Source organism: Schistocerca serialis, chromosome 2 (assembly GCF_023864345.2).
Source record: "Schistocerca serialis cubense isolate TAMUIC-IGC-003099 chromosome 2, iqSchSeri2.2, whole genome shotgun sequence".
In the NCBI taxonomy this organism is placed as follows: Eukaryota; Metazoa; Arthropoda; class Insecta; order Orthoptera; family Acrididae; genus Schistocerca; species Schistocerca serialis.
This window is the reverse complement of record NC_064639.1, coordinates 268,368,208-268,512,386: the sequence shown is the minus strand read 5'-3', so window position 1 is coordinate 268,512,386 and position 144,179 is coordinate 268,368,208. Positions and strand designations below refer to the sequence as shown.

The following is a 144,179-nucleotide window of genomic DNA, read 5'->3' as shown; positions in this document are numbered from 1 at the left end:
CACTAATCACTAGTAGGTAGAATGTTTAAAATTTCATTTCGAATACTGGCTTGTTTGTTTCTTCTATTTGCAGAATCAGTACTATATGAGCGTGATAAAGCTGCATTAGCTGCAGTTACTTTTTCTGCGGCATTATTATTAGAAAAAGAAAATGTTATGTAAAAGCATGATTACGAAGATAATGGAAAGGAAAATCTATCTCAGGCTCAGTGTCCACACGAAGATTGTGTTTAATCACTAGTTTACGATTGCATACGAACGGAATTAAGTTCCACGTGGAGACAGAACTACATAAAAATTTTCTAGCGTAGTTTACATTTTGCGGATTGGAATTATCTAAAAAACGATAGCGCTAACATCATTAAAATTTCTCTGTATGAGTATTATTCAAATAAACGTTATTAACTACCTTCTTCATCTTGGCCCTGCTGCTTCATTGATTACTGTGAGAATCAGGCTTCTGTTACTCAACAAGTAGTATATCTTGTGGATGAATGGCGATGGAATGTCATGATTTTTTTCCACTGTTAGCAAATATCTTGTGGATGAATGGCAAAGGAATGTCATTATTTTTTTCCAATGTTAGCAAATACTGATTGTCACAGAACATGAGTTGAATATCACTGAATACGGTGACTAATGACACTAGCATTTCAGTTGCACTTTTACGCATTCCAAAACTAATTTGTCCAGTGGGCAATATATTATGGTTCTCAGTCCAGCATTGTGTTTGATCATCCATGTCAACATGTCATTCATATATTAAAGAAGAGTGATAGGCCTGTATGACTATTTGCATCTAGGCACCTTACCCAGGGTATGAAATGTTATTTACACAACATTTTGGAGTGTTTAGGAGGAATAAAGAAAACAAGTTTTTATTTGACAAATCTGTCTCTGGTGCACCGTGTCCTTGCTAGAGGTCCATCAAGGCTTTATAGGGGTCGAATATGACCCCTATGTGGGGGCTGAATTGGGTTGCTGGAAAGACAGAATGGTGGGCCGATCCCCCACCTGCACGTGGGTGCAGTGGTGGTAGTGACTGGAGTCAAACGGTGCACCATTAGTAAAACATCCCAGGTTAAGAAAGGCTTTTATACATACCAAGTACAGAGATGGAAATATAGCTGGAGAGGAGGTTGACGAGCTCTTTGACGTAGTCAGCCACGGCAACTGGAGCGAGGTAACAGCGGTTGTCCATCAGCAATGCAGCACATGCTGTTTAAAGCACATGCTGGGGTCAGCGCAGCCATAGAGTCCTGACACAAGGTGGCGTGTTGTCGGCGACAAGGCAGCCTTGGCTGCTAGGCTGTTCCCGTAGTGACAGCACGCAGAGAGTGGATGAGTCGTCAGCACAAGTTAACTGCATACTGATTTTAGCTCAGACAGAGGCCTGCAGCTAATAGGGGAAAGGTCTTCGACGACGTCTGGCTGCTTCATCATGAGCTGCAAGTAGTGGTCTTCTTCTCACAGTTATCAGTTGGAGTTGGCTGCATCTCTTGGCATACTCGTACTGTACACACCTGTATACTACCATGCACAATTAGCATACTGAGACACTTATGCTGGCTGGCATCTTCCTCCTCCTCAGAGTACTGAAAGATTGTACTTGTAAATTGAATATGCACTGTTACTCTATAGCACCTGGTCGGCGCTTCTGCCCTCATGACATCATTCTGCTGAATCGATAGGCAGTGTTTCATTGCACCAGACTGGGCCATAGTGTAACACGCCTCCTTCCTTCGAAAAATCTGGTCTCCTGATTGTGACCTGTTTACATTTATGGACAAGAAAGATCATGAAACATGTTTCATAGATTGACATAAAAATTAAATATTTCCGCTCCTCCTTATTCTAGTTTAGCGTAAGCCACTTGGTTCATTGACTGTTTTTTGCTTAAAAGTTATTTTATAATGTTAACTCAGACTGTTGGTACCTGCTGCACTGTGAGCTCATCTGGTCAGGTAGTTTTCCACCTAAAATAGATACCGTTTACACAAAGTAGAGCCAGAACCACAGTCACATCAGAAACTGAGACACTCACGGTCATGACTTCACTGAACTGCTTCTCATCTCTCTTGCCGTACATGCTGAAGCATTTCCTCAGCTTTTACGCGTCCTTTCTACAGAGTGACAATTATTGAACTACGTGAAACAAAACCGTCATATTTCTGAACGGTTTTCGCTAAGACGTCCAAACTGTGCGGTTAGCCGCGGGGTATGATGGGAATTAGTATGCGCACACATGGTTTGGTTTAGCGACAAAACCGTCTTTCATTTGGATGGGTTCGTCAAAAAACAAAACTGGAGCATTTGGGAGACTAAGAATACGAATTTCTCAATCGAGAAGTCTCTTCACCCTCAATGGGTGACTGTGAGGTGTTTAATGTCCAGTCCCAGAATAATCGTGATATTCCTCGATGGCACGGTGACTACCAAATGGTACGTAAAGGTTTTTGAAGATAATTTCATCCCCATCTTCCAAAGTGACCCTAATTTCGACAGGATGTCTTGTAAGATGGCAAGAACTATGCCCCTTACATGAAGTCATTAAAGATCACCTAACTCACGTTGAGCGAACAGTAGGGCCGAACAAAAATGACTGACAAGGCACAATGCATCTTGTAGAGGGTATAGTATGGAGGAATTGGAATAATTAGCGTCGGTTGATGGTTTTAAAGTAATTCACACGACATGAAAAATTTGTGGAAACGCGTCGATTTACTGAAGGCTAGTTTATCCCAGGGAAGTATTCAGAGTTGACCGTGGCCGGCTGGGGCGCGACGAAGTGAAGCGAAAATAGGGAGCTTAGGGAAGCTCAAGCTCTGAGAAAGCGGTAACGGGGCGCGGCCTTCAGCTGCCTTAAGATGGGTGACAGTGGGTGGATGGTTGACCGGGAAGCAGATGGAGAACTTGTACGCCTGTTGATAAATGTCAGTCGTCCCGTTTTCAGTGAAACACTCGAGAAAGCCACCCAAAGCTGCGGTGGAGCGGTCAACAGAGGCCAAAATATGCGTGTTCGTGACTATAGTAACTTCACGCTGAATTCACGGTCCGCAGAGTCTGAAGTAAATCAGGTGAAGAGTGACAGAATGAAATACGCCGGCCTCCGATGGGAACGTAGGACCAAGGAATCTGAAATACTCTCCTGGGAGTCAGAATTCCGGAAAAATTGGTGTTTTGTGCAGACGCTAACCTTGATGGGTGGCCTGGGAGGAGCTAAATAGCAGAAGTTGAGAGGAAGGGAAATTTTGTGGGAATTTGTTCACTTCCCAGAGCAGGCATTGGTCGTCGCTGGGAAGCGACGCATGATTAACGCGGCGTGCACTGCAATTGGCGTAAGTGATTTGGCTGGAGGGGAAACCGAGGCGAAGAGCGGACTGGGAGAAGTCTCCATATACGTCTTCCATTCCCAGCTTGCCTAGAGTGCGTGCGTGGCGTTTGTTACTCAGTTTGCCTGAGAAAGAGTGAGCATTTCTGCAGTTTAGGACTTGGCAAATGGAACGATTGAGCTTGGAGATAGAAAGTTTTGGTTCAGCTATGTACTGAGCAAGATAGCTAGGTGTGAATAGACGAGCGCAGCCTTGCAGCACCACGAGGCCGGCCGACGTCCTCACATTGAGGCCGCCCAGCCACGCTGAATTCAGTGATATTGCACCCGCTCCGGCTTGAATTAGGCCACTGATTAATTTGTTGGATCACGTCGACAAAGTTTCCACAAGCGTTTCATGGGTCGTGTATTGGGGAATTCTTCTCGCACTTCACATTATGCCTGGGTCAGTCGATAGGAATTAATTTTGATTTATCGCGCTTTACTCCACGTAAACGCAATTTATTACCACTGCCTGATAGGAGAGTCATGTAATGTGATGATTGAAGGTCGGGAATTAAAATAAATTTGTGCTAATCGACTGCATGTGTTTTCAATCAAGTAGTTGAAATCCCAAGTCACTTTCTTAATTAATTTTATGTTCAACATTTGCATCTGGTGTTCAATAGCTGAATATAACATCAATGTGCACCCCTTTTTAATTAAAAGTGATCAATTCTGAATCAATTTATGTCAACACTGCCACCGCAGTTCAATCAGGAGTCACAGGGCCTTATTACTTTCTTTGCGTTATCCGATATTGCGGCAGCTTTGCACTCTCTGTTGATCTGTTAGTTAATTTGCCGGGGTGAACAAACGCCAAAACCAGATAAGTGACGGGTGGGGTGTTACAGCCTTTCATGCAAGGCGGAGATCGAACCTGTCGAAGCAGGAGAGTGATTGATGTCCTGGAGGAGCACACTGTGGACCGCGTTCTGGCTCTGGGGTACCCAGAGACCACTGGCATGAGTCTCCATTGGTCGCCACATTCTCCATATCTGAACATATTCCACTCCTTTTTGTGGGGCTATACTAAATACAAGGTTTGCAGTAATAACCGCAAAATCATTACTGAGCTGAAAATAGCTATTCAGTAGATCATGGACCCATCTATGTTCCGGCACTTCAGCGGGTCATGCAGAATTTCGCTATTCGTCTGCCCTTCATCATCGGCAATGATAGTCGGCAAATTGAACGAGTCGTAATCTATATCCGAATATCTATAGTGACGTGTGCATGCTGAATAAAGTGTATGCACGCCGTAATTTGTGAGTAATTTAGGTTTCTTGTCATATAGTTCAATAACTGTCACCCTTTGTGCAGCTATAAGTTCGTCCAACGAAAGGATAAAACCGTGTTTCAAGGTGTTGTTTAGGCAAGTTGTACTCTGGCTTTGTACCACCTTCAATGGTCTTTCCCGTCAGTAGAGCTAAAGCTGTGTCAGATTCATTATAGTCGTCCCAGTGACGGTAGATGGAGGCAAAAGTAGTTTCTGCTACATCACGGGTTGTACCAGTAACCAAAAACTCACTACCTCGTAATTCCGGCCTCATCAGTCCTTTTCATCATTCTTGTTCGTAATAATTTTCAACCATTGTTTCAGTTGTAAACATAGTAAATCCAGTTCATATTGGCCCATTAAAAACGAGGGTGCGGCATCAGGAAATCCCTTTGGCATTTTACTACATCTGGTTTCTCTAGGACTTATTGTATTTCACATGCTTTCGTGTCGGTCTGGACCATCATCGTTTTCCATACAGTAAATTTTTCATTCTGGCATCGATGACATCGACAAGTGGCTTCCTGTTTCTTTTAAGGTCAGCATAACCTTCACTCGTTACCTGTAGGGATTTGCCTGGAGCTTTCCACTTTACTGGATGGGTGTGGATTGTAAGCGATTTTTAACGTGCATCAACGCTTGCAACTGAACTAGTAAATTGATGCTAACTTCTGCTGTCACAACACGGCAGAATAACGACAAGCACTACTATGACGGTGCCACTATGTGATGCATCTCCGCTGGTAGGCTTTCCTGGAACTTCCGTAGGCCAGTCAGGAACTGTATCTCCAGTAGCAACAAAGGACTCGATCGCCCATGTACTGCTTGGTATACTGCCTCCTGTGATGCAGTTAATTCCATCTATACATCCCCTATGTTCTCCTATATTGATTGTACGTGTCTTGCCACTGTGAGTCCAATATCCAATAGATTAAGTTGGGTCTGTATCATATTTAAAGCCTGATTCACTGTGACCGTGGTTTTTTCAAATGGCCTGTTCTACATTCAACTTCTACAACGTTAGAGTTTTCCTTTAATATGCCCTGCTCCAGTTTTGTTAACTGTGTGGTATGCACTCCACAGCAGCTCTATTCCTTTTCGCTATTTCTTGCACTTGTCCCAACATATCATTCAGTTACCAGTTACCGTCACTATCCACTGTTCGAAATACTGTCTTCAATAATTATCTGCCTTTGCCTAAGCATCACCAGTTTTGACACACCAATGTGTATGGTGCTAGATTCGTCACTTGGCACAATTGTTCCCATAATCGTTTATACGAGCGAAGTAATCCTTGGTACTTTTCTCGTGTCTCCTCCAATATTACCTTCTTCCCGGCCTCGAGATGTGATTCAGTGAGAATCACCTCCAGTCTCTGCACCATATTCCTTGCTTTTCACGCGTTGTAAGTAAGCTCAGTGTCCAATGATGGTTTGTTAGTACTGATTCCTTAGTGTGTCCACAAGTCCCCCCTTGAAGAGTTGCAGGAAAATCAGAAATATCACACACGTCAAAATCGTCTTCGCCGGCGACGCCACCTTGAGGAAAGGAATCCAGATACTTCTCCCTCCCCCTCCCGAATGACGTGGATACCTGTGGTCCATTCTCACACACCAACCATAACACAACCCATCCTCAGTGACAAGCCTCTGTTCCATTTATGCATTATACTACTTTAAAGATAAAGGCAGAGTTCCGCAGTCTGGCCCTAGAAGGTTCAATCAGGTCTGATCGAACCCCAGTGCCATCTTCTGCCAGTGACGTCATCGGCTTCTCAGTATGGAGGAGGCAAGTAGTCAGCACACCGCTCTTCTGGTCGTTGTCGCTATTCTTGATATTGGAACCTCTGCTGATCAGTCGAGTCGCTCTTCACGTGGCCCCACTAAGCTTAGTGCACCCTTTACCAGACTTCCCACCAAGGAAAATGCCCCGCCAGTACCGGAAATAGAACCCAGGTCCCCCAAATGGCAGTCAGCCACGCTGGCCACTCATCGACAGAGGCTGACATTATTACCTAACCACAACACGTATGAAAATGAGAAAGACTCCCTATATTAATGGAAATGAACGTTTGGCGTCATTGCCCGGGAGGCCCCTTACGGGGCAGGTGCGGCCGCCTTGGTGCAGGTCTTATTACAGTCGGCGCCACATAGCTTTATCATAAATTCTGTAAGCCTCTTTGTTTAAAAGTACAACCTGAGTGTATAATGTGCTTCATGTACAACCTGCGCACTAGGTTTTGATTCTTCCCTTCCATCCTTGCCCTCAGTCTTCTTTGCATGCGTCTTTAGTGAAGCATCCAAAGCACCCGTTCAAATTAAATGGTTCAAATGGCTCTGAGCACTATGGGACTTAACTGCTGTGGTCATCAGTCCCCTAGAACTTAGAACTACTTAAACCTAACCAACCTAAGGACATCATAAACACCCATGCTCGCGGCAGGATTCGAACCTGCGACCGCAGCGGTCGCGCGGTTCCAGACTGTAGCGCCTAGAACCGCTCGGCCACTCCAGCCGGCCCAAAGCACCCGTAAATGGTCTAATGCACCCCATGGGAACAATGGTGGTTCGCCTCAGCAATTTTAGCTTCATGTTTACTATCTGGGAATTGCAGAGATCAACCTCCTGTGGTATGTATGTATCTTACTTCACAAAATGGAAATCACTGATATTCAAGAAATATTCAAAACAAGCCATTAAGTTGCATCATGAAAGAATGGTGCGCCACAGTGATTACAAAGGTCCGCACAATCAAGATCGAAGGCGAACTCCTTGGTACTACAAACCGTGCAGGACGCTCAGCTAGGTATCCTCTCTTAAAGAATGCATATGGGATCATGTTGGCGTAACGGGGTGATGAGGACTGATGGAATGTATTCGCATGCAACCGAATGCGAAACTGTTGGTCGTGCAGCTTATCGTGAAACTGGCGATTCTTCAGACCATAACTGCAGATAGTGCGATAATATGTTTTATACGAACGGAAAAACTAACGCCCAGAGGCTCAATTTTTCCAGTGGTTCCAGGTGGTATGACTTGCAATTTCACACATTTTTCAGTAGGGGTAGTGTGCTCAAATGAGTATGATTTTTATACACTGACCAAGAATCAAGCAAAAGCAAGTTATTTTGACCAGCTATTACCCAAAAACAGTGCTCACGCCATAGTTGTAGTTCTCTTACACTCATTTTCCCATTCTTACTTGCTGTGACGTAAATATTCCCTACTGCCTTTGCAAGACGACGCACATGAGAAAGAATCGTAGAGGGCAGAACACCTCCATCTTCTCGCACCACTTTCGAGAAAATTTACCATCAAGATTAACAGTCGGCAAAATTGTATACGGATACATTAAGGCATTGACGTTAGTTGATCTTGATGCAACTCTCTTAGTACCTTCTATTTCCAGGGGTCCACTCATATACATTTCCTCTTCAAATCACGATTGGTCGAAACTGATAACAAAGCTCTTACTGAACGATATGATAAGTTTGTTTATCTCATCTACAAATTTTCGGGCCGATTCCGCAGTTGGCTGTGCATTTGAAGAAAATGGTTCAAATGGCTCTGAGCACTACGGGACTTAACATCTATGGTCATCAGTCCCCTAGAACTTAGAACTACTTAAACCTAACTAACCTAAGGACATCACACACACCCATGCCCGAGGCAGGATTCGAACCTGCGACCTTAGCAGTAGCGCGGTTCCGGACTGCGCGCCTAGAACCGCTAGACCACCGCGGCCGGCACTGTGCGTTTGAAGCTTCGTTTGAAATTTCGTTATCTTACGGCTTCCAATTCTGTACCACTGTTTGAAATTATGCAACCATACACTGCTCCCCTCAAAATCACTGCAATCTCTGTCGAGCGCAACTTGATGCATGTAACGTAATAGCTCATTATTATGCACATCCTATAAATTGTATCAATCATCATTGAAACGCTCACAAACACCTGTTTTTGTAACTAGTGCGCCTTGTCCTCCACTGAATATCCATAGTTTTTCTTGCGCACTACTGGGTCATACTGCTGCGGACTTATTCGAAATGTGTTCATAACTGTTTTTGTACTGCGGTGCGAGATGCATCGTTTGCTTTGTTTATCTGTGGCATTGCTCCGCTTTGTATCAACACCACTAATCTGTAGCAATGCTGCGAGTTACCCTTCGCCTAAGCCGTTCAACTACACTTCGTAGCCTAATGCTGTGCTCACCATTGGATACTTCAAGTTCCGCCACCTGTTGCCATTAGCAGCCAACATTGTGATTGCACGGTAGATAATATGTGGGATGTCCAATTCCGTGAACGTCACTGGCCTTTGCTGCCTCACATTCAAGGGGTTCCCTGAAAGTGGCTCTAAGGTTTCTGTGCGGACACTCCGCAATCAGTCTAGTATGACAACAGGAGACAGCAAATGGAAAGTTGAAGTTTTAAATTTGGCGTTTAAGAAACCATTCGCGGAGGAGGATCATACGAACATACCGTCGTTTGAGTGTTGCACTAACCCCCGTGTGGAAGACATAGTAATAAGCATCCCTGGCTTAGAGGAGCAACTGCAAATGTTGAAAATAAATAAGTCGCCAGGTACAGATGGAATCACAATTTGGTTTTAGGAGAGTACTCTAAGGCATTGAGGCCTAATTTAGCTTCATTTCTCGCGAATCTCTCACTCAGCGCTGACTGCTTGTTCATCGGCGTCGAAGTCTGGAATTTGCACGCCAATATGGCAACTGGACATCCCCTCCATGACGACAGATGGCTTTTTCAGATGCATCACATTGAATGATCTCGTCATTCTAGAAGACATAACGGATCAACATAAATACACACATCAAAAAAGTTTTGCATCAACCCGGTTCCCAGAACTCCTGAATATAAAGAACTTTCAGCATTGCAGTGCGTCAGCAATCGTAAGTATTGAAATAATTATGAAAAATCCGTCTCGATTGCACAAACTACCAGGTATTTTTCATAATTATTCCTGAAGATAAACGTTGACTGTGGATACTGTTTCACAGACACAGTCTCTCTGACTGTTCAGAGACGACACTAAACGCGCCCAAAGATGTAAACAGCCATGCATGAGCAGCGCCTATTAGATGGAGGTGGTCCGACAGCCGATCAGTTCCAGTCATTTCATCAGGAAGGAGATACACGGCTCGTGTTGTCTGTAGTTCAACCATGGCTAGACGGTTAAAACCGCGGTTCGATCGCGTCCGCATTGTTACTCTGTGCCTTGAAGGGCATTCAACAAGGCACGTGTCCAGACGTCTCGGAGTGAACCAAAGCGATGTTCTTCGGACATGGAGGAGATAAAGAGAGACTGGAACTGCCGATGACATGCCTCGCTCAGCCCGCCTAAGGGCTGCTACTGCAATGGATGAGTGCTACCTGCGGATTATGGCTCGGAGGAACCCTGACAGCAACGCTACCATGTTGAATAATGCTTTTCGTGCAGCCACAGGAAGTCGGGTTACGACTCAAACTGTGCGCAATAGGCAGCATGATGCGAAACTTCACTCCCAGCGTCCATGGCAAGGTCCATCTTTGCAACCACGACATCCTGCATTTCGGTACAGATGGGCCCAACAACATGCCGAATGGGCCGCTCACGACTGGCATCACGTTCTATTCACCGATGAGTGTCGCATAAGCCTTGAACCAGATAATCATTGGAGATGTGTTTGGAGGCAACCCGGTCAGGCTGAACGCCTTACACACACTGTCCAGCGAGTGCAGCAAGGTGGAGGTTCCCTACTGTTTTGGGATGGCATTTGTGGGGCCGACGTACGTCCCTGTTGGTCATGGAAGGCGCCGTAACGGCTATACGTTACGTGAGTGCCATCCTACGACCGACAGGCAGCATATTGGCGAGGCATTCGTCTTCATGGACAACAATCGGGGGCCCATCGTCCACATCTTGTGAATGACTTCCTTCAGGATAACAACACTGCTCGACTAGAGTGTCCAGCATGTTCTCTAGAATTGAACCCTATCGAACATGCCCGGGATAGATTGAAAAGGGCTGTTTATGGCCTACGTGACCCTCCGACCACTCTGAGGTATCTACACCGAATCGCCGTTCAGGAGTGGAACAATCTGGACCAACAGCGCCTTGATGAATTTTTGCATAGTATGTCACGACGAATACAGGCATTCATCAATGCAAGAAGACGTGCTACTGGGTATTTGAGATACCGGAGTGTACAACAGTCTGGACCACCACCTCTGAAAGGTCTCGCTTCATAGTGGTACAAAATGCAATGTGTAGTTTTCATGAGCAATAGAAATGGCGGAAATGATGTTTATATTGATCTCTATTCCAGTTTTCTGTATAGGTTCCGGAACCCTCGGAACCGAGGTGATGAAAATTAAATAATATTTTTTGTTAAATAATTACAGTATATACAAATTGCTTCATAGCGGCGTATATAGTACAATTAAATTTTAGTTTATTAATAGTGTGTGTTTTGCCAGGGAACGTTATATTGCCCCCTGGCAGCATTTGGCGAAGAGTTTCTATACTTTGACACAATGGTGCCAGTAACGTTCTTTGCAATTCTGTATTTTTTATGGAATGGCTCTTTTAATTAGTCCCAGGGTTATATATGTTCATGGTTCCCCCATTTGGGCGAAGGCAGACAGGAAACCTGGGCAAAACTGTGCCGGAGCCCAGCCATCCCAGTTGGTTCATGATTAATCTTGTCTCTTTAACAGTGATTCTTTTGAATTGATTTAGCAGTTTGTCATCAACGGTTACATAATATCACAGTCACATACAGTTCAACGAAAGTTTGTTGTGTGTGATTTACAACTCGTAATTATTATTTTTGCGATATACTGCAAGGTCGCTTGTCCTAGGATATATCACTTAGTTTTTTGAAATCAGTTAGCACAACGTCACTTTTCATAATGTTCCCACTACCGACGTGTTACAAATCTTGTTAGTGTTCATTTTCTCTTGTCAATTTACGAGTATACGCAATAAATGTTCACTGTTTATCAAAAATCGAGTTCATTAACATGTTATGCGTTTGTGTAAATATTTTGGAATATGTCAATAATGCTGTAGTTGGTGAACGGTGCGAAGTGATTGTTGAGCGGCGCTCGGCGAGGCGCGTCGGCTCCGTGTAGGTCACCGCCCCCGGTGTTGACAGCTACGGCGCGGAGAGGCGTGTGGCTGTCTGGTCTGCTACGGGTTGCTGCGGCCGCTGCATGGCTGAGGTAGTCGGATGCGCGTTGTATATCAGCTCGCCCGTGTGACATTTTCTTGCAGTGCTCCAGCAAACATGCAACAAGTTCACAAACAGTGTACTATCGTTATGGGCATTTTTCCTGCTGTGGGAAAGAACGCATAAAGTTATTGGCAGTTATTACTCAGTAGGCCTTCACTAGTCTGGTTTGCACAATGTTTCGTTGTCACAGTAACACGTTTTATGGGCACACAATATTTTTTCACCATGTCACGACTTGTCATTAGTCACACGCAAGTTTTCACATTAGGACAAAATGTATCTCTGTACTCAATGCGCTTTTCTGGCGTCCCTTGACACACAAAGAGTTATAGTTTGACACTAACTTGGTCCACCGTCTGTTATTGGCTCACTGTTCGTGTCGTGCTAGTTCCTTGTCCACTTGCACACACGGCGATGATACAGTTTCTTATTGCTTGTTCAAAACAGCCTCGTGACGTATTGCTGCAGGTTTAAGTCACTGTCTGTCTCTGCCACACAATGCTACACTTTTGTTGAAGATTTTTCATTTACAATGTCCGTTGTGCAATTTTTTGTAACAGCACATTCGTAACTTCTTTGTTCGCTCTTTACCAAGGTGTGTGATAATTGCGTACATGGTAACAAATATTAAAATTTCGTATTAGTTTGCCCAAAAATCATCTATATTTATGTTCGAGCAGATTTTATTTGTGCATTCCAGCCGGATTCAGGCATGTTGTTCAATAACTCCTTTGAAATTATGTCTCACTTTACTTGCAAGGTCCTACGTAACTACAGTGTAGTCTCTGTAGGCTGTAACTGATTGGATCTGCACATGCTTCAATTGAAGCTTCTTTGTGCGTAACTTTGCGTTACTTAAATTTCCAATAAGTTTGCCTCCCATGGTGCCCTCGGGTCACTACTGGGTGCATTATTCACTTTGATAACACTGGTTTGAAAATAAAGTTCTCAGGGTCTCATATTATTGATATTATTCTGCGTTTGAATCTGTCAATTTGACAGCTATATATTATATATATATATATATATATATATATATATATATATATATATATATATAATAGAAAATATTGTGCCAAGAAATTTTTCAAGTTTGACACACATATAGAATATTGTGCAGTACACAAACTAACCACTACTAAAATGTTCCTCCTGACTGATCTCTGTCACAATTTAAAACTATAAATAATTGCACTAATCAGGTTATCTGTGCAGACATTTAGAGCATGTTTAAGCTAACACTAATTAAAAAGAAGACATAACACAAATATTCATAAACAAAAGAGAAAGTCAATCATATTCTTATAACTAAATACTTCTACACTAGTACATTATCTCTACAGATCACACACCATTAATGTTCATTCATTTTCAAAAGAATGGTGTCCCTTTTTTTTTTACACATAACACATATGACTATTAGTCATTTACTGTAGGAATATTTTCACATCATTACGCGGATACAGTCCCCGTACTCTCCCTGAGTGGGGATCTGCTAAGAGATAGATACTATTTCCTTCTTGGACTAAGGAATGAAGTATGAGGCTCGACAGTAGGTTTTGTGAGGCTTCACCTCGATATTGTATTGATACCCCTTAACAATTCCTGGTCGTCCTGAAAATACATTTGCATAGTTAGATAATAACTGTACCAAATCCTGCTGTTGCATTGAGTTCAAATTTTCGGACTGTGATACTTTGTTCACAAGAGCGTCCACATTTGCTTTTAATTGATCACTTTGTACATCTGGATAATAGAGATTTTGTCCTAGAGAATGATTGTCTAAATGTAGTATCCACTGATTCCCACATTTTATGTTAATAGCGTTACAATTAGGCACAGGTACCTCTTCAGATCTGAGCATGGACAATTCTATCCTCCTACCCGCGTTCATCAAACATAATTTTCCACGAGAAAGGTCGATTACTGCGTCCCTTTCTCTCAAAAAATCTACCCCAAAAATGCAGGCTACCTTTAAACTCTTTACTACCAGGAACGAGCACGCTATGGCTTCTCCCCCTATATACATCTCTACCCGCACTTGGAGTTTAATTATTTGTCGCTGTGCACTGATGGCTCCAGTGACTTTGCAATTGTTCACAGGAAAAGTTAGCATACGCTTTTCTTTCCCCAGTACTCTGAATAAGTCCATACTCATGACACTGACAGTAGCACCAGTATCTACGATTGCTTGCACATCAATGTTGTTAATTTTGATCTCTATTATCGCTTGTACTTTGTCTTTGTGCTACTTTATGCACGTGGGTGGTTCAGTTATTAATTCATGTCCCATCTGTACCCCGTCATTATACCTGAGGATACAGATTTCCGATGTTTTATTCTGTGTCGGGCTGCTCTCACTCCAAACCTCAGCCGCCGATGGAGAGCTTATCTCGGCTGAATCTAGTTTGTTGGATTATTACTGGTGGATGGGTGCGGCTGCTCTGTGTCGCTGACCTCCACTATGTGTAAGTTGTGTTGCATCGGCCGCCACGGTTGCGCAATTGGCGCATTTTGTGGTGGCGGTCGGTTATTGTCATATCTTTCACTGTTTTGCCGGTCCGGACTGGGCCTCTGGTTCTGTGGCCAAGTTCGGTTTGCATCGTTATAGGTATTAGCGTTCCACGGCCCCCTGGCATTTTTCCATCTACTATTGCTTGGTGGACCTGTTTCATATCGGTCATCAGACCTCCTTTTCCGGTCATTATTCACCGGCAGACTATTGCCGTTCCGATCTCTGCCTCTATTCCCGTTTTGTACATAATCTTGTCTCCTATTGTTACCTCCGCCGTTTCCATTATTTGGTGGAGGCGTGTTATTTCGACCATTTCTGTAACCGTTTCCGTTACTTCTAGCCTGTTCAGGGGCTGCCTTAACATCCTCCTGAATCAGGTCAATTGAGTCCAGAACAGACAAGAAATGTTCCATGTCGTTCTCCGGTACGTGTATAAGTTTTTCCTTTACGTGTATCGGCAAGTGTGATTTCAAAAGTCTGATCAAATCCCGGGATGAAATCTGCTCGTCCCAGTAACGGGTCTTATTAATGTATTTCTCAAAATATTTTCGCAAATTGCCTAATCGAGGAGAATACGGCTCTAGATTATATACCTCTTTCCGTAATCTCTCCTGAATACATGTTGACCAATATTTGGCCAAGAATGCCTTTTCAAATTGGTCATATGTGTCGCAACTGTCAGATGCTTCGGTTGCCCATAATGCAGCATCTCCTTGTATGTAAGACATAACGAACTGTATTTTCTGTGTATGACTCCAAACGCTAGGCAAAATGTTTCTAAATCCCTTGATAAATACTACAGGGTGAATAGATTTCTTCTCCGTTGTAAAGACCTGAAACTGTCGGTTTCTAATCAGGCTTTCTTCAATCACTATTTTGGAGTGACATTTGTTTGTTTCGCTAACATTGGTTGCCTGTTCTGTCTCGCAGTCGCAATTTTTCACTGCTGTATTTATATGCCTATCATTGTTGGACCTGGCTGGCGTGACACACGCCTCTCCGTCGCCGTGCAACAAGCTGCTTTCTAGTTCCGCAAGATGACGGTTGACATTCCGCTGCCACAGCGGAATGTCAGTGTGCACCGCCCTTTTTAGGTCCTGCACTTCCGCATTGGAGCCCACGTCTTTGGCTTCAATCGCGGCGTGCACCTTCTCGTCTATTTTTTTTATAAATTGGTTTTCAATTTTGTGCACTTGTTCGGACATTTTCTGCTCAATTGCTTGACTTGTGTCAATTTCTAATTGTTCCATCCTGTTAGCCAGTACACTGATTTCATCTACGATACTGGCGTTAGCCACTTGGACTTTATCTACTCTTTCGCTCAGTTCTTGCACCGCTTTGGGTATGGTTTCATAGTTTGGTCTCAAACTAACAATCTCACTTTGCATAGCTTCCAAAGATTGCATTAACTGCAAGTCTCTCTCATGCTGGCGTCGATCACGCTCTGCTTGTTTAGCATCACGTTCTCTTTCGCGTTCTGCTTGCATACGTGCAAATTCAGCTACCAATCTCTGGTCACGCTTTGCTTGTTCATGCACAAACGTAGCTTGGAAATTGGGCATGCGCTCGAACATAACTCTTAATGATTGCACTTCTGACACCTCACCACTCTCTGGTCCGTGTCTAGTGCTTGTGGGTGGTACAGTATTTCTACTATCAACTGAATCACTGGCTGGCAGTGGCAACATTTCTTGCCCTTCTGCCCCCAGATTCTCACATTGTACTTCCAGAACTACGTCACTAACATTACTTTGTGCCCCACTTTCTAACTCGGTATCACTGCTTGCTAACTGTTGTTCATTATCCATGTTTATATCTTTCTGACTACGCAATCTAACCATAGTCAACAAAAGAAACAAAATCTGAACTAAATATCCTAACACTCAGGTTTCACTGACATAATCACACAAGAAATGGTCATTTGTTGAAACACACTTATTATATACTACGATGACTAACTACTCAAACGTCCTGATATTTTTTAAAAAAAGAACACTAACAACAAGCACACCACTAATGATCCGAGAACACTGCACTAAGGCTACTTTACTACCCACAGGACAACTACACTGTAGCTTTACCTTTTGGTGATCTATCTTGGGTGCAGCTGCCCCCTGGTATTGTCGTAGGTAATTAATTTTTTGATATAATGAGCTCTCTTCTTCAGCTTGCCTCTGGGTATATAGTACTCTCATGCAAATAATCATATACAGGTATTACCACACAATATTGGTTAGGCAATACATACAATACATGAAAAAAAATATTAATTGATCTCCAACAAAGTTCGACTACAATAATTCCCTAGTTATCTCATGGGTATTTTGTGGCCACTGCATATTCGAGCCCCACGTTGGGCGCCAATTTAATGAAATTAGATTAAATTAAAACAAATAGTTACCTTTTTTAAATTTGTTTTTAGTTAATTTGTCTTTCTTTCTTTCTGTACGAACTTTGTTGTAGAACCTCTTATTTACGTGCGGTAATAAAAATTCATTTAGACAGAATTAAGTACATTTAAAATTACGTGAACTTAGTCAACCCTCTCATGCTGATAAATTCATATTAACTGATTAAGAATATTTAGTTGAGAATTATATCTTTTACATAATTCGGCCTTGGCACACATTTTCTAAATGCAGTGGTTTTTTTTTAATATTTACAGAATTCTTTCCCGGCGTTAGCAGAAAATGGTTAAATATTGCCAAGCCGACGTTTAATTATCATTGATAAAACACACTTCACTATACATTTAAGTTATTTGAAAGAACCAACAAATTGTTAAATTTCAACGTTAGCTATCCGCCTATGAATGCACAAATGTGAAACTAGTAATAAATTCCGTCAGTCTCAGGATCGCTGTAAAAGAAAAACATTTACTTAATTCACTGATAATTTTTATCTGCTCCCGATTTACGGGTTTGGTTAATTTTTCTTAGCGGAACAATTTTTTAAATGTGCCGCCGCTGCAAATCGTTCGGTCGCGGCACAGCCCAGCAACACCAGCGATAACTGCTAAAAATGCTGAAAATTCTTTAAACAAATATTATAGATGACATGGGCAAGCTAATTTACATTAGTAATACACACTTTTGATAAATTATAATGTATTTAGACCACAACAATAATTCAACTTACATTAGTTTGTAATTTCTCCTCTAATGGCGGTTACATCTAGATACAGACAAATGAAGTCTACCCATTCATAAAATGCTACGTCACAGGCTCCTCTCTCTCTCAGCTCTCGAGGAAGAAGACAAAGAATGCACACTATGTATTCCTATTTATATCACTATCAACCGTTAATGTCTCTTTGCAATCTGCGGCTGAATTTTACATTTTTGCTATCGCAGATATTGACACATTTCGTAATTACATCATGAGTATAGAAATATTACAATCATAAATACATCGATAATATTGCTACAGTAAATATTACAATAATAACGATACAAAATTAAATAATATTTTTTGTTAAATAATTACAGTATATACAAATTGCTTCATAGCCGCGTATATAGTACAATTAAATTTTAGTTTATTAATAGTGTGTGTTTTGCCAGGGAACGTTACAAGGCCCACAATTGATTTTCCAGAATTCAAAAATACACAAAATCCAGTGAAAGGAAGAATTTTTTAAATCAATGGATATGATAGATTATGAACAGACAATTAAACACTAGTGCGAAGGACAATAAAGAAAACGACACTCATAAGCCCCAAGGAGGTCGGTCTGCCCTCGTTCACTTAGGTGAGACAGGTGGTTAGCTCAAATACACTTGATCCCCCAGAACCCAACCAGGGGACAGCCACGGACCGACCGACAAAACGACTTGTTGCCACCAATCGGTACATGAGAACTCAAACACAAAAGTTACGAACGTGATTACCCACAATGAAATGTGTATTAGCTGTCAAAACAACGCAGCATGTTGGACAGCGACAAAAGGTGAGGAAAGGACGCTGCCTGAAATTACGTTAGTGGCCAGGGCAGGTAACCAAAACACTAACGGCCACAAGGTAGAAAATTCCGCTGGTGCACTTGTAGTCAACCAATATAGTTAATTGCACCGCATGGCGGCTAAATTTCAGCAATAGAAACACTCAGTGTTGCTCACAGGGAAACCTCCCCAACAGTGAACCACTCAAACGAACCACACAACATGAATGGACGTGGCTTGGGTAGCTGAAACCACTACTCAACTTTGACGTCCTGGGTCGGTGAACCACGAAGCTCGTAGCGACTGAACAGCTCCACACACGCTCCGACACTGCGCAGGGACCACCAGCGGACCTAGTCGACCGCGCCGCGCGGAGATAACTTCCCTAGTGCGCAGCATCCGACCGAGTCGCTGCAGGCCCCCTAGCCGGAAACTATATGATCAAAACCAAAGGTGGTACACGGTGCAAATATCGATACACATCGCTCCTGCCACACGTAGAAGGAAGAAGAACCTCGACGTAACCGCAACAAGGGCGGGAAACCAAATACAGATTGACAGCAAAGTTCACGAAAACGCATAGTTGGGAGTGAGCACGGCTCATAGCAGTATCGCCACGCATTCACAATAGGGAACCCTGCTGTTCATGTTATAGGGTCTATGTTAATGACAGGGCAGGCTACCTCTAAACACAAATAGTTTCACACACCCTCTTATCCACATGTCACCCCTTCTTTTGACGTCTCTGCAGTGAACATCAGAATCGCGACACCCAGCGTTAAAACCACGCAGTTGCCTTTTGGTGGCCGAAGTAAGCCTTCCAAACACACAGCCGCTCAGATTCGACAAGAAAAGGCATCAGGAGGTAGCATAGAGGGGGCAAATAAATTATCCCTTCCCTTGGTGCGTTGATTCTCACACATTTCGCTGTCGAAAACGGCCATTTGCAGTGCAAAGAGCAACAGGTCCACGTTTTCGACGCCGTTTGAAGCGTTACAATAAATAATTTCGATGGTCTCAGTAGATAAGTTGATCTTGTTTTGTCACATTATTCTGTCTTTACCTTTTTAGCGTTGAACAGAGCTTGGGCGTATTGGAGTATGTTCGTTCATTTTTTAACAGTAACCATTCAAGTGAAGACATCAGTATAAACAATTATTATTATTGTCCCCAGTAGGGGAAGTAGTTTAGCTGTTATTGGAGGCTGTAAAAGGAGGTAAGTGAAAGTGCATTGATTCCTGGCTGGCTTGGATTGTATAAAAACGGCCGCTAGTGCGGCACGTAAAAAATAAGCGTGTATAATTCTCACCATTTTCAAGAGCTTTAAGCTACCAATTTCAGGTCAAAACATAAAAGCACTAATAGTTTTCTCCGGATCAGCTCATCAGCCCTCTGCCTCCTGCTGTAACGTCTCCTGGCAAAACATTATATTTGGAAAAAAAAGAAAAGAATAATTGAACTCGATGATTGTAATTGCGTGGACAATGATTGTGTGAACTTTATGTGATAAAGAGAAACCATTATGTGTCACGTTTTATACTTGTGTAGAATTACGTACCATTTTTTGTAAAGATAATAACTGTGTCGGCGAGTACTGAAACCGCCACAGACGATACTTATTAAATATCAAACAAAGATGAAAATATATCAAACCGAGTATAAATAGTAGTGACCGAGAATTAATATCTCTGTCGTCTTTTTGGAGTTACGTGAGTAGGAAGAGCCTGTGACGTTATATTGTATGCTTGTGTAGCATTCTTTTGTCAAGATTGAGAGAAGAACGCCATTAGACATACACTCCTGGAAATTCAAATAAGAACACCGTGAATTCATTGTCCCAGGAAGGGGAAACTTTATTGACACATTCCTGGGGTCAGATACATCACATGATCACACTGACAGAACCACAGGCACATAGACACAGGCAACAGAGCATGCACAATGTCGGCACTAGTACAGTGTATATCCACCTTTCGCAGCAATGCAGGGTGCTATTCTCCCATGGAGACGATCGTAGAGATGCTGGATGTAGTCCTGTGGAACGGCTTGCCATGCCATTTCCACCTGGCGCCTCAGTTGGACCAGCGTTCGTGCTGGACGTGCAGACCGCGTGAGACGACGCTTCATCCAGTCCCAAACATGCTCAATGGGGGACAGATCCGGAGATCTTGCTGGCCAGGGTAGTTGACTTACACCTTCTAGAGCACGTTGGGTGGCACGGGATACATGCGGACGTGCATTGTCCTGATGGAACAGCAAGTTCCCTTGCCGGTCTAGGAATGGTAGAACGATGGGTTCGATGACGGTTTGGATGTACCGTGCACTACTCAGTGTCCCCTCGACGATCACCAGTGGTGTACGGCCAGTATAGGAGATCGCTCCCCACACCATGATGCCGGGTGTTGGCCCTGTGTGCCTCGGTCGTATGCAGTCCTGATTGTGGCGCTCACCTGCACGGCGCCAAACACGCATACGACCATCATTGGCACCAAGGCAGAAGCGACTCTCATCGCTGAAGACGACACGTCTCCATTCGTCCCTCCATTCACGCCTGTCGCGACACCAATGGAGGCGGGCTGCACGATGTTGGGGCGTGAGCGGAAGACGGCCTAACGGTGTGCGGGACCGTAGCCCAGCTTCATGGAGACGGTTGCGAATGGTCCTCGCTGATACCCCAGGAGCAACAGTGTCCCTAATTTGCTGGGAAGTGGCGGTGCGGTCCCCTACGGCACTGCGTAGGATCCTACGGTCTTGGCGTGCATCCGTGCGTCGCTGCGGTCCAGTCCCAGGTCGACGGGCACGTGCACCTTCCGCCGACCACTGGCGACAACATCGATGTACTGTGGAGACCTCACGCCCCACGTGTTGAGCAATTCGGCGGTACGTCCACCCGGCCTCCCGCATGCCCACTATACGCCCTCGCTCAAAGTCCGTCAACTGCACATACGGTTCACGTCCACGCTGTCGCGGCATGCTACCAGTGTTAAAGACTGCGATGGAGCTCCGTATGCCACGGCAAACTGGTTGACACTGACGGCGGTGCACAAATGCTGCGCAGCTAGCGCCATTCGACGGCCAACACCGCGGTTCCTGGTGTGTCCGCTGTGCCGTGCGTGTGATCATTGCTTGTACAGCCCTCTCGCAGTGTCCGGAGCAAGTATGGTGGGTCTGACACACCGGTGTCAATGTGTTCTTTTTTCCATTTCCAGGAGTGTAGATTTGTAAAGGTGTGTAAGTATTTATACTGTCTAAATGCTTTGAATAGAGTTACTTAGTGAAAACTTGCATTGTGGTTCAAATGGCTCTGAGCACTATGAGACTTAACTTCTGAGGTCATCAGTCGCCTAGAACTTACAACTAATTAAACCTAACTAACCTAAGGACATCACACACATCCATGCCCGAGGCAGGATGCGAACCTGCGACCGTAGCTGTCGCTCGGCTCCAGACTGTAGCGCCTAGAACCGCACGGCCACTAAGCCGGCCTTGCATTATGGTTTGTAATAAGCTTGCCTGGTATTTTATCCCATCCTTTTAAGACTTTTCAGCTAAGTAAATGTTATTCGTGGTGCAGAGCTGCGCTACGATCGAAGGAGCCTCAGCCGCGGCGAACTCAAACTTCATTAAATAAAACCAATCATACCGCAGAGAAGCGCACAGGTAATTGTGAACTAAAATTGCATGGCAGAGCAGCAGATTTTATGATGTGTTTTACAGGTGGACGCGGGCTGCGGATGATATTATATTATTAACAGTGCAAAAGGATATTTTACCTTCATGACATAAAAGAAATGTTGCTGTGCATAGTTCTGGTCTGGCAAACATTATAGTAAAAACATTTTTTCTCTGATAATAGTCTCATGTTCTCGTGTTAGTCGTGGTACTTATTGGTGTTTTACTGTTAACTAAAATCGACTGCAAAATTTTGGTGTTGAACAAACATTGCGTACTATAATATCAGTATTGATAACGAAATAATTTTCAGTAAGCTTTTCAATAACTGTAAAGTAAGAAAGATATGTTGAACTTTATAGCGGGTTACAGTAACGAAACAATGTTCCCTTTATAGAAAGGCAGATCCAGAATAACAAGAACATAATATATTTTGTTTTGCTGAAAAATAATGATCCAAAGAAAGTCACAGCACAGCATCCCTAAATAGTATTTCAGGGATCTTTTCGTAGCAACATATTAATCTCATCCATTTATCAATATATTAGTTGTTACGTGAGCAATAACAAGCAGACAGCGAAATTGGCGCCCAAAAGCGTGGGGCAGAATGTGCAGTGGTCACGAAAATAATAACTGTTTTATGTGTTTTCTTTCATTGTCTATTGATATATATACATATATGTATTTAGTGATAAGTGTATGTATGTGTCTCATGATTAATGCCATGTATTAATGAATGTACAAAAATTCTTTCAGGAAAAGATCCTGATGCTACTGAGAAACTATAACAGCGAGACAGGGTTTTTTTTAGATCGTAAAACTAACCATAATCATGAAATAAGGCACCATGAAATAACCCGTTCGTACCTCCCTCGTAAATACTAATCCCTTTTATGTGCTGTGACTAAAGATTCCATCAGTATCATTCTCAAATTGCAGGCGCACCTGCTTCTTAAAATTATTAAATTATTTTTCTCTCACTAAGCAGCGACAATTTTTTTATCTCTGTCAGTAAACGCAAGTCACACAGAAGGAGATTTTACACATTCCTGCCACCTCCTGGGCGTTTCAAACCTACCCTAAAGAGTTCGTGGGGCTACAAACCCATTAAAGTGATCAGACCCCTTCGGAGCGTACTGCGACCGCAATTTTTACTCTAATATACAGGGTAGGACCATTAGTGACCATTCAAAACCATTAGACGAAGTTTGAACGCTTAATATACAGGGTAGGACCATTAGTGACCATTCAAAACCATTAGACGAAGTTTGAACGTGATAGGAAGCAGTAAAGGGGTTTTATGTGTTTTCTGCGCTTCTGTTTCGCGCCCTGCATCAAAGGATTCCTCTAAGACTGCTAGTTCGGTAACACACTCTGAGCCACCCATGCACCTCTGTTGAGCACGTTAGAAATGTACCTGTCAGGAACTTCGACACTGCTCTAACGCCGGGGAGTTAGGGATCCCTTTCGACACCCCGTAGATGCGTTTGCCTACCTTCAGGCGCTAAAGCAGATGCAAGACTTAACTGGTGTCGAAGTTTCCGACAGGTACATTTTAAAAATGTTCAACAAACATGCGTAGGTGGTAACGAAGGTGCTGCCGAACTAGAGAGACCCTTTACTGTTTTATTTACGCACATGATAAAACACATTTGCTCCTTCGTAACGGTCCCTAGTGATTCCATGCTGTACACAAGAGAAAAATTTGCTCTCGAACTGCACTCCAAAAGGATCAGATCACGTTCAGTGCTGTTACAGCCGTACGTTGTCCTTATGGTTGAAATGCCCAGGGATCGGCAGCGATATCTAACGGTGTCACGAACGTTGCCCTATTTCTAATCACACAGCAAACAGTCGTTTTCGACAACGAAATGTAAGGAAATCAACGGCCCAGGGGAAGGAATGGTTTCATTGATGTCCTTTATGGCACCCCCTGAGGCCTTTTCGTGTCGATTCTGAGCGCCGATGTGTCTGAAATGCTTACGTCGGCCACCCATAAGAAAACCGCATGATTTCAACGCTGTGTTTTGCGATTCTGACCTCCATCAAGAGGTGGCAAAGAAGGGGTGAAATTTGAGTACGTGGTGTCACACGCCCACAGTAGAGTTGATCGGAATTCTTGTGCAATTTGGTGCCAATGTAACGTTATTATTCCACCCTAAAGCTCACATGAACTTCTGAACTGTGGCAAAAGCACTCCGTCTTCAGGCCACAAATGGCCCATCGGGACCATTCGACCGCCGTGTCATCCTCAGAGGAGGATGTGGATAGGAGGGGCGTGTGGTCAGCACACCGCTCTCCCGGCCGTGACGATGGTTTTCTCTGACCGGAGCCGCTACTATTCGGTCAAGTAGCTCCTCAATTGGTATCACGAGGCTGACAAGGGGAAAGGCCTCAGACACGGCCAACCGATTCGGCTCAGATTTGGCAGGTCGCTTGTGTACAACCTAAAACGACAGACTCTAAGATATTTTGGGTCAACGTCCCCGCAAATTTTGAGAAAATCACCCCTAAAGGTTATGACGAGCTATCGACTCAAAATTGGCGCGATCGATAGATAATTGTAATTAGAGCATTTTTCATCATGAGGTATGGGGTCCGCAAACGCAAACTTTTCCAGAAATCGAGGTAAGAAACTTTTACAACTGCCGCTTCTGTACCCACATGCTAAACGATTTTGGCCGACAGCGCCGATAGCGTGAAGATCAGATACGTATCTCTTACCCTCCCCAAGGAGGAAGGTGGTCTCGGTCTAGTTCACGTCCATGATAGGGCCATTGCCCTCTATGTTAGCTCACATCTATGTCTGCTGCGCCGTTGTCCCACGAGCCTCGCGAGTCTGCTTCTGACGGCGCTACGACCTGCTTCACTAAGAGCTCCGGTGCCACTACAGGACATGCAAGGTAGTTCTACATGCACTGACACTGACACTTCTCTAGCAGCTAAGGTAAGAAAATATACTGGACGTCCAGTTTCAGTTCTAAATGAGAATTTACTTCAGTGACGCGTGCAGCAGGCTCCTGCACAGTGCCCTTGCGGTACTGACTGTGGCTCGTGAAGCGCTACCGACTCGGGGGCGCTACCGCTTTGTACGATATTAGCTAGGTATATACAGTGTCATGTCGGGCATGTGAACTTGCTGTAGTGGTGGGTACCTACCTGGAAGTCTAGCAACGACCATCTTGTAATAACGGAAATCCACGAAGGCAAGCTTGTGGTTATGCGCAGGAGGTACGTATCAACAAAAGGTGAATTTCAAGCAAAAATGGTTTGACAATGAAGTCCACACTCTTCTATCAGAAAACAGGCAAAGAAAAACGGTCGTCCACGAACATAACAGACAGTAATAACAAGTATTATCGTAATGCGCTCATTTTTGTTTGACTTGAAGTGTAGTTTGTAAACGGATTTAGTAACTGATCTCCAATTTCATTTTTCCTACCAATAAGAGTTGTGATGTCACAGTTTGAATGTGTTCGCCAGACATTTCCAAAGGACGTTCGGTGGGTCACTAAGGAGCTGATAATCACAAGGATAAGACAAAATCTGTAAACATATTTAATTGCTCGGTATCTGAACCATTTTATGTCTATATGCACATCAGGCCATTGTGTCACTGTAGTCCTCGTTGATGCACTAAGATCCAGATAATTTTTTCCTTTTCTTGCTGACTGTCAGAAGCTTCATTAAGACGAAAACCTCTGATCATCTGGACTAGGACTAACAGCATTTCTGCGCTGGCGGGACAGACTAGAGGGATCCTGCTCACACCATCTGTTACAAAGCGCTTGAGGCCACAGAGCCCAACTGTTTTTGGACCTATCACGTCCACCGGCTCTGTCAGGCGCTACGAAGGCTACAGCTGTTCTAATGGCGGTTTGATGGTGGTTTTCTCGAAGGTGAAAGCTTGATTCTGCTTGTCATCTCCATTAGTTTCAACGCTTATGGTCGACTTAACAACTAAAATGTCAATTGAAACGTAACACAAATACGTACTAGCTGTGATGTCATTGCTGACAATTTGCTTTATACATACATACAATATACAAAATCATGTAATTATTTACTTTCTTAAGCGTATTGCATGCATACTGGAAAGCATATTCGCCAACTGTAGTCCAACAGAGAGCATTGGTTGCACCATTATAACCCCATACGTAATCTCCGACAAGTAAGGAATTGGTCAGCCGTATGGCAGTTGTACCAACACCAAAGAACCACATATACTACACAGGCTCTCCATCTTCGTTGTTGGATAACTTATTCTTATGTTACCCGATCTAATTATCTGTTCGAACCAAACTTCTTTGTTAATGAAATGTTACAGAGAGGATTAACACTGACAGCAGCGTTAATTACAGTTTAACAAAACCCATGGACAACATGCGACTTATTCAATGTAATTGACGAAATAAAAAGTATAAAACTGATCAAAGAAAAAGAGAATGCAGACATCCAGAAATGGGACCGATATAAAGTGCCCTATGGCTACGCGGTAGGTTGCCGAGCAGAATAAAAGGCTGTAGAAGTCCTCGTGACCACGGGAAAGATAGACGCTGCGTACAATAAATTTAAAGAGACCTTTGTAGAGAAGAGAAGTGGATGTATGATAGATGTATGAATATCAGAAACTCATATCGCAAGCCAGTAGTAAACAAAGAAAGGAAATCTGAAAGGAGGATAGAATACGTATATAAAGGCTACACACTGGAAATGAATTTGGGAATAGAATAGATACTTCGGTGGTATGCAACAAAGATGAATTTATTAGTTCTCTATTTGCCACCCTTTACGCCTGTATTGAAAAGCATATTCAGACAATCTATGAAAATTACAAAACCCAGTACAAAAATAATGGCCATAAACAAAAACTCTTAATTTAATTTTATCCATATTTTGCAGCTTAAACGCCTTCACTCACAACTTTCTCGTATTTTATTAACTACACGATACATTTCGGAGCCTGTGGGTCCATCGTCAGGTGTAATTTGTTTTAATACATGTTTTATTTCTTCTCTTGAATGAGGTGAAATGCATATTCCTGTCACGAAAAGGTTTAATGTTATGTTATGAATTTCGTAATTCAAACGCGGAAAATATGTGCAAAATAGTGGAAAAGGAACAGTGTAAACTTACCACATAATCCAAGGAAAGCATATTTAACGTTTTAGCACCGGCAAACATTCTTTTCTCCATCGTTTCAATACATTTCACTTCATCCAAGAGGCACATTTGTACACACATGTTTATAAACACTTCACAATTTTTTTTGTTTTTTTTTAATGTACATGGTGTTGTCAGAAATGAATTTATTCGTAGTGCTAAAGATATAACTATTAAACAATTGACTTATGGAAGAAATAACTGTAAAATAGGTCTTTAAAAGTACTGAAATAACTATGGCTTGCGAAATCTGTTTGTTCATTTAACATAGATTCTGGTTTTTTGATTTTGTGAAGGTATATCTCCAGTTGTTGTCACAGACTTAGTGTCTTACCATTGGCTTCGTTCTTCGTTATGTAGTATTACCAAATTGTTTTCTAGACTGTTGATGACATGTTTCGTTTCCAACATACGTTGTGCAATGACTGATTTTTCGAAACGGAGTGCACAAAGTGTCATGCCCCAGTTGTCCTGCCTACTATGTAGGGAAAACAGGCAGAAATTTTGCAAGACGCAGAGCTGTGCAGAGATCGCGGGAGCAGTTTTCCCGCAATTAAGCGGGCAGGTAACTTCATATTAAAATTATTTCTTTCAGCTTCCCTGAGACCTCAGAGGTGAATGGTGAATTTTATTATGTCATTTTCAGGTGGACATGGGTAACTGTTATTACAATATCAATGACGTAAATAATTTAAGTAAATCAGTGCAATAAAATTTTACTTGTGTGATATCAAAGACTGCTGTGATAAATCCTGTTCTGTATAATAATACAGAAACCAAATTTCATTTTTAGTCTCATGCTCTCGTGTTAGTCGTGGCAGTCAGTAGTGTTCATATATCAAAAGATCCACAGCAGCGTTTACGTTTAGCGATCATAGCATACTGTAATTTTTGTACGTATAACAAGAGTAATTTTCAGTGCATTTCAGAGATAAAACTAGCGATGGATATGTTTAATTTCATAATTAGTTACAGTAATGATACCGTGTTCCATTTCTAACAAGCCAGATCAGGGTTATACAAAAATAGTTTTCAAATTAAAGATCATACGTGCACGGCAGGAAATCTTTAAGTGTTGTGCGAATCCCCACGTAATAGATCAAGGTGCGCAAAGTTAAAATATTTTCAACTGCAGAAACTAATAGTGAGAATCGCATTTTATCTGTTTTGCTCGCAACAATAAGCAATATACGGTTAATTAAAATATTACGCCATATAAACTACGTATAAAGTCATAAGCGCGGTGGGGATTCCTCGACAACGCCTTTCAATACAGGCGAAACGCTTCACAAATGAAGAACTAATAAATACATCTTTATTGTAACTATGACTAAATTCTCTCTACAACATTACCATGGTTACTATACCAGTGCCACGGAGTTTGGAAATGGAGTGGAATGATCTTATAGGACGAGAAGACGAAGTGAGATGAGAGAGACAATACTATGATAGGAATTTGACAGGAACATAAACACCTAAGATAGAACGAGGACAAAATTCCCTCAAAATTATTGAGATCCTTAGGAGAAAATACCAAGTCATAACTAGTCCACCTGGTATACAAGATATATGATACAGTCGAAATACTCTCATACTTCACATAAAAACGTGATACTTTAAATTCCTAGGGACGTAGTTACCGGCATATGCAAATATTACGGAAGTACCAATTCAATAAGCCATGGTTACACGGTACTTACATGAATTATTCACAGAGAAATGAAAAAATTTGTAGAAGCTGAGCATTGTGATGACCAGTTTCTGTTGTGGAAAAATATAAAACACGCGACTTAGAAGATAGGTTCAGGGAAGGCTAACTTACGTTTCTCTATTTGTAGACTTTGAAAAAGATTTTGACGATAATGGATGGAACAAATTTTGAAATTCTGTTAGTAGCAGAGGTAACATAAAGGGATCGAAAAGTTATTAGTTATCAACTAGTATAGAAACCAGACTGCAGTCAAAGGAAATTAAATGGAGGAGGGAGCAGTAGGAAGTTGGAGTGATTATTCAATCTACGCACTGAGTAAGTTAACAAATGGCATTAATGTTAATGGAGAAGAAATAAAAATTTTGCGGTTCGCCGATGACATCCTAAATCTGTCAGCAACGGCTAAAAGTTTGGAAGAGAAGTCGAATGGCATAGGAGGAAGACCAAGGCTTGAAAAGAATAAGAATGTCATAGTGGAAGTAGGTTGTAGTAATTTAGAGGGTTGGGTTGGGTTGTTTCGAGAAAGAGACCGAACAGCGAGATCATCGGTCTCATCGGAGCAGGGAAAGAAGTCGGTCGTGCCCTTTCAAAGGATCCATCCTGGCATTTGCCTGGAGCGATTTCGGGAAATCACGGAAAAACTAAATCAGTATGATTGAACCGTCGTCCTCCCGAATGCGAGCCCAGTGTGCTAATCACTGCGCCACCTCGCTCGGTAGTAATTATTTAGAAATGGAGAGGATACGCGGGGTGGATTAACTTGGAGAGCTGTATCAAACGATTCTTGGGATTGAAGTCTTCAAGAACAATAATATATCCACACTTCTATAACGAAGATTTTTGGTATCAGTCTTGTCGATGATTTGATGCTGCCACCACGATTTCCTGTCCTGCGACATCCCTTCCTTCTCAGATTATCACCTGCACCCTAAGCTCTCAATTTTCTGATGCATGTAATCCAATCTCTGACTTCCTTTCCTGCGTATGCCCTCTGCCATAGTCTCTAGTACCAAGGAAATTTATTCTCTGACCTCTTAACATGTATCCAGTCATCCTGTCACTTCCTCTAATTAATCTTCTCCATGTGTTCCTCTCGTCGCCGATTACGTACAGAAACTACTCATTTCTTATCTGATCAGTCACTTAGTTTTTATCGTCCTTCTGTAAAACTACAAATAAATCTCCCCCGAGACCTTCTTTTCCGATTTCAGTGAAGATGTAATTGTTCGAAGGGCGTTCAATAAGTAACCAACACATTCCTTTTTTTCTGAAAGCAGATTCGTTTTATTGGGGATTCCTACACATCATACTATTCCCCACTCTTTTGGCTGCAAAATCCTATTTTTAAAGATAATCCCTGTTCAATGCGTCGGCCTTACGCCACCTTACAAGGAGGGCCTTTATGCCCTCATGGTACGACTCCATTGGTCGAAGTCGGAGCGAACTTCTTGCTGCATTAATAACCTCACCATCATCCACATACTACTTCTCGGCATGGGTGTGTGTGTTTGTCCTTAGGATAATTTAGGTTAAGTTCAAAAATGGCTCTGAGCACTATGGGACTTAACATCTATGGTCATCAGTCCCCTAGAACTTAGAACTACTTAAACCTAACTAACCTAAGGACAGCACACAACACCCAGCCATCACGAGGCAGAGAAAATCCCTGACCCCGCCGGGAATCGAACCCGGGAACCCGGGCGTGAGAAGCGAGAACGCTACCGCACGACCACGAGATGCGGGCTTATGTTAAGTAGTGTGTAAGCTTAGGGACTGATGACCTTAGCAGTTAAGTCCCATAAGATTTCACACACATTTTTAGTACTACTCGCGGGGTACAGACGGAGGTCGGAAGGTTCGAGATCCGGGCAGTAAGGTGGATGACGAAGAACAATGCAGTGAAGCTTGAAACCTTCCCGTCTCGTCTATATCTCATTTGTTACGCAACTTTCCCTTCTACAATAACCAATGAAACCTTCCCTTTGGATTTCTATCTCTTGCTTAATAATAACAAATGAAATCTTCCCTTTGAAATTAATTCTCTTTCTCAATCTTCGCATACAAATTTAAATGCTGCTTATTAAAAGTGATTTTCTGATTATTTCGACGATACATAGAATGTGTCGTCGTCGTGGCCCTCAGTCGTTACCTGCAATAACCCGAAACTGTTCCTTACCTCTTTAACTGTTACTGGATCGGCATCTGGCTGCTACATCGAACTGCGACATGAATATATTTACTCTGTATTACTATACTCTATTAGCTGCTGGTGGGCTGTCATAATAAGTGGCTGTATTTATTACCAAAGCTGATGTTATTCTTTAATAGCAAAGCTGACGTTATTCTTTAATTAATTTGACTGACGTTACGTAATTCATAGTTAAACTTTTTCTTGACAACAATAAAATTTTGCAAAGTTTTACGATGATGGTTTTTGGGGTCGATTATAATCAGTAATGTAATATTGCTGGCAAAAATTAATTATATTCTGAATGAAATGATTTTACAAACGTTCAAATGGGACTTACTTTTTACAATAATCTTACAACTAGCATTGCGCAAACATACCTTCAGTAGTCTTGAGTTCCTCAAAAAAATAATTCAATAATATTAGTTCTTCTTATGATAATAGCTGATGTCTCTGCACATCCGTTGATAATCTCTTGTAAATCATAGCTTGTGGCTGGCACGCACACCGCTCCTCTCAACCTCTCGCTTCAGACCTGCTACCCACTCGCTTCACTTCTCGCTTACTAGTGACTTCCTATGAACGCTAAAGTGCGCTCTGTCCCGCCAACAATGCTTTCTGGTGCAGACAATCCCCGCTACCATTGCAAAATGTATCAATGCGCTGTCTTTCCCGCTCTTTTCTTAAAATGTATCCATACGCCGTCTCTCCCGCCCTTTTTAAAATTATATCAATGTGCGGTCTCTTCTGCCAACAATACTTTAGTGCAGACATTCCCTGCTACCACAATTATTTCCAACATGACAAATATTAATTATTCCTACTTAATCCTATTAATAAAATATAAACATCTTTCATAAATTGTGGTTTGACACTAGATAATAGAAATATACACATCTTACAAGCTTTGTGAGCTCCTCTCGGGCGCGCAGACTTGTGTGAGATCTTTCGTTGTCATGAAGAAGGAGAAGTTCTTTCGCATTTTTTTTTGACGACGAACACGCTGAGGTCGTTTCTTCCATTTTATGAGGTCGCAACCGTTTGCATCAGGCTGGCGAGTGGGTGACCGGACAGGTTCTCGTTACCTTATTACGATGACGACGGATGCCTCTCCCAACGACTCACTGCGCTTTTGTTCACTGCCGGACAATTTGCAAGTGTCTACGAATACCTGTGATGCTGTGGTTTTCTGCAGGAGGAAACTCAATGACAGGTCTCTGCTTGCAAGGCACCTCTGTGACAGATGCCATATTGAAGGCCATGTATAGCGCCACGACCTGCCGGAACTTCCTGAGGTTATGGGAGCTAAAGCGGGAATATTCCACGATGTAACACAACAAATTCTACATTGTCTCCAACCGAATTTGGCCGAAAAAGTGTGTTGCGTTACTTACTGTACGCCCCTTATCACAAAAAATTTGTCAAAGGTGAAAGCTCGTGTCTAAAAGTTTTAGAATGAACCATTCAGTTAGTAAGTATAATTTGTGTTTACTATTACTAAACACTGAAGAGCAGCCAGCATCTCGGCTTCCAGCAGCTGTTTTAAGGTTTTTTGCAAAAAGGTGCTATCTTGTCGAGGTAACGCTTCCAAAGTGATTTGTCAATGGGAAGTATTTATATTCTTGGGAACGTTCATGCAGGATATCGAAAGATGCATGGCCGCGAACTGATTATTTATCTGTTGGTAACGTACAGAACATGTGAAGTGACCATCAGTTTAGTTGCGTACCAGAGGATAAGATTTGTCATTCAGGTTAGCTGTCGAATTAAAACAATAACTTTAGTAAGGAACGAATTACTGTATTGAGCGACAAGTTGCTAAGAAGTGACAATCCCGTACGACAGTGAAGGGGAGTGCGCGTGTCTTCACTCAGTTCTGACCGAAGTCTGTCTTGGTCATACCAGGAAACACACAACATTCTCTGTCATCAGATGGAATTAAACTAAAATTACCATCACCAACTAGCAATAAGTCACACTCAAGCTCAAGCAGAGTGCTGTTTAACCTAGAAGCTTCTTCTAACAATTGCATCTTGATAATTCGCATGTGGATTGTCTGATAGGCTACAGTAGTGGTTGTCAAATTGCAGCCTGCGGACCGCATGCGGCCAGAATTAACTATTCTTGCAGCTCACGATTCTCAGCCTATTTTATCGTAATATGGACCTTGAACTAGCACACGAATCGAAAATCGTCAACTAACATTAAAAGCTACTTAAGAATATAATTTTCCTGCTCAGTAATAAACAAAAATGCTTACAGAGATAGTAATATTATTTTAACAATTACTTCCGGAAAAGGATTTAGAATCTACACATCACTAAAAATCCAGAATCAAAACGGCGCGCATCAGTACTCGACTTCCGTGACTACATCCCTCCACATGCAAAATCTGCCAAACCGACACAAGCAGTTTAAAGTTCTTATTCCCTTTATTGGACGATGGTAATACCAAAAACGTAGTTGATCATTGGCAGCAACCACACAGTAATTCATTCGCCGAAAGAGTCAGGTACAGCCAACAGTTTCGAATGCTATGGGTTGGATTATTTTGGGGGAGACCAGACAGCGAGGTCATCGGTCTCATCGGATTACGGAAGGACGGAGAAAGAAGTTGGCCGTGCCCTTTCAAAGGAATCATCCCGGCATTTACCTGAGGAGATTTAGGGAAATGACGGAAAACCTAAATCAGGGTGCCGGACGCGGGATTGAACTGTCGTCCTCCCGAATGCGAGTCCAGTGTGCTAGCCACTGCTCCACCTCGCTCGGTCGAATGCTATGTATTTGCTCTTTATCGATCTCGAATATACATTATTTTTCATTTGTAACAGGTGCTATTGTTTAATAGCGTCTGAAAGAGATAACTTATAAACCAGTAAAGAATAAATACCATTTTCAGCTGTTGGCTGTACCTGACGCATTCGTCGAATCAAAAATAATGTAAAAAAAAAACACCGTCCAAACAAACATTGAAGGCCCAACGGCACCGACTGGCCGCCGGATCATCCTCACTCTGGAGGCGTCACCGGATGCGGATACGAAGGGGCATGGGGTCAGCACGCCGCTGTCCAGGTCGCAGTCTATTTTCGTGACCGATGCCGCTACTTCTTAATCAAGGAGCTCCTCCAATGGCCTCACAAGGTTTGAGCACGCCCCGCTTGCCAACAGCTCTCGGCATCCCCGGACGGTGACCCATGCAAGCGCTAGCCAAACCCAACAGCGCTTAACTTCAGTGATCCGACCGGAACCGGTGTTACCATTGCGTCAAGGCCGGTGGCTGAATTAAAAATGTACTGGAAGAATTATGGTAGGCATGCGGAAAGTTGGACGGCCACCTCAGAGGTGAAGCTGGGTGATGAGGCAGATAGATATGTCGTTGAAGGGTTGGGGAATGAGATACGAGGGATGTTTTCTTGTTTTTCGTCCAGTGTTGACAACTCATGGGCTTGTGTGGATCGTACCTATCAGTTACTATGGTACAATTTTCAACTGGAAATAACATGGATTCATGAATGCACATTATATTGACGGTCGTCTTCAAACGCGGTACATATCTGTAGCAAGGAATATGAAATTAAATTAAGGCTGTTGTAATTGAACGCAATGAGAAGAAGAGAAACGACATTCAAAACACTCGTATTGCATAACTTACTTAAATAAGTACAATTACAATTATTAATCAATTAACCATCCGCTCACACAGACAACACAACATTTCATCAGGCAGTTACAGTGCCACAGCTTTGGATTCGCTGTGGGTGGTGTAAACACGAATCAGAGAACAGACGAGACGAAGTGTTCGGAATGGTATCGTCTATGAGACGTTTATCCGTATATTTCACTTTGTAGCCAGAAGTATTCACTGCACGCCAATGGCGTTTAGCCTAAAGTCTCGCATTGTGTACTATGGTGTTTTGATCGCGGTGGATGGAAGTCGGTGGTTGAGGATGGCAAAAATTGTAATGCCAACGTAATTAAGACTGGCGCTGCCAGCAGAAATTGCGTGATGTAACCTCTGCCTATAGTTTCCAGTCTGTGAAATAACGAGGCCTTCGGCGCGTGGTAAACTATCAACGCAACACAGAATGATTATATGGAACGAATGTACTACAACCCATAAACAGTCTTGAAGCACTCGATACAACATTAAAAGATCTTTGGAAAAACAACAGATTAATGGGAGGAGTTTTGTTGCTACTATGAGGCGATTTTCGGCAAACATTACCGGCAATTCCAAACCCAACTCCAACAGATGAAATAAACGCAAGTTTAAAGAGATTAATATTTTGGGATAAGATTGAAAGTTATCTTTGAAGGAAAATATGCGTGCAGAAATTGACAGCAGATCCAAAATCTCGTATATTTGCAGAAAATGTTTTGAAACTTAGATTTATACTTACCCTCGCGGTGTGTACTTTGATAAGCTTCTTTTTTTTTTACTCAAGGATTACCCAATGTGGTAGAAGACGAGGAACAACTTATTGGTAAAGTGTCGCCATCGATAGAAAGGAACAACCTTAATAAAGACTGGTAGTGTGAGCGAACAATTTTAACACCAACGTATAACGTACTGCAACAAATAAATCAGCAAATACAGAAGATGATTTCAGGAGCAGAAACAATATATAAAGCTATACATACAAAAACGGATCAAGAAGAAAGCGCCAACTTTCCAAACAAGAATCTCACTGATCTCAACTCATATGACATTGTCTTTAAAAAGATTACAATTTTCTGTGAAATTAGTTCATAGTATGACAATCAATAACGTTCAGTGCAAACATTTCACTACGTTGGAGTTAATTTGAAGGAATGCTGTTTCTCAAAGGGTCAGCTGTATGCTGCATTTTCACTTGTGGTAAGCAGAAAATATTTATATGTATGCGCTCATAACCAAATATCAAATATAGTACATAAGAATGTAATTTAATGTAAGCACTTTATATCAAGATATTTGTCCGTATAAAAAAAACGAAACGAAAAGTTCTATCACTGAAGTTTTTTTGTCGACTATTGCATTTATGAAACTTTTGACAATCAACTTAAACCCCAGCGAAGCGGTTATTATCGTATAGTTAATAAAACAGGTCTGCGACATAAAAATTGTTTCAAATTTATTAACCTATTTTATAGTGTTTTCGACGTTGATTTCAGGGAAAATAGTGAAAAAATTCCATCACGTACATTTATTTCACAAACTGCTTGTATAGTTTTAGCTTTTTCCGATATTTCATCACTCTAGTGAGTTTGAATTTTGGTTTTTAGGATCTCCATAAACTGTTATTTAGCCGTTTTTATTCTAGATATACGTAAAATAAAGAGTAATTAGGAGAAACGAGCAGTATTTTCATGTCAGTTCCTGTCCGTCTCGGTAGTCCTGTAATGTTACATGTACTTCAGTACGATTATAGATAGAATGTAGACACCGATCGTTTGGAGGCCAAAAGTGCATAACTGATTGCTAATTCGACGTCATTTGCCCAGCCGCGTATTACGGATACTTTTATTATAGAAATAGACTGTCATTGTAAGTTTGTCATTATGTTTTGCTTCATTTGTAGTAGTATTTTATAGCGTTTTTGCACTCGTCAATTGAGTAAAACAAGAAAACACGAGAGAAATTAATGTTGAACTTTATATTCGACCACATTATCTAAATCATTGTGACAATCCTCTGATAATTTTTCGAATTCATGGCTGTAGAATCTTGTTAGTTTGGAGTTATAAGACGTCGCCAAACCAAGTTTGTTTCTGGTGATTGTCCGATAAAGAGCTTAAAAGGTAAACTTTCGAGAACACACGATCAGAAGCTCTTTTGGTGGGACCAGAGGAGTGCTGTGGCAATATCTGATGCAGTCTTCATGGTCATTTTTCTTATATTGCGACCGCAAAGCGTCTCAATTGTTGACAGCAAAGGCCAACTGTGGTGGACATACCTCTAGATGCAGTTCGTAGAAGACAAAACTTTCTTTATGCCACGAGATGCGTAACATTATTGTTTTCGACTCTCACCTGCCATTGGTTCGGGTGTTTTTTGTTAGCCCTCAACTCATAATTGTTTGAAATGCAGTTAACGTAAAGGCGTCAGACATCGCCACCAGTCAAGATATTCGAAAGGTATGCTCGATGAGACAACTAATAACATTCGAAGAAAGATGTATACATGTTCACCGACTGATTTTCGTTGCCTTAAATTAGAGTGATGCAAATCACTGTCTGACCATACTGATTTAGATATGCCCCGATTTCACCAAGCTGCTTTAGGAATGACCTTCTTGTCCACATAACGTTAAACCCTAAATATCATACCTTCCTCTGCCCCAACTTTTGAATTTTGCCTGCTGAATATGGCGAATAATTCACGTTAAATCAAAACTGCTTGAAATGACACAAATGTTACGAGGAGTATCCTCATTCTATCACCTTTTTCATATGCATCTTATCATTATAAAAAGAGAACAAACTGTTGCAAATATTAGACTTTCCGTGTTTGAGACTCAGCTTTCTAACGCTTAAACAACAGTCTTCATAACCTTAAAAAATGCAGCATTTCATATGTTGTGACGATACTGATTCGTCACATGTCGCCGTGCGGCCTTTAATACACTCCTGGAAATGGAAAAAAGAACACATTGACACCGGTGTGTCAGACCAACCATACTTGCTCCGGACACTGCGAGAGGGCTGTACAAGCAATGATCACACGCACGGCACAGCGGACACACCAGAAACCGCGGTGTTGGCCGTCGAATGGCGCTAGCTGCGCAGCATTTGTGCACCGCCGCCGTCAGTGTCAGCCAGTTTGCCGTGGCATACGGAGCTCCATCGCAGTCTTTAACACTGGTAGCATGCCGCGACAGCGTGGACGTGAACCGTATGTGCAGTTGACGGACTTTGAGCGAGGGCGTATAGTGGGCATGCGGGAGGCCGGGTGGACGTACCGCCGAATTGCTCAACACGTGGGGCGTGAGGTCTCCACAGTACATCGATGTTGTCGCCAGTGGTCGGCGGAAGGTGCACGTGCCCGTCGACCTGGGACCGGACCGCAGCGACGCACGGATGCACGCCAAGACCGTAGGATCCTACGCAGTGCCGTAGGGGACCGCACCGCCACTTCCCAGCAAATTAGGGACACTGTTGCTCCTGGGGTATCGGCGAGGACCATTCGCAACCGTCTCCATGAAGCTGGGCTACGGTCCCGCACACCGTTAGGCCGTCTTCCGCTCACGCCCCAACATCGTGCAGCCCGCCTCCAGTGGTGTCGCGACAGGCGTGAATGGAGGGACGAATGGAGACGTGTCGTCTTCAGCGATGAGAGTCGCTTCTGCCTTGGTGCCAATGATGGTCGTATGCGTGTTTGGCGCCGTGCAGGTGAGCGCCACAATCAGGACTGCATACGACCGAGGCACACAGGGCCAACACCCGGCATCATGCTGTGGGGAGCGATCTCCTACACTGGCCGTACACCACTGGTGATCGTCGAGGGGACACTGAATAGTGCACGGTACATCCAAACCGTCATCGAACCCATCGTTCTACCATTCCTAGACCGGCAAGGGAACTTGCTGTTCCAACAGGACAATGCACGTCCGCATGTATCCCGTGCCACCCAGCGTGCTCTAGAAGGTGTAAGTCAACTACCCTGGCCAGCAAGATCTCCGGATCTGTCCCCCATTGAGCATGTTTGGGACTGGATGAAGCGTCGTCTCACGCGGTCTGCACGTCCAGCACGAACGCTGGTCCAACTGAGGCGCCAGGTGGAAATGGCATGGCAAGCCGTTCCACAGGACTACATCCAGCATCTCTACGATCGTCTCCATGGGAGAATAGCATCCTGCATTGCTGCGAAAGGTGGATATACACTGTACTAGTGCCGACATTGTGCATGTTCTGTTGCCTGTGTCTATGTGCCTGTGGTTCTGTCAGTGTGATCATGTGATGTATCTGACCCCAGGAATGTGTTAATAAAGTTTCCCCTTCCTGGGACAATGAATTCACGGTGTTCTTATTTCAATTTCCAGGAGTGTAGTTGCATTGTGTGTTGTGTTGCCCGGAACTTCCTGAGCGTAAGGCAGGGCAGATGTAGGATAAATTCTGTGTTCGCTAAAATTTCCTGCTGGTGGGACGAAAGTCAGATGGCCAGCCACATGTTTGAGGCATCGTGTGCTTGAATAGCGGCGTCTGGAGATGTTCTCAGAATTTTTCACACGGGTGGGCTAAACCGCTTGAGACAGCCGGCCGAGAGGGCTGTTCTCTGGCCACTTGTACCGCTAGTTACCTTTCTGCTGAGTGCTGGGCTGTTCTTCTGGTGTCTCCTTAAGACCTTGAAAAACACAGTTGGGCGTTTCCTGGAAGCATAGCAGAGGGAAAGCCACACCATATTTTCGCACACAGAGCGGGAAACGAGCGACTTTTCGCACAGTAAACGTGCAGCCAGTGAGGAAGCAGAGCGCCTCCTATTTCGAACTTTTGGTTGGTCCGCTGGAGTGCAGTGGGCGCGGGCTGGAAGCCTAAGGAGGGCCTTCCCTGCGGGATGGTGTGGAGAAGGATACTCACGCTTGTCATGATAACAAACCCGGGTACTGGCTCTCTACATGTATGAGAGCAGAGGAAATTGAGTTGGAAAGGCGTCGGGTAGCAGACAGGATGCTGGGCGGTCCTGCCTGGCACCGCGAAGCGAAGTCGCTTTCGCTAAGGTTACGGGTGTTGTCCGGTCGAACCGGGCGCTTCTTGTTGCTATTACGAGTAAATGTCAGGGATAGGGTTTGAGCTACTTGTAGTATGCGCAGCTCTTAACTTGCGAGTGCTTTCCGCAACTTGTGTTGTTGCTATTTGGTTCAGAGTTTGTATTACGAAGATCGTGTTCTAAGCTTCGCCAGTTTTGTGCATTTTTGACCTGCCGAAACTCTGATAAGAAGCTTGGTCAAGAAGTTAACAGTGTTCCAAACAGCTTTCACATGCCTTCTGCTTTCGAATGTTAATTGCGAAGTTAGTTTTTAATTAATTCGGATTCAGCGTTGTACTTCATCCTCAGTGATTTTAATTGGTTGAAAAAAGAAATTGTATTTGCCAGCACTTGATGTGTGAATCAAAATAATCTGAGTCAATAAATTGATATTTGTTTTAATCATTATTTTCACTCGAGCTGTCCTATATCTACTTTGATGAGGTCACCGTCTCTCAATTTAAAACAAATGTAATCAAGTGGTTTTATATCTATGAATTGTGCGTTCACTGTTTCGGCGTTCCAGACCTATACAGGTACCACCACTACTTGGAATATTACTGATTAACCAGTGGAAGATAATTGCTGTTTCCGGTTTATATAAATATTTTTATTAATTTTTCTTATTGATAAATTAAAATTGTCCTGCTTATGCACGTAGCAGAGATATTGTTCTGCTTTTTCTGTATCATTCCGTGGTGTGATAATTTCACAAGGTACTAATTTGCTGGTGGAATTAATCGTGCTCTGAGTTCGCGAGTGTGGCACGCAGATTGCACTAATTACTGCTGGACCCCGAACGTCTCACACGTTCCACAGTTTAGCTTATTAGGTATGAATTTGCTGGTAAATTTAACTGTCGTTTGGACTCGCGAGTGTGGCAGGCAGTCTGCACTGATCTCTGCTGAACCCCAAGCGACGGCAAATGCACAAAGAAAAAGACAAAAAACCAAGTGGGACTTCAAATGTCACCACACGAACGATGTTCGAACCTCAAACAAAGAATGACAGTTGATGAACACACTTATAGCAACATGCATTTCAACACGCCAAGCAAACTGCGGTTAAGGATGAGCAGTTATATTTGTAGGACAGTCTGATCCTCAGATACAAATCCAACTTACACCAACCTAATTACTCCATTTTTGGTAAGTCAGTTGAAAATATAAACTCTTTTTTTTTTTTTTTTTTTTTGGATGACCTGGAATCATAGGGAAAGATGAGAGGTTGTTCAGATGATCAGTTACTGCAAATAACAAAATTACGGTTGCTTCGTGATGCAAAAACGTTTACTAGGTGTTCTGAGGGGTCAAAACACGCGCAGGCCTTTAAACAGTTAAAGGAAGGCCTCCTAAAGCGACATAAAAAACAAAATAGCGCGAGATTTTCCCGTGTGCAGTCAAGTAGTGTGACAAAGAGATACACTGAATCGGTGGAATCTTTATGTCACAGAATACATAAGAGAAATGCTCAAACGGGGAGAACGACGACGAAAATAAGATTAAATTCCAAGAAGCCGAACACAGGTCACTTCAGGCGTTCCTGAGGAGCTTGTCACCAATATCTCTAGACAGGTGTGGACGGGTACACCGAAAGACCAGTACGCTGCTGTCAGATTAACTACAGTTTGAAAAAATTGATATACTGAAACACGTATGTTGTGTGGCGGCGATGGCGAGGCATTGCAGAGTCTCTGACCAGAGAGCCATTTATCGTGGCTAGTCTGCGCTTGACCGCGCGAGAGTTGCGAGCGGTAGTCTGTCAGTAGTAGTCGTGCAGTACAGTTGCGAGCAGTAGTCAGTGGGCAGTCTGTCAGTAACAGTAGGGCAGAGCAGTATGTCGGTAGTAGCAGCCCAGTGCAGTTGTGTGTGAGGAGTCGGCGGGCGTCGACATGGCACTCTGGTCAAGATTCAGGATGAGGTATATTAATTTTAAATGCGCTCAGCTAATAATGTAAATTAACTGTAACTAATTTGTGCAACAATCGCCCCAATAATAATTTTGGTTTTCAAAGCAATTTTTTAACAAAGAATTCTTTAATGAAAGAAATATTCCCTTGATATTCCTTAAAGAAAAGCTTCCCTTAAATTCAAGATTTTTGCAATCAATTTCCTCCAAGCTATGGCAAAAATAAATAAGAGCAGATGCAGCTTTACTAAGGTAAGAATTTCAGTTTAATTAATGAACAGGGCCTAAGATCGACATTTCGATCTGTTCGTGTTTTCTTTGTCACTGAGATTTTATTATCACTGAATTGACTTTCATTTTTTTGTGAGGAACTTATACTTCGGTCAGATCGCTAATTTTTGTTTAATTGTCATTGTCATTGAATTTATTTGCTGGGAGGTTACGTTAGGTTGGATTCTTGTTAACATTCAACTATTGTGTTTCAAAATTTCTCTGGGGAGCTTACACTTAGCTCAATGTGCATTAGCATTCAAACTAAAATTTCATAAAATTTTCGGTGGGGAGGTTACACTTGGCGACACCCAGTCCAGGATCGTATTTCGTTGAGAATCTTTTGAAAAACAGTCAGATATCTGCTCTTATTTGCTTAGATATAATTAGAATTTGGCGCAACGCTTTTACTAATCTTGTGACTTTCTTTCTACAGGTCAACGGCAATTCGTTGCTCTGTTGTATTTGTGTGTTGCTTTTGCATTGTGCGTATTTATTTTGTGAATAATTTTGACTATTGTAAAAATGCCGCGAAAGACTGTGAATAGTGTATCGCGAGGTATTATGAATGAAATCACCGACTCAAACAACTTTACCGATTGGTTGGTTGATTTGGGGAAGGAGACCAGACAGCGTGGTCATCGGTCTCATCGGATTAGGGAAGGATGGGGAAGGAAGTCGGCCGTGCCCTTTCATAGGAACCATCCCGGCATTTGCCTGGATTGATTTAGGGAAATCACGAAAAACCTAAATCAGGATGGCCGGACGCGGGATTGAACCGTCGTCCTTCCGAATGCGAGTCCAGTGTCTAACCACTGCGCCACCTCGCTCGGTAAACAACTTTACCGATAGGACTTGTGACACGCAGTGTAATGATGACAATCCTGCGTTCACTAACAATCAGTGCATTCCAACCGCTAATGATGATATTTATCTTAATGATGAAGAAACGAACTCGGTTATGTCGTCTGTTGATTTGACGACAATTGATGACGCGGGGAGCTCTATTGTAATGAGCGCTGCCCAGCTTAACACAACCGGTTTACTAAATTCACGTGACGAACAGACAAATTTGTCTAATGAAAATGGACAGTGTTCTGAAAGTACGACGGATCTATTTAATCCCGAAATAGTGACTGACAGTGTACATCCGACTGGCAAACCCTCTGGTAGAAATGGATACACAAAATGTGACAATTGCAGACACTCCATCACACAGTAAAGAGAATAGAGATATTCATTTTAGATTTGATCAAATTATGGCAATATTGCTACAAATTGATGAACAGTACAAACAGCGGAAGAAAATGATGGATGATTGTTTCAAACAACTTAATGAAATTAGTAAAAAACAAGACGACTTTCACAAACAACTTGATGAAAGTTTCGACAACCATTTCAAACAACTTGATGAAAGTTTCGACAACCATTTCAAACAACTTAGCGAAACAATGGATAAAAGTTTCGAACTCACAAACGAAAAACAAGACGACCTTAAAGAACAGAACAAACAAGTTAGTGAGCAGATTACAGCTGTTACCGTGCAATGTCAGGACAGTAAAGAACAATTACGTGAGGATACTAAGACTTGTGCTAATAACAGCAATGAAGAAGTTGGCACTGTTGCACAAGAATTAAGTAGCACACGTGTAGGCGCAACAGAATCACATAAAGATGACATCAATGCAGTCACTGAACAATGTTCAGCAAACGCAACACTGATACACGAAATTAATGCAGTCACTGAACAATGCCCTAAAAACGCAGTACAGATACACGACGAGTTTAATTTCGAGTCACTGGAAGTTTCACACAGTCTGAATACGGAAGTCAATAATAAAAGTGAACGTCAGAACAACCAAATTGACGAAGGTATTACAGTAACAGAATTAACAATTATTTCAGTCACCAATACGTCACAGAACCCGCCACGTTGCGAGCATTTGTCAGAGTCACGCAGCGTGTATAATGTGAACAATTTACAGAGACTACGCGAATTAAAATCCGAAAAGCCACGCGACTTAAAATCTGAAAAGCTACGCAACTTGAAATCCGAAATGACACAGACGAACAGATACACACACAAACCTGAACGTGTTATCAAATTCAGTGACGAGAACATTGATTATAAGCAATTTGCATTTGTAAGAAAATGTAAGGAATTTAATAATGGCAGAACACAGATACACGATTTGCACTGTATAAGACAATTTATTTTTGTACTTTCACCGCTATTGCCTGTAATGCGGAAGCTAGCTTTGAACCTGATGCGACAATTTGCTATTGCATTTTCATCAGCATTGCCTGTAATGAGGAAACTTGAATTAACATGGTTACAACAATTTGGTTTTGGAATTTTACCGCCATTGCCTTCAACGCAAAAGCTAAAATTGATTTGCAGTGCGTAATTGACCTCAGGGGATTCATTACGCTTTAATGAATATGTGCCGTAGCGTGCATAGGGCCCCGAGCTGTAGTAGTGCTGTTTCATCTTTAGTTTTCTGCACTGCTGCCTTCTCTTCTACTATCCATTATATCTATCAAAACAGCTCTTTAACTATTGCTCTATGTAGAATTAAGAAAAATGACTAAAGAAAACCCGATATGACAAATTTTTTACCGAAAGTGACAATTTTCATTAGGCACTTCAGAACTACCACGAGAATATTAATAACAGGTAAAAATCGTAATCATCAGTATGTGTAAAATTAACAGCAAACGCATTTTTTGGTAACAATAGACGTTTTTCACTACAACAGCATGAAAGTCAGCCGCTTAGCATACCTAACCAACAATGCAGTCTACAAGGTCAACCAAACTTTAATGTTTCGCCGCGTGCACGTATAATCCCAGATCCAACAAATAGTAACGCACGACAACAAGGAAACAACTACGTATAGAAAACACAGTATTTCAATTCCTATCGCAATGCACCGTATAGGAATGACTATTACGACAGACGTAAAAAATAATGAGCACAATTATCAGCGCACATTTAATAACAGTCTATCCTATCAGCAGCAAGAACATTAGCAACAACAAATAATCATGAATGAACCAGGCAATAGGTGTCATCTATAGCGTAACACGTCAGTAAGAAATAACAGAGCAGTTCAAATAGTCGAAATGCCACAGCATCCTCCCGTAAATAATAGCACGTACGACAGAATTTGACCAGACGGTACAGGTTGCATATTCCAGTAGCGTAAGCAATAATTTAGACACGCAGAATCTTGTTCACGAAAATGTTATTAATTTTGACGCCATCCGACACACGTTTGCATTAAAGACAGAATCACGACGTACGTAGACAACATTCTTATTGCAGAAGCTAACTGGTCTGAACACAATGTGATTTTAGAACGTCTGTTACAAACTTTCCATGCACAAGGACTCACAGTTAATCTTAGTAAATCGCACTTTGGCAAAACTTCTACAAAATTTCTTGGACACGTAATTTCAGCAGAAGGCATTGCGGCTGATCCGGAAAAACTTCAAGCTCTACGTGACATTACTATTCCTACGACAAAAAAACAATTACGCAGTTTTTTGGGCTTAATTAACTTTTTTCGTAAATTTATTCATCACTCCGCTTTAGACACGCCTAGATTATGCCAATTAACAGGTAAAAACACTATTTGGTCTTGGGATAAGCAAGCACATTCTGTATTTGTGAACCTGAAACATGCTTTGTTGAATGCTCCACTTTTGTCGCACCCAGATCTTACTAGAAATTTTTCCATTGCCACCGACAGTTCCAATACCGCTTTAGGCGTACACATTTTCCAGGAAATAGAAGAAGATGGCTCTACAGTAATTAAAAACATCGCATTTGCAAGTAGCATTTTGTCACCTGCTGAACGAAATTACTCCGTTACAGAATTGGAAACATTATGTGTTGTATGGGCTTTCACGAGATTTAGACACTTTCTTTATGGCAGACATACCACCGTCTACACAGACCACAGAGCGATACAATTTTTACTTTCGGCTAAATTCACTCACGACAGGTTGAGCAGATGGAAACTTTATTTACAGGAGTTTAATTTTACAATAGTTCACATTCCCGGCACACAAAATGTTATAGCAGACGCACTATCGCGTTCTCTGAGCAACAATCAGCAAGACGTAGCAACCAACTTCTGCAAAGCAAATTTCAGTGTCATGTACATTCAACAAGTTGCATTTGAAAATTTTATTTCGTCGTCATTACAGGACATAGCAAAAGAACAAAATAAGGACAACGTGTGGAAAGAAATTAAACACCTTTGGCAAGATAGGAATAATGTTACGATTAGAAACCATTACACTGTACGCAATGACATTCTGTTTCGCCGCTCTCATCCTGACAGCAACAATTGGTTATTATGCATTCCTGACGAACTGGTTAACAAATTAATCTGGTACACTCATTTAAGTTACGCACATTACGGAGCACGAAAATGTTTTCTTATACTGAGACAGAACTGTTATTTTACCAACATGGAGAAACGCATACGACGAGTTTTAGCGTCTTGTAAAATTTGCCAGAAAGCTAAGTCAGACACCACTTCACATATTCCTCCTTTATATCCCATTGTACCTGTTAAATTAAGATATATGGCCGCAGTAGACATTTTTGGTCCGATTCCGAGAACTAACAGAGGTTTTTGCTACATATTTGTCGCTGTTGAGCTCACTTCAAAATTTGTTACCTTCACTCCGTTACGCAAAGCTACTGCTAAAACCGTTTCGAAAGCATTTGTAAAACATTTTCTATTTCATGTAGGGCATGTGATGAAAGTAATTTCTGACAATGGATCACAATTTCGTTCTGCTATATGGACACGCATGTTACGAGCTAGAAACATTTCTCCGATTTACACTCCTGGAAATGGAAAAAAGAACACATTGACACCGGTGTGTCAGACCCACCATACTTGCTCCGGACACTGCGAGAGGGCTGTACAAGCAATGATCACACGCACGGCACAGCGGACACACCAGAAACCGCGGTGTTGGCCGTCGAATGGCGCTAGCTGCGCAGCATTTGTGCACCGCCGCCGTCAGTGTCAGCCAGTTTGCCGTGGCATACGGAGCTCCATCGCAGTCTTTAACACTGGTAGCATGCCGCGACAGCGTGGACGTGAACCGTATGTGCAGTTGACGGACTTTGAGCGAGGGCGTATAGTGGGCATGCGGGAGACCGGGTGGACGTACCGCCGAATTGCTCAACACGTGGGGCGTGAGGTCTCCACAGTACATCGATGTTGTCGCCAGTGGTCGGCGGAAGGTGCACGTGCCCGTCGACCTGGGACCGGACCGCAGCGACGCACGGATGCACGCCAAGACCGTAGGATCCTACGCAGTGCCGTAGGGGACCGCACCGCCACTTCCCAGCAAATTAGGGACACTGTTGCTCCTGGGGTATCGGCGAGGACCATTCGCAACCGTCTCCATGAAGCTGGGCTACGGTCCCGCACACTGTTAGGCCGTCTTCCGCTCACGCCCCAACATCGTGCAGCCCGCCTCCAGTGGTGTCGCGACAGGCGTGAATGGAGGGACGAATGGAGACGTGTCGTCTTCAGCGATGAGAGTCGCTTCTGCCTTGGTGCCAATGATGGTCGTATGCGTGTTTGGCGCCGTGCAGGTGAGCGCCACAATCAGGACTGCATACGACCGAGGCACACAGGGCCAACACCCGGCATCATGCTGTGGGGAGCGATCTCCTACACTGGCCGTACACCACTGGTGATCGTCGAGGGGACACTGAATAGTGCACGGTACATCCAAACCGTCATCGAACCCATCGTTCTACCATTCCTAGACCGGCAAGGGAACTTGCTGTTCCAACAGGACAATGCACGTCCGCATGTATCCCGTGCCACCCAACGTGCTCTAGAAGGTGTAAGTCAACTACCCTGGCCAGCAAGATCTCCGGATCTGTCCCCCATTGAGCATGTTTGGGACTGGATGAAGCGTCGTCTCACGCGGTCTGCACGTCCAGCACGAACGCTGGTCCAACTGAGGCGCCAGGTGGAAATGGCATGGCAAGCCGTTCCACAGGACTACATCCAGCATCTCTACGATCGTCTCCATGGGAGAATAGCAGCCTGCATTGCTGCGAAAGGTGGATATACACTGTACTAGTGGCGACATTGTGCATGCTATGTTGCCTGTGTCTATGTGCCTGTGGTTCTGTCAGTGTGATCATGTGATGTATCTGACCCCAGGAATGTGTCAATAAAGTTTCCCCTTCCTGGGACAATGAATTCACGGTGTTCTTATTTCAATACTTTTCAGCATATAATGCATTTCTCTTTTCAGCTTAATAATCCATCTTTATATATTTTTTGCAGGAGAAATTATTTATGAGATTAATGTGCTATAAGCAGTTGTTCATTAAATCTATGAATGTGATTACATATACTCTACTTGTTTCATAATCTTGCCACAGCTGACTTATGACGGATGACGTTACACATTTTCATTTATACCAACAAACCAGAAACAAATTTTTTTCTTCTTGCTTTCCCCTATAATTACCCTAAGCAATGCATTGCTAGCACAAAAACAAAATGTATTACCAGTCCCAAATAATGTTACTAGTTTAAGAGGATTCTGAATAATACTGATCAGCTCTGAATAGTATGTCACTTCAGTAATGACTTCTTAATGATAGAAAAAAAATATATAAAATAATGCTTTGTAACGGGCAAATAACTGCCATTGTTTATTGTAATGAGACTACTTATAATGCCGATGATTATTAATGCTATGACTGTAATTAACTGATTTTTAATCATGACTTCTTAATGGTGTGTATCACCAGTTTCAAATAATGCTACTCATTTAAGAAAGTTCTGAATAATACTGAATGATGAACAATGTTTTATACTATTCAATACTTACTGGCCACTGAGTGCCAATAATTAATGTCACTAAATGAATTATGTTATTAATTATGCCATTAATTAGCTCTTGTTTTCAATGTTGACTTTTCATGTTTTGGTAAATGGCCAATGAGTGCCAATAATTTGTATCACTCAATGTATTATGTTAATGCTAGGCCAATAATTGACTCTCCTTTTCAATTAAGACTTCTGATGAACATTATTCTGTCATACTAAATATGCTTTGTAACTGGCCAAGGACTGCCACTGTTTATTGTAATACGATTACCCATGATGCCAATAATTTAATTTTATGAACATTATTCTGTAATACTACATACTTGGTACAGAAATGTTCAATAACTTTGCTATGAATGCCGCTAACTACTACTGTAATTCTCAATGAAGCCTATTATGTGACTTAATGTCCTTCACCTTATGAGCTAACTACCCTGAATTACTGCAATATCCATTTGTCCTGTCCATCCTCATGATCATGGAGCACTATATTTGGTTTCTGCACTAATTCTACGTTGGTGTGCCTTGTAAGAGCGTGGTGTTGACACGACATGCTGTCCACCACCGTGAGTGATGAAGACGTTATTATGGTCCCACTGTTTGGTGTACCTAATGTACTGCCAAAATGAAAACATGGAACATTACTACGACAGTTCACTGTCTTGGCTACGCTGATAAATTCTGATGGGAAAAGAACTTCAAATTGTGTCACTTGGTGTTATACTTCTGTGGAAAGATACGGACTTTCAGAACAGCTGTGTGCAATCTAAAGTGCTACAACCATGATGCAATCCTTCCCTTTCCTATCCTAATAGTGAAAATCATTTTTTGCTAACATCATTTATGTTCATTGGATATACATTTTTTTTTCGATTTGCTGAACTCCAGTGCGAGTACACTTATGTCACTAGTCGACATGATTTTTTTTTTGCCATTATGTTTATTTGTTGTGAAAATGTTAAAGACATTTTTTTCGATTTGTTCTGAAGTGCAGTATATGTGCACTATTGTCTTTTATATTGTATATACATTTTTATTTTTGATGATATATTCTGAACTACAGTGCATGTGCACTTATGTTATGTGTTAATATGTTTTCTACTGAACTTCAGTGCCTGTGCACTTTTCTCATTTTTCAATATGATTTGTACTCATTCTGAATGTTCAATACTTCAGTGCGTATGCACTTATGTCATTTGTTACTCATTGTATATACATTTCGTCATTTGCTGATATGTTCTCAACTGCACTGCATGTGCACTCATGTCACTTGTCAACATGATGTTCTGCCATTCTGTTTATTTGTTCTGAAAATGCTACAGAATTTTTTCAGTGCGTGTGCACTTTGTTATCTGTCAAATAATTTGTATATACATTTTTCTGATTTGCGAATATGTTTTGTACTCATATCTTGTCTTTGTCTGAAATGTTTTGTACTCGGTGCATGTGCCCAACATTTAATACATGTATCTAAATATTCTGTAAACTGTACAAGTTTATTAATTAAAGAAAAATTTTGCCGCGCTTGGCAAGTCCAAATGACTCATCATCGCTGCCAAATTTTTGCCCCCCCAGTGGAGGGTTATGAAACACGTATGTTGTGTGGCGGCGATGGCGAGGCATTGCAGAGTCTCTGACCAGAGAGCCATTTATCGTGGCTAGTCTGCGCTTGACCGCGCGAGAGTTGCGAGCGGTAGTCTGTCAGTAGTAGTCGTGCAGTACAGTTGCGAGCAGTAGTCAGTGGGCAGTCTGTCAGTAACAGTAGGGCAGAGCAGTATGTCGGTAGTAGCAGCCCAGTGCAGTTGTGTGTGAGGAGTCGGCGGGCGTCGACATGGCACTCTGGTCAAGATTCAGGATGAGGTATATTAATTTTAAATGCGCTCAGCTAATAATGTAAATTAACTGTAACTAATTTGTGCAACAATCGCCCCAATAATAATTTTGGTTTTCAAAGCAATTTTTTAACGAAGAATTCTTTAATGAAAGAAATATTCCCTTGATATTCCTTAAAGAAAAGCTTCCCTTAAATTCAAGATTTTTGCAATCAATTTCCTCCAAGCTATGGCAAAAATAAATAAGAGCAGATGCAGCTTTACTAAGGTAAGAATTTCAGTTTAATTAATGAACAGGGCCTAAGATCGACATTTCGATCTGTTCGTGTTTTCTTTGTCACTGAGATTTTATCATCACTGAATTGACTTTCATTTTTTTGTGAGGAACTTATACTTCAGTCAGATTGCTAATTTTTGTTTAATTGTCATTGTCATTGAATTTATTTGCTGGGAGGTTACGTTAGGTTGGATTCTTGTTAACATTCAACTATTGTGTTTCAAAATTTCTCTGGGGAACTTACACTTAGCTCAATGTGCATTAGCATTCAAAATAAAATTTCATAAAATTTTCGGTGGGGAGGTTACAATACCAACAGGTGTACAGGACATTCGAGCAGTGTTTTCCACTGCTGTGAAGTGTTATAGGTGTGTACTATCATGGAATGTGCGGAGGGAAGTAGGCAGCCTCAACTAGGTAAGAATGATGCGGGTGGAATTCATCAATGGGAATGTAGAGTAATGATGGGAACATGGAACGGGAAAATGGACTAAGATTAAACACAAAAGGGAACCCCAAGTTCGTGGAACGGCGTTCCCGTTCCAGAAGTGGAATGAGGTAAAATAGGAATGGAGAATGGCAGAAAACATAAGTCTTTGTTTAGTACAAAGACACATACGTCAATGGCAAGTCCGAACCTCGTAGATTGGAAGCAATTAAACTCACCATTCTGTATGTTGTGTGGGATGGGAGACAATGATGTCAAGTCAGTGTTATTAAATTTTCAAGTTGAGGCTCTTCAGTTTGAGAGTTGTGTGGAGGTCGTGCCTCAGGTGAGCCTGGTTACTATTTGATCCTGGGTTAGACTTTCTGTTAAAACATCATGCCAAAACCGACCTTTGACAATCTACGGTGGAACAAAAAGGAACAACGTTGCAGCTAGGGGAAACTGTCGCCAGTGGACTACTGTCACAAGTTTCGTCTATCGTAAGGGGTAACTCAGTTAAACTGCATATAAAAATACTAAGGCTTGATTGGAATGATATGGTGCCAAAGGGCACTGGGAAGACCCTTTGGGTAAGTATAGAATTTCAGTTACCTGTTGATATGTTGAGCACAACAGAGCCACTAGAAGATAATAATGCACTGGATACATCAGATTGTTTTATAAGACGAAATATTCTGCGGGCATAAGGGAGAGACAGCAGGAAAACGGTACCCGTGAATATAGACAATTTTGGCGCCGATTTGGTAAAACTAACGAAGGGATTGTTAGTAGCGAATCTGGTCAACCTGGAGGAGGATGACTGGACCACGTCGTATATGGACCATGGTCAAATGCAGGCTACCAGTAAAACTGCATTATGTTCCAAGGTAGGGCAACTGTAAAGACTGAAAACGGAGAAATTACTAGTACATCTTGATGATTTATTTCATCCACGGAATCCACTGCCAGCAGCACAACACTGAATTCCAACAGAAAATGAGGCAACGGTATACCACAAACTGTATCATGTACCTCAGCATCTTACAAACACTTATGAAAGATTTCATTGACCGACAGCTACGTGATGTAATAGTAGAGGAGAGCACTAGTTGATGTGGAGCAGCTGTCACGGTCGTCTGTAACTATTGTCATCTTAATAGTAAGACAATAACCGATGCATACCCCAAACCCTATATCACAGAGCCCAACGATAAATTTGGACAATGTTGGTACTTCCCTACCACATACATAATGAGTGGATGCCATCAGCTACAAGCGCTGTACTTGACAATGCCTAGTGTATCCTGTCTTTTTTGTGATATAATTGTGTTCTTGAGTGATATGAGGGAGCTTCTACAAGGGTTGAGAGAGACTTTTAAAAGATTATGTGCGATGCATCTTACATTAAGAAGAGAAGAGTATGTTTTTTCTTGGAGGAAGTTGGGTACTTAGGGCATGTAATAAGTAAATAAGGACTAAGGACAAATCGAAGATTAATACGTACAATTAAGGATTTTCTACCTCCTGAGTTGAGAAAGGAGCTACAATCGTTTTAGGTCTCTCCAATTATTACAGGAAATTTATGAATGGGTTCACAGATACTGGACAGCCACTCAAACAACTACTGAAAGAAACAATGAAATTCGAGTGGATGAGGCAGGACCGAGCCACCGCCGGGAGGTTGAAAAAAGCTGTCATATTGAGCCCAGTGTTGATTTTCCCAGTATATCAGAAGGAATTTTTGGTGTCGCGTGACGCTTCAAGTCAGGCGTTGGGGTATGTTTTGAGTTGGGTGGTAAAAGATGGAGAACATCCTGTGTCCTACACTTTGTGATAACTGAATAAGGCAGAAACAACTATTCCAGGAAAGAGAAGGAAATTCTCAGCTTCATACGTAGAGTCATGTATTTTCAGTGCTATTTCTATGGGAAAAAATTCAGACTACTGGCTGATTAGGATCTGTAATGTGGTTATTGAGGTTGGAGGTTTGTTCTAGCAGGCTCACGAGGTGAGTGTTGAGGCCGAGCTGCAGTTGGTTTCCGCAGAAAGTAGTGGTACAGGAACAGGGTGATGGCCTTGTTCAGTAGCAAACAGCTGGAGCAGCTGATACCACTTGCAAGCTACACGTAATGCAGCTGTGGTTCAGCATGTGTGATGGCCTGCTCTATAAGGCAACTATTTAAGGGCCATGTATAGTGGTACAAGCTAAGCTCAGGGAGAAAATGTTAATGAGAACAGACCGCAATATACTCTGGCATGGAGGTTGGAGGGCATCAAACTGGAGAGTATCAGAACGGTGCTGGTGGAAAGGCAGGAATGGAAACATGGACCATTAAGTAAAAAATTGTGTACAGTATGCACAGAGAGTAGACATGCGTTAGAGCCCGTACCATTACAAATGGTGCAAAAAGCAACAAAACCATTTGATTCAAATGGTTCAAATGGCTCTGAGCACTATGGGACTTAACATCTGTGGTCATCAGTCCCCTAGAACTTAGAACCACTTAAACCTAACCAACCTAAGGACATCACACACATCCATGCCCGAGGCAGGATCCGAACCTGCGACCCTAGCGGTCACGCGGTTCCGGACTGAAGCGCCTAGAACCGCACGGCCACACCGGCCGGCTAAAATCATTTGAAATGATGGGGATTGACGTCCTAGGTCCATTAACTGGACACCAGTAGGAAATTTCTTTGTTTTAACAATTGCTGACCCGTTTTCAACATTTGTGGAAATGATCACTCTCCAAAATCAACAAGCAGTTACAGTGGTGCAGACATGGCCAACAACTGGTTCCCCAAGTTTTATATACCTGGGATGGTAATCACAGCCACATTCACAAATTTCTGTTGGATTTGAAACAGTTGTGTCATTTACTGTGTGTTGTGTACATAGTTCCGCGTAGTCAGCGCGTACACAACTTTCCCACTAGAGCACTAAGCACAACAGCGCAGGCGCAGCGCTCGTCGGTCTCCGCACTACGAGATGGCGGTGTCATAGAGACGGACAAAATTCTGCTTCCGCCGATCCGCGTATTAATATGTAACGCACCCAATGATATTGCTGCTAACGTAGAACCTTTTCTCTTCGCGGATCACACTCGCGCAGTGATACATGAACGTGGGAGGTATTATAACGAGTGTACAGACCTCCGATTAGTCAGTCTGCATTAGTCTGCATTGGTCTGCATTAGTCTATAGTCAAGTTTCAGTCTGCGCCTAATAAGATTATCGTATTCCTATACATAGCCATGAAGATAAATGTATAGACACTTTGTCAAGTATCACAGATATGTGAGAATAAGATTAACGTACCAAGACCAAAGGAACTTCAGATTGTCAATTGTAAATAGCATCCAGAATCAAGTTAAGTAATGTTTATGTTTATTATTATATTAATAAATGTGTGTAAAAATTAATCAAGTTCTGTTTAAAGTTGGTCACCGTCAATCTGCTACTCTAAGCGTGCAAGTGGAATTTCTATCGTCTGACCTAACGGCAGAAGATAAACACGCCACGATAAGACCACGAGACATATTGCTGACACTCGCCTACTTCATTAGAGCGACAAGTCAAATAATCTGATGGTGTGTGTACCGAAGGTCTTACAGTACGCACACTACACTGTGGATTCGAAATACAAGAGCAACAAACTGGAAACTAATGGTAAAATAGACATGTGCATCATACAATTGGTAACATACTGAGTTTTTATGCAAAGTCTCACCACAATGACTGGTATACATACCTGACATGGAAGCTTACAACTCGAGGGTTCGCAGTGGTACTGGGCTATCCCATACTGATCTGGTGTACAATACAAAGATTGCATCAACATTTGATGTGATTAGACCAAAGATTTGTACGGATGGGGACCAGTTCGCAATTTCGCCAAGACAGTAACAGTAGTGTTGAGGTGTATGCAGAAAGCAAATACCAAATCCCTAGAGCAGCAAGAGTAATGGGGAAGCACACAGGGAAGACACTGCGTATTGGGTAGGATAATGATTATTGTTGTCAAGTCCTTATACCTGTAAGGGTAAAGCAAAGGTCATGACAAGGTACCAGGGGCCATACTAAGTGATAGAGACAATATCACCATTCAGTGTCAAGATCTACTTGCCAGCTAGAACAATGATAGTTCATGTCAGACACTTATAACATTTCAAGGTGCTCCAGATTCAGTGCCATTTGTAAAAAACATCCAACAGCGAAGAGAAAGGACAAAAGATGTGACAAAAAGGGTGACATTGAAGATGTTGTGCGATCTGTGTGAAAAATGTCGTATAAAGAGGAGTAATGGTGTGGATATATTGTGTTATGTTGTAGTGTAATTACAAAGTTAAATAGAATGAAGATGTGGATGGTGTGATTATTTGAATCAGCATGATACAATAAACAGGACGTGGAGAATTTATTTATGAGTGGCATGATTATGATAGTTTTTGTCTAGAGAATATGAGAAATGAAGGTATAAGAAGACTGTCGGGTGACAACTGACATTTCCAAAGGGGCAAGAGAAACTAATGGTGGCTCTCTATTCTCAAGTTGCTATATACCAGGCAAAAGGATATAGTTCTCACTAGTCATCAATGGGTGCTGATACTTGTTTTCAGTGTGTGGGAGTTCATTGGAGGGTAAGTTTGTAGGACTGCAGTGTCACGCGAAAAAATGTGGATTCAAATAATTTTGGATGGATTGCCATAGGTTTAACAAATCATAGAAACGCTTATGGGAGCAAATGCAGCAAGCAATGGACGTGATGCCGCGTACCTTGCAGAAATACAAAGAGGTTGGTTGGATCCTGATCCTGGGAGAAAGAAATTGAAAATAGAGTTCAGGACTGCAGATGAAATCGAAATTAGAGAGTTAAACAGTACTACGGAAAGAGTGAAGGAAATGGCAAAAGTTAAAAAGCAGTGGTGGTATGACATACCGTGCAGCTGACAAGATTGGGAAAGGAGATGCTGTACAACATGCGAGCATTACGGAAATTGACGACTGAGGTAATGGCATACCTGAAGTCATCAGCTGACAGCGTGAATAGGGATCTAGGAATTATACAGATTCTAGTGGATGTATTGGACACAAGGGCCCAGTCGAAAGACTGCTACAATCGTTGGCCGATAGTATTTGGGATGCACAAGTGGTGATTGTGACTTAGAAAGAAACTGTTCACCATCCCATACAAAGACATCTTAGACCAACACTCTTAGCACCAGAACAGTACCTGGTTGGGTTATGGAAAGCGCAAGAGTTGCCACTTGAGTTGAAGCTCTTTGCAGAACCGGGAGTAGAAATTAGAATGGAGAAAGTACGACCATGTGTGCTGGTTCGATTCATGGTTGCGAGTGAGGACTCACCATTCACACATTCACACTTGCCCATCAAGATGAGGGGCTCTGTGGAAGTGTGTACAGTTCAGGACAAGAGATATCATGCTAATATTGTACTAGGAGGTAGACATATGATAATGGCAGCGATGGAACTCGAGCACTGTCAGAGGGCAGGATTAAAACTCGCCCGACTCAAGAAATTCATATTGACTCAGGAATATGTGAAGTTCAGTTCACCTAAGCAAAATAGATGTCAGAGTCGTGTGTGTGACATCTTGGAGTTTCAATCTTACTTCCAGCTAGTGGGGCTACACTGTATATATGCCATTTTGATATCTTAGAAGTGATAGCAAATTGCTATAAACTGCATAGACTCACAGGGATGAATAGACTGGTATTGCATGGCAGTGTGTTATTAATTCACCGGACACCTTGTAATGTAATGGGACCAACAGCCCACATGTCATTCATTGATGGAGGGAACCAGAGCGAACATAACGCAGTCACATCTGTACTGGCCAGAAAAGCTGATGGGAGTGTTCTCGGTTCAAAATTTGACCTATCTCAATAACACCTTGACACCAGACTTAATCCTCTTCCTGAACCAGCTTATAACGACCCAAGGAGGGCGTATTTGGAGGACGTATTTCGGTGGAGCAGGTGATACAGCATGTGCAGCGTTATCCACAAAAACATCATAATTTGGCCGTGACCTTGAGTGTGTAGCACTCTAATAGCCTCCACCTATCTGAGGTGGGCAGTTGACCCCCTGGTAGTACAGTCCCCAATGGACTGGATCGCCACTCGTGTATGAGTGACGGGTAATGGAAATGAAAGACGTGAACATGGTTTTGTGTGTGGATACTGCAACATGAATAATGTAAATAAATTTATTCCCTTGCATTTTATGACGTCGTGAAGTACTATTATGTAGTCCATGTGGCCTGTGGTTAAGATTAAGCAACATATGGAGAGATTCCAAGGTAATGGTAGCTATAGCGAGCTGTGTTGAAAAATTTCATGGGGAACATCCTATCTGTTCTAAGTTTGAGTGGAAAATATAGTCGACTTGTTGTAAAGGACGAAACAGGACAATCAAATTTGTAATCGAGGGGCTAAACCTAAAGAAAGAACTCATAGCCTCTGAACCTTGCGATTCAAGTTGCCTAGTACCCAAGGAGAAAATTTTGTAAATTTTTTACATTGTTGCCCAAGTGGACGCCGCCGCCGCCGCTTGCCGGCCTCGCCACGTGTTGCAAGAGAGTGTGACTGCCACCTCCCCAAGATGCTGCGAGTGTACTAGCATGAGTGTGAATAATATGTTTCGACTTTTGATGTTGTTTGTCTAAGCTAACAACGGCCTTCTCTCTCGCCAACACCCACCACTGCGACCCAATCCCAAACAGAAGAGGCCCTACACCCCGTGACCACTTCACACACATTTTAATCCGACCACTTCTTTCTTGGTTTTCCATTCTTATTTCACCCTCTTAGTTCTTGTACATTTTATACAGGGTGTAAATTTTAAGTTGACAAACCAGAATAACTCGAAAAATAAGCTTCACACGAAAAATTATGTAGAATCCAGAAATGATTATTTTCGAGGGGGACGTCTGCTGGCGCTAAAATTAGCTCGCCACCCCAGCCCCCTGGGGGTGGGGCGGGAGGCAACTTTAAAATTTCAAATGGGAACCCCCATTAATTATTGCAGAATCAGATTCTACATAAAAAAAACTACGTACATTTTGTCTCAAACATTTGTTGCGATTCTTGGTAGTTGGCGCTGTAATTCAAGAAAATCCATGTTCTCATTTTTTAGTGGAAAATGGTTACGGATAAATAAAAAATACTTATTTACTTCGTAAATTTTGATTCGCTAAATCTAAAACTCTCCCTCTCTCCCCATAGGGTGGGGTTTGGAAGAGAAGAATTAGTGTTTTACAAATGATGACTCAAATATTAATTTTTCCCGCAGATTCGAATAAGTTTTGTTTGTTTCGTGGTCATGAGGCCACACAACTTTTTACTATCAAACAAATCATCTGACTAGCTAACTAACTAACCAAACATGCTACTTACTAACGAGTGAACTCATTAGCTGAATTTGCGAAGTAAATACGTATTTTTTATTTATCCGTAACCATTTTCCACGCAAAAATGAGAACATGGATTTTGTTGAATTACAGCGCCAAGTACCAAGAATCAAAATAAATGTTTAAGACAAAATGTACGTAGTTTTTATGTAGAATCTAATTCTGCAATAAAAAATGGGGGTTCCCATTTGAAATTTTAAAGTTCCCTCCCGCCTCACGCCTAGGGGACTGGGGTGGCTGGCTAATTTTAGCATCATCAGATGTCCCCCTCGATAATAATCAACTTTGGATTCTACACATATTTTCGTGTGAAGCTTATTTTTCGACTTATTCTGGCTTGCCAGCTTAAAATTTACACCCTGTATATTATGCATTCCTTATTGTTTACTTCGACTAAGTGAGATGGTGCAGCAGTTAGCACAACAGACTCGCATTCGAGAGGGCAATAGTTCAAACCTCTGTCTGGCCATCCAGAGTCAGGTTTTCCGTGATTTTCCTAAATCGTTCCAGGCAAATACCGGGATATTTGCTTTGTAAGGGCACTGCCGATTTCCTTTCCTTTCCTACCCTTGCACAATTCGAGCTTGTGCTCCATCTCTAATTACACCTATGTCTACGGTACTTTAAACCCAGCCTTACTTATTTACTCCAGATTTTCTCAGAATTTCGTTCATCTTTCACCATTTTACATTGTCAAAGGTTTTTTCTTAAGTGGATAAACCTAATGCGATATTTTGGATTTTCCTATTTCTTGCTTCCATTATCAACAGAGATGGTAGAATGGTCTAAGTGATGCCTTTACGTTTCTTATAACCAAGCTGATCATTATGTAACAGATTCATGATTTTCTTTTCCATTCTCATGTGTACTATTCGTCACCGGTTTGGATGCATGAGATGTTAAGTTGATTGTTCTCCCATTTATTCTCCCTTGCAATCTTCAGGATTGTGTGGATGTATTTTTCCGAAAGTCTGATGGTATGACTCTAGTCTCATATATTCTACACACCAATCGAATAGTGTAACTGTTTTGTTTATTTTTTGTGTATGAGAACTGGTTTCTTATTCTTTACTTTTGTGTCTGCCTGTGTTGTAATTTGAATCTGAACAATGCAGATAGTACACTTACATAAACGCCATCTTGATAAAAAGAGTCGCCGAATTCACCATAAATTGTACAGCCTTTATTGCAATTAACTTTAACACAATCATCAAAAATCCTAAAACCATACAAAAAATATGCTATTCTGTGAAATTTCCTTCTATTCAGTGCAGTTAACAGTGCTATATGCATGATTTCACAGAACGCGTCTTGCGATTCCAGCACATGAAACTAATAGAGTAAGAACTCTGCATGAAATTACAAGCTGAACTTTGAAAGGACAACTGTCCAAAATGCTTCTATTAAAATGCACTGTAAATTTACGTATGCAGTATAAAATTCCAGGCATTAGATAGTACTCACCCGAATGCGACACTGCACTGTAAGAAAATGAATATCTGCATAAGAAATGAAATCTGAACTGAAGTTTACCTAACCTGAGCCCGAAGATAATTTTGAAAATCAGTGCGTCATTGTGAACGTTGTTACCGTCTCTTAACTGTGGTGTTAAGCTGTCCCTAACAGATTTTGATGACTGGCCTTGGGGCAACGGAAACACGTTACTGCTCGAAAGCGGTGAAAAATAAAATGCAGCGCAGCAGCGAACCAGCTTAAGAAAACAAAAAGATTCGCCCAAGTGCAGTACATCAGGAAGCACCCATGCTAACCAAATCGTGCTTTGTGTTCTGAGAAATTGTGCTCTGCAACTTTCGAAACAAGATAGTGGCAGAAACTGAATTTATTTAATGATATAGAAGAGACTAGTATTAAAAATATTTTTTTGTGAATTATAACAATTACAATAATTTTTACATTATTCATTTCTTGTTAAAATTAGTCAGCCATTACTTTACTGAAGTATTAAAGGAGTAGTGAAATTATAACTCTGAGTGCAAGCCTTGTGAGTAGATAACTTTGCATTATCTCTTCTCGATAATCAAACTAACTGACCTGAACCAATAAAGAAAAATCATATTGAAAATTTGCCTCTTTCTAACACATCATAAATTATGCAGCGATAACATTACCTGAATATCTTCACACTTCTCAAATTAGTCTTCAAAAATTGTACTTCCAAAAAGCAACGTCCTCTACATTTACACATCTCTGTTCTGCTAGTCATCTCCAGACGCTTAGAAGCGTGACCAACACCCAACTCTCGAACTTGCTTCTCACTGAATGCTACACAAGTAACGACAATGCTATTGACACCCAACGATCACATTGCTTGTACTCAGAACCTCTGTGGCGTAACAAAAAAAAAGTGTACAAATATCACTTTCATTGTATAACAAAAATTAACTGGAAACCTTAAAATAGTCGTTTGGTTGCCGATTTTGATAATTCCTAAGGAATGTTATCTACTTATCTATCCATCTGCGATATTTGATAGCAATCTCTGACTCTAATCTTGGCTCCTCTGCATCTTCCATATAGACTCTCTTTTCTTCTTCTATCACGTCATCAAACATGTCCTCCCTCTCGTAGATACCTCCAATGTACTCGTACCATCAATCCGTCCTTACGCTACTCAACTCGAGTTTTACACTCTGGTTTCCACATGGAATGGAACCAAACTGAGGAGACATTGTCGAAAATTTTAGGAAGTGTCATATAAGAGCCAGCCTAGTTTAACAGATACTGTTCTTTCAGCCATAGCTGACTCCTTGTCAACAGATGGCAACGTCCTCGAGGACCAAGTAGGCGTGTTCACTACTCAGCATCAGAGACGACCTCGTCTTACATAGATCCGACCTTGAAAACCAGATAACTGGTTAGACGATATTATTGTGTTCCAAACATCGCTGATCTTTGCAGGTTTTTGTTCCGTGGTAACACTGCCTTAGAAGTGGTTGTACGTTCCGTTAACGCATATTTCGTTCGTAGTGCATGTTTTAGAATGTATTCAGGCGACACATTTTCACCATAGCGAAAAGCACTTTTAACCTCTGTTATTCTTACGCCAAAAACATGTGCCTAAGTAACAGATAATTTTAGGGTGAAATCTTCAAGGTAATAAGTTACGTTAACATTTTGTGTAATATTAGCTTACGGTCACCATGCCTATCTGGTGAGGTTTACCATTTTAATTATAACGCAAGAGATGCAAAAAAAAAAATCCGCTCTTTACACACTGACTGTGCAACTTGTAATTTTATGTGTTAAATGCTGCAGAAGTAATTAGAAATATGAGTATTTGAGACAATTTCTAAAACCCACCCTGTTAAGTTACCACACTATCAGAGTGATACAGCAGTAAAAAACACACAATAATATAAAGTATTTTTAGTATGGTGACTCAATATCCGAACTTAATAGTACTGTTTTGGTATGTAAGACCAGAAAGCAAGATTAATTTGCCCCCTATAAGACACCTAAGCGCTGTAGCACTAACGTGACAAGACAAGATACAAACAGGATACAAACTTTTTGTTGCTGTAGAGACAGTAATCATCAGAGATAGTTTATTTCAGTTAAATATTTCAGAATAATTTACACGCTTAAGTGATTGAGCGAGATGTTTCAGTTGGTCCAGTTTCAATTTTGTGCCTTTTGTCGTTCACGGCTTCACTAATTCTGAGGATAGATGAAGAAATAAAAATGTGTGCTAAATCTAACATCTGGAACTTAATTGTACATTAGAGAAATTCACGCAGGTATCCCATTCAAAGACTATTTTAGTGTAAAAAGATTTAATAAACGAAAAATGTAGCACAAGCACATAAATAACAGTAAGTTTGATCTCAACAGTCATAGGAACAACATAACATGTAGAAAAGCTTGTCGTGGTTTTGCTAGTAACGTAGTTAATAATTATAAATAAGCAAATCGTTACTGGATTGGTTTCCTTAGCACATATATAGAGAGCAAGTAACAATATTTATATTTTTTGTTTTTCGTAACTTATTTTAATCTAAGTACATAGTAACTCTTGTAAAATAAAGGCAGTTTCACTAGAAAATAACGACTAAGACATGTGATTAAATAAAACTTGAATGATTGTGAACCTTAATTAAATGCATATGAGGTCAACATTAAAAAAAATATCGCTAACGTTTTTGTAAGTCAGCAAATAACAACGGAGTCTAGCGCGAATTAGCTATTGCTTAATAATTGTGATATTACGAGCCTGCCGAGTTTCTGAAATTCTGAAGTGAATAACCTACAATTCTGGGTAGCCGTCTGACTTTCCACACGCACATTCGAATTCATTGATCTATCGACTTCCTAAACCGTAGTAGTGTCAAGTCTCACACGCAATCTGTCCGAAAAAAGAAAATGGGAACAGTACTACGTATTTTATTTAGCAGACCTTCTCTGCATTTTGCTCTAATTATTTATCTTAACACATAATACCAGTTATTTGCCTTCAGTCAATTATTTAGTTATGAATGAAACGAACACATTTTGGTTTAAGTCCAGATTTATATAGCGAAACTCTTGAAGTTAGTGTAACTTGTTTACTGCTTCCTCTGAGGAATCAAATTTAAGAAAGAGTCAGTCTCCCATGAAACGCGATCTGTGCAGGTAACAAGAATCTACATCCGTTGTATTAGCCGTTGATAAACACTAACTTACGGACATTGGCTCACACTTTGCATTAAGATTCGGTGGCTTGTAATTATTTCTCAGTTCCATCCATTATCTTCCGTAGTGCTTTGCGCATAAGAACTTGGGAAGAAATATTTCATTTCGATCAGCCACGATTTTCCACCAGGAATGATTCCATTACGATTCTACTTTTAACAGTAAGGAATGCTATTTCTGTATTTCTTGTACTATACGGTTCATTTAGTATCCACTATTTATCTTCCCTACAAGGAATGTAAAGAAACCGTGTACACAAATTTGTAGAGTTGTTAGAGGAGATATTTGCTACGTGACACAAATGTGACAGGTACACTGTTTCCTTGCTAGGGGCCCTTGAAGAGTTTTACGCTGGACTTGCTTTGCTTATTCCGTATGCAAGACGCTGACATTGAAATCCAATCTGCAGCACAATTGCATCTTACTGATAGGAGGTTGAGTTTTTATTATTACTGGCAGTGACTATGTCCCTGGATAAAAAAAATCACGTTATTGTTATTCATATTATGTTGCGTTTACATGGGAGTTTCTAACGGTGTCTACGGGTTCTTGGTGGATTATTATATTCTAACTGCGTTAGATTACATGCACCTCATTTATGGAAAGGCACGATAGAAGAGTCAAGCAGCCAGGCACCTGCATGCACAACGATTTCCATGGAGAAGGTTATATTTTAAATATTTGATGGCCATCTTCACGAACCAGGACGCCTTACACCCGACAGACGGGAAACAGAAACACCTCGCATTGTACGACGAAGCTTCCGTTTGAGGAAGTTGCGTTACCGCGAACTGAGGCCACCCTCTGCGCTAGCACACGAGACATAGCCAAGCAACTAAGTGTCTCCAAAGAAAACGTGTCAAATGTCCTGCACGAGATCCTATCAGCTGATGACTTTCTCCAGTGTGTGGAATTCTGCCAATGGTATCTGCATCGATCTGTAAACATCAGTGATTTACAAACGTTGTTTTGTCTACTGTCGAGACTGACTTCATACAGGAAGGACTGTTCAACTGCCACTACATTATCATTTGGAGTTGGAAAATCCTAAGGCAACTCGTGTATTCCACCATCAACAGAGATTTTCCATAAGTTTTTAGGCTAGTGTTGTTCACGACCACCTGATTAGGCCGTATCTTCAGCCTAGCACGCACGGTGGGGAGTGTTACTGTATCTCTCTCCGTGAAGTACAACCAGTTTGTTGGAGAGTGCCCCGCTAGCTGTCAGACAACTATTATGGTTCCAGCATGATGAGATACCACCACATTTAGCCTTTGATGTCAGGAGAACATTTAGGCAATGTTTCCCCAATTGTCGGATTGGGAAGGGTGGGCCAGTACCGTAGCCTCCACCCTCTCCCGACCTCATTCCTGTGGCTTTCTCTGTAAGCAGAGAGAGGAATTGTTGTGTGTACGAGACACCAGTACACATTCCAGAAGAGCTGGTTCTCCGTTTCGGTTAAGCTACAGGTATTATTCGTGAAACACTTGGTTGTTCTGATCGTGTCAGACAATCATTAGCAACCAGATGCCAGTTGTGTATTAGTGTAAGAGGACGACGTTTACAGCAAAATATCTAAAACAATATTCATCATACGGCAGTTTGAACACCGTTTCTGCACTTCACTAGCTTCAAAACCTTTATGGACTCCTAGCTCAGAAACGGTGCACCTGTATAATTTTTGTCACATTAAAAGTGTTCCCTTTCATCTTCTCCAAACAGTCTAAAATTTTGCATAGCTTATGTATTTCTTTTACACCGTGTAATCACTAGAAGTACCGACTTAAACATTAAGAATTTTGTTGAACTTCGAGGTTAATCTAAGCGTCTTTATATAACTGAACTGCCGCTGAGAGCCTCCTGCTGTTTACCAGTTGGATACATTTTCCAGTTTCATTTCTGAGATCAAACTTCTTTGCGGCGTTAAGAATCTCATTATCATTACAGTTTTATTTCTGAAAATTCTTCTAGTATATCCACGAGTTAAGAAGTACATACACTTTTCGTAACTTCATTATGTAGATTACTTTTGCTTATTGGCAATTAACGTTGCATGTCATACCAGTTACATCGTAGGTTTTAATGAAAGAGAAATTTTCACGAGAGGACTTACGACATCAGGGCATTCTCTATTGCTATCCTTGTTGTATGACGACCAGTGCTATCGAGACGAGAATAGGAACTCTTGAAATATGGTGCTACAGATGGGTAATTTGGATGACTAATGAAGAGGTACGAAATCGAATTAGGGGAAATAATTTATGGCACATCTTCATTAGTAGAAGAGGTCAGCTGATACTACACATTGGTGGTGTAGAGAAGTGTATGTTGGACGGCAGGGCAGAAGGAGGGGGTGGGGGGTGGGGGGGGGGGGGGGTGAACTTCAAAGAGCTATGACTAAAGCTTCACTGCAGTAAACATGTTCAGGTGAATGGAGATTGCAATAGTGATGCAGAAATGAAGAAGTTTGTAATTGATAGACTAACACGAAGAGCTGAATCGAATCAGTCCCCAAGACAGCAACAACAGCGACAACGACAACAAAGAAGAAATGAAATAAGAATCAATGCGTGGGATTACAAGGCCGTTTACTCCGAATACGAATCCAGTCTCTTAAACTCACTGAGTTCTCTGAACTGTTAGTCGTATTTCTGTTCGCTGGAAACAAGTGATAATGCCGATTGTACCACTTGACCTGCTCCGTCATCTTTTTCTCTCTCTTTTATAGCAAGTAACAGTTAGTGATATTTTTTTGATAATTCGTATCCAGAAAAAAAAATTTAAGTCCGACATCGTTAACTTTTATTGAACTGTCCTCCTCAGCTGTGTATAACGTTATGCTGATAATGATCACGTTAGGTCCGTCTATGTGCAACTGAATAAACTAATTTTATCATCGTTTCGCGTTTATTTCTTAAAATGCACCATCAGTGGCCTAAAATATACGATAAGAAATAATTAAAAAAATAAGTCAACACTATTTTGTTTTCCGTTTTAAACACTCTACTTCAAGGTTAAAAACCGTTCTGGCATTTTTTGACGTATTACTCTGTGATAACAATCCAAAGTCTTTCACATTATCACTAACATGGCAATGAGAATATGAACATACCTTTTATTTATGTTTTGTTTCGAATTTTGTTATCAAGTATTGAACTTGTTTCCAATCATTAAATGCTGTTGCCAGCTGTCGAATGTGTGTTTTTGGTATCTGCGGTCTGTGTGTCGTGTAACTGTTTGTGTTTGTTGCGTGTGTGTGTGTGTGTGTGTGAACTGGTATATACTTCCGTATTGGTTAGGTATGTATGCATGTGACCCGTATTTTTAATTTTTCGTTTTTTATTAGTTTTTCCTTAACACTTATTTGTATACTGGGTGAACCACAGCTCCACCAACGAACTTTTAGAGTTGGTAGAAGGATCAAAACAAGGAAAAAAATGCCTAGTAAACATAGGTTCTCAAATGTAAGCCTTAAGAGCTATGAGCCCTTGGTCGTCTTTAATACTGTGAAATACATTTGTTCTACAGCACGCTCTTTGCTTTCCATTTTTTTTTTTTTTTTGGTGGAGATAGTATTGACCAAAACAAGAAAAAATGTCTCTTAAAAACGGCCATTAAAATTCATACCCTCAGAGCTACGAGCACTTGTTCAGCAGAAGAGACGTATTTCGGAGTAGCGAAGATGAATAAGTGCTGATAGCTCTCAAGGTACGTGCTTTAGAGCCCATGTTTACTGGACACTTTTTTTCTTGTTTTGGTCCATACTACCATCTCTAAAAGTTGTTCAGTGGAACTGCTGTTCACACTGTGTATTTGACGCCACTGAAGTGCTTTTCAAGAAATAAAGGCGAAAGAGTAAGGAATGATAACACTGGTTTCACTCGCACAGACTGACCTAAAGTGCTAATTACTAAGTTAATACATTTAATTTTATTTTTTTCTGGGGATACGAAATTATTAAACTCACAGCCAGTGATAATAAGTTGGAAAATTTCACGTTCACTCCCACGAGAAACAACTGGCGCAATGTGAAATAAATACAGACCCTCATAGCACCACAGCCGGGAAACGTCACTTTGTAAGATCATGAGTAAGAAACAGCAGTTTTAACCTTCCAAATGACTGTTAAATGTGTCCTATGTACAGAACTGATGGCAGTGTTCTGTCTTAGAGATAGTGGACTGTGGCCCGACGCCTCGTCACCGTCGGCGTTTGGACGAATCATTCCCTGTGGAGCCGAAGAAGATTGAAGGACAATTCCATTGGCCAAGCCGACCGTAGGCCGAGTTGGGACTGGGAAACAGATCCTCGTTCATCTCGTGGTAAAAGCATACGCCGTACGCATCATGGACAAGCGAAAGCATGTCTTCAGCAAGGTCCTCCATGTACAGGTTCTGCCACAGGTCTGCAGGTACCGGCAGAAGCAGCTCCCCAGGTAGTATCGAGATGCCTCTGCAGTCCTCCACGCTGACATCAGTCTGCAACACCAAAACTCTCATCTCAGTGACCACACCACTAACGGTGCTGGCGGAACAATACGATGGGCACTTTAAGAAATAATGACAAAAATATATATAACGTGTTCCATTTATCTCATACACCCTAAACAACTTCTCTTCCAGAAACAAAACTAAAATGTATCAAGCAAATGTTGTTTAGCTACCAGTGGGACATTAACCAACATGATTGTCTTTTCACTTCGTTCGTTACGAAGATCTGAATAACAGTGCGTCATTTTTTAAATAGCATCCTATATTTTCGTTCAAGGAAACATGACGTCATTAAATACGTAACACAAAAATGACTTTGACTCTCCTCTATTAGCACATAGTGCAGCTATCCAGGATAATGCAGCTCGTTCACTTACTGTATTGACAGCAAACTAATGGAAACATCAGGAAAATGCATACTGATCGTCGCCAGTTGAAGGTTTGTTTGCGTACAATTTACACCAACGAAGAGAAGATAGAAACACTACTCATCTATGGAGAATCTAAGTTAGCAGAACAGCAATGATCGGTGTGCATTTTGCTCCTGCTTCCTTTTGTTTACTTGAATGGCACACTGTTGTGTTTTTGAACAGATTTTCAGATGAACCGATGGATTACCCAACAAAAATAGGAGCTGCATAAAAAAAATGTGGCAGACATGCCTACAGAAAGTAGTACTGGTCAAATCTAGAAGAAAAGTTACTATATAGATATTTCTGAAAACAATTACCTGTTGATATATGCCCTAATTTGTCCCCTCATTTCCATCTGTCTATTATGTAGAAGTAGACCCCAAACTCAGTGTCGCAAGTGATTACCAGACATCGTGACACATCCTTCAGCCCTTCTTAAACAACACGATGTCAGTAATGAACTGGTTAAGAAATGCGTAAGTGTCAAGAGGGATGCTTACCTGTATGTTGCTCAGGATCTGTCCTCCATGGAAAAGAAAACATAATTTCAATGGCTCAGGTAGAAATACGAGACTAAAATAAGAACACTCAAGGACAACTGATGACAACAAAAGGCTAAAGAATTTCAAAGTCTATGAGATCCCAGGGACTTGCGGAGTTTTGACGCTGGAAGAAAAAGGGATGCATGGCTGCCGACAGTATGGCCATCCTCGCAGACGGTCAGGACATCGTTAGACTCTGGAAAGAGCACTTCAGCTCACTGTTAAACCGTAACTCTTCTGACAATGACGACTTCTTCGCCGCCATGAGCGGCCGCGCGGTTCGAGGCGTCTTGTCACGGACTGCGCGGCCCCTCCCGCCGGAAGTTCGAGTCCTCCATCGGGCATGGGCGTGTGTGTTGTTCTTAGCATAGGTTAGTTTTAGTTAGTTTAAGTAGTGTGTAAGTCTAGGGACCGATAACCTAAGCAGTTTGGTCCCTTAGGAATTCACACACATTTGAACATTTTTGAACGACTTCTTCAAACACATCGCACAACATCCAGTACAATCTTGGATGGCAGTTCCTCCGACAGTTAATGAATTTAGCAAGGCTCTAGATACTATGAAACCAAGAATGGCACCCGGATTTGACAACATCACTATGGAGATCATTAAAAACAGCGGCTTGCCTCTAAAAACCGTTCTCCCTGTCCCTTCTAATGCGGGAAACTCGTAAGGTACTAGCTAACATGATGATCTTAACAACTGTCACCAACATTAGAAAAGGAAACCAGAGCATCTATGGTAATTGCAGTGGCATATGTTTGCTCTCCGTAGCTGGTAAAACTTTTACTCGAATTCTTATTAATAGCCTCCGGACTCATTACGAGACTGTACTTCCCGAACCTCACTGCGAATTTCACCCTTCGAGTATCGCTATTGATATGATCTTCTGTGCGAGACAATTAGGGTAGAAGTACAGGGACCAACACAAGCCTTTACTATTTGCGTTCTATGATCTAGAGAAGGCTATGTGTAGGTTCTTACACTGTTCGGCTGCCCTGGACACTCTGTTGGGCTTACTCAAATTCTGCTTGATGACATGCCTGAGCAAGTTCAATACCAGGATGAAAAATCTGATAAATCGCGTATCACTAAAACGTTGCCGGCCGGAGTGGCCGAGCGGTTCTAGGCGCTACAGTCTGGAGCCGCGCGACCGCTACGGTCGCAGGTTCGAATCCTGCCTCGGGCATGGATGTGTGTGATGTCCTTAGGTTAGCTAGGTTTAAGTAGTTCTAAGTTCTAGGGGACTGATGACCTTAGCAGTTAAGTCCCATAGTGCTCAGAGCCATTTGAACCATTTGAACTAAAAGACTCAAACAAGGTTGTGTTCTCACACCAACATCCGCATCAACGTTCTTTGCCCTGAAACTAGCAGTCATGCTTTCTGAGACATCGTCTGTAAGCAATTGAGGTGTAGAAATTAAATACAGATTTGACAGAGGACTGTCTAATCAGTCTACACCCCATTCTAAGAGGTTCACAAGTCTGAACTGCAGTATGCAGACGACTGCGCTTCTCTCGCTGATACGCCCGAGCAGCTACAGCTATTTGTAAATTTTTTCTACAGTACGTATGAACGGTTTGGCCTCATCAACATCCCAAAAAGAAAAGTATCAGCACATCCAGTTCTTGAAGCTGTCTTTCTGGATATCAGTATCTATGTTTCTAACACACCTTTGGAACAAGTTGACCACTTTCTCCATCTAGGAAATATATTATTAATTAACTGATTATCGGAAAAGTATGCGGAGAACAAAATACTTGCTGTCCATTTTGCTTTTGTATGTGTGCTATAACGGGTCTTTCTAAATAAAGATCGAACACTTTGCACCAGACTGATGATGTATCGAGCAGTTATTTCTACCCTGTTCAGTGGTTGCAACATGGTGTGGAAATAAGAAACAAAATGAGTTAAATGTAGACCCACAGTACACTATAGTTATATCCAAGAACACTGACTATGCTTACATGATATTTACTGTTTAGATGAAGCCTAACGTTTCGTCATGATGATGTTACCTCACTAATCGCTCCTTGCTAACTGAAATCATTTCTTATCGATAGTATATATTTGTATCTGTCTGCAGTCACGCCTTAAAAGGGTAATCAGTTTCACGATACGCTCCACGACAGACTGCATCGCATTCGGTTGTATGCCGTCGTATTAAATAAACAAATTTATCCCATCGTTCAGTAAGGAATTTGTTTTCAACTCCGATCAATGTGAATTTGAAAATGAAATGCATATGAAAGAAACCCTGGAAATTAAAGGTACCAAGAGAGTTACATGAAGATCAACTAACATCAGTCCCTTAAGGAATACTTATACAATTATTCCGACTGTTAATCTGCATGGTAAACTGGCTGAAAAGTTATTTATTTATTGTGATGCGAGAAGTTGAAAGTGCTCTGTCCCCTATGATTCTTTCTTGTGTGCGTCATCTTGCAAGGGAAGTAGATAATAATTACGCCACAGCAAGCAAGAGTGGGAAAAAGGGCTAAGAGAACTACAACTATGGCATGAGGACTGCTTCTGGCCAATCTCTGGTCAAAATAACTTGCTTTTGTTTGATTCATGGTCTGCGTATACAAATTATATTCCTTTAGAGCAAAGTATCCCTCCTGAAAAGTGTGTGACATTGCAATTCATTCCACCTGGAACCCCTGAACAAATTCAGCCTTTGGATGTTTGCTTTTCCGTGCCTACAAAACATGTTATCTCATTGTCTGCAGCCACCCTTACAGGGTATGCAGTTTCACGATAGGCTCCACGACAGACTGTATCGCATTCGGACGCATACCATCACATTAGATCAGTTCTCATCACCCCGCCTACACCAACATCATTCTATATGTATTCTTTAAGAGTAGATACCTAACTGAACGTCCTGCATCGTTGTAACTCCCAAGAAGTTTGCCTTCGATCTTGATGGTGCGAGCGTTTATGATCACTATGGCGCGCCATTTTTCATTCGGAGTTTTTGGTGCAAACTAATAGTTTGTTTTCAACATCTCTTGAATATCGACGACGTCTGTTATGTGAAGTGTAGTACATACCTCCCACTGGAGTTTGATTTCTACACCTCCTGGACACTCATTTGCTGTCGCTCTCCTCACACACTTGGTGAGTCATTAGCAGTTAATATTTTTCCTGACATTATTGTTAAAACACCATTTTCAGACAAGCCTTATTAAAAACTAAACTTGCGACTCCGCACTCAAAGAATTCCTTGTAAGACAAAAAGAAAAAACGACGCACCACGAAGTAATTATCCTAATGGGTCGGAAATCGATAGATGTGATGTACTTGTACAGATGAACAAATTATTACAGTTTCAGAAAAAATTAATGATTTATTCAAGAAAAAGAGCTTCACATACTGAACGAGTCATTAACGCCCTGGGCAGCCTCTGGCCCTTATGCAAGCAGTTATTCGGTTTGTCATTGGTTGATAGAGTTACTGGATGTCCTCCTGAGGGACATCGTGCCAAATTCTGTCCAATTGGCGCGCTAGATCATCAAAATCCAACTATGGACCGAGGGCCCTGCCCATAGTGCTTCAAACGTTCACAATTGGGGGAGGGGAGGGGGGGAGGAAGGGGTAGATCTGCGACCTTGCTGCTCAAGGTAGGGTTTGGTAAGTATGGAGGTGAGAATTAGAACTCCCGGGATGTGTGGATGGGCGTTATCTTGCTGAAATGTAAGCCCAGGAGGGCAACAAAACTTGGCATAGAATATCGTCGACTGTTGAGCTGTATGGGGACAGCGAGTAACAACCAAAAGAGTCCTTCTACGAAAAGAAATGGCATCACAGGCCATCACACCTGGTTGTCAAGTCGTATGGTGGGCGACAGTCAGGTTCGTATCCCATCGCTGTCTGAGGCGTCTCCAGATGGGAATCCCGTTGACTGGAGCAGAGTCGTCTTCAGCGACGACTCCCACTTTATACTGAGCCCAACGGCCAGCGAAGACATGTCTAGATAAGCGCCCAACAGTTGAGGGATACCAACCTGACTGTCACCCACCATACGGCTCGATAACCAGGAGTGGTGCTCTGAGGTGCCATTTCTTTCCACAGGAAGGCCCCATTGTTTGTCATCCGTGGCACCCTTACATCGCAGCGATATGTCGACGATATTCTGTGCCACATTTTGTTGCCCCTTATGGTAAGCTATCCTGGACTTAACATACAGAGAGATAACGCCAGCCCGCAGACGACGAGAGTGTCTACGCTTGCCTCTGTGCTTGCCAAATCCTACCTTGGTCAGCTATGTCGCCGGATCTCTCCCCCATCGGGAACGTTTGGAGCACTCCCACCATCTCGGAACTTTGACGACCCAGTTGGACGGAATTTGGCGCGATATCCCTCAGGAGAACATCCAAAAACTCTATCGATTAATTCGAAGCCGAATTACTGCTTGCATAAGGGTCAGAGGTGGACCAACGCATTATTGATTTGCTCAATTTTTGAAGCTGTTTCTCTTGAATTAATCATCCAATTTTTCTGAAATTGTAATCAATTTGTTTTTCTGTACATGTACATAACATCTACCAATTTACGTCCTATCCGGGTAACTATTTAGTGATACAGCTTTTTTTAAATTCTTTTATAGAGTATAGCTGGCATGCAACCGTATTTAAATACCAATGAATTTAATATTTTGCAAACTTATTCATTCTTCGTCATCATGATATTTTTATGTAAAGACATGTCTAGATAAGCGCCCAACAGTTGAGGGATACCAACCTGACTGTCACCCACCATACGGCTCGATAACCAGGAGTGGTGCTCTGAGGTGCCATTTCTTTCCACAGGAAGGCCCCATTGTTTGTCATCCGTGGCACCCTTACATCACAGCGATATGTCGACGATATTCTGTGCCACATTTTGTTGCCCCTTATGGTAAGCTATCCTGGACTTAACATACAGAGATAACGTCAGCCCACAGACGACGAGAGTGTCTACGCTTGTCTCTGTGCTTGCCAAATCCTACCTTGGTCAGCTATGTCGCCGGATCTCTCCCCCATGTAATATGTAACTAATTAAGACAACTCTCGTTGAGGACATACCTTACTTAGCAGTTGACAGGAGTAATCGTTTCCTCAGAACTTGCCACAGGTGCAGTGGTTATCATCCAAGCTCTCCAATTCGTCAGACCACTTGGTTTCAACAAGTTCTTGACCACACTGGATTCGCCAAAATTACAGTCGGATGCCCCCACCCAAGCAGTGTGGAGATAATACAACATCCATCTTATAAATATAATGCAGAAGACATTTCAGCTATAGAGGTAAGGAAAGTCGATGAACTTTCTCTGGATTCCAGAGCGTTATGGAAGACAACTAAAACCTGAAACGAATTACATATACCTCAAGGAGCGCTTCCTTATCCCCGATTTCAGTGCATCTGACCACAGTCCTGAGCTAAAGACAGTGTATATAGCACACGGAAATACAGTTTTTGTAAGAAACACAATGGAAGAGTGGCCAACAGTACTCTAATCTGCCATCAGTCACTCCTCTCTCCCTCCACCCACCCCTCCTCCCCGCACTCCCCACTCCCCAGCCCGCAGATGATGTTTACGTGTTATCCACAAGCTAGATGGCACCTAGGTCCATCATCCACCATAGAAATTTCCCCAGTCACCTAAACAGGATGGACACCAAGACTTCCCAATTTGCACATAAGACTCAATTCAGGAGCTGATTTAAATGAATGTAAAATTCTTGGTCAATAAGTCACCTGTACTGTTCCGTCCCAACCCACTCCATTCCATTCTGATCCGCTCAGTTATGTTCCATTCCAATCTGTTCTGTTCCGTTTCGTGTTAACGGTCTGTGTGAATGAAATACTCATCCATTCCGTTTCCAGTTTTAAGATCCAGTATCTGAATTTTGCTGTAACATGACGATGTGTGAGGATACGATCCAACAGCTGACACCCAGATAGCAGACAGCCCCAGTAGCTGATACTCCACGGTAACTGACCCCTGTAAATGACACCAACTGTCAAGCTTCTGGTGTTAGAACATTGTTCAATTTTATCGCCTTTTTGTGTCCACTATCATTGCCTTGCCGCATTGGCATTGTTGTTTCCACTGTGCAATAGGATAAGTTAGCATTATGAGCAAGAGATTACAAACGATTATTTGCTGCAAGATAAAGTTAATACCCCAGCAAGGAGTCACTATAATGTATCATTGATTTTGGAAGTGGGTAACTGGAAACATAGTAACCCTTGTTTCGTACCCTTACGTATGTATATTTATACTGTTCAATATGCTTTTCCACTGAAGTGTCGTTTAGTTTCTGCTGTGTGATGGCATGATCTAGAATTACCAGTAGAAAATGACAAACGTTTTGTAGAGTAAAATAATACCGTGTCACGGAGTTGTTATAATGTTTAAATGATTTTGAATGTTGGTAATTGAAAGCATTGCAACTCTCCTTTCTTACCTATAAGGAATGTAATACTCCAGTTCAGCATTCTGCTGCACCAAAGTGCCATGGAGTTTCTACTGAGTGACAGAAGAAGATGACAAACGTTTTGAAGAGGACGTTAATACCATAGCATGGATGTGATTATAACGTTTGGTTAAGTTTGATGTCGGTTTCTGACACATTTTTTAAGGAGTTTAGTTAGACTTGGAAATAACATAATACTCACCATCAACAAATGTGTTTTAAGCTTTAACTTAGATTAGGAAAAGTGCTCATCTACGTTTTTTAATATTGTAGAATTAATTTTTATTTATTTTGATGAATTTAATATGTGGTACAAAAATCTAAGTACAAATAAATTTTATCAACTAACATAAGCTTTTTTCAGTGCTGCCAATAAGTGAGCTTGTATATTTTAATACGTAATACAGACAAATTAGATGGTGAAATATTTAATTTGTTAATCCATTGTAGTTGTAAAGTGAGATACAATGATCAAACTTTGATAGTCAGCAATTGCTGCTTAACCTATACCTTTTATCATCAGTGCCAATACACAAGCCATGTTTGTGTTTCTTTTTTAAATACTGTAGTCCAGTAGTGCTACATGTCGCTTTTGCTCAGAGACTTACATATTTTGAGAAATTTCATTCTGATGCTAATTTCAAGTTTCTGCTCACGGACAGAGAGATCTGTAATTATATTTATATATTATGATAAACGACGTGTGTGTGTGTGTGTGTGTGTGTGTGTGTGTGTGTGTGTGTGTGGAAAGTAACGTTGTGACACTTGATGTAAATATTGCATTTTTTGTTTTGCTGACTTATTTTTTGAAGACATTTTCGACCTGCAATGAGTATTGCTGACTCTTGACAAACTTCACAGAACAGTTTAGATGAGGAAAATGTTTACTTTCAGTTATCCTTGTGCCTTGCACACTGTATGGCACGGAGATCGAGCTTTGTGTGCGCAGTACCACTACTTAACCCATTATTACATGGCGTAAACATGGTGTCTGCGTGTGCACATGTGTGTGTGTGTGTGTGTGTGCGTGCGTGTGTGTGTGTGTGTTTGTGTGTGTGTGTGTGTGTGTGTGTGTTTGCTGATGTATCTTAGCTGTGGTAATACTGTAAGTTATTCCCTTTACACAATTTTATTGACGTGGCTAAGATGGCTGTTCTGTGGCTACAATGTGTTAGGCTGCCTCACTTTTATGACCGCTAAATCACTCTACTATGATTGGCTATCTCGTTTTGTTACGATACTGATTTTGACTGTGGAGGAGAGAGGAGGGGATGGGAGGGTAGAGGAAGGTGTGACTTTTCACATCAAGACGATTGCGTCATTGCTAAAAGAAAAAGCTTGTGATGTCATGTGTTTGCCCTTGCCAAGTTGGGAAGCTGCACCACCACTTTCTCTTATCGTCAATTGTATCTCAAGACTCAATAAAGATTACGTGCAAAGTATGCTGGAGTCGGCATAGAATACTACTCTAGAGTTTATGCCAAGAAGTACTAAGTAAATGTGTGTGAAATCTTATGGGACTTAACTGCTACGGTCATCAGTCCCTAAGCTTACACACTACTTAACCTAAATTATCCTAAGGACAAACACACACACACACACACGCCCGAGGGAGGACTCGAACCTCCGCCGGGACCAGCCGCACAGTCCATGACTGCAGCGCCTCAGACCGCTCGGTTAATCCCGCGTGGCCCAAGAAGTACTGATTTATCGCAATCATTACTCGCAGTTGCCAAAGGTTGAGCCTGCATATTTACAGCCATAAGTTCTTGATCTATCGTAGGTCAGGACTACAGACTTCTCATTGCCACGTAAGAACTGTACACTCCCGCCTCTGCAAATCTATCAATAAACTGGCTCAGATCATAAAAACATAATTCAAGGCACGAAAGAAGAAGAATTCCCAAAGTTTCCGCCTTCCCCTTGCGGGAAAGAACTAAAAACTGAGTGGCGTGGCTTACTCCCGGCTGTCAACAACGAATTAACGACCTTACGTCTCATACTGTGGTAGTCTTACGTGCACCGTAACACTAAGACAGGGTTTGTTTACAACGAAATCATCTAATTTTACATGCTACACCAGCGCAACTGTATTACTCTTATCTCTGGCATTGTGCACGCAAAGAAAGATACAAAGAACAATTTACTTGTCTGCAAATAATGCGTTGTACGAGGGTTCTTGATTTTGCAGAAGCTATACAGATTCTGAAAGCTTCTCAAAACAAAACAAAATTATAATTTCCCGCGTTACTGTAGAATTCAGTTTCTTAATGTTGTTAGTTGGCGCTGGATACATGGTATACACTGCAATTGTTTGTTCACGACTACATTTTTATCGTTACACCGTATAAAACAATTTAATGGGTAAACAATTCATGGAAATCACTTTGCAATGTTTTACAAAATACGTAACGGATCTTCTGAGTGATCGAAATTAAAACACTGAAAGCGGCCGCTAAGTGTAAATATCGTGCATGCGGTAAACTATCTGTTAACAAACAATTTTCGGCAACTGAGCAGTGTATAAACTAACAGGCTCATGTATGCCACTCAGCAGCCTCTTCCAATGTATTATTTTCGACCATACAAAAGATCTGTTACGTATTGTTTTGTAAGAAATACCATTTTGTAAAACATTCTGAAGTTATTTCCGTGAATTGCTTACTGATAAAGAAGGTGGTGTCGTGTGGCACCTCGGCCTGGTGCAAGTCTTTCAGTTGGACGCTCCTTCGGCGACTAGTGTCTCCTTAAAACCAATGGGAACCAGTTTTGTCCAAAGGGTCATCCATCCGATTGGTAACCTCACACAAGATTACTTAACTTCGATGATAGGTTGGAAACCTGTGTTACTAATTTGTCAACGCCGTTGGCTTCTTTACTGACGAAATAGTTATAGACGATGTAATGATAAAAATATATTTCTGAACAAACAAATCCAGCATGTACCATGTATACACCGCCACCTAGCTATTCAGTCCACTTTGCTTCCAATTCCTTGGTAGCAGTTTGCACTTGTCTCGTGATTGAGAATGTTGACGATGTATACAGGGTGTTACAAAAAGGTACGGCCTAACTTTCAGGAAACATTCCTCACACACAAATAAAGAAAAGATGTTATGTGGACATGTGTCCGGAAACGCTTAATTTCCATGTTAGAGCTCATTTTAGTTTCGTCATTATGTACTGTACTTCCTCGATTCACCGCCAGTTGGCCCAATTGAAGGAAGGTAATGTTGGCTTCGGTGCTTGTGTTGACATGCGACTCATTGCTCTACAGTACTAGCATCAAGCACATCAGTACGTAGCATCAACAGGTTAGTGTTCATCACGAACGAGGTTTTGCAGTCAGTGCAATGTTTACAATTGCGGAGTTGGCAGATGCCCATTTGATGTATGGATTAGCACGGGGCAATAGCCGTGGCGCGGTACGTTTGTATCGAGACAGATTTCCAGAACGAAGGTGTCCCGACAGAAAGACGTTCGAAGCAATTGATCGGCGTCTTAGGGAGCACGGAACATTTCAGCCTATGACTCGCGACTGGGGAAGACCTAGAACAAAGAGGACACCTGCAATGGACGAGGCAATTCTTCGTGCAGTTGACGATAACCCTAATGTCAGCGTCAGAGAAGTTGCTGCTAAACAAGCTAACGTTGACCACGTCACTGTATGGAGAGTGCTACGGGAGAACCGGTTGTTTCCGTACCATGTACAGCGTGTGCAGGCACTATCAGCAGCTGATTGGCCTCCATGGGTACACTTCTGCGAATGGTTCATCCAACAATGTGTCAATCCTCATTTCAGTGCAAATGTTCTCTTTACGGATGAGGCTTCATTCCAACGTGATCAAATTGTAAATTTTCACAGTCAACATGTGTGGGCTGACGAGAATCCGCACGCAATTATGCAATCACGTCATCAACACAGATTTTCTGTGAACGTTTGAGCAGGCATTGTTGGTGATGTCTTGATTGGGCCCCATGTTCTTCCACCTACGCTCAATGGAGCACGTTATTATGATTTCATACGGGATACTCTACCTGTGCTGCTAGAACATGTACCTTTACAAGTACGACAGAACATGTGGTTCACGCACGATGGAGCTCCTGCACATTTCAGTCGAAGTGTTCGTACGCTTCTCAACAACAGATTCGGTGACCGATGGGTTGGTAGAGGCGGACCAATTCGATGGCCTCCACGCTCTCCTGACCTCAACCCTCTTGACTTTCATTTATGGGGGCATTTGAAAGCTCTTGTCTACGCAACCCCGGTACCAAATGTAGAGACTCTTCGTGCTCGTATTGTGGACGGCTGTGATACAATACGCCATTCTCTAGGGCTGCATCAGCGCATCAGGGATTCCATGCGACGGAAGGTGGATGCATGTATCCTCGGTAACGGAGGACATTTCGAACATTTCCTGTAACAAAGTGTTTGAAGTCACGCTGGTACGTTCTGTTGCTGTGTGTTTCCATTCCATGATTAATGTGATTTGAAGAGAAGTAATAAAATGAGCTCTAACATGGAAAGTAAGCGTTTCCGTACAAATGTCCACGTAACATATTTTCTTTCTTTGTGGTCTAGCGGTTCTAGGCGCGCAGTCCGGAACCGCGCGACTGCTACGGTCGCAGGTTCGAATCCTGCCTCGGGCATGGATGTGTGTGATGTCCTTAGGTTAGTTAGGTTTAAGTAGTTCTAAGTTCTAGGGGACTGATGGCCACAGATGTTAAGTCCCATAGTGCTCAGAGCCATTTTCTTTCTTTGTGTGTGAGCAATGTTTCCTGAAAGTTTGTCCGTACCTTTTTGTAACACCCTGTATACTGGACAATTTTACGTGACTGTCATATCAGTGGTAAGCTAGAAAACCATACTACACTCATTACACAAAGTCTCTAATCAGTGATAAAATATAACATATTTTCATATTTTTATACCAGTTTTGTCTTGTATTTTACATACTTTGTAAATGACGGAATGTTGAAAAGAGTAAGGCTATTTTGAAATTTATTTATGTATTTATTTCCTATTTTCTTTTAGTCTGTCCGCCACGATAGCTGAGTGGTCAACGCGGCGGTCTGTCTCACCAAGGGGCCCGGGTTCGATTCCTGGCTGGGTGGGAGATTTTCTTCGCTCAGGGACTGGGTGTTATGTTGTCCTCATTATCCTTTCACCATCATCAGTGGAAGGCAACGGGAAACCGCCACTGGAATCACTTCCATAGACGTTCATGTGGTGGACCTTTCTGACGAGGCTTCCCCCATGAAAAAACCTGCCGTAAAGCAGAACACAAAGTTTTTTTTTTCTTTTAGTCTATTATCTGTATGAAATAAAGCTGATACCTTAGCTGAAAGCGAGTTCTGTTTACGCCATCGTTCCTCATTCCTAGTTAGACTACAGAATGTTGCATTTCCACATGCTTTCCTGTGCTGGTCTGTAACATCTTGTCTAACGGCACATTTCCAGACGATGTGATCCGGAGTATCAATTGCTCCACATTCACAAGTGTCTGTGGTGCACTGTTCCATTTTTAGTAATTAGTTGGGATACGGACCATGTCCCGACAAGTAGTGTATAGCTTCCCTGGTCGGAAGGAAATACACTCCTGGAAATTGAAATAAGAACACCGTCAATTCATTGTCCCAGGAAGGGGAAAGTTTATTGACACATTCCTGGGGTCAGATACATCACATGATCACACTGACAGAACCACAGGCACATAGACACAGGCAACAGAGCATGCACAATGTCGGCACTAGTACAGTGTATATCCACCTTTCGCAGCAATGCAGGCTGCTATTCTCCCATGGAGACGATCGTAGAGATGCTGGATGTAGTCCTGTGGAACGGCTTGCCATGCCATTTCCACCTGGCGCCTCAGTTGGACCAGCGTTCGTGCTGGACGTGCAGACCGCGTGAGACGACGCTTCATCCAGTCCCAAACATGCTCAATGGGGGACAGATCCGGAGATCTTGCTGGCCAGGGTAGTTGACTTACACCTTCTAGAGCACGCTGGGTGGCACGGGATACATGCGGACGTGCATTGTCCTGTTGGAACAGCAAGTTCCCTTGCCGGTCTAGGAATGGTAGAACGATGGGTTCTATGACGGTTTGGATGTACCGTGCACTATTCAGTGTCCCCTCGACGATCACCAGTGGTGTACGGCCAGTGTAGGAGATCGCTCCCCACACCATGATGCCGGGTGTTGGCCCTGTGTGCCTCGGTCGTATGCAGTCCTGATTGTGGCGCTCACCTGCACGGCGCCAAACACGCATACGACCATCATTGGCACCAAGGCAGAAGCGACTCTCATCGCTGAAGACGACACGTCTCCATTCGTCCCTCCATTCACGCCTGTCGCGACACCACTGGAGGTGGGCTGCACGATGTTGGGGCGTGAGCGGAAGACGGCCTAACGGTGTGCGGGACCGTAGCCCAGCTTCATGGAGACGGTTGCGAATGGTCCTCGCCGATACCCCAGGAGCAACAGTGTCCCTAATTTGCTGGGAAGTGGCGGTGCGGTCCCCTACGGCACTGCGTAGGATCCTGCGGTCTTGGCGTGCATCCGTGCGTCGCTGCGGTCCGGTCCCAGGTCGACGGGCACGTGCACCTTCCGCCGACCACTGACGACAACATCGATGTACTGTGGAGACCTCACGCCCCACGTGTTGAGCAATTCGGCGGTACGTCCACCCGGCCTCCCGCATGCCCACTATACGCCCTCGCTCAAAGTCCGTCAACTGCACATACGGTTCACGTCCACGCTGTCGCGGCATGCTACCAGTGTTAAAGACTGCGATGGAGCTCCGTATGCCACGGCAAACTGGCTGACACTGACGGCGGCGGTGCACAAATGCTGCGCAGCTAGCGCCATTCGACGGCCAACACCGCGGTTCCTGGTGTGTCCGCTGTGCCGTGCGTGTGATCATTGCTTGTACAGCCCTCTCGCAGTGTCCGGAGCAAGTATGGTGGGTCTGACACACCGGTGTCAATGTGTTCTTTTTTCCATTTCCAGGAGTGTATATCATTCTTGTTCTTTATTTCACGTCAGGAAAGAACTCGTAGGTTCTCCTAGCTGTTCCTGGCCTTTCCCAGATTTTTTGCCATTCTCTCTTAATGTATGCCTTTATTTCCTTATTCGATAAGGATCTTGTGCCCAGTATCTCCTTATCTTATCATAACCGCGCTTTTTGAAACAATATTGTGCACTTGTCTTCCTTACTGGTAGATCTAGAGATAGCAAGCCTAATATCACTAGCAACGCCTCTGTCGGGGTTGTTCTATGTGCACCTGTGAGAAGCAGGAGTATAGTTGTTGCTATTTTATGTATAATTTTAATGCCTCTCTGGCAGACAATTTCTACATGTGCATTGAACTTTTGCTTTTCGTCGATGTTAATTCCAAGGTACCTATATACTTCTTTTCTTTTCACAAATAGGTCTCTGCGGGATTTTTTTTTATTCTTGAAAATGCTCCTTTTAGTAACATGTATAAACTGTTTTCTGCTCTGCTATCGTTAGTATTCTACGCACCAGTTGCTTAGTCTTTCGAGAATTACCGTACTGTTTTCCTCTAATTCAGCCCTTGTGTCAGCAGATACTATAATTAACAGATCGTCTGCCTAGGCGATGCAGCCTCTAGTGTTTGTTATACTCTGTAGCTGCTATGTGCTGTGACACTCGCTACTACAGCTTGTTGCGTGCTGTCACACCTTGCATTTATTGCACTTTCAACTTTTTCTGGACTTGATAGTATGACCTTTAACTCTTCCTTGTCTGGAGGTAGGCATGCTGTCCGTTCCTTGCTTTCCTTTCTTCTTAGCCTCTCCTAGAAACTCCACTCATTCTCTCCATTATCTAGTGGCCCTTGTCTATATGGTTAGTCACGTTTTCGGTTTGTGTCGCTGTGTCTCTTCTCGTTCTTCACTTTGGACCAAAATATTTTGGCTTCTTCTGCATCTCGCTTTCTCTTCTATGGAAGTTTCCGTTTCTTACAAAGATTACAGATAATCTTATAATCCATTTTATCAGTGGGCTCGAGTGTAATAGTTTTCTTCCTGGACAGTGTTCCACCTTCTTCGACTGCCGACGTGATATTTGCGCGTTTGTATTTACTCTGTGGCTTCCTGTAATGTTCGCCAGCGGATTGCACAATGGTTCAGGATCCATTTCCGGTTCTTTGAATTTCCCGCTCCAGGAACAGTTGGTATGTCACGCAGTCATTACCTCCTTGGCCTTCAGTGTGGAACTGCGCGACCGCTACGGTCGCAGGTTCGAATCCTGCCTCGGGCATGGATGTGTGTGATGTCCTTAGGTTAGTTAGGTTTAAGTAGTTCTAAGTACAGGGGACTGATGACCTCAGGTGTTAAGTCCCATAGTGCTTAGAGCCATTTGAACCAAGACTAAAGAAAAATCAAGTCACGTTCATAGGATATGTCGACCTGGAAAAAGCGTTCGACAATGTAAAAGGGTGCAAGATGTTCGAAATTCTGGAAGACGTAGGGGTAAGCTATAGGGAGGGACGGCTCATATACAATATGTACAACAGCCAAAAGGGAATAATAATAGTGGACGACCAAGAACAAAGTGCTCGAATTAAAAATGGTGTAAGGCAAGGATGCAGCCTTTCGCCCCTACTGTTCAATCTGTACATCGAGAAAGCAATGATGGAAATAAAAGAAAGGTTGAGGAGTGGAATTAAAATTCAAGGTGAAATGATATCAGTGATACGATTCGCTGATGATATTGCTATCCTGAGTGAAAGTGAAGAAGAATTACGTGATCTGCAGAATGGAATGATCAGCTCTAATGAGTACACAGTATGGACTGAGAATAAAGAAAAGAAAGACGAAGGTAATGAGAAGTAGTAGAAATGGAAACAGCGATAAACTTAATATCAAAATTGATGGTCACAAAGGAGATGAAGTTAAAGAATTCTGCTACCTAGGCAGTAAAATAACCAATGACGGACGGAGAGACATCAACAGCAGACTAGCTACGGCAAAAAAGGCATTCCTGACCGACAGAAGTCTACTAACATCAGATATCAGCCTGAATTTGAGAAAGAAATTTCTGAGAATGTACGTCTGGAGTAAGCATGGTAGTGAAACATGGACTGTGGGAAAACCGGAACAGAAGAGAATCGAAGCGATTGAGATGTGGTGCTACAAACGAATGTTGAAAATCAGGTAGACTGATGAGGTAAGGAATGAGGAGGTTCCACGTAGAATCGGAGAGGAAAGGAATATGTGGAAAACACTGATAAGGAGAAGGGACAGAGTGATAGGACATCTGTTAAGACAACAGGGAATGACTTTCATGGTACCACAGGAGCTGTAGAGGGCAAAAACTGTAGAGGAAGACAGAGATTGGAATACATCCAGCAAATACACTACTGGCCATTAAAATTGCTGCACCACGAAGATGACGTGCTACAGACGTGAAATTTAACCGACAGGAAGAAGATGTTGTGATACGCAAATGATTAGCTTTTCAGAGCATTCACACAAGGTTGGCACCGGTGGCGACACCCACAACGTGCTGACATGAAGAAATTTTCCTACCGATTTCTCATACACAAACAGCAGTTAACCGGCGTTGCCTGGTGAAACGTTGTTGTGATGCCTCGTGTAAGGAGGAGAAATGCGTACCATCACGTTTCCGACTTTGATAAAGGTCGGATTGCAGCCTATCGCGATTGCGGTTTATCGTATCGCGACATTGCTGCTCGCGTTAGTCGAGATCCAGTGACTGTTAGCAGAATATGGAATCGGTGGCTTCAGGAGGGTAATACGGAACGCCGTGCTGGATCCCAACGGCCTCACTAGCAGTCGAGACGATAGGCATCTTATCCGCATGGCTGTAACGGATCGTGCAGCCACGTTTCGATCCCTGAGTCAACAGATGGGGACGTTTGCAAGGCAACAACCATCTGCACGAACAGTTCGACGACGTTTTCAGCAGCATAGACTATCAGCCCGGAGACCGTGGCTGCGGTTACCCTTGACGCTGCAGCACAGACAGGAGCGCCTGCGATGGTGTACTCAACGTCGATCATGGGTGCATGAATGGCAAAACGTCATTTTTTCGGATGAATCCAGGTTTTGTTGACAGCATCATCATGGTCGCATCCGTGTTTGGCGACATCGCGGTGAACGCACATTGGAAGCGTGTATTCGTCATCGCCATACTGGCGTATCACCCGGCGTGATGGTATGGGGTGCCATTGGTTACACGTCTCGGTCACCTCTTGTTCGCATTGACGGCACTTCGAACAGTGGACGTTACATTTCAGATGTGTTACGACCCGTGGCTCTACCCTTCATTCGATACCTGCGAAACCCTGCATTTCTGCAGGATAATGCACGACCGCATGTTGCAGGTACTTTACGGCTCTTCCTGGATACAGAAAATGTTTGACTGCTGCCCTAGCCTGCATATTCTCCCGATCTCTCACCAATTGAAAACGTGTGGTCAATGGTGGCCGAGCAACTGGCTCGTCACAATACGCCAGTCACTACTCTTGATGAACTGTGGTACAGTGTTGTAGCTGCATGGGCAGCTGTACCGGTACACGCCATCCACGCTCTGTTTGACTCAATGCCCAGACGTCCCAAGGTCGTTATTACGGCCAGAGGTGGTTGTTCTGGGTACTGATTTGTCCGGATATATGCACCCAAATTGCGTGAAAATGTAATCACATGTCAGTTATAGTATAATATATTTGTCCAATGAATACCCGTTAATCATCTGCATTTCCTCTTGGTGTAGCAATTTTAATAGCCAGTAGTGTAACTGAGGACGTAGGTTGCAAATGCTACTCTGAGATGAACAGGTTAGCACAGGAGAGGAATTTGTGGCGGGCCGCATCGAACGAGTCAGAAGACTGGAAAAAAAGGTCCGCACGGATTAGAGTTACTCACGGCGAAACTGATGTCATTACATGCACTCGATAACCTAACGCGAACGTTAGTGGATTCCGTTTTCCAGCGCAAGTAAGTAATAGGAACGGAGCGGACATTGACCCACTACCGACACGATGGCCATCTGGAGACGTTATTTTGGAGAGAGAAAAATTGTGTTTAAAACACCATGAAGTTATATAAGTACAGCTTGTTTAGCATGTCGTGGTGCATGTGCCATAATAAGATCCGCCGGAGCTGTCAAGTAAATGTGTTGACATTCGTAACAAGATGGAAAGAAAGTCTAAAGAACCTGAATTTGATATTTTCTCGTCTAATTGCCCACTTTGAACGCTTGCGAGTGTGACTCACCTGATCGAAGGCGCAGCGTTCGCTGAGCACGCTGTTGACCAGTGCGACGGCGCCGTCTGGAGCGCCGCCGTCGACGTGCAGACGCCGCACTATCTCGATGGCCACCTGCTGCCCGGGAGACAGCGGCGTCGCAGACAGGGACATGGCACGCAGCGACACCTCTTTCGGGCCCGCTGCCGTGATCCAGTCCTCCCCCAACCCCCAAAGCGGCCTGCAGCAATCACCATCAACAGTTATCCAAGCACCAAGCACTAGTCTCTACATCATGTATATACGGGGCGTATCACGTAAGACACGCACCGCAAATACTGTGTAAATGGAGACTGCTGTTGATGTGCGGTTTTCACATAACCTATGGGTAGTCGGAGGCTCCCACTGTTAGCCAATTAACATTGTAACTATACTTCGAAAGTATATTTTTTTGGAAACATACAATTTTTTAATGGGATGATGCCTATTGTCATTAACAGACTAAAAGTAGGATAAACTAGAACGTCAGTGGTGTTCGTTGCGGATTCTAGTGAGAGTCATTTACGAGATATCGTGTTTTGAAAACTTTCCACGCCGAAAATTGTTTGTGCCATTACTCACTCGCTCATATTGTGAAGCTCTTTCTCTTCTCTCTTCACTTGAAGTGATCATTCAGGTTTTCTGAAATTGTAATCATTTCTTTGCTACTATTGTAAATTATATCTGTCTATTTTCGTCCCATTCGGATAATTCTTCGTGATGCATCTTTTCTTTCTTAGGGTGTATTTATATCACAACAAGCAGGTACAAGCCACAGTATTCAGATGTACATTTCCATATAGCTTACGTAGGTACATAGGTAAATGCAATAGTTAACTGTAATACATTTTCACCAGTTGTAGAGTAATGGAGTAGAGGATAATGGAATGTAGTCGAATTAAGTCGGGTGATGCTGAGGGAATTAGATTAGGAAATGAGACACTTAAAGTAGTAAATGAGTTTTGCTGTTTGGGAAGCAAAATAACTGATGATGGTCGAAGTAGAGAGGATATAAAATGTAGACTGGCAATGGCAAGGAAAGTGTTTCTGAAGAAGAGAAATTTGTTAACATCGAGTATAGATCTAAGTGTCAGGAAGTCGTTTCTGAAAGTATTTGTATGGGGTGTAGCCATGTATGGAAGTGAAACATGGATGATAAATAGTTTGGACAAGAAGAGAATAGAAGCTTTCGAAATGTGGTGCTACAGAAGAATGCTGAAGATTAGATGGGTAGATCAGATAACTAATGACGAGGTACTGAATAGAGCTGGGGAGAAAAGGAGTTTGTGGCACGACTTGACTAGAAGAAGGGATCGGTTGGTAGGACATGTTCTGAGGCATCAAGAAATCAGCTATTTAGTATTGGAGGGCAGCGTGGAGGGTAAAAATCGTAAAGGGAGGGTTTGGTTGGGTTGTTTGTGGGAAGAGACGAAACAGCTAGGTCATCGGTCTCATTGGATTAGGGAAGGACGGGGAAGGAAGTCGGCCGTGCCCTTTCAAAGGAACCATCCCGGCATTTGCTTGGAGTGATTTAGGGAAACCACGGAAAACCTAAATCAGGATGGCCGGACGCGGGATTGGACCGTCGTCCTACCGAATGCGAGTCCAGTGTGGTAGAGGAAGACCAAGAGATGAATACACTGAGCAGATTCAGAAGTATGTAGGCTGCAGTAGGTACTGGGAGACGAAGAAGCTTGCACAGGATAGAGTAGCATGGAGAGCTGCATCAAACCAGTCTCAGGACTGAAGACCACAACAACAACGTAGAGTAGTAGATAACGGATTCTTGGTTACTTTATTTTATTGTTCGATCTGAATAAATTCGAAACTAGTCGTATCATAAAAATAAATCTACAACTTCGTCTGTAAAAGAAAATATAAATTTTAAAACTGTGTTGTTTTATTTTTTAATTCTTCATCTAACGTAAGTAAACAGTCCTGTTTATTTTAACAGATTTTCTAGCTGAAAAATACCTAAAGCGAGTTACTGTGCATCCACATTCACTTCATATGTCGGAAATTTGTACTTTTCAATTTCAGGACACCGTTAAAACACGTTGTGTGAAATGAAATAACAAGAATGATAAAAAGAAACTCCTATTGTTTAAATAAACCAATTTCCCACTAGTGTAAACACTATCAGCTATAAAATGCAGAAACTTATAATATCATCATGGGCTTCTTAAGAGTTCCTAACCTCCTCCTCTCACTGAGTATATTTCCGTGGAAAATTTCCGTACCACCCTACGAAAACCATCTTATCACCAGAAAATAATGTCGCACTTTCACCTCAAAAAATTTGTGTACGTGTACCGTTCTTCACTTTTTGCTTCAATAAGAATTGCACTTGTTGGCAATTACTTTGATGTGTTATTATGATCTCTTCCTATAGTAAATTGTATATTATTTATTCAATAAGATGCTCGGTGCAAGGTATAAGCATCACACTCTAATAAATGATAAGCATGATAATTACAGTAACATAACAGTTACCATTGTGTAATTGGCAACGTAACCTCAATAACGTCATCATCATCAATAGCATCATCACCATCACTAATAATTTTTAGTCTTATTAAGATTGTTCTTTCTTCAAGCAACTCACAATTGGTCTTTTTCATTTTTTATGTGTTTTCCTCCTTTACATTTCTCTATATTGTTATTGGCCAGTCTTTCAGTATGAGTTAATTTTTTGTTTTTGTTTTTCTGTCAGTGTCTGACAATCTGCTCCTTAATGCATTGTAAGAACTACCGTAATTGTTCCAAAGTTTATCATTGACGCTACTCTGTCTTTTCCAGGTATGGTGCTTTTAACTGTGTCACTTAAACTGGAGAATAGTTTCTTTAGTTAACGCCATTGGACGTATCTAAACTCAAGCTAAACACAAAGTATTTAAAAACAATGACCTGTGTGAGGTAACGGGAAAGTTGTAGCGCCCTGGAAATATTCTAAGTTTGGAGTTGGCATGGCCGCATGGGCCGCTCGGCTAGCCGAGGCCCAGCAGCAAACACGTGGTGCCGAACGGTAGCCGGACATGAGAGGGAACCCCAGAGCATGGTCCAGGCCGAGCACGTGCCTGGGAATTCCTTGGCTACGCTATGTTGATGAAAGAGACTTGTATGCCGAGAGTGCCGAAGATGGTGGACTTTTTGAAACCATCATGGCAGACATTTCACAGTACGCATAGAAATTAATAGTAGCCAGAGGAATCATAATACTTCAAAAAGAAACAAGAACATTACCGTTATTTGCACAGCGATTCTGATGGTGTAATCAGATTTTCAATAGCTTTATTAGTTTAAAGTTTAGTATCTGACTGTAAATTATGCAAGTAACACCTAGCAACGAATTTTCAAAATCTAAACGCTTCATCCGATTTTGTCGATCGACGTGTCTTTAGAAATCTATTAGTGTAAACCTAAATTGGTATAAATTACAGGCATGTAACTTGAATAGTACATGAGTTATTGGAGGTCAAAGTGACCGATTACTATCGATCGCGTCAGGCCATAAGTACTCCACAGCTACACGAAAATACGGTAGCAGCATGCTTATAAATATATTAATTCATCTATGTCTTTGTTTATATCTGATATATACTATTCATGAAGAAATTGGTTAAATATTTACTGTGTTTTAGAAAGCACAGAGACATTAGGCTACTGGCCTACCTTCTGTTCTATCCCTTTGATATATGTTTATTTAATTTATTTATGTATTTAATAGTGTGTGTTAGAGCGTGTTTATGGTCCGGCTGTGGGAATATTCATTTAATTTCTAGTTATTGAAATGTAAATCCAGTATTTCGAATGTGTTTCATTATGTTTGTGGGGTTGCGTTGTCTTGAAGATATGGTGCGAGTACTCTAGCCAGTCACAGCGCTCGTGGACGGGGAGACTGGATGGAAGCGAGAGAAGAGTTCTGGGAGTACGGCACAGGACACAGGAGGTGCTGGACGCGACGGAAGCACGGTCGCAGGAAAGGCTTGGAAGTGTGGAGCGGTTTGCTCGTGATAGTGGGAGATAGAAATACTTCGGAGTGCCGACTTGTGAACGTGTGAGATTTCCGTGGTTTCTTCAGTGAAGACGTAGTATGCGTTAAGAAGTGAATATCTCGCTCATAACTAATTACGTGACGTAGGAATCTATTGTTTCCCTGTTATTCAACTTATATTTTATTTAATTGCTGGACCATTGACACCAGTAAGTGTTTTGCTGAAATATACCGCATTCCCGAAAGTACTTCTACTATCGTACTCATCATTTAAAGTCTTTAAGATAGTACCTGTAGATTTTATTTAATTGCAATCTTTCATTTATAAATTTCTACGTTACATTCGCAGTTGCCGAGTGATAGGAACTTTCCACCATTCGATTCATATGTGTATTCATATTGTATACTCAGCAGTATTTGACCTGTAATGCGGCAACTATGTATCCCAGTCCCTAGACAACGAAACCAGCCAAAACTTTTAATATTTCAACTCTGAGTCGGAGGGTATGTAGTTGAGGGCGACCACACCACCTCATTTCATTTTCTATTTTAAAGCCCACACCTGTTACACTCATTTGTCCCCTAAATATTTTTGTTCTTGTCAGCCATTGACCCTGAATGTTTCTTTTCTTTATTAAATACAGTTCGCGGACTGTAAATCATCTTATGAGACAGATATAATTATTTCGCTATCCGCATAGAGAAAGACCATCTTTGATAGCTCTTTTTATACACCAGTGCCAAGCTTTTTTTCACTTATGAACAGTGTCATCTGCATAAAAGTTAAGTAATTCAAGTGATAAAGGATATCCTTTAATGACAACTTGGTTTACATTTATTTGCTTCCGTTTTAGCTCATCTGCTTCCACTACAATGTTTCTTTGCGATGAAGACTGCTACAGCTTTTGTTTGAACTGGTACTGAGACATAATCTTCTGATTATAGGTTGCGTTCCGTAGGATGGTACAGAAATTCTCCGCAGAAATATACTCAGTTATACAGGGTGTTTCACAATTCATCTTACACGCTTCTAGAGGGTACTTGATAGGTCAAGTTTTACATAGGAACCAGTGATCTCTACACAACCTGGATGATGAACTTCAGCTGTCTGATTGTGCCAGTCATAGATACGCATACTTCGTTTCTTGCCAAATTACAACATAGCTGGTAGGATATGTCACGAGAAAAAGAAAAGAAAATACTTTTCGATTCCGCTCCCACATCAGCCTATTACATCACATATCAACATAAATTTCAAAATAATAAATCAGTCTGCAATTCTTTGTCACGCACAGACCGATGGAAATTTGTTTGCCAGACTAAAACATGGCGGACGAGGCAAAGCACACGTGTCTGCTCCAGTCCTATACTCAGAGACCAGACTTCCACATCTAGGATGTATAGAGAGCACTGATAGGAACCCATGTCTGGAAACGTCATCCAACGACGCCAGCGCCTGTAAATGTTTGTACATACAGGATGATACCGTCATGCTGTTACACACTTCCAAGGATGAAGACGACGGACAAATGTATGAACTTGAGGTAAGGGTTCGGAAACGAACGAATAGAAAGCTATAAGAGAAAAATCATTACAGTATCTCTGATAGTGGAATTCATGTAACGGTACTGTGTTTGCTGATGAGTAAACGGTGGCGGTACTAGTAGTAAGTGGGTCTGATTGCGTAATATTGTGAAAGTATTTCATAATAGACCTGTAAAAGCAGAACATAACAAGATTAACAACACAGAGGAGAACTGAATATTTGATTGCTTAATATAGTAACAAATTTAGTGAAAGTATTTCACAATAGGCCTGCAATAGCAGCATATTGAAACGTCCCCTTAGAAAAATTTATGAATGACTGTGCTGATAAACCTCATACATTATTTGATTTTCAAACAGCTGAGCAGAACTGAACGTACTCAGACATTTCGCTCTTTACCTATTCTGATCAACACTAAACTGCCACACAATATTTTTAGCGCAACGCAATCTGACTTTCAATAATCCCTACAAAAGAATGGCCCTGACTAACATTAACCTATACCTTTCACAAATCACTTACCTCACGAAAATCTTCGTTACTCGAACTACTGCAATACACCGAGCGCCACTACTTCCAGCTAAATAAAATATTCTAACTACTGAAGGCACTAACTACTGATAGGCATAGTTAGCAAATGAAAGATTTTGATAGAGAACCAACAATATATTTACCTTAATAGTGTTCAAAAGTCATAATATATATAGCAGTTCATGACATCTAGTCTTACAAATTTACTGTCTCTGATGGACACACGTCCAGATCATCCGCTCTCAAAACTCCGCCATCTCTCTCCCCACATCCACCTCTGCTGGCGGCTCACCTCCAACTGCGCAATGCTACGCGCTGTTAACAGCCAACTGCCCAACACTACAATAGCATATACTCCAACAATGCAAACCAACCACAGCCTTCACACAGCACAGTCAGTGATTTTCATATAGAGCGCTACGTGGCGTTACCAACATAAAAACCTAAACAGCCTACTTACAATATACCAAGACTAACAGCAAAGGGGAGAACTGAATACTTGAGGTAAATACGAAAAACGTAAATTACGAAGAGATAAAAGCATCAGTCGCTCACCTTTGAATGATGTAGTCCAAGGTAAGATAGATGCCACCGTACTTCCAGAGTGTCACAAGACTCAGGACCTCCTTCGCGTGCTGTACGGAATACTCTGTACCAAAGAAGCGGTACAGTGTTAAGATGGACGGATCAAGATCAGTGTCCTTGAAGAAAAAATCTGTTGGTGAGTATATCGCCTTGGCACCATCGGGGACGGTGAAGCCTTCTGCAGGAGCCGCACACGTGTGGAGCACGTACACGTGGTACTCCGAGTTGTGGCGGATGGCAGATTCCACGGCGCACATTTGGAGAGTACCGAGGCCGAACCACGGCACTTCCTGTAGCAAAATTGAAGACGTCGAAGTAATTGACTGCGAGGTAGAAAATCAAGAAAAAAGACCCCAACAGGAAGGGCGACTGGAACTGACGGGATACACAGAATATTCGAAACTTGAATACGGCTTTGTGCCTCATATCTATGAGTCGAGATAGTCGCTCGAAAGCCATCTTCTGGTAAACACCTATGTTAAATCGCGCTGATCAAATTTGTACCAAAGTCAAGAAATTTTCGCGTTTGATCAGTCCTCTTGTCATTGGCAAAAAACCACTACAGTTTTGAGTATTTTTGAAATTTTGAGCCTTGTGAGTGGTTTATTTAAGGTGATATTCAAGTGTGATCATTTTATGTCGTCCATAAACTCCGCGTGGCATGTTTCACGCAGATAACGAGACATTATGACGAGCACTTCTTTACAGGAAACCTACTAAACTACTGAATGTGCCATCTCGCACGTAGTCGCGTGTCAGCGACTGTTAAGATGTTTAAAATATCAGGTCGGACTAAATATCTTCTGGCTGCTCTTCGGTATGAACTTGTAACAGAGACCGTTAGTTACCTTACGTGATTGATGTCGGGGTATGAAATACGGACTTGATAGCCATTTTCCTTGTTTTAAAGACAATAAACCAACTAAAAGGAAATGTTTGACATTTGTAACAGAGACCGTCAGTTACCTTACATGATTGATGTCGGGATGTTAAATACGGACTTGATGGCAATTTTCCTTGTTTTAAAAACAATCAACCGACTAAAAGGAAATGTCTGACATTTTTTCAAACGACTCATGCAAGAATCCCGAACACTTGATAATCTAACTTCCAGCTATTACCGATGGAATGGAGTTAAGTGGCCTTTGCGTGGTAGATATTTCATCGAATTTTCGTCAATGCTGCATTTGTTGGCTAAACCAGTATCTACCATTGCAGAGTGAAGGGGCAAACGATGTGAAGCCTATCCAGGTGGTTGTACAATTTTTTGAAGGGTAACGAGAGACTAACCCACCCCACCGCACACGTACGGAAGAATGGCAGATTTTTTAAGAAATCTTCGTACATAATTTTCGTGAACCTCCTTGACTTCGTGCACGACACAATTATATTCTTTTTAAATTTGTGAGTTAATTTGCCAACTCTTTTTTGAACAATCCCACCAAATTTCCCGAATGGTATTTGCACGCATAAAAAAACACGAGAGATTATCTTTCCTAATGCCGTCATAGCTTACTCTGCTGCGATGGGATGGCTAATCTTGGTCAACTCTTTCTTCTACACAGGGACGGTTTTCGCAGCTTCGTACAGCATTTTCGTGAACCCCTATCATTTTGTGCAGGTCACAGTTACATTTTTTAAAAATTTATTAGTTAATTTATCAACTCTTTATTGAATAGTCCCACCAAATTTCCTGAATGGTTCTTGCATACGTGAGAAAACACAAGAAATTATCGTTCCTAATGCCGTTATGGTATACTTTGCTGTGAAGGAATGTCTAATCTCTTTCGATTCTTTTTTTCCTGCACAGGGACTGTTTTCGCTCCTTGGTGCGAAAGGAATCTGTCGTATGACAATTGGTACTGGCAGCCGGTTGATCAGTATTAATTACACAACCGAGGTCTTTACCTGGAATTCTTCTGCACTGGCTAATGCTTCGTCCATCGTTGCTAACCCTTTGGAGCTGACCAAATATTTGAACAACGAACTACAGAGGGAATAAACATTTGAAGAAACTGTACTGTAATGCTTGATTTATTAGTGAAATTAGTACGGCAGAAATGACTATTTTTGAATAACTTTGCATGACACATACAATTTAATGATATTATATACGATGAAATTGGAATGGGCAGGATCCGAACACGTACGTCCGGCATGGAAGCCGTAAACCGTATATGTTGCTCAATGCTCTCTTGGTCGAACGTAACTAACGTTATGGACGTGGGAGGTAAAAAATGGTTCACATGGCTCTGAGCACTATGGTACTTAACTTCTGAGGTCATCAGCCCCCTAGAACTTAGAACTACTTAAACCTAACTAACCTAACGACATCACACACATTTATGCCCGAGGCAGGATTCGAACCTGCGACCGTAGCGGTCGCGCTGTTCCAGGCTGTAGAGCCTAGAACCGCTCGGCCACCACTGCCGGCTGTGGGAGGTACGAAAAATCTTTAACATCGATTTTCTCCGAAACTAGGGTCTGTCCCATGAAAAGCTGCGAGACAAATACTAGGGACAAGTCCTCTACAACATATCTGAGACTCATCGAAACCCGTGATTAACAGGTCTGATGGTCCCTTGTACAAGGGTAGCATTACAGACGGAAACTAAGGCAAATCCTTGACCGGACGATGTGACCGAGAGGTTCTAGACGCTTCAGTCCGGAACCGCGCTACCGCCTGGGGCATGGATGTGTGTGATGTCCTTACTTTAGTTAGTTTTAAGTAGTTCTAAGTTGTAGGGGACTGATGACCTCAGATGTTAAGTCCCATAGTGCTCAGAGTCATTTGAACCATTTTTTAAGCAAATCCTTGCGACATTTAAATGCTGAACAAAGTCAAAGCAAACGTAAGGACAGCTAGTCAGGAAACGTTCTATGAAACTGAAAACAAGAAAGTACCTGTCGAGTTGTAAAAATAAATAAATAAATAAATAAAACTATGGAGTTTGAATCACACCTAAACCTAGCTAATTGATGGTAGTCGTCTGTACAGGCGTTCATTCATTATAATGGCATCGAAACAGATGTGATAAATTAAGGCTCAACTAATAAGTCGCACATTCTGAATTTGCTACACAGGGTGTTACAAAAAGGTACGGCCAAACTCTCAGGAAACATTCCTCACACACAAAGAAAGAAAATATGTTATGTGGACGTGTGTCCGGAAACGCTTACTTTCCATGTCAGACCTCATTTTATTACTTCTCTTCAAATCACTTTAATCATGGAATAGAAACACACAGCAACAGAACGTACCAGCGTGACTTCAAACACTTTGTTACAGGAAATGTTCGAAATGTCCTCCGTTAGCGAGGATACATGCATCCACCCTCCGTCGCATGGAATCCATGATGTGCTGATGCAGCCCTGGAGAATGGCGTATTGTATCACAGCCGTACACAATACGGGCACGAAGAGTCTCTACATTTGGTACCGGGGTTGCGTAGACGAGAGCTTTCAAATGCCCCCATAAATGAAAGTTGAGGTCAGGAGAGCGTGGAGGCCATGGAATTGGTCCGCCTCTACCAATCCATCGGTCACCGAACCTGTTGTTGAGAAGCGTACGAACACTTCGACTGAAATGTGCAGGAGCTCCATCGTGCATGAACCACATGTTGTGTCGTACTTGTAAAGGCACATGTTCTAGCAGCACAGGTAGAGTATCCCGTATGAAATCATGATAACGTGCTCCATTGAGCGTAGGTGGAAGAACATGGGGCCCAATCAAGACATCACCAACAATGCCTGCCCAAACGTTCACAGAAAATCTGTGTTGATGACATGATTTCACAATTGCGTGCGAATTCTCGTCAGCAGACACATGTTGATTGTGAAAATTTGCAATTTGATCACATTGGATTGAAGCCTCGTCCGTAAAGAGAACATTTGCACCGAAATGAGGATTGACACATTGTTGGATGAACCATTTGCAGAAGTGTACCCGTGGAGGCCAATCAGCTGCTGATAGTGCCTGCACACGCTGTACATGGTACGGAAACAACTGGTTCTCCCGTAGCACTCTCCATACAGTGACGTGGTCAACGTCACCTTGTACAGCAGCAACTTCTCTGACGCTGACATTAGGGTTATCTTCAACTGCGCGGAGAATTGCCTCGTCCATTGCAGGTGTCCTCGTCGTTCTAGGTCTTCCCCAGTCACGAGTCATAGGCTGAAATGTTCCGTGCTCCCTAAGACGCCGATCAATTGCTTCGAACGTCTTCCTGTTGGGGCACCTTCGTTCTGGAAATCTGTCTCGATACAAACGTACCGCACCACGGCTATTGCCCCGTGCTAATCCATACATCAAATGGGCATCTGCCAACTCCGCATTTGTAAACATTGCACTGACTGCAAAACCACGTTCGTGATGAACACTAACATGTTGATGCTACGTACTGATGTGCTTGATGCTAGTACTGTAGAGCAATGAGTCGCATGTCAACACAAGCACCGAAGTCAACATTACCTTCCTTCAATTGGGCCAACTGGCGATGAATCGAGAAAGTGCAGTACATACTGACGAAACTAAAATGAGCTCTAACATGGAAATTAAGCGTTTCCGGACACATGTCCACATAACATCTTTTCTTTATTTGTGTGTGAGGAATGTTTCCTGAAAGTTTGGCCGGACCTTTTTTAACACCCTGTATAGAAGACCAACACGCGGCTCCTATCTTCGGTCGTTGATTGGACAGATGTAAAATTAAGTGAGCCAGGAATAGAAAAATTAATTGAAAAATTACTAAATAAACTTGACAGAGGAAACGGTACACGACTTGATGGTATACTCTTTCGATTCCATCATGAATAAGTGGAAGAACTGCCCCTTCTCCGAGACATTGCTTGTCTTCGACCGTTAAAACAGTCTACTGGCCGGCAATGATCGTCTGTTCGATCGCAAGATTGTCAATCTTTTATGTTGTAGATAATAGTGGTAAGGTTAATTTAGGGTATCTTGACTTCCAGTGAGTCTGTATTATAGTGCTACACCTTCATTTAGAAAACGAAATACGCGACATCGGAATAGGTGTAATAGGGCATTGAAGCCTTCATAGCTAACAGGATCCGTCACATTGTTTTTAGTGCAGAGGCATTGTCAGAAGATAAGTAGCATTCAGTATACACTCTGACCATTAAAACTGCAGCGCCATGAAGGATGACAAAAACCCGAACTTAACTTATTGTGAGTATAGTACACTACTTGTCATTAAAATTGCTACACAAAGAAGAAATGCAGATGATAAACGGGTATTCATTGGACAAATATATTATACTAGAACTGACATGTGATTATATTTTCACGCAATTTGGGCGCATAGATCCTGAGAAATCAGTACCCAGAACGACCACCTCTGGCCGTAATAACGGTCTTGATACGCCTGGGCATTGAGTCAAACAGAGCTTGGATGGCGTGTACAGGTACAGCTGCCCATGCAGCTTCAACACGATACCACAGTTCATCAAGAGTACTGACTGGCGTATTGTGACGAGCCAGTTGCTCAGCCACCATTGACTAGACGTTTTCAATTGGTGAGAGATCGGGAGAATATGCAGGCCAGGGCAGCAGTCAAACATTTTCTGTATCCAGGAAGACCCGTACAGTACCTGCAACATGCGGTCGTGCATTATCCTGCAGAAATGCAGGGTTTCGCAGGTATCGAATGAAGGGTAGAGCCACGGGTCGTAACACATCTGAAATGTAACGTCCACTGTTCGAAGTGCCGTCAATGCGAACAAGAGGTGACTGAGACGTTTAACCAATGGTATCCCATACTATCACGCCGGGTGATACGCCAGTATGGCGATGACGAATACACGCTTCCAATGTGCGTTCACCGCGATGTCGCCAAACACGGATGCGACCATGATGATGCTGTCAACAAAACCTGGATTCATCCGAAAAAATGACGTTTTGCCATTCATGCGCCCAGGTTCGTCGTTGAGTACACCATCACAGGGACTCCTGTCTGTGATGCAGCGTCAAGGGTAACCGTAACCATGGTCTCCAAGCTGATAGTCCATGATTCTGCAAACGTCGTCGAACTGTTCGTACAGATGGTTGTTGTATTGCAAACGTCCCCATCTGTTGACTCAGGGATCGAGACGTGGCTGCACGATGCGTTACAGCCATGTGGATAAGATGCCTGTCATCTCGACTGCTAGTGATATGAGGCCGTTGGGATCCGGCATTGCGTTCCGTATTACCCTCCTGAACCCACCGATTCCATATTCTGCTAACAGTCACTGGATCTCGACCAACGCGAGCAGCAATGTCGCGATACGATAAACCACAATCGCGATAGGCTGCAATCCGACCTTTATCAAAGTCGGAAACGTGATGGTACACACTTCTCCTCCTTACACGAGGCATCACAACAACGTTTCACCAGACAACGCCGGTCAACTGCTGTTTGTGTATGAGAAATCGGTTGGAAACTTTCCTCATGTCAGCACGTTGTGGGTGTCGCCACCGGCGCCAACCTTGTGTGAATGCTCTGAAAAACTAATCATTTGCATATCACAGCATCTTCTTCCTGTCGGCTAAATTTCGCGTCTGTAGCGGGTCATCTTCGTGGTGTAGCAATTTTAATGGCCAGTAGTCTATATTATTTAACAGGAAGAATACATTAAATCTGTAGTTGATTCGCGGCATACGAGGTTGCAGATCTCCGCCAACGATAATGGCTCTAACGAACGAGGATTGTTGAATAAGTAAGGCAAAACATTTTTTTCTCGGACAATTTCAGTTGAAAAAATGCGGAATTTGTTGTGGAATATCGTGGAATATTCCCACTTCAGCCCCTATAGTTTCATGAAGTTCCGATAGGTAGCGGCGCTACATGTAGCTTTCAAAGTGCGTCTGTATGCGTCCGTAACGGAGGTGCGTTCCAAACAGAGAGCTGCCATTGTCTTTCTTTTGGCGGAATATTCATAGCCGCTTGCAGAATGTCTACGCAGACCTGGCAGTGAACAAAAGAAGGTTGAGTCGTTGGGCAAGGTGTCTGTAATCATCGCCGGCCGCCGGCCGCACACAGCTGTGAGTGCTACAATGTTAGAACGTGCGGACACTCTCATTCCAGGTGGTCGACGGATCACAGTCTACACCTCGCTGCCTAACTGGAAATCTTTGGTGGTGCTGACGTACTCGTCCGCCAGTTGGGATAGTCGAAGGTGTGCGCCCGCTGTTTTGGGTTGTATTGATTTTGGGAAAGAGATCAAACTGCGAGGTCATCGGTCTCATCGGATAGGGGAGGATGGGAAAGGAAGTCGGCCTTGCCCTTTCGAAGGAACCTTCCCGGAATTTGGCTGAAGCGATTTAGGGAAATCACGGGAAACCCTAATCAGGGTGGCCGGACGGGGGATTGAACCGTCGTCCTCCCGAATTGACTCCCGCTGCATTCCTCGCCACCTAACAGAAGACCATCTGTGTGGCATTTCTCGCGCGGAACGAGGCTGATCCTGACAATTTTTTTGTCGAAAATTGTCGCAGGTCACGGAGCATGGGTTCGTCACTTCGAAATGGAAACAAACGGCAATCCATGGAGTAGCACAACACCCCCTCTCGTCCGAAGCGAAAAGTTCAAAGTCGTGAATTTTAAAATTTTCCCGGCGAATTGACTGTTCAAACAAATTTCGGGCTTGCAGCCGGTCGTCGTTCAATACTTCGCACGATATTTCAACTGGGCACCTGCCAGTCATCTTCAGGTGAGCCGTCGCAGACTGGCGAAAACGTCCTCCGTTCCGCAATATATAGCGCACTGTAACTATTCTGTGCATGCTTCGAAAACTTGATAGATGAACCACACTGGCCGCAGGCAGCGCCCTCGCTGGTGGAATAGCGGAACTCCGTCGACCTCTGCGTTGCTGTTTGCCACGGCCGTCGACGCACTCTGTCGTCTTCGATTTGAGCGCAGCTCATGCATGGTTGTTTACATCTTTTGGCAGGTTTAGTGACATCTCTGAACAGTCAAAGGGACTGTGTCTGTGATGCAACATCCACAGTCAACGTCTATCTTCATGAGTTCTGGGGACCGGGGTGCTGCAAATCCTCTTTTGATTTGTGTATATTTCGGTAAGGAACAACAGGTCTCTGTAGTTAAATTATAGTGTTAGGGAATATTTTGTTCATGGTGCTGACGTAAGGTGTTATGTCGGCATCACTGACTGGGAACGTGTGCTGACAATCAAAGCTGCTCTGTGTACGGATGACTGGCTATGAGGTCTGCTTGAAAATACGCAGATTCAGTCGTAAGAATGACTGCTTGTGACAACAACTGTGGCTTCCCTGCAAAAACACTTGTCTAGTCGGGATAGTTATTGCCTTGTGACAACAGTGAAAATGGAGCGGTTTACATACGCTGAAATGACTGACGTCCAACTGGTATACGGGTCTGTGAATGGAAATGGAAGAGCTCCATTGAGAGAGTATCGACAGCGTTTTCCCAACCGATGGGTTCCACAACACCAAACATTCGGACGTCTGTACCTCCTGCTAAGTGAAACAGACACTTCCCGTGCATGTTCATCAGTGTTTGAGGTACTATGACAAACACTCGCCAGTCGATACGCAACAAAATAAGTCAGACGGTGTTCAGAGTAAAAACACTTCGACTGTCAAAATTTTATTAGTAAATCGTCGAAGTATTATTAAAAAAGTTCCCGAATTCATTACTCTCCCGGAAAGTTCTTGCTCTCAAAGAATTTTTGGGACCGAGAGCTAGCTGAAACCCAAAACGGGAAGCTCTGAGATATTTAGCGAGTCGTGGAACGTATATCGGAAAGACAGTCTGGAGGTCATAGGAGGGGGTGTGTTTATTGCAGTTGGCAAAAATATTGTCTATTGAAGTCGAAGTTGAGTGTGATATTGAAGTTGTCTGGTCGCGTATAACAGGTCTAGGTGAAACCAAGTTAATTGTTGGATGTTTTTACAGGCCACCGAATTCTGCTGTGACATTTCGAGAGTCATTGAAAGAATGCCTATGGTCAGTAGCGCGTAAATACCCAGATCATGCATTGCTAGTTGAAGACAACTTTAACCTACCGAGTACAGATTTGGATGTCTATGGTTTCATTGCAGAGGGTATAGACAGACAGTCATAAGAAGTACGTTTGAACAAGTCTTCATCTACATCTACGTGATGTACATCGAAAACTGTCTTAAGAAACTAGTACGGCAGGCCACAAGCTATGGAAATATCTTAGACCTTGTAGCTACAAACAGGCCGTATTTAATCGACAACGTCACTAGAGAAACGGGGATTAATGAGCGTTATGTCATTATAGGAAATATTGGTACTGAAGTTAATAAATCAGTCAAGAAGGCTAGGAGAGCGTTTCTGCCACAAACAGCAGGTAAGCAGTTCTCAGCATCTCACTTAGACAGTGAATTGACATCACTTACTTAGTTCCAGTTAGATGTACGTAAGGGAATTATGGGCAAACTGAAAGCTAACTGTAAATGGTGGACTGGAGAATTAAGTGACTAGTAGGTGTATTAAGGACGGAAAGCACCCACGATGGTTTAATAACGAGATTCAGAAAATGCCAAGGACACAGCGACTATTGCAGCCTCGATTCAAAACAGAACGCGCAAATGACGACAAGCAAAGGTTAGCAGAGATTCGTGTGACTGTGAAAAGATCTGTGCACGAAGCATACAGCTACTACCATCGTATTATCTTAGCAAAAGATCAGACAGAGAATCCGAGAAAATTCTTATCCTATCTAAAATCGCTAAGTGGGTCTAAGACTTCCATTCAGTCACTTATTAACCAGTCTGGTGTGGCAGTTAACAAAACGAAAGCCGAAGTTTTAAATTTCGCATTCAAGAAATCGTTCACGCAGGAGAATCGTACGAACATACCGTCATTTGACAGTCGACCAGATTCCTGTATGGACGACATGGTAACAAGCATCCCTGACGTAGAAAAACAACTGAAGATATTGAAAACAAATAAGTCACCAGGTCCAGATGGAATCCCAATTCGGTTTTTCAAAGAGCACTCTACGGCATTGGCCCCTTACTTAGCTTGCACCTATCGCGAATCTCTTGCCCAGCACGAAGTCCCAAGCGACTGTAAAAATAGCGCAGGTGACTCCAATACGTGAGAAGGGCAAAAGAACAGACGCACACAATTACAGACCTATATATCTAACATCGTTTTACTGCAGAATCCTTCAACATATTCTCAGTTCAAATATAATAAATTTTCTTTAGACCTAGAAGCTTAAATCCACGAATCAGCATGATTTTACAAAGCATCGCTCGTGCGAAACTCAGCTCTCCCTCTTCTCACATGATACACTACAAACTACGGATGAAGGGCAACAGACAGATTCGGTATTTATAGATTTCCGGAAAGCTTTTGACACGGTGTCCCATTTCAGGCTGTTAAAGAAGGTACGAGCATGTGGAATAGGTCACATATATGTGAGTGGCTCGAAGATTTCTCAAGTCTCGACGACGAGTGTTCATTAGAGACAAGTGTACCGTGCGGAGTGTCCCAGGGAAATACGAGTATAAGAGGACCGCTATTTTTTTCTATGTATATAAATGATTTGTCGGACAGGATGGTCAGGAATCTGAGGTTGTTTGCTGATGATGCCGTGACGTACGGTAAGATGTCGAACTTGAGTGACTGTAGGAGGATACAAGATGATGTAGACAAAATTTATGGTTCATGTGGTGAATGGCAGCTAGCCCTAAATGTGGTAAAATGTAAGTTAATGCTGAGGAGTAAAAAGATCAAACATGTAATGTTCGGTTGCAGTATTATTAGTGTCCTGCTTGACATTGTCAATTTGTTTAAATATCTGGGCGTAATGTTGCAAAGCGATAAGAGGTTGAACGATGATGTGAGTTCTCAGATATAGTATGGAAGGCGAATGGTCGACTTCAGTTTATTGGGGGAATGTTAGGAAAGAGTAGTTCATCTGTAAAGGAGATCGCATATAGGAGCTATTCTTGAGTATTGCTCAAGTGTTTGGAATCCGTACAGGATCTCATTAAAAAAAGACATCGAAGCAAGGTTTGTTACTGAGAGGCTTGAACAACAAGCGGATGTTATGGAGATGGTATACGCGAGCTCAGATGAGACTCACTAAAGGGAAGGCGACGTTCTTTTTGAGGAACATCATTCAGAAGCTGACTGAAGAACGGTTCTGTTGCCTCCAACATACATTGTGCGTAAGGACCACGAAAATGAGTTACGAGAAACTAGGGCTCATACAGGGGCATAAAGTCAGTCGTCTTTCCTTCATTCTATTGAGAATGGAACAGGAAAAGAAATATCTGGTGCTGGTACAGGGTACGGTGGATTGCGGAGTTTCGATGTGCATGTAGCTGTAGATATATGTCACACAAATCGGAATCGAACAGCGGGAATTGCCGAAATGGAAGACGAGACTCTGCAACATGTTGAAGACACTCCATCTACAAGTACGCAACGTATTGCACGTATCCTTGGCGTCAGATGTAGCCTAGTGTGGAATGTGTTCCGTGACCAGTCGCTTCATCCTTTCCGTCTTCATCGCGTGGTAGCACTAGCATCTGAACATTTTCCCCAGTGTGTGCAGTTCACTCAACGGTTTTTACAACAGACTGCTCTGCATCCCTTACTTCCTGCCAAGGTCCTGGATACCGACGAGGCTTTGTGTACTAGTGAGGACTATTTCTATATCCACATTTCGCATGTTTGGGCACATGTGAATCCACGAGATACTTGATCTCATGGTCATTCGCTGTTAGTGTATGGGCAGGCATTTTTGGTGACGGTTCATTGCACCATACATTCTTCCATTCCGCCTCGACGGACGGAGATATCGCATCTTCCTAGAACATGAATTGCCAGAACTGTTCGAGGATGTACCTCTGAATGTGAGACAAAGGATATAATTCTATCACGATGGAGAGCCCGCTCATTTCAGTATTTCTGTGAGGAATCATCCCAGAACCACCTTCGGTAATCGATGGTTCGGCTGAGGTGTCCCTGTCGCATGGCCACGCAGGTCACATGACCTCACATGTCTGGGTTTCTTCCTCAGGGGCCGTATGAAGCAGCTGCTGCATGAATTCGTTGTGGAAACAGAACAAGACCTCATCGCTAGAATTTCTGTCTCCCGGGGCGTATCACTGTGGACATGCCAGGAGTCTTTGAACGTACATGACAGTCAATGGTCCGGCGATGAACTGTGTGCATACATGACAATGGTCGCGCTTTCTAGTAGTTCCTGTGAATGTCATTACTGTAATGAGCATGCTAAACTACGTTCTGTGTAAATCGTCTCTAGCATCAAGAATTGCCGACAGGAACCAAATATACCATAATTCAATACATTTGTTTTGATATGCTCTTAGACTGCAACGATCGACAAGACAACGTGGAGAAGGCGCTACCTACAATGACTCGAAAAGTGGAGGGAGCAACCCTCTCTGCTGAGGTTTATTTAACAGAGAAGAAAAGGGGTGGTAGGCCTACATCTCTTGTATCCTGGCTGGCATTCTACTTAGAAGAATGTACTCTGCTTTAAAACACGGTCCTCCAAGGTGGGGGTTGTGCGATAATGCTGGTTACCCACCTATATAAAAAGACCATAACTCATAGGTCTCTACGGTATAAGCTGGATAGTCTCAAAGTCAACGACAAGCCCGTGCTAAAGGAAAACATGTTGATGTTTAAGACATATTATGTGTAGGTACGTAGAATATAAGAGGAGGTTTTAGTACAAAGGAATTAGAGCTTATAGAAAACTGGAAACAAATAATTACAATCGTGGATGTAATATCAGAAAGAAGGAAGAAACAGAGGAGCAAAAGATTTAAATAATTATACATTAGTTTACAGTGGAGTCGTAGAAACGAAAAGAGCATATAGTGAGGTAGGCATTCTTATTTATGAAAAATGGAAAAGAGAGATAAATTTTTACGACTACATAAATGAAAGGATAGTAATTGCTACATTCAGAAATGACAGAAGACATTTATATATCATAGTAGTATCCGCACCTGAAAAAGGAAAACGCAAGGATTATGAAATGTTTCATGAAGAGGTGCTAAAAAAGCAAATAAATATAATAAAAGTGGCCATATGTTAATATTAGGAGACTTAAATCCAAAAACTGGAAAGGTACCAATAGCAGATACAGTTAAGCACATTTGGTGAAATAACTTTAAATGAAAATGGCAAGACATTAAGAGATTTTTCTACATTTAATCAGATAAAAATTGCAAAGACCTTATTCAGAAATAAACAAATACAATGGACCACAAGAGGCTCACGCTCAATAATTGACTATTTAATAGCTAATAAAAAGGTAAGCTCTCAAATTCGATGTACTCATCTGTTTAGAGGTAATCATGTAGGCTCTGGTCACTCCTAGTTACTTCGAAGATTAAAATAAGGTCAAGATGGAGGAAACAAACAAATGTAAAGGTAATACAAAGCCAAAATATGAAATATATACGAATGAAATATGAACCTCAACTTCTACAGGAAGAAAGCATAAGGAACTCATATCAGCGAATACATACACGAATTGCAAATGGTTGTAACTAGAGAAGAATGTGTAAGATTAAAAACAGCTGTGCTGAAAATAGCTAATGAGATACTAGGGAAAAGTAAAGCATCAAAGTGGAAAGGGGGTCTGAAAATACGGAATACAGTAATAACTAACAGTATTAAAGAAAGACAAATGCTTATAACGGTTATTTACAAACACCAACAAATGAAGCCTGGGCATCATATAAACAGAATAGGAATAAAACAAAGAATTTAACAAAAAAAATACCATAGTGAATCCTAGGAAAGATTAATTGCTAATATTGAAAATGACATTCGTAGAAGACAGAATATAAAGCTTAAACTTATGAAGCATATGAATAAGAGGGAGATAGATACTGCAAACATTAATACAACAACAGAAAATCGGTGGTTACACAATCACAGAACTTTATGATATGATGACGACCGCGAAGAAAGTTATTCTATAAAAATTGGCAGTAACTCTGTAAACCAAATAGACATAAAAGAATCAAAAGCAGCCATAAATGTAACAAAATACAGAAAAGCTACTGGTCTAGATGACATTAACACTGAATTAACCAAATATGCAGGAACCATATTAGAATTCTGCTTCCTTCATTTTCTAATGTGTATTGGAAGAGCTGTACTGTACCTGAAGAATGCAACACAGCTACAGTAATTTCTGTACTTAAAAAGGCAGTAGGAAAGACGCAGGAAAGTATAGAAGACTGAATTTAGTAAATGCAGGATATAAAATGTGTGGGGAAATTCTTAATCAAATGATACAATGATAAGTATTCATTTGTTGATACAATTAACTCTTATTCTCTGCTCTCTGTTCAATGAAGCCTACATCCCAAAGATCACCCACTATTTTATAATATTGTTCGTAATTGAAACTTCTGCTACAGTTATACAACATTTTTATTACAGAAACCTTACACAACCCTGTTTCGGCGCCTCAGCCTCATCTTCAGGTGCAATTGTAAATTAAAAAGGAACCTTACGTCAGGTCAGCAAGACCCATGAAAAGCCACCAATATTAAAAAAGCAAATAAGATCAAAAAATATGTAGACAACAATGAACATACCTAAAATCAGCAGAAAGTGTACATGTCCGACTTAAGTTAAAAGGCAGCGCATTTACTGTACATGGGTAGTCAGAGAGAGTACGAAAACGTGACCACGCTAAAACTACCTTTCAAAAGTGCTTGACGTCAGTCAGCCATATGTTACAAGCGTCGACGAGGGCCTAGAGTCGAAATAAAGCCAAACAGAGCCGTATTAGAGACTGTATGAGAAGCCAAGAGCTACACAGTAAGAATAAAACTGAGCTATTGATTCCTACAGTCATGGAAGAGCAATCAGTGACAAGTTTCACAGCACTGCCACTGATAGTCAATACACAAACTGACGTAATGTATGGCCGTGCGGTTAAAGGCGCTGCAGTCTGGAACCGCAAGACCGCTACGGTCGCAGGTTCGAATCCTGCCTCGGGCATGGATGTGTGTGATGTCCTTTGGTTAGTTAGGTTTAAGTAGTTCTAAGTTCTAGGGGACTGATGACCTCATATGTTAAGTCCCATAGTGCTCAGAGCCATTCGAACCATTTTTGACGTAATGTAGCAAAGGAAAACACTATTCAAGTATCCATAACGAATCAACTATATATCTGAAAAACGGCCCGACCATAATGTCTACTGCTTATGAGTTACCCGTAGAAAGCGGCAATATGTCCCACCTTCTAACGGAACAGGGATTGAGTAATGTGACAACATACTGAAATATGGTGTCTTTTCTGTTGTGGTACAGCGCCCGTAAAGATCCAGTATTGCGAGAGACAGGATTTCAGCTGCCTACAGGCAGTATTATAAATCAGTGGTGAAAGCTGAAATTTTGTGCCGGAATGGGACTCGTACCCGGATGCTCCGCTCCTCTAGAACGGCTGCCTTAATCCAGGGTTCGCCGTGGCGTGCCAAACTTCTCGCGTGCGGCGCGGGCGGACCGCGGGCGGGTCAAGACCCGGCTTGTCACTCGGCTTTGTTCGGTCCTTCTCGGAAGTACCCGGAACAGCGCGAAATTTCCTTTAGCATTGCGGTGCGGCATTTTGCGGTCGGCACAACTCTCTCAGTTCGGCAGAATCGTGGTGTCAGCGACCTGTTTATTCTTCGCTGTTTGTCCGTGGTATGAAGGACGTTCACAGATCCAGTGGCTGTTTGGACAAAAAGAGACAGTCTAGCAATTTATTGTCACAGTCTTTTAAAATGAACGAGGATGACAGAAGAGAGAGAGGAGAGAATTCTCAGTTCTCATAAGCGACGGGGACTGCTTATTTGCTGCGAAACCAACATTATAGTACCATGGAGGAAGAATTTAGACTTTTAGAGGACAATAAAAGAGCAAAAAATTACCACTATCGACAGACGAGATTCATTGTTCTGCACATCAATAAGCACTTCGTGCTAAATTTGCAGATATGGAGCACTAGAAGAAATAGTTGGTCCGAACAGTAAAATTTCTGAAGTCGCACCCATTACTCCATTTTCAGTTGCAACAGCTTTCAATAGTAATGTACGAAGAGTGTGGAGACTTCATATACTATTGCAAAGTGCGTTTGTTAATTCAAGGGACGTGCCTGGAATGATTTTCGATTTAAATTTCGGTTTTGTCGTATTTATGAAGGAAAAAGGAGTGCAGGAACGGAACTTAGAACTTCCAGAATGTACAGCAGACTTTGCATTTTAAGTGGACTTGATTGTACACTTCCCATGTAAGACATTTCAAGGTAACTTCTTTCCGATTTGATGGGGATGTATCTAAAAGTAAAATTGCGTTGTAAAAGGGACACATTATGACGAAGACGATCCAGCTCCCTAAGCTCACTAGCGGTAAAGACAGCACAACGTTTGAAGAATTCATTCTGGTGTTGCAAGAATTACAACTAAAGTTTTAGAAATGTTTCGAAGACACTGTCAATCTTGCATCTGGTTTCCAGACCAGTTGCCTTTTAAGTTAAAAGCGCCCCTGTGCATTTGCAGAAGTAACTGCTTTACCTACAAGTTAATTCCAGTTGTAATTACAAATCTTTTTACCTTAAACTGTGCACGACGTCTACATTGCTTTTCTCAGGTAGATTTTCCAAGTCTCCATGACGAGGCTACAAAAGTGCTACAATATTCCTATTGACATATTTGTGTGAAAGATCATTTTTCGATTATGAAACTAAATAAATCACGGCTACGTAGTAACTTGAATGTGAAACTTTGTGAAATTGTCTGTGACTGACTGTTTGACGACGGTTTGTGCCAGATAAAAATTGTAACATGTCTTCATTGCACTCAGCACTCCGTCTTCAGGCCACGAGTGGCCTACCGGGACCATCCTCAGTGGAGGATGCGGATAGGAGGGGCGTGGGGTCAGCACACCGCTCTCCCGGTCGTTATGATTGTATTCTTGACCGAAGCCGCTACTGTTCGGTCGAGTAGCTCCTCAATTGGCATCGCGAGGCTGAGTGCACCCCGAAAAATGGCAACAGCGCATGGCAACCTGGATGGTCACCCATCCAAGTGCAGACCATGTCCGGCAGCGCTTAACTTCGGTGATCTAACGGGAACCGGAGTAACCACTGCGGCAAGGCCGTTGCCCATGTCTTCATTACGCTAAAAATAATTAATTAATATTGTAAACTTGCTTTGTTTCTGATTTGTGCTGTTGAGAAACGTGAAACATAAGAACAAGTCGTATGCAGTATGAATGTATCCCCATTTAAATGCAGCGTGTTCGCAGTTTGCCCCTCTTCCCCCTCTGCGCAGCATGGTGGTGGGGGAAGTGTGCCAACAGGCTGAGCCCTTTGGCACTCGGCTTAGGCTTGGCCCACGAGCCGAAATCGGACATGTCCGACAAAACGGACACCACATTTCAAATACAGTGTATACACCTTTCACCATTTATATGGGGTGAACACTTATAAAACCAACAAACTACAGGGACTGATTCCTGACTGGAAATATAAGAAAAACCGTCTCATGAACATCTGTCCATAAATGGATGGTGTGAGTGTGTAACGACAACAAATTGTCCCAAAGCACATACAGAGCTGGGTCGTCACAAAAGATGTTTGAAATTGCCTTGGTGCGATTGTAGATGATGGGGATAGTAGCGGTTGTCACTCAGGATGCACATAATCGTACTTTGGCTTAGAACATGCTGGCAGGCCACTTGCCTGGAGCTTGTGATAGGAATAATCTCAATATCCTGTACAGCGTGGTACTCCAAATCTGGGGCACACACAGGCCGCCGCCTCCCTTTACATTCGTCTGTCTGAAAGGACCCATGATCGCATACGCATCCCAAAAGGCCTTGAAATGTTGGTATCCATGAAGGTACTTGTTTTGGTACAGCTGTGCTACCTCTCGACCATTTTTATTCGCATAGCCGTACACAAACACCATGTCAGCTTGTTCCCGACACGAATATCGCTGTTTACATTACACTGAGTCAATTACTCAGCCTGCCATACACAAAGAACAGACACGCCATGTGGTCAGTCCCGTCTACAAGACTTAGAAGTTTGTAACGGGAATTTCCTAACACCCTATATACAGGGTGGTCCATTGATAGTGACTGGGCCAAATATCTCACGAAATAAGCGCCAAACTAAAAAACTACAAAGAACGAAACTTGTCTAGCTTGAAGGGGGAAACCAGATGGCGCTATGGATCGCCCGCTAGCTGGCGCTGCCATAGGTAAAACGGATATCAACGGTGTTTTTTTTTTAATAGGAACCTCCGTTTTTAATTACATATTCGTGTAGTATGTAAAGAAATATGAATGTTTTAGTTGGAGCACTTTTTTCGCTTTGTGATAGATGGCGCTATAATAGTCACAAACACATGGCTAACAATTTTAGACGAACAGTTGGTAACAGATAGCTTTTTTAAATTAAAATACAGAACTTAGGTACGTTTAAACATTTTATTTCGGTTGTTCCGTTACATTAACCTGCCAAGGTCGCAGATGTTCCACTTGTCGCAGCCATCGTGGATTTTCTGTTGCCCAGTAGTGCATATTTTGCCGGTTTACGTTACCGCTGTTGGTGAATGACGCTTCGTTGCTAAATAGAACTCGTGCAAGAAATCTGTCATCGTCCCGTAATTTCCCTTGTGCCCAGTGTCAGAACTGTACACGACGTTCAAAGTCGTCGCTAGGCAATTCCTTCTGCATAGAAATATGGTACGGCTGCAATTGATGTTGATGTAGCATTCTCAACACCGACGTTTTTGAGATTCCCGATTCTCGCGCAATTTTCCTGCTACTGATGTGCGGATTAGCCGCGACAGCAGCTAAATCACCTACTTGGGCATCATCATTTGTTGCAGGTCATGGTTGACGTTTCACATGTGGCTGAACACTTCCTGTTTCCTTAAACAACGTAACTACATCTACATACATCTACATCTACATACATACTCCGCAATCCACCCTACGGCGCGTGGCGGAGGGTACCTCGTACCACAACTAGCATCTTCTCTCCCTGTTCCACTCCCAGACAGAACGAGGGAAAAATGACTGCCTGAATGCCTCTGTACGAGTCCTAATCTCTCTTATCTTATCTTATCTTTGTGGTCTTTCCGCGATATGTAAGTTGGCGGCAGTAAAATTGTACTGCAGTCAATCTCAAATGCTGGTTCTCTAAATTTCCTCAGAAGCGATTCACGAAAAGAACGCCTCGTATCCTCTAGACACTCCCACCCGAGTTCCTGAAGCATTTCCGTAACACACGCGTGATGATCAAAGCTACCAGTAACAAATCTAGCAGCCCGCCACTGAATTGCTTCTATGTCCTCCCCCAATCCGACTTGATAGGGATCCCAAACGCTCGAGCAGTACTCACGAATAGGTCATATTAGTATTTTACAAGCGATCTCCTGTACAGATGAACCACATCGTCTCAAAATTCTACCAATGAACACAAGACGACTATCCGCCTTCTCCACAACTGCCATTACATGCTTGCCCACTTCACATCGCTCTGCAATGTTACGCCCAAATATTTAATCGATGTGACTGTGTCAAGCGCTACACTACTAATGGAGTATTTAAACATTACGGGATTCTTTTTCCTATTCATCTACATTAATTTACATTTATCTATATTTAGAGTTAGCTGCCATTCCTTACACAATCACAAATCCTGTCCAAGTCATCTTGTATCCTCCTACAGCCATTCAACGACAACACCTTCCCGTACACCACAGCATCATCAGCAAAAAGCCGCACATTGCTATCCACCCTATCCAAAAGATCATTTATGTAGATAGAAAACAACAGCGGACCTACCACACTTCCCGGGGCACTCCAGATGATACCCTCACCTCCGATGAACACTCACCATCGATCACAACGTACTGGGTTCTATTACTTAAGAAGTCTTCGAGCCACTCACATACTTGGGAACCAATCCCATATGCTCTTACCTCAGTTAGGAGTCTGCAGTGGGGCACCGAGTCAAACGATTTCCGGAAGTCAAGGAATATGGCATCCGTCTGATACCCTTCATCCATGGTTCGCAAGATATCATGTGAAAAACGGGCGAGTTGCGTTTCGCAGGAGCGATGCTATCTAAAGCCGTGCTGATGCATGGACAGCAACTTCTCTGCCTCAAGGAATTTCATCATATTCGAACTAAGAATATGTTCGAGAATCCTGCAACAAACCAATGTTAAGGATATTGGTCTGTAATTTTGAGGATCCGTCCTTCTAACCTTCTTATAAACAGGCGTCACCTCCGCTTTTTTCCAGTCGCTCGGGACTTTACGTTGGGCAAGAGATTCGCGATAAATGCGCGCTAAGTAAGGAGCCAATGCAGTAGAGTACTTTATGTAAAACCGAATTGGAATCTCATCAGAACCTAGCGATTTATTTATTTTCAACCCATTCAGCTGCTTCACAACCCCAGGGATGTCTATCATAATGTCCTCCATACGGGAATCTGTACGAGACTCAAACGGCGGCTGTTTGTACGATCCTCCAGCGTGTAAGATTTCTCAAATGCTATATTTAAAATTTCACCTTTCGATTTGCTGTCTCCCGTTGCCAGACCAGACTGACCAGAGAGTGACTGGATGGAAGCCTTCGACCCGCTTACCGATTTTACGTAAGACCAGAATTTCCTTGGGTTTTCAGCAAGATCTTTTGCTAAGTTATGACGGTGATAGTGGTTGAATGCTTCGTGCATCGCTCTTTTTACAGCAGCACGAATCTCTACTAACGTTTGCCTGTCCTCATTCTCCCGATCTTTCTTGTACCGCGAGTGCAACTGACTTTGCTTTCTGAGCATTATCCGCATTGCGCTGTTAAACCACGGTGGGTCTTTTCCGTCCGTAACCCACTTTTTCGGCACATACTTGTCCAATGCGTGATTTTAAATGTGTTTAAAATTTGCCCATAATTCTTCCACGTCCATCGTACCGGAAGTAAATGAAGTCGATTCATTTACTAAGTGGGATGCTACCAACTGCTTATCTGCTCTTTCTAGTAAGAATACTCTCCTAGCCTGCTTGACCGACTTTTTAACTTTCGTAACCATAGTCGTGATGACAACATCATGATCACTATTCCCTGTCTCAACACTGACACCGTCTATGAGGTCTGGTCTGTTCGTGGCTACCAGATCTAAAATATCTACTATCAGGCGAACGGTCCGGACACTTGGATGATGTCATCCAGGATACCGAGCAGCATACATAGCATACGCCTGTTGGGCATTTTGATCGCAATAGCCATACAACAACACGATATCGACCTTTTCCGCAATTAGTAAACGGTCCATTTTAACACGGGTAATGTATCACGAAGCAAATACCGTCCGCACTGGTGGAATGTTACGTGACACCATGTACTTATACGTTTCTGACTTTTACAACGCCATCTATCTATCACAAAGCGAAAAAAGTGCTCCAACTAAAACATTCATATTTCTTTAAATACTTCACGAATATGCAATTAGAAACGGGGGTTCCTACTTATAAAAAACGCAGTTGATATCAATTTGACCTATAGCAGCGCCATCTAGCGGGCCAACCGTAGCGCCATCTTGTTTCCCTCTTCAAGCTAGACAAGTTTCGTTCTTTGTAGTTTTTGCGTTTGATGCTTGTTTCGTGACATATTTGGCCCGGCCACGATCAATGGACCACCCTGTATATGCAAGGATGGCTCTAGGTACTTTCAGTGACGATGCGTCATATCCTCTGAACCCCTGTGGGACTTAGCAAATGCTACAGGTAGTGTAGCTAACAGAGGCGGTGGATAGAGAGAGGGGTGGAGAGAGGAGGCAGGACCAGGTGCAGCGAGAGATGAGAGGGGAAAGAGGTGGACAAAAACGGAGGGAGGAGGAGAAGGATATTAGGGCGTATATCCAATTCCCATACATATTAGAAACGTGTGCTGTCTCTTTTCTTTTCTTTCTTTTCCTTTTAACCATGCGTGGCTGGAAATAGCTAGTTAGTAATATGTACGAATATTCAGGGCGATTCAATATTCCTGTTACAGACTGCTAGTAGCTGTATAGGGGACTTAGCAGATGAGTTTTGCTAACGAACCCACGACTGAAAATGTATCGTTGGGATGTAAAATCCGTTTGATGATCGGATCACTTTCAAATTTCCTGGTTCACAGTATCACACAGCGGAGGCAATGAGCACTGTCCTGGTGCTATAGGATCACATGGCATGGGCAATGTTCCGAGTACTTGTCCTTGGATTCTCTTCTACGTGAGAAGGACATCCTCTTCAAAGTCGATAATGCAGTGCATCAGCGGATACTACAGCCGACTCGCCTAGATTCGAACGTACTGATTACTAAAAGCCGTTGTTGTAGTCGGTCGAAGATGCTATGTGAAGTCGTAATTACAGCAGGGACTACTGACGGCGCCCACTTCTCAATTACTGTGTTTGGCATGAAGTGGGAGCTGTTAAAGTAATCACATCTTCAAGCTTGTTTTAAATCCAAACGCTACATTTCCAGACATGGGTTTCTTATCAAAAGTTCATCCTCTACAATCTTGTAATAAGAATTTTGAACCACCCTTTATTTTCCCAACGGATCTGCAGCATCAAAAGGAAGAAGTTTTGTCTGGGTAAATTCTCGTGGCAACGTGTCCCGACTCGAGGTTGGTTGTCACAGACAATGACAAGCTTCGACATTGGGATTTTTGTCCTGGGTTATTTAGCTGGGAAAGAAAGAAATTATTTGTTTAAAAAAAGAGTTTATTGAGAATACAAAAATAAAACAGCGATACTGATAAAGGATACTCAAGACAAAATTAAACACTAAAATAGAATTTAGGTAAACATAGAAAAAAATTTCACTTTCGAGAGCACTCTCACAATTCTCACATGTATAACTGTTATTTGGCCTTGGCGTGCATAATTAGTGAGCCCACTTCTTACATTCTACACACAGCATCTTTTTTTCCCCTTAGTTCATAGTTAGCAACGGTTCTATCTCGACTACGGTCTGAAGTAATGTACGTATCGTCCATGTTGCTAATTTCATAGAGATGAAAGTTATTTCCTTCGAGAACTGTTGTCGAATTACTGGAAAGAGATTCCACATTCTTCTGTTGAAGCTACAAGCTCATACTGAGCTAGACGTCTCTAATTTTCTTACTGGAAGTTCTTTTAAAAAAAAGTAGGGAACCTGTCCTCTTTGGCACACCCATTATTCTGCCAAGATTTAAGACACTTTACAGAATTTGCTTCACAAGGTTCCTAAGCCTAATGTTTGGTTTCTTTTTGCGTTAAAGCGTAGAAAACGTTGATTGCTTCAACAACGTACTGTTTTAATTCCTTCTAGTCATATCAGAAAAAAAATGTGACCACCATCCTCGAAATTTTTGTGGTGACCACCAGTCTCGAACATATCAGATAAAAACCACGCTGTAAAAATAAACCCTGAGCCTAACGTTAATCTCGATACCGAACAATACAATACTTTTCAACTGTTGTAAAATGTAAATATTAGTTAGTGGGACATTGGCACTTGGTGTGCAAACAGCTCGTAACTGAAACTTTCGCTTCTGTGGAACAAAATTGTCACAGTTGCTTTAGTGCTGTTATTATAGCAGCTATTTATCTGGCGTCCATTAGCGTCTTGCATAACGCGCAGGTTTGACATTATGTGTGGTCTGTGGAAGTTTTGTATTCGTTGATTTTATTGGTTTTACCTCAGGTTTTGGTGACTTTGGACTTGGTGCATAATGTTTTTTATGGGGCGCTCTCTCCCTAATAGAGGGTTTTAAGAGATCTAAATTTCAAAACCATCCCTTGGAAGATAACCGTACTGAAGCCCTACTTTTTGCAAATCAGGTAAAAAATATACAGGGTGTTTTCGTAAGACCGCCCAAAAATGTAACAGGACATACAGAATACTCCACTGAACAATTATGAGATAGGGAACATGAGATCGGAGAAGTCAGCTTAAGGAGTTATGGAAGTGAACTTATCTATCGCTTTGTCTAGCATTACTGTTTTCCAGCTTATTTACAACTAACATTACACATACTGTGCTGTTTATTTACACGTACATTCTTTATTTCCCACAAGGAAACAAGAAGAACGAGCCTTATTACCTGGAAGTCATGATGCAGGTTTTGTTTACTTTACTTCTCCGTAAGCTGGCTCTGTTATATCGTTTCTACATCGTCCCATGATAGGACATACTATGAGTCAACTACAAACCCATTCATTATTCAGTGCTATTCAGAGATGTACAGTACAGTAGAATGGAGCAGTACCGGCAATGTATTTCCTGGTCACCGGATTGGAAGGGAAGGTTCTATTCCATGGCCTGCGAGGTCACATAACCTTAATCCCCCTTATGATTTCCTATGGTAATATCTAAAGTCACTTGTGTTTGAGAGCCCAGTGGATTCAGAGTTGAAATTATTTGCCAGAGTTGTAGCTGCCTGTGATGTGATTAGAAACACACCAGGGATATTTGTCAGGGTGCGTCAGAATCTTGTTCGCCCGTGTCATGCTTAAATTGAGGTGGATGGCCGTCAGTTTCTGAACATTTTGTAAGATACAGTAGAAATGGTACATTCATTGTGTCAGTGATGGTCTTTACAGTTAACTAATGAAGTAAAAAAAAGTGCACAAAAATGTGATTTTATTCCTATTATCTCCTTAAGCTGACTTCTCCGACTCCAAGTTTCCTATCTCAAATTTTTGAGTGGAGCATTCTCTATGTGCAGCTAAATTTTTGCAGGCTCTTACGGTAACACCCTGTATAGCGATTGCGTCCGAACGTTTACGAGTAAAAAAGTAAAGTAAGTCGTTCGAGTACTTATTGACGTTTTTGGCAACAACGTTTACTCCTGTACATGTTAAATACATACTTTATATATTAAAACTATATAGCGTATGTACATCTGAATGTTCATTAGTGTATTGTGTAAAAATCTGAAGTAAACCAGTTAAGACCTTTAAGGCAACGAGGTGTCGGGCAGTAGTAGCCGACCGAGACATACGCAGCAACAGGGAAGTAACCGCTTTTGTGACATTTACGAGTTCCTAACCAGAAGCGAATTTTATTATATCATCTGTGTGCCTTAATAGTCTAGTTTCTTGAGTTTCTGCGCGTAAATTTAATATCTAATAGCCACAGTTCTCGCAATTTCGTTTGTGTCGGAAAGTAAACCGATTTTGTGACAGGGGCGAGTTATTTAGTTTCACGCGAGTGCTTCGGTGGTTACGTTTATGAATATCTGCATATTATTAGATACAGTTCCTGTGATTTTGTCAGGGTCTACAGTAGAGTTGCGCAGCACGTGCCGATATTCTGTTATCTGCATAGTTTAGTTTTCCACGGTCTTTAGTATGGACAGGGACTGCGATTGTTGTGTGACACTTCGCTCTCAGCTTCAGGCTGCGATGGCTTCGGTTACACAGCTTGAGGCTACAGTGGATGGGCACCACTGTTGTGGGCCGGCCGTGAGGATCCAACCGACGTCCAGCACGTCCGAGTCCTCCGATCGGTCCTCAGCGGTGGCCAATCCAGTTACTGCTCGCACTGAGGTTGACCCCTCACCAGTGGTCGAGTGGGAAGTCGTCCAGGGCGAAGCAGGCGGCGAAAGACTTCCCAGGCTGCCGCACGCAAGGCCTCCCCGGTTTGTCTGACAAACAGGTTCCAGGTGCTGTCTGTGGCTGACACTGTGGCTGAGCCAGATACTGTCGCCTGTCCTGATTCAGAGGAAAACACACGCACTGCAAGATCCGGGCAATCACAGAGCGTGGGATTATTGGTGGTTGGGAGCTCCAACGTTAGGTGCGTTATGGGGCCCCTTAGAGACTTGGCTGACAAGAAGGGAAAGAAAACCTATACGAACGCCGTTTGCATACCTGGTGGGGTCATTCCAGGTGTGTAAATGGTCCTCCCAGATGCCATGAAGAGCACAGGGTGCAACCAGCTGCAGGTGGTTGCTCGCGTCGGTACCAATGATGCGTGTCACTTTGGATCAGAAATTCTATCTGGTTTCGAGCGGCGAACAGAAGTGGTAAAGGCTGCCAGACTTGCTTGCAAGATAAAAGAAGAGCTGACAATTTGCAGCATAGTCGACAGAACCGATTGCGGACCTCTGGTACATAGCCGAGCCTCTGATTAAATACCTAGGTATTACAATTACGAACAACTTAAATTGAAAGGAACACATAGAAAATGTTGTAGGGAAGACTAACAGAAGACCGCGTTTTATTGGCAGGACACTTGTAAAATGTAACAGACCTACTAAAGAGACTGCCTACACTACGCTTGCCCGTCCTCTTTGAAAATACTGCTGCGCGGTGTGGGACCCTTAGCAGGTAGGACTGACGGAGTACATCGAAAAAGTTCAAAGAAAGGCAGCACGTTTTGTATTATCGCGAAATATGGGAGAGAGTGTCACAGAAATGATACAGGATATGGGCTGTACATCATTAAAAGAAAGGCGTTTTTCGTTGCGACGGAATCTTCTCACGAAATTCCAAACACAAACTTTCGCCTCTGAATGTTGCAGAGTATCCATGTAGATGTAGATGTAGATGTAGATGTAGATACATTACATATTTATTTATATATCACATATATTTTGAAATACAGGTATATAAAAACCAGCAAGTATTAGAACGTAACGTTGAGTCAAAATTTCGAAGCAATCGGTAGAGAATTTTCGGAGGTTTGAGATTTTCAACACATGAACACTTACATTTTTGTTTATTTAGGTGTAAATATCTGTTGGTTCAAAGTCTTAAGTATCAAAAAGTTCTTCACCAATTGCTTTGAAATTTTGACATAACACTGCATCCGACTACACACATGTTTTTATATGCCTACTGAAGCGTCATATTGTACATAAATATGTATATAATATATAAAGGGGGTAAATTGTTGGAAACAATCACATGTTCGTTAGTTCAAAATCTTAATTCTCCGAAAGCTCTTCACCGATCTCTTTTAAATTTTGATTCAACACACATGTTTCTATATACCTACAAGAACGCCATATTATATTTATATATACATATATAACATTATTACTTATTTTATCTCTAATAGATATAGTTATATAGCATATGGCGTTCCCGTTGGTATATGAAACACGCGCATATCCGAATGCGACGTTGTGTCAAAATTTCAAAGGAATTGGTGAAGAACCTCCGAAGATTTAATATTTTGAATAAACGAATCTGAGATTTTTGTTAACAACGTATCCTCTTTACATACAGTATACGCGTATTTATATATCACACGGCGCTCCAATATGTATACAGAAACACAATAATATTCGAATGCAACGTTGTGTCAAAATTTCAAAGCAATCGGTGAAGAACTTTCAGAGATATGCGATTTTGAAGAAATGAATATTTACATTGTTACTTATATACATTAGCTGAACCTGGCCACTCTTTGTTGTAGCTCAGTATACTAAAACTGAAAAAAGAGAAAAGAGAAAGCACACGTTTCTAATATGTATGGGAATTAGATATACATCCTAATCTCCTTCTCTCCCCTGTGTCTGTCCATCTCACTCTCCTCCTTCCTTTGTCTATCTCCTGCTCCTTCCCCCTCTGTCTGTCCGTCACCTCCTCAACCTCTCTCTGCCCATCACCTCCTCACCCCCTCTCTGTCCACCTCCTCCTCCCATTCTCTCTCTCTCTCTCTCTCTCTCTCTCTCTCTCTCTCCATCTCCTCCTGCGCTCTCTCTCTGTACATCTCTTCCTTCTCTTTTCGTTGTCGATTTCCTTCCACACCACTGTGCATCTTCTTTTCCCTCCTTCTCTCTGAACTTGAGCCTTGTTTATTGTTATTGTAATTTCAGATTTCGTAGTAGTATTCTAATAATAAATCAATGAGCCGTAAATACAACTTCCTGTTCGGTCACACCGCTACGCTAGTGTACATTTTATATACAAATTTATATATTACAAAGTGGATAATCTATATGTGCCTAAACGTTTATAAGAGTAATTTGTCAAAATTTGACGTAAATTGGAAAGGTGCATTTTGAGATGTTCGGTAACAATGTTTCCCTTTACGTGCTACACACATATATTTATTAAGTACATGTATTAAAAATAAACATATCTTAAAGAGCTAAGGTACCTAAAAACACGCCCGTATCAGAATTCAACATTGTGCCAGAATGTCAAAGCAATCGATTAAGAACATTTGGAGACTAACGATTTTGAAGAAATCAACATTTACGTTTCATAACATTTCCCATTTTATTACATACATATTACATATATACCAGATGGCGTTCCAGTAGGTATATAAAACACTTGCGTATTCGAATGCAATGTTGCATCAAAATTTCAAAGCAATCCATGAAGAACTTTCGGAGATTTGAGATTTTGAAGAAACGGACATCTATGTTTGTACATAAATAGAAACTGTAAATGTCCCTAAGCGCAAATCTCTGGAACAAACATTAACTTCTCTCCCTCAGCAAAGAGTTTGGGAGTAATAATAGATGAAAATCTAAATTGGACAGAGCACGTAACTGCAGTGTGCAAAAAAGCATCAGCATCCCTTCATGTCTTACAAAAGTATAAAAATCTCTTCTCTTTCGATCTGAAAAAGAAATTAGTACAAACGCTTATACTCCCAATCGTTGACTACGGCGATATTATCCTACAAGGCCTCTCTCAGGAAAATTCGCGACGTCTGGAACTGGTTATGAATGCCTGCGTCCGATATATCTGTGACGTTCGACTTTTTGATCACATTTCACCAGCATATGCAAAATTGTCCTGGCTGCGTGCAGACAAACGCAGAGATTTCCATACACTCTGTCTCATCTACTGCCTTATAAATGTACACTGTCGCTCATATCTCTCCTCGTCCTTAACGTTTATGTCGGAACAACATGACAGAAACACACGTTCCCATCATAATAAAATCCTCTATGTTCCACTGCATCGCTCAGTCACCTTCTCCAAGTCCTTTACAGTAGCGGGAGCCCGACTCTGGAATAACCTCCCTCGTTATGTTAAGGAACTTAATTAGATGTCCAGCTTCAAATAACAGTTAGTGACGTATCAACTTAAGCAACAGTAATGCCTCCCTCTGTACGTGAATGCACTTCACCTCATTACTTCCATCTTTGCCCCTCCTTAAATCTCCCTTCCCCAAAACTCGCTATACTAGTAAACATCTACTTTATACACCAAGATATTAATGTACATCTGCACAAACCTTCATTACTATTGCCAATTTTTCTCATGTTTATCATTATTATTTGATTTTTTTACTGTTATTATTATTGCTTTTATCATTATTTGTATGTATAGCACCTGTTGTAAAAATACTGCCAGCATTTACTTTATTAGGTCTTAGTCATTACTCTTTATTCATATTGTCACTAGAGAAATCTAATTTTCTTATTTAAATTATTGTCATGATGTAACTCTGATGTGTGAAATGCTGAATGTGTGGAACAGTGGTCCGATGTAAGAGAGGGCCTGATGACCCTAATCTGATCAGGTTAAATAAATAAATAAATATTCTGCAGTGTTGGGAAACATGGAAGAATCAACACAAATTAGCTTGCCTACGGACATCGGAGGCGACGCACCTCGAAGATGCACGTGGGCTCTATGAAGAAGATGTTGGTGTCCCCACTGACTGGCCGCTGGGTGGCGCCAGCCGAGTCAGACGCGTAGAGCGGCGGCAGCATCATGGGCTGCGGCCGTGAGTGCGACAGCTCGATCAGCAGCAGCTCGGCCCACAGGACGACCGCCAGCAGCGCCACCACCAGCACCACCCGCCAGAACACCCTGCCCAACAGGCGAGAGCGGCGTTACATCTCGGCTGCACAACAAGGAACTCGATATCGTTCATCGTATTCGATGTTTTACGAAAGCCTGCAACTGTCTCATTCATGTAAATACATTGCTCGGGTTTGCCACGGGATCATATGGTGCGTATCCCTCAATGCAGGGTGTATCAAAAAGAATCTTCCGATTTTAAAAGTCTCTTACAGATTCTCGTATGGAGGACATAGTGATAGACATCCCTGAGGTTGTGAAGCAGCTGAGTGGGTTGAAAATAAATAATTCGCCAGGTCCTGATGGGATTCCAGTTCGGTTTTACAGAGAGTACTCTACTGCATTGGCTCCTTACTTAGCTTGCATTTATCGCGAATCTCTTGCCCAACGTAAAGTCCCGAGCGACTGGAAAAAAGCGCAGGTGACGCCTGTATATAAGATGGGTAGAAGGACGGATCCTCAAAATTACAGACCAATATCCTTAACATCGGTTTGTTGCAGGATTCTCGAAGATATTCTTAGTTTGAATATAACGAATTTCCTTGAGGCAGAGAAGTTGCTGTCCATGCATCAGCACAGCTTTAGAGAGCATCGCTCCTGCGAAACGCAAACTCGCCCCTTTTTCACATGATATCTTGCGAACCATGGATGAAGGGTATCAGACGGATGCCATATTCCTTGACTTCCGGAAAGCGTTTGACTCGGTGCCCCACTGCAGACTCCTAACTAAGGTACGAGCAAATGGGATTGGTTCCCAAGTATGCGTGTGGCTCTAAGACTTCTTAAGTAATAGAACCCAGTACGTTGTGATCGATGGTGAGTGTTCATCGGAGGTGAGGGTATCATCAGGAGTGCCCCAGGGAAGTGTGGTAGGTCCGCTGTTGTTTTCTATCTACATAAATGATCTTTTGGATAGGGTGGATAGCAATGTGCGGCTTTTTGCTGATGATGCTGTGGTGTACGGGAAGGTGTCGTCGTTGAGTGACTGCAGAAGGATACAAGATGACTTGGACAGGGTTTGTGATTGGTGTAAAGAATGGCCGCTAACTCTAAATATAGATAAATGTAAATTAATGCAGATGAATAGGAAAATGAATCCCGTAATGTTTGAATACTCCATTATTAGTGTAGCGCTTGACACAGTCACGTCGATTAAATATTTAGGCGTAACATTGCAGAGCGACATGAAGTGGGACAAGCATGTAATGGCAGTTGTGGGGAAGGCGGATAGTCGTCTTAGGTTCATTGGTAGAATTTTGGGAAGATGTGGTTCATCTGTAAAGGAGACCGCTTATAGAACACTAATATGACGTATTCTTGAGTACTGCTCCAGCGTTTGGGATCTCTATCACGTCGGATTGGGGGAGGACATAGAAGCAATTCAGAGGCGGGCTGCTAGATTTGTTACTGGTAGGTTTGATCATCACGTGAGTGTCACGGAAATGCTTCAGTAACTTGGGTGGGAGTCTATAGAGGAAAGGAGGCGTTCTTTTCGTGAATCGCTACTGAGGAAATTTAGAGAACCAGCATTTGAGGCTCACTGCAGAACAATTTTACTGCCGCCAACTTACATTTCGCGGAAAGACCACAAAGATAAGATAAGAGAGATTAGGGCTCGTACAGAGTCATATAGGCAGTCATTTTCCCTCCTTCTGTTTGGGAATGGAACATGGAGAGAAGATGCTAGTTGTTCGAGGTACCCTCCGCCACGCACCGTATGGTAGATTGCGGAGTATATATGTAGATGTAGATGTAGATGTTATTTGAGACATGTGCGTGAACAATGTATTGTTGGAAAGAGCAAACTCTCGTGTTTTACATGGTCCCCACTAGGCAGCAGCAGTGAGCGCCCATTTCAGTTCTAGTAAAAATGATGTCGGGACAACAGAAAGCAATGTGTGTTCCACGTTTCGCGCAGTGCGGGTCAGCAATAACTGTTCAGCGTGACTTTCGTACTAGGTATGGTGGGTATCCTCCTACAGCACAGAGCATTAGACGATGGCATGAACAATTGCAAGGAACAGTTGTTTGTGAGAAGGGAAATCGCCGGGCCGTCCCCGAGTGTCTGACACAGACGTCGAACACTTCCGCCATAGTTTCACAAGGAGTTCGCAGAAATCCATTCGCTGTGCAGCTCGACAGTTCAACATGCCCCTGATGACTGTCTGGCATGCGTTGAGTCGACGTTTACACATGAAGCCATACAACATTCAGTTACTGCAAGCTCTTCATGAACGGGTAATACGACGGACCACGGCCAGGGAAACCGACAGGCTGGGGCGAGCCCCCGAAGAGAGGACACTGCAGACATTCTGCAAGCCACAGCGAGAAGCCGAGTGGACGCCCTCGCCTCGCTCCAGGACGGACACGTTGCGAAGGGCCTGTCTCAGAATGAGAAGCGGGCCGAGAACTGATGGACACCTGCAGCCATTAGAATTATACTGAGTGCACTATCCGAAAATTACCTCGAGCAATTAAACAGAGAACCGACTCGAGGAGATAAAATCTTGGACCTACTGATAACAAACAGACCCGAACTTTTCGACTCTGTAAGCGCAGAACAGGGAATCACTGATCATAAGGTCGTTGCAGCATCCCTGAATATGGAAGTAAATAGGAATATAAAAAAATGGAGGAAGGTTTATCTGTTTAGCAAGAGTAAAAAGAGGCAGATGTCAGACTACCTAACAGATCAAAACGAAAATTTCTGTTCCGACACTGACAATGTTGAGTGTTTATGGAAAAAGTTCAAAGCAATCGTAAAATGCGTTTTAGCCAGGTACGTGCCGAGTAAAACTGTGAGGGACGGGAAAAACCCACTGTGGTTCAACAACAAAGTTAGGAAACTACTGTGAAAGCAAAGAGAGCTTCACTGCGAGTTTAAACGCAGCCAAAACCTCTCAGACAAACAGAAGCCAAACAATGTCAAAGTTAGCGTAAGGAGGGCTATGCGTGAAGCGTTCAGTGAATTTGAAACTAAAATTCTATATACCGACTTCACAGAAAATCCTAGGAAGTTCTGGTCTTACGTTAAATCAGTAAGTGGCTCGAAACAGCATATCCAGACACTCCGGGATGAAAATGGCATTGAAACAGAGGATGACACGCATAAAGCTGAAATACTAAACACCTTTTCCCAAAGCTGTTTCACAGAGGAAGACCGCACTGCAGTTCCTTCTCCAAATCCTCGTACGAACGAAAAAATGGCTGACATCGAAGTAAGTGTCCAAGGAATAGAAAAGCAACTGAAATCACTCAACAGAGGAAAGTCCACTGGACCTGACGGGATACCAATTCGATTCAACACAGAGTACGCGAAAGAACTTGCCCCACTTATAACAGCCGTGTACCGCAAGTCTCTAGAGGAACGGAAGGTTCCAAATGATTGGAAAAGAGCACAGGTAGTTCCAGTTTTCAAGAAGGGTCGTCGATCAGATGCGCAAAACTATAGGCCTGTATCTCTGACGTCGGTCTCTTGTAGAATTTTGGAACATGCTTTCCGGAAACCCAGAATCTACTCTGTAGGAATCAACATGGATTCCGGAAACAGCGATCGTGTGAGACCCAAATCGCTTCATTTGTTCATGAGACCCAGAAAATATTAGATACAGGCTCCCAGGTAGATGCCATTTTCCTTGGCTTCCGAAAGGCGTTCGATACAGTACCGCACTGTCGCCTGATAAGCAAAGTAAGAGCCTACGGAATATCAGACCAGCTGTGTGGCTGGAGTGAAGAGTTTTTAGCAAACAGAACACAGCATGTTGTTCTCAATGGAGAGACGTCTACATACGTTAAAGTAACCTCTGGCGTGCCACAGGGGAGTGTTATAAGACTATTGCTTTTCACAATATATATAAATGACCTAGTAGAAAGTGTCGGAAGTTCTATGCGGCTTTTCGCGGATGGTACTGTAGTACACAGAGAAGTTGCAGCATTAGAAACTTGCAGCGAAATGCAAGAAGATCTGCAGCGGATAGGCACTTGGTGCAGGGACTGGCAACTGACCCTTAACATAGACAATTGTAATGTATTGTGAATACATAGAAAGAAGGATCCTTTATTGTATGATTATATGATAGCGGAACAAACTCTGGTAGCAGTTACTTCTGTAAAATATCTGGGATTATGCGTACGGAACTATCTGAAGTGGAATGATCACATAAAATTAATTGTTGGTAAAGCGGGTGTCAGGTTGAAATTCATTGGGAGAGTCCTTAGAAAATGTAGTCCACCAACAAAGGAGGTGGCTTGCAAAACACTCGGTCGACCTATACTTGAGTATTGCTCATCAGTGTGGGATCCGTACTGGGACGGGTTGACAGAGGAGATAGAGAAGATCCAAAGAAGAGCGGCGCGTTTCGTCACAGGGTTATTTGGTAAGCGTGATAGCGTTACGGAGATGTTTAGCAAACACAAGTGGCAGACTGCAAGAGAGGGCGCTCTGCATCGCGGTGTAGCTTGCTGTCCAGGTTTCGAGAGGGTGCGTTTCTGGTTGAGGTATCGAATGTATTGCTTCCCCCTACTTATACCTCCTGAGGAGATCACGAGTGTAAAATTAGAGAGATTCGAGCTCGCACGGAGGCTTTCCGGCAGTCGTTCTTCCCGCGAACCATACGCTACTGGAATAGGAAATGGAGGTAATGACAGTGCCACGTAAAGCGTCCTCCGCCACGCACCGTTGGGTGGCTTGCGGAGTATAAATGTAGATGTAGATGTAGTCGTAGATGGAACGCCAAGAATGTACGCGAGAAAGCATGTGAGTTCTTCCGACCTGCCTTGGAAAGCAGGAATGTGCCAACGATTCCAGCACCCCAAGGGCACAGCGAGGAGCACACACAAAGTGCGGGGAATTGGGGCAGGGAAGCGTGCGAAAGAAGTCAGCATCCATAAGAAGATGCTTTTCTCGACACTAAGGACATTCCTTATAAATCATGGATGCCGTCAAATTTTGAGACAAAGGCAAGCATGAGTCTGTCCAAGCCGGACGCAGAGAGGGCGATTAAAAAGAAGTGTTCTAGCTGCTCTCACTACAGCCTCGGAATGCAGGAAGACAGCTCAAGAATGTGAAATCGTGAGAAAGATGCCGATTCACGTGACACACGCCAGCCACGCCAGGAAATTTCCACCCCGCACGGAGAGGCGTGGCTAATTAACGGCGATCTGTCATTGGGCTACATCGAAAATTTTGTTCGCCAATGACAAGTCCGAAAGGAAGAGTATTCCGAAGAGGAGTTGAGCTGAGAGAGGGAGGAGAAGCGAGGGAGAGAGTCATGGAGACACCTCGGAAGCGAGAGGACATCGATGCTCTTGCACCCATTGCTAACATCCGCCTTCCGACACCGTGATAACACAGCTTCGGCCACGCATCCGGCAACGAGCAGATAACGCGGAGATCATAGCTGGGTCTCGCCGCAAAGCCGCGATTGCTCATGGGGACAGTCGACTCGCGCCACACAGCTCCAAGGCGACGCGCCGAAACGACGCAGCGCCTGCCGCCGACAGCAATACACAACGAACGATATCGAATAATGGTGACACGGTTAGTACCCTCCTCCTTCCCCTTAATAACCGAGTCGTGTGCACGCCCAGTCAAATCGTCCTGGGATTTATAATTTTGTTTTGGTTTGTGTAAACAGGAAGAAAATAAATACATTTCTTTTTGTTTTAATCACATAAGTAACCTTTTACATTCATACATTAACCCCTTAATTTCGTACCCTTTGTGTTTGATTTCATTTAATTATTGAAATCAATTAATTATTGGTTCCTAACGTGGGGCAATCTCATCAGTCATCTGCTCGTCATTTCATGTTCGACAGCAAGGAGAAGAAATTTTAGTTCGCTACAAAGGTGACAAGCAACATCTCGTGGAGTTCCGTAATTTCGTCCTTGGAAAGATGGAGGAGGATATATTTCCTCTACGCTTAGTGTTTAGTGAAGAGGCAACAATCCATTTAAATACGAAGGTGAATCGTCATAATCTGAGAATATGGGGTACAGAATAACCACATGAAGTTGTACAACATGAGAGGGACTCTCCAAAATATAATGTGTTTTGTGCATTTCAAGGGAGAATGTGCATGGTCCATTTTTCTTTGCCGAGAACACTATTACATAAAGCTCATATCTCGATATGATTGAGAACTTTCTTTTCCCACAGTTGGAGACTGATTCGAACGACTTCATTTACCAACAGGATGGGGCACCGCCACAGTGGCATCTGGAAGTGTGGCAATTTTTAAATCGAAGTATTACTGAATATGGATCGGTCGCACTGGACCAAATGATTAGCCTCGCATTACTGGCCTCCAAGACCACCGGACCTGACTGTCTCTGACTATTTATTGCGGGCGTTTATATAAAACTCTGTTTATGTGCCTACGTAACCAACAACAATGAATGAACTGAGACATCGCATAACATCAGCTGTAACTCAAGACATACTCGCTGCAGTGTGGGAACAACTTGAATACCGCATTGAAATATGCCATGTATCTCAAGGGGTTCCATATTGAACGCCTATGCAAAGATGTGAAAAAAACTTTTTGAGTTTCCCATTCATCAAAAAACAAAATTCATTGTATATATTTATTAGTTTCAGAAATATAAACGTGCGAAATCGGATGATTATTTTTGATACTCCATGTATTTTGTAGATACAACTGTTCGACATCTTCAGGTGGTAGTAACTGCTGCTGACACTGCTGCAAGACATGACTGATGATAATCTCTTGGCGGTGGTGTCGAACTTCATCATCAGGCCAGGAGCAGGCAATACGCGTGCGCGGAAAGACACTGGAGTTGGAGGAAAGTGGTGCTTATAGTGTGCCGGGAGCCACAGAAAGGCCTCCTGCATATGTGCTGTGGGCAAAGACTGTACTGCCGGACGCTCCTGTGGTTAAAAACTGAATTAAATCTCAACAGTGAGCTGCGTCGACTCAAAAATCGGAAGGTCTTGTTTCTCCAGTTCTAATTTAATGGCACCCAGTGCTGGATTACAGGCAGCGCTTACTTGGAAACCTGCATCCCTGTTGATAAGTGTGTCCACCTTACGGATATATATCGCCTCCTTAACAATAGACTCGCAGATAGATGACACTGAGGACAAAACTTCAACCTGCTTCCTTGATCCCCCTCATACCCTGGTTGCTCCTCTCCTCTCCTCTCCTCACCTCTCCGACCCCCGACCTCTGCCACACCTTCACCGTTGTGTCCCTCCTACCCTTCACCTCTACACCCTTCATCTCCTTTCCCAAAGTAGTTTCCATCGACTCCCCCTCCCAGATGATGCCCTCTCTCCCTCCATTTATCCCTCCTATCAACTTTCATCCTCACCCCCCTCCTCCCTTTCACTGTCCTTTCCTGGGCTCCCTCCCACCCCTTCCATCCTGTTTTTTCCCCGACTACCCCCTCTCTGCCTCCCTTCTCTCCCCTGAGTCCTTTTTGCTCTCCCCTCCACCGCCTTTCCCACTTCTCCTTGTCTCCACCCAGCCCCCCTATTTTTCTATGTCCCCTCACTCCATCTGCTCCCCCCTTTTTTCCTTTCCTCTCCTCCCCCCCTTTTCCCGCTTCATCGGTCCGGGTCCTCCCCCTCCCTCCCCCCCTAATTTGTCGCCGTGTCGCCTGTATAGTGCTGTTTCCAGTGAGTGTTCAGTGTTGTGCATCCCCTGTCAGTGTTGCGAACAGCCTCCATACTGTCACTAGTTGTGTTTTTTTATCTCATGCGAACAGAAACCAGACTGTCGCCATGTTTTTTTTAATTGTCTGTCTACTATTTTAACTGTCTGCATCCTGTGTATTTAATTATCATCGCCAACCCTTTGTTTTATGTTTTAACTTCCACAACTTTCCGCCATTTTACAATTTATGTCACCGTTTTTATCGCCTGCTTTTATTGTTTATTATCTTCTTCCGTTTTAAGAATTTTGTAGGCTGAAGAGCGGCGTACTAAGCTACTGGCAGCCTGCCCCCTTCGGGGGAAATCGAAACTCAATAAAGGAAAAAAAAGAAAACAAACAAAAATGCGATGCCCCATATCCCGCCAATGTTCCACTACTGCTGATTTATCAGGTTGTCCAGCGTGTGTGACGATGGTGTACAGCACAACGTTCTTGCACGGTTCGGCATATCTGCCCTATATAATATGTCCCACACAATTGGGACCTTATTTACGCCATGTTTCCTAAGGCCGAAATCGTCTTTGACCAACATAACAACTTCCTCAGTTTTGCTGATAGCCGAAAACAGACTTGATGTGGTGTCTCTTGAGGATTCTTTCTATTCTTGAAGACACACCGTCAAAATGAAACGGCGTTATTGCCGTGCTCGAACGTTGTATTGAACACCACCGTCATAAACGCCTGGGGCAACTCGATAAATCAGCGGTGGCGGAGCAATGCCTGGACACGGGACATCGCATGTTTTACGAGAAGACCGTAGTTTTACCCTCAGAGTTTTCTTAATGAGGCCACACATATCCGTGCGGCGGACAATCTGATCAACACGGATGCAGATTTTCAATTAAGTGCCGCACTGGCTGCATTTAATTTAAAACAGAAGAAAGAAGTTCCGGTTCGTGAGTCGACGCTGCTCACTACTGAGATTTAACTCAGTTTTCATCCACAGCAGCGTCCGGCAGCACAGTGTCCACAGAGCACACACCGAAGGCTCGTCTGCGGCTCCCGCCGGGGGGCACTACGAACGCCGCTTTCCTCCAACTGCGAACGTCTTTCCGCGGAAGCGTATTGCCCGATCCTTGTCTGTTGTAGCTCGACGCCGCCGCGCGATTATCATCAGTCGCATCTTGCAGCAGTGAAAACAGTGCAACTACCATCACCTGAAGATGTCAAACAGTTGTATCGACGAAATATTGTGGGATTTGCACAATATCAGCCGGCGGCAAACGAGAGGAGTGTATTTGCGACAGATCTGTCAGGAAAGCCTAAAAGTCTTGTGTGTCTTTCATTATTTAAATAATGAAAAACTGCAACAATTACTTTTTTCATACTTAGCACAACGCGTTTGGAGAATTTATTCTCATTTTCAGGTGCATTTGTTTACTTGAATATTTTGGGAACGTTTCCATGTGTGATTTTCTGCCTCTCTTGCATTGTACATAACTCTTTGAGGTTATGTCGCAATCGGAAAATCGAACAAAATGAATCTTCGAGCCTTTTAATCTGATAAAATTGGAAATGATATTTTTGTTGGTCTGCTTACAGACATTTTGCCACACACACACACACACACGAATTATTACTTACACTATTCGTTTCAATAATCAAAACATGCTACACACGTATTTTGACTCCACGGATTCACAAAGAGTTTGTACCAAGTCAGAAGTGTTACAGTGTTTTTTGATTACATTACACTAAGATGATAAAATCATGGGGTAGCGACATGCTCATATACAGATGGCGCTAGTTTCGGGTTTACAAGTTATAAAACGGCAGAGCTGTCATTTGCACTCAGGTGATACATGTGGAAAAATTTCCGACTTGATTATGGCCACAAGACTGGAACTAACAGACTTTCTTCGCGGAAAAAAATCGCTGGGAAATTCAATATTCTGAAATACATAGTGTCAAGAGTGTGCCGAGAATACCAAATTTCAGGCTGCCTCTAACCACGGACAACGCTGTGACCGACGGCCTTCACGTAACGACCGAGAACAGAGGAGTTAGCGTAGAGTTGTCAGTGCTAAAAGACAAGCAACTCTGCGTTAAATAACTGCAGAAATCAATGTGGGACGTACGAGGACATATCCGTTAGGACAGTGTGGTGATGAAGTTTTATATATGGACCACGGCAATTCAGCCCGGAAGTTTTAATTAATGGAGTGTGGTAAAATTTGGCGTTTAAGGACTTTGACAGTAAACAACCTACGGGAGTGCATTTGCTAACAGGACGACATCGCCTGGAGCGCCTCTCCTGAAATCGTGACCATTTCGGTTCGACCCTAGACGACTGGAAAACCGTGACCTGGTCAGTGAATCCCGATTTTAGTTGGTAGGAGCTCATGATAGGGCGGGAGTGTGGCGCAGATCTCACGGAACCATGGACCCAAGTTGTCAACAAGGCACTGTGCAAGCTGATGATGGCTCCATAATGGTTTGGGCTGTGTTTACTTTCGTATCCCGCCTGGAAAGGCGGCGCGTGGGTCTACTCCTGTGAACTGCTTCTGTAACATAGGCCGAGAGGGAAGGAAGCGAGTAGGAGCAGGAGAGGTGAAGCACTTTGGTACTGCATGTAACTTCATCCTTTTTACTAAAGCCAAAAACGCAAGTAAATAAATGCATACATAACTTTGACTGGGATGAACACGTAGGTGTGGGGCCGTAGTCTGTGTCTTATCAAAGTCTCAATAGCAAGCTAGCCCACTCGGTAGTCGAAGCGATGTTTCCAGACCGTCTGCTCTTGATGAAATTGGCTGAAATCAAGACGGCACTCCCTGAGCTCCACAGCGTCGGCCAGAGGGCGCTATGGTCGGCGTAGTCAGTCCTCTCTCGTAGAGCCAACTTACGACAACGTGCACCTAAGTTGTGGCATCGTAACTATCGAAACCACATTTACATGGAATGGATTGGGTCTTCTCGTTCAATTGAAACGATCATTGATTGAAAATGTTTATGTTCGGCTACTTGGAGACGAGTCATTCATGGACTTCAATTTTATGGATGGCAATTCGCCATGTCATCGACCCACAGTTACTCGCAATTGCTTTGAATAATATTCGTGACAATACGAACGCTTGATTTGGCCACCCACATCGCCCAACATGAATCAAGTGGTCAGTTCACGGAGAAAATCATGCAACGGCAAACACTTTCGCAATCATGAACGGCTACAGAGGCAGTATGGCTCAATATTTCTGCAGGATACTTGTTGAGTCCATGCTACGTCGAGATTCTGCACTATACCAGCCAAAAGAAAGTCCGTCGCTATATTTGGAGGTGCCCCATGACTTTTGTCACCTCATTGTATATATTATTGCTTGATTTGTATACTAAAGAAAGAGAGAAGTTCCAGTAGTCTGACCTTCAAGGGGTTCTTTTAAATGTTAGCTTAGTGCTTTTCTGTGCATTTTTAAAGTGCCAATACAACATTTGTACTGGCGAAAAATAAAGTTCTGTCTTACCACATCTCACAATATATGGTTCTGATGTTTTTCGTCATAGGTACCGGTAGGAAGTACCGGCGCAGACCATCACAAATCAAGCTACCGACCAGTAAAAAGTCGAATATATATTTATATACAGGATGGTCCATTGATAGTGGCCGGGCCAAATATCTCACGAAATAAGCATCAAACGAAAAAACTACAAAGAACGAAACTCGTCTAGCTTGAAGGAGGAATCCCGATGGCGCTATGGTTGGCCCGCTAGAAAGCGCTGCCATAGGTCAAACGGATATCAACTGTGTTTTTTTAAATAGGAACCCACATTTTTTATTACACATTCGTGTAGTATATAAAGAAATATGAATGTTTTAGTTGGACCACTTTTTTCTCTTTGTTGTAGATGGCGCTGTAATAATCACGAATGTATAAGTACGTGGTATGACGAACCTTCCACCAGTGCGGACGATATTTGCATCGTGATACATTACCCGTGTTAAAATGGACCGTTTACCAATTGCGGAAAAGGTCGATATCGTGTTGATGTATGGCTATTGTCATCAAAATGCACAACGGGCGTGTGCTCTGTATGCTGCTCGGTATCCTGGACGACATCATCCAAGTGCCCGGACCGTTCGCCAGATAGTTACGTTATTTAATAATGATGATGCCCAAGTTGTGTTTTAGGTGCTGTCGCGGCTAATCCGCACATCAGTAGCAGACAAATTGCGCGAGAATCGGGAATCTCAAAATCGTCGGTGTTGAGAATGCTATATCAACATCGATTGCACCCGTACCATATTTCTATGTACCAGGAATTGCATGGCGACGACTTGGAACGTCACGTACAGTTCTGCCACGGGGCACAAGAGAAATTACGGGACGATGACAGATATTTTGCACGCGTTCTATTTAGCGACGAAGCGTCATTCACCAACAGCCGTAACGTAAACCGGCATAATATGCACTGCTGGGCAACGGAAAATCCACGATGGCTGCGACAAGTGAAACATCAGCGACCTTGGCGGGTTAACGTATGGTGCGGCATTATGGGAGGAAGGCTAATTGGCCCCCATTTTATCGATGGCAATCTAAATGGTGCAATGTATGCTGATTTGCTACGTGATATTCTACCGGTGTTACTACAAGATGTCTCACTGCATGACAGAATGGCGATGTACTTCCAACATGATGGATGTCCGGCACATAGTTCGCGTGCGGTTGAAGCGGTATTGAATAGCATATTTCATGACAGGTGGAGTGGTCGTCGGCGCACCATACCATGGCCCGCACGTTCACCGGATCTGGCGTCCCCGGTTTTCTTTCTGTGGGAAAAGTTGAAGAATATTTGCTATTGTGATCCACCGACAACGCCTGACAACATGCGTCAGTGCATTGTCAATGCATGTGCGAACATTCCGGAATGCGAACTACTCGCTGTTGAGAGGAATGTCGTTACACGTATTGCCAAATGCATTGAGGTTTACGGACATCATTTTGAGCATTTATTGCATTAATGTGGTATTTACGGGTAATCACGCTGTAACAACATGCAGAGGTTCGAATCCTCCCTCGGGCATGGGTGTGTGTGTTTGTCCTTAAGATAATTTGGGTTAAATAGTGTGTAAGCTTAGGAACTGATGACCTTAGCAGTTTAGTGCCATAAGATTTCACACACATTTGAACATTTTTTTGAACAACATGCGTTCTCAGAAATGATAAGTTCACAAAGGTACATGTATCACATTGGAACAACCGAAATAAAATGATCAAACGTACCTACGTTCTGTATTTTACTTTAAAAACCTACCTGTTACCAACTGTTCGTATAAAATTGTGAGCCATATGTTTGTGACTATTACAGCGCCATCTATCACAAAGCGAAAAAAGTGGTCCAACTGAAACATTCATATTTCTTTACGTACTACACGAATATGTAATAAAAATGGGGGTTCCTATTTTTAAAAAAACGCAGTTGATATCCGTTTGACTTGTGGCAGCGCCATCTAGCTGGCCAACCATAGCGCCATCTGGTTTCCCCCTTCAAGCTAGACAAGTTTCGTTCTTTGTAGTTTTTCGGGAGATATTTGGCCTAGTCACGATCTGTGGACCACCCTGTTGTCAAATGCACTCTCTCCGGTGTTTCTACAGATATTTGCAATTTTATTCTGCCAATGTTTAACTGGAGTCAGCCCAAACGAATACTGCCCATTATGTCTCTCATGCGACGCTCGGTTTCGATTGAAAGCGTCGGTTTGTTTCCCGTTGCAAACAAAATGATTCTTAAATCGTAATTTTACGTCTCCATTCGACAGAGTGGACCAAAATTAGTCTACTACGACATTCTTTCTACCCATACGTATTGACAGGGACAGTAAAACACGAAGAATAATCAGTATTTCAGCAGCGACCGAGCCGCGCGCTTCTTCATGCCGGTGGCGGTCAGCGCGGGCCAAGGCGGAGCTGTCGTTGCCCGAGTATGTAAGGAAATGTACCTGTTTCTGAAATTTACTATGATTATCTTATTCAGGAGGGACACTGGAAAAGGTTAACTAATTTTCTATCTGGTTTCTCGCTGAGAATTTTTTTCTCCTCGCTTTTCGTTGTGTACAAAGCTAAACTCCCCCATTAAATCCATTGTATTTGATTTTTGAAAGTGGCAGAGAATCTTGAGATCTTCTTCTACGTTTTCGAATGAGTGTCCAGTGTTTTTTATGTCTAATGCTATTGCTCATTTTGTAAATTGGTTATGTGCGTAACAATTGATGTGTTCAGCGTACCTAACTTGAGAATGCTTTCCAATTTGTCGTAGATAGTAGCTTGAGCAAGTTTTACGTGTTATTTTGCATACTTATAAGCCCAAGAATTTATGGTTTTTATTCTTTAAGACGTGGACTAATTTCTGTTGTAATTTGTCGTTTGTGAAAAAAGATTCTTTCAATTTATGTGGCGTAAGTAGGTTCGCTACTTCAAGATACACAGATACAAGAAAGCTGATGTCCACGCTTAAAGTTTTTGTGTTCTCCTTTCTTCTTCTTTACTGCTGTTTCCATTGCCAGTTTAAGGATCAAGTGACACAAACAGCCATTTGGGATTTCAAGCTGAGAGGAGGGCCAGAGCTGTCCAAGTGCAAAATTTGAGTAGGGAAAACTGAAAGTAGACAGTAGAAGCAAAATCGTTGAGGGAAAATGGGTCCACAAACTAAATGTTACTGAGAGAGTTACGAATGTGTGGTCATCAGCCATGACTGACTTCAGAATCAAGAAGTGTCCTAGTTAGTCTAATCATGCTTGAAATGTAAACCTTCTCCATCAGGCGCCTATTTAATTGAACTCAAATTTCACTCAAGGCCTAACTTGACGAGAAATGTAATGCTCCTCCAGCACAGGTTTTGTTAATGGAATATTTCTCTTTCTATGTGTGTGTGAAATCTTATGGGACTTAACTGCTTAGGTTATCAGTCCCTAAGCTTACACACTACTTAACCTAAATTATTCTAAGGAAAAACACACACACCCATGCCCGAGGGAGGACTCAAACCTCCGCCGGAACCAGCCGCACAGATTTCTCTTTCATACCACACAGAAATTTGTGTTTTCCTTTTCAGTTGCATACATTGAAATTTTGACCACGTATAAGTTTTCAGCTACACAAAACAGATTGCAATTTTTATGAAACTCGGTTCACATCAGTTGTTTCTGACATATGAAAATTTGTACCAGACCGTGCCTCGAACCCAGATACACCGCTTATCGCGAGGGGTCGCCTTAACCACTTCGGCTATCCGAGCATGCCTCCATTGTAATGTGAATTTACAGACACTCTATAAAAACAGATATTGTAACCATCATTGACTTATCCATGCCTCGACAGGCAAAAACGACCATAAAATATTTGTTTCTCCCTGTGTGGGAACCACGAAATGCAGGGGTAAGGATTGTGGACTCTAGGACATATGGAATTTTTGGGTCTGTTCTGGAGGCGTGCTCAGACATCCGAAGTTGTTAAGGGAGTCGCTCGCTATAAGCGGGAATTTCGGGGGAGAGTCCTGGTCCGGCACAAATTTTTGTACGTAAAAAACAACTTGGCGTTAGTCCAGATTCGGAAAATGCGAATGAATTTCGTGATAATTACCACAGCTGTAATCGTCAGAACAACGTCGGTTCCTTCAGAAACGCATGCATGATTGGCGGGCATTGTAATGTGATGATACAGACACCGTATAAACACAGATATTGCAAGCATCATTGAATTTTCAAGTACTTCCATTGCCATTTTTCTGAAATTCAGCTATTTACATGTAACATACTGTAGCGAAACAGTGCCTGATGTTTAACACTTCAGTATAAAATTAGAATATAATTTTGTATTTCTGTCCCTCTTTTTCTAATGGAATTTCTAAATTAAGGAATCATACAATTTCATCATTAAACTAAAATATTTAATAAATTAGAAAAACGGAAAATTTGTTGTCATTCTTTCCATTCAGTGCAATAGAAAGTACATTTTTATGTAATCTAGTAAAACACAATAGGTTTTTCTGTTTTCACTAAATGCTTTCCAACATCTCAGGAACTACGTTATGTATATTGTTTCTACTGTTAATATTTAGCACTAGAGTAAGATTCAGAAATTTATTTCTGTTACTGAGGAATATCTTTGTAGTACTTATTTTTAAAAGAAAAATACCCATTTCCATGATGACTAGACACAGACTTTAAAAATAAAGTTATTACGAAGAGCTCAAAGAAAGACAATTAATATCCACAAGGAGATATGTCACATGTTTGAGAAAACGTTCTCGATCTGCCCTTAGCTGTTTCATTAACTTGTCCCCATATGAATGAGGAGTGAGCTATCAGCTTGACAAGTGTTCCACCCTCGAGTTAAATGAACTGCAAATACATAAAATCGAAATAATATAATTAAAAAGGCGAAATATTAACATAGTGTTTTTTAACTGATTAAGAGATACTGTAAAAGCAAAGGATACTTAGAATTATATGCTGAAGCAGGGTATGGGTATGAACAAAGGAAATCCAGTTGGTTGCAAACTGTAGCTACGGGGTAGATTGAGCGGCAAGACTCGAGAAGAAATAGACTAGGAAGCTAAGATGCAAACTGAGCTGTGGTATGAAGAGTAAAGGAGTACAGCTAAGAAGGAGATCAAAATGGGGAGCTGTGAGCTGACCGACTGGGTAAGCGACAATATGCTCCTGTTTGCTGATGATGCCTTTGTGCACAGGAAGGAGTCGTATTTGAGCGACCTTAGTAGCATACAAGATGACATTAACAAAATTACTAGGTGGTGTGATGAATGGCTGCTTGCTATAAGTGTGCACAAATGTGAGTTAATGCAGCTGAGGAGAAAAAAGAATCCTATTATTTTAGAATATAGTATTAGTTTTTACTGCCTGACGCAATCATGTCGATAATAGATATCTAGGTGTAACGTTGCAAACATATATGAAATGGAGTGAGCACATAAGGATGGTAGTACGGAAGGCGAATGGTCGACTTCAGTTTATTGTGAGAAATTTAGAAAAGTGTGGTTTGTCAGTAAAGGAGACCGTGTAGAACGACCCATTCGTTAGTATTGCTCGAGTGTTTGGGATCTCAACCAGGTCAGATTAAAAGGAAGGCATCGAAGAAGTTCAGCAGTAGACTGCCAGATTTGTTATGGGTAGATCCGAACACCAGGTGAACATTACGAAGATGCTTCGTGAAAGCAAGTGGGAATCCCTGGAGGGAAGACGAAGTTGTTTTCACGGAACAGTATTGAGAAAATTTAGTGGACTGGAATTTGGAGCTGACTGCAGAATGATTCTATTGCCGTCAATATCCATTTCGTGTAAGAACCACAAAGATAAGACAAGAGAAATTAGGGTTTGTATGGAGACAAACAGATAGGCGTTTTGCCATCGTTCTGTTTGCGAGTAGAACAGAAAAGTAAATAGCTAGTAGTAGCACAAGGCACCCTCCACAAAGCTCAATACGGTGGCTTGCAGAGTATATAGATGTAGATTATGTTAATAGGATAAAGTAGGAAATGTTACGTCTGAAAGAGTGAATAAATATCAATGCAGATTTGACTGTCTGGGAGACAGTCAGAGTCCATTTGGAGTGGCTATAGAGAGTAGGTTTGATGGGATGACTCGGTATACATGCAACAGTTTGTTAGGATTAGATATGAGAAACGAAACAGTGGAGTTATGTGAACAAAATTTGCAGATTTAGCATATACTGAGTCGTTCGATGTTGGCCAGGAGGAGAGGAATTTCGGCGAGATATTAAAAGTGTCATGTGGAGGAAGGAAAGAGAAAGGCAAGGCGGACTTTAGAGGCATCATGGAGTGCATGGCGTTCGAGTTGAAAGCTGCCTCTTTATTCGGCACTTTCATTTCTGACCATTATATTTCGTTTCTAGTACATCGCATTGTTTGTCTTTGATATAGTCTGTGCGAAACTGCTATAATCAATTTCGATTAACCGATATGTACACTGCAGCAACCTATTTGCTTGGTCCCTGTAGCAATTTTAAGTCTTTGGAGTTAGCTGCTTTCGATCAGTGGCAACCATTTGCGAATTGTCGCCCATACGCTCCTCCATGTTTGAAAGAGAATCCACCATTCCACGATTCTAATTCTGTTGATGACGATGATATTTTCGAGTCCGTAAACTGTTTTGGGTGGGTCCGGTGCTTGACTTGGAATCATGTTTTTGAGAGAAGGTTGCTTTTGTCTGACGGAGGTCTATGCTGTTATGCAGATACTACAGTGAGTAAAGAACTGGTAGGTCCCATTACATTTTATTTGCTGCATTAAGTTTTGTTCTCGCGCTGAAAGTAGATAGGTACTCCAGAATGAGATTTTCACTCTGCAGCGGAATGTGCGCTGATATGAAACTTCCTGGCAGATTAAAACTGTGTGCCCGACCGAGACTCGAACTCGGGACCTTTGCCTTTCGCGGGCAAGTGCTCTACCATCTGAGCTACCGAAGCACGACTCACGCCCGGTACTCACAGCTTTACTTCTGCCAGTATCTCGTCTCCTACCTTCCAAACTCTACAGAAGCTCTCCTGCGAACCTTGCAGAACTAGAAAGGATATTGCGGAGACATGGCTTAGCCACAGCCTGGGGGATGTTTCCAGAATGAGATTTTCACTCTGCAGCGGAGTGTGCGCTGATATGAAACTTCCTGGCAGATTAAAACTGTGGACCAGACTGAGACTCGAACTCGGGACCTTTGCCTTTCGCGGGCAAGTGCTCTACCATCTGAGCTACCGAAGCACGACTCACGCCCGGTACTCACAGCTTTACTTCTGCCAGTATCTCGTCTCCTACCTTCCAAACTTTACAGAAGCTCTCCTGCGAACCTTGCAGAACCAGCACTCCTGAAAGAAAGGATATTGCGCAGACATGGCTTAGCCACAGCCTGGGGGATGTTTCCAGAATGAGATTTTCACTCTGCAGCGGAGTGTGTGCTGATATGAAACTTCCTGGCAGATTAAAACTGTGTGCCCGACCGAGACTCGAACTCGGGACCTTTGCTTTTAAGATAGGTACTGCTTACTTACGATCATTCTGCGAATAGGTATCAGGTTGTGTGCTTGCCGACAGTGAAATGGGAACTCATAGGTTGCTTGTATGTAACTGATCGGAAGCTAATTATACCATCGTTCCTTATTTTGTCTCACTTTGCGATATTGTAAATTCAAAGATGTAACCTTCTCTCGAAGTATAAGAACATAGTTTTTCCCTCAGTCATAATTTAGAGTTGGGAAAACGATGTGCCAGCCAGGGTGGCCGAGCGGTTCTAGGCGCTACAGTCTGGAACCGCGCGACCGCTACGGTCGCAGACTCGAATCCTGCCTCGGGCATGGATGTGTGTGATGTCCTTGGGTTAGTTAGGTTTAAGTAGTTCTAAGTTCTAGGGGATTGATTACCTCAGAAGTTGGGGCCCATAGTGCTCAGAGCCATTTGAACCATTTGAAAACGATGTTTCTTCCACTTGGAAACTGAAATTTTGCAGCTGAGGATTCGAACATCCCTGCAGGGCTGTAAAACAATTTTCTTGTGTTCGGTGATAATGTACTGCCTGTAATTCAGTTCTCCCGCTTTTATTTTTACTACAAACTTTATCATTCCTTGTATCAAGTTATCTGAGTGTGCCATCTTGCTTGGGCGCCATCGTGTTAAAACACTCTGATCCACAAACGAAAGGAGGCAGTTGATATTGCCACTCGACTGCCAATAGCGTCACATGGATATTTCTACCTTGTGCGCATCGTCGGCCATGGTGACGGGTTCATTATACTCAACAATTAAGAAATAATTATAGAGAAACTAAACTATTTTGTGTATTCACAAACAGTCGGTAGTACTTAGGCTATATAGGATCTGATGATTTTGAAAAAATCGTTTAAAAACGAAAATTATAAAATTATGAAAATGTGATGTTTTGCTTTGTTTATCGCAGTCTGTTCTAACAGAAAATCTGTAAACGGCAACGGCACGAATTTAGAAACTTCTTCCAACATCTATCGATCAGAATCACGGTGACAGGGTATTTAAAACATTATACAGATTGTTTCCTTATACTGATCATGAATTTACGGATTTCACACCTTGTGCCTGCTGACACTGACCTGAGGTGAAGTACGTAGTTTCAGCAAGAAACGAGAAAATGTATGAAGTTAACTATCCTCTACATATCGTTTATGTAGCTGGCGATTTTAGACCTGAGAATTTGTATATGAAAACTTCTTTTCTATGAACCAACGTTTGAAATACCTGGTAATTACATGAAAAGATAAGCATAGCCTACCTTGTTGCTCATTATGTCACATTAATAATTCTTTGTTATCTTATCTGGTTTGTTTTGATTTCTTTTTTTTATGAGTTTATGTCTAAAGTTGGGTAATTTGGAACAACTGCATTTCATATTCACTCAAAGACAACTGAGGCCAGCAATGACGATGATCACCGTTGCGTTGACGACTACAGTACAATAATAGTTTACAATTGTGTTTAAAGACCACTGAGAAAAAAAATGTCAGAAAATACAGTTTCTCAGAATTTCACAATCTGAATGTGAATGATTTTGTTGTAATGTCCCTGATGTGCGATGTATGTTCAAAGAAAGAAGCTTCAGACAGGTCTGTTGCTCAAATTTGAAAACGTTCGTGGCCAGAGGCATTCTTCAGTCTTCAACGGTATGAAGCAGTTTAATGCACCATAGCTGTCACCACGTGTGACGGAATTACCAAAGCGTCCATTCGCTACATTCTTAGATTCCTCAAACTCTCTAGTACAGTAATTAATAATTTGACAGATAAATTATTATTGTAGGTACTTAAAAAGTTTCCACTACTTGAAACTTGAAGAAAATGACTTATTGATACATAACCAACGCGGATTCAGAAAATATCGTTTTTGTGCAACTTTATTCCCATGAAGTAATGAGTGCTGTCGTCAAGGGATCTCAGATCGATTCCATATTCCTAGATATCCAGAAGGCTTTTGATACCGTTCCTCACAAGCGACTATCAATCAAATTGCGTGTATATGGAGTATCGTCTCAGTTGTGTGTCTGGATTCGTGGTTTCAGAACAGAAGTGATATCTGGCGTTCCGAAAGGTAGTATCATAGGCCCTCTGCTGTTCCTGTTTTGCATAAATGGTTCTAGGTGATAATCTGAGCAGCCCCCTTAGATTGTTTGCAGATGATGCTGTAATTTACCGTCCAGTAAAATCATCAGACGATCAATTCCAATTACAAAATCATCTAGATAGAATTTCTGTATGGCGCGAAAAGTGGCAATTGGCACTAAACAAAGAAAAGTGCGAGGTTATCCACATGGG

At 42.4% G+C, this 144,179-nt stretch overlaps 1 protein-coding gene and 1 pseudogene across 1 annotated transcript; both read right to left on the bottom strand.

Annotated features, from left to right (window-relative positions):
- Positions 1-67,721: 67,721 nt before the first annotated feature.
- Positions 67,722-142,604, bottom strand: LOC126455893 (uncharacterized). Its single transcript, XM_050091651.1, has 5 exons — positions 142,594-142,604; positions 123,007-123,208; positions 93,338-93,657; positions 86,703-86,913; positions 67,722-68,000 (listed from the first exon to the last, which is right to left on the bottom strand). Exons 1-5 carry the CDS (start codon positions 142,602-142,604, stop codon positions 67,722-67,724), a joined length of 1,023 nt encoding a protein of 340 aa, XP_049947608.1.
- On the bottom strand, positions 110,419-110,536 carry LOC126459506 (5S ribosomal RNA; annotated as a pseudogene).
- Positions 142,605-144,179: the final 1,575 nt, after the last annotated feature.

What these genes read in the sequence shown, in the direction of transcription:
- LOC126455893 (XM_050091651.1), bottom strand. An exon ending in TTGGACTACATCATTCAAAG is followed by an intron (nt 86,914 to 93,337) that starts GTGAGCGACTGA and finishes TGATTGCTGCAG; the next exon opens with GCCGCTTTGGGGGTTGGGGG. An exon ending in AACGCTGCGCCTTCGATCAG is followed by an intron (nt 68,001 to 86,702) that starts GTGAGTCACACT and finishes TTGGTGTTGCAG; the next exon opens with ACTGATGTCAGCGTGGAGGA.